General features: G+C 40.4%; 4 protein-coding genes and 1 non-coding gene across 6 annotated transcripts; 1 reads left to right on the plus strand and 4 right to left on the minus strand.

Annotated features, from left to right (window-relative positions):
- Positions 1–6827: 6827 nt before the first annotated feature.
- LOC131252462 (small nucleolar RNA snoR117) lies at positions 6828–6903 on the plus strand. The gene has a single exon (XR_009174481.1). It is a non-coding gene; the product is annotated as a small nucleolar RNA snoR117 (small nucleolar RNA).
- Positions 6904–11286: 4383 nt separating this feature from the next.
- Positions 11287–32911, minus strand: LOC131251656 (protein PHOTOSYSTEM I ASSEMBLY 2, chloroplastic). 2 transcript variants are annotated; one of them, XM_058252516.1, is made up of 6 exons: positions 32753–32911; positions 27281–27381; positions 16658–16832; positions 15259–15351; positions 11643–11773; positions 11287–11480 (listed from the first exon to the last, which is right to left on the minus strand). In XM_058252516.1, the coding sequence occupies exons 1-5, from the start codon at positions 32841–32843 to the stop codon at positions 11643–11645; spliced, it is 591 nt and encodes a 196-aa protein (XP_058108499.1). In that variant the 5' UTR covers positions 32844–32911; the 3' UTR covers positions 11287–11480. The 2 variants fall into 2 exon arrangements, with proteins under 2 accessions (XP_058108499.1, XP_058108498.1); XM_058252515.1 differs by having other exon boundaries at positions 11422–11773; positions 32753–32910.
- A 2330-nt stretch (positions 32912–35241) lies between these two features.
- Positions 35242–66188, minus strand: LOC131251657 (casein kinase 1-like protein HD16). Its single transcript, XM_058252518.1, has 16 exons — positions 65510–66188; positions 63769–63897; positions 63046–63119; positions 62845–62914; positions 62606–62661; positions 61985–62056; positions 61681–61775; positions 61501–61567; positions 61263–61392; positions 60910–61128; positions 60688–60830; positions 38995–39169; positions 38796–38886; positions 37485–37642; positions 36719–36907; positions 35242–35639 (listed from the first exon to the last, which is right to left on the minus strand). The coding sequence occupies exons 1-16, from the start codon at positions 65924–65926 to the stop codon at positions 35580–35582; spliced, it is 2145 nt and encodes a 714-aa protein (XP_058108501.1). The 5' UTR covers positions 65927–66188; the 3' UTR covers positions 35242–35579.
- On the minus strand, positions 46990–48186 carry LOC131251658 (uncharacterized). The gene is made up of 2 exons (XM_058252519.1): positions 47227–48186; positions 46990–47144 (listed from the first exon to the last, which is right to left on the minus strand). Exons 1-2 carry the CDS (start codon positions 48134–48136, stop codon positions 46990–46992), a joined length of 1065 nt encoding a protein of 354 aa, XP_058108502.1. The 5' UTR covers positions 48137–48186.
- LOC131251659 (uncharacterized) lies at positions 56177–58774 on the minus strand. The gene is made up of 2 exons (XM_058252520.1): positions 57484–58774; positions 56177–57392 (listed from the first exon to the last, which is right to left on the minus strand). The coding sequence occupies exons 1-2, from the start codon at positions 58401–58403 to the stop codon at positions 57284–57286; spliced, it is 1029 nt and encodes a 342-aa protein (XP_058108503.1). The 5' UTR covers positions 58404–58774; the 3' UTR covers positions 56177–57283.
- Positions 66189–144179: the final 77991 nt, after the last annotated feature.

Raw genomic sequence — 144179 nt, forward strand, 5'->3', positions numbered from 1 at the left:
CGTGGAACCGGACCGGAACCGACCAAACGGTCTGGTTTAGTCCGGTTCTAGAGTGCACCGGTTTCGGTTCTGGTTCCAAAAATCAAAGAACTGGTTACATTGATTCGGTTCTCGGTTTGGGGGTATGTAGAACCGAACCGAACCGTGAACCGATCTGTAGAACCAAACCGTGGATCCGATCCGCAGAACCGAACCGTGGAACTGAACCTGGAACCGAACTTGGAACCGAACTAAGAACCCTTTGATTGTTTCCATATTTGACTCATGATTTATGGTTTATAATGCACCATTTAATTATGAATAATTATTTTCATAAATGTATTTTTGCACACCTTATACAATATCTAAACCATTCATCAAATGGACCACAACATGGATAGACATGGGCTAGATAATAAAATTAAACATGCAATTGGGCTGGATTATAAAAAGCCTAGAACCATGGAACCGAACCGGTTTTAACGGTTCGGTTCCGGTTCGGTTCTAGGGTGCCAACGGTCCTATTCCAGTTCCGAATATCCTAGAACCGTTAGGAAAGGTTCGGTTCCGGTTTCACCCCAGAACCGGACCAAACCGACCCGTGTGCACCCCTACCTCCACATGTGGCAATATTCTATTGGATTGTGTGCTGCAAGCAGGGACCATGACAGAGCCAAGTCCAGTGAGGTGAGGAAACATGTCTTCGGTAAGGCCCTAACATGATGAGGTTTGATTTAGGCACCAATTGCTACTAGAGATGGGTTATTGGACTTCAATTTATACATGTGTAGTGGATGACCCAATGTTAATTGTGCATATGCAAGTATTTATGTGTCAGACGTGCTAGAGTCCTGTGCAACTTGAATCGAACACAACACCTTTATGACCCCCAAGTGTTGAAATAGCCATATTAGGACAAAGTCTATGCAAATTGGCTTGACTACTTAACCATCGGTTAACGAAGAATCATGTGATTTGCATAGGAGAGGGTTTATCCTTCAAATAAGTTCATTTTTGAATGATAATAGTTTTTTAGTGTTTATCAACAAAATAAGCATGTAAAGGAAAAATATATAAGGCCAGGCGTCGATTTTATTAAATTAAATGAGAATACAATGCAATCAAGGAACAATTAAATAAAGCACAAGAAATTACCGACGATAGCTTAAGCAGACGAAATGATCATGAATGGTTGAGTTCTTTACACCTGGATAGTCGGGTGATGGTTGCTGAAACATGGTAAGATAGTTATGGTTTGGCCACCAATTGTAGCCTGTAGAATTACTAAGGACTTAAAGATTTGGGTCCAATGACAAGTTCATTGATGAAACTAAACTAATTCTGACTTACTATGGCAATGCACTAGACATAACTGAAGAGACTAAACCCAGCTACGTTAATCAATAAAGAATTGCTACAGCACAACGTTAGACAAAAGTATAGAGATTAAACTAAGCCAAGCTAAGATAAATGTCTGTGTTGGACAAAAAAAAAAAAACTTGATTAACATCATTGAGCTAAAGCAAGGGCCTAGAGCTCTTCGTCTTTTGTTCCTTTTATAAACTTGGGTTAAGCGGTGGCGTTGCATATGGTCCCTTGGCTTTGGGATCGATGGGTTGATAAGCTAGTGGCTTTGACATAATACACTTCTAATTTAAGATAAGGTTAACAAACCATTATGTTGTTGTGTTTGCTTATATTTTTATTTCTAGATGACTTTCTATTCTTTGTGCATCACTCAGCGATCCACAAGTGTGCGTGGCCAATTAAATATAGATGTGTCATTGAGTATTACTATCTTAGAGTTATGTCGGGTTATACCTGCTTTACATATATGTAGATAATATCCTATGTCCACGTGTCATTGGGAGAATGACCACTCACAGGGTTTTGACTGTGATTGCTTATAGGGTTTCAATTGTGTGTACATCTTTGAGTTCTATAACATTCCTAGGGTAACATGTGTCTTAACAAATATATCATTTGGATCCTTATAATCTCTCTACACTCCATAAGTACCTTTTTTGTTGTCTTTTGGTGAGTGTATTGATACAGGGTAGCATTTTAATAGCTGGAGCTGGTTGTGGTAGGTTGGATGTAAACAAGGGCCATGCAAAAGCATGTTTAAAAGTGATTCGGTTGAGTATCACACTGGGATAGACCAATCAAATCTTACAATGGGATATCACCAAACTTGGTGTTTTTTACTATTAAAGTCTCTTCATATACATTGATACACCATCTTCTAATGACTCAAGCTTTTTCAGACCAAGTGGTTATTTTATATAGTATCAGAGTGGAAGGTCTTGTCTTTAAATCTCAAGAGCAACCAATATGCCTCCCTAATATATTCGCCAACGTGGTCTCTTGGTGTACATGTGGCTTAATTTGTGACGGTGGCATGTTGTCCAATCAAATCCCCCTTACAAATCTTATTTTTTAATCATCCGATGGACACTGATACAATCAGTCATGCCTGTTGCCCTTGATTCACCATTGGGATAAGAATACTTGTTTAGGCACTTAGGGCTAAAATCCAATAAAGTCCATGACTCAGGTGGGACACACCACAAAAACAATGGGGGGTGGAATGCCAACTGATGCCACCATGGCATGTATGTTTTATGATCAAACCCATTAATTAGTTGTTTAACTCACCAAGATAAAGTGGAGATACAAAAATTAGGGGTCGTTTGGATGCCCGTAAATTTTTTTGTTGTAATCAGTTTGCTTGATATTTTGTTTGGCTTTTAAGTGGTAATCTGTTTACAGGTAAACAAATTGTGTGTTTGGCTAGCCTATAAAATGTTTACATTAATGAATAAAGTAGGTATTCATACTAGAGAGCTTGGGCGATGAACCTTCCAAAACCTATAAAAATCACATAAGAAAAACTTGATGTTTTTTAGGGCCCTAAGAAGGCATTAAAGCATGCACACACTAAATGGATTAGATGTCTTCCACCCATCATTGTGGGCCCCAAATGCAATGTAGAAGTTTTTTTTTATTTTCATTATGGTGGACATCCCACCCTTTAGTAGGTATTCATACTAGAGAGCTTGGGTGGTGAACCTTCTAAAACCTGTAAAAATCACATAAGAAAAACTTAATGTTTTTTAGGGCCATAAGAAGGCATTAAAGCATGCACACACTAAATGGATTGGATGTCTTCCACCCATCACAGTGGGCAAATGCAATGTAGAAGTTTTTTTTATGGTGGATGTCCCATCCTGGTCCAATTGATAATGGATGAGCTGTTTTTTAAGGCCACATGAGAGCATTAAGGGAAGTACATGATGGATAGATTGGATTTACCATACAAATTACAATGGGCCCCACATATCATGAGTGTATATTGACCAATATGATCTAACATGTATAATGCCTTTTTAGCTGTAAAGGCTTTACGTATTATTTGAAACACGACCTTTTGCAAGGTTTCATACTACACCTAAAGGCTGTAATATGTTTACTGCTTATAAAGCTTTTAGAAGCAAATACATGCATCCAAACAACCCCCGTAATCAGATTACCTGTAAACCCTTTACAAGTTGAGGACTTTACAAGCATCCAAACGACCCCTTAGCTTAATCCAAAACCTAGGCGGTCCACACCACGTGATCTTATAGCTTTTAGAGGAAATTTTACATCATTCCCCTTATACAAGTAAGGGTTATAGCTTGATGGACAAAGTGGATTACACATGCAATATGGTACGTCCCATAGAGCCTCCGCATCTTAACGCATCACTCTAAAATGCGTATTTTCATCCGAAAATCATATGAATGGCGACTAGGTCATCCCACCATATCAGATTATTGGAACATAGCCCCAAGCGCACATTAGTGAAACGTGACCCTAGCAAATGCAAGATTTTTCCGAAGAATAGACTAATTGGAATGGTTCGCCCCTTCTCCCCCACAACATGATAATCCAAAGAGCTCATTTGGAAGATCTAAATAGTAATGACCACATGACATGAATCTCATCCTGAGACTACCTTGCGAGGTGGGCTAGGTGGGTTGGATGATATACAAATGTCAAGGCGGTCGATTCTCATACACATGAATCATTCACCATTAGATGAGTAAAATACTTAAATTATGTGACCTATGTTTTTGACATATGTGTGTCTACATGCCTGTGGGGATGAATGATTTAAAAAAAAATAATTCATTCACCTTTCTTATATAAAGATATATAGAGGGAGAAAGAGTTATAAAAAATATATGTGAAGAATAATTTTACACATGAGAAAAAGTCCTAGAGTTACTATGTAGTGAAATTTTCTTTGGTGGTTTTCATGAATTTTCTCTCTCGAGTTAAAGAGATTTTTTTTTAATCAATGTGCATTTACTTCTCTTCTTAATATCTAATTTTCTTAATATTGTATACTTACTGTCATGTTTAATGTTATTTGTAAGTTGGTTTGCACGATGAATATATCCTATGTGTTTATAGAGATTTCCAAGTAATTTATAGAAAAAAATAGTTTCACATTCTTTCCAAATCATATTAAAACTTAGCCCTAAAACAAAAGCAATTGTACTCAAGTGGGTGGAATACTAAAAACTATATGAACAAAAATGCCACAGTCGTTCCCTTCTTGTAGATCATTTGAATGTGTATGTACTATCCAACACAGTCATAAGGTGATCTGCACCGAAAGCATAGGGCCAATTCGGAATGTGAAATTAGATGTGATTAAATGGCATGGAATAGTATTTGTTCTACAATATAGACTTGCATTTGGTGCCATATAAATTTACTTTGGCCCTTAGAAACAACAAGAACAATTGAATTAATCCAAATATCATATAATCCAATTCAAACTATAGATGTTGTAGTATTTTCAGTGGGTTCTAAAATCCTTTACATTTCGATGGCCACATTGATGCTTATGTTCTATCCATACTGTCCATCTATATGCACCATTTACAAATGATATACAAGCTGCATATGCATGTTGGTGGATTTGGTGAGTTGATTACAATTTCACAATCTATAAATACATGATTTTTTAAAAGAAAGAATATAATCCAATACGTGAGATTAGATGATCAAAATATTATAGCATTTTCAAACATATAATTATTATTAGGGTTGAAAGTTGGTCGACCTATGACTGACCCGACATTAGGTTGGTCTCGGACAGGATGTATCAGGTATGGTCTTGGGCTTAGGCCATACAAACACCAACCCAATAAAACTTGGGTTGGGCTCGGGTTGAGGTCTCGGGTTGCCCAACCCAATCCCAATCCGATCAATATATAAATTCCTTATAAATTAATTATAATTGAGTGCGGATCGTCTGTGTTGAAGGTATATGAAATTCCAATATTGTCGGGTTTTATTGGTCCACGTCATTTTCAATGACTCAAGCTAACAAGATACGCCGGATTTCTCTCCTAAATAGACTGCTTGATACACAATATGACTTTTAAAGGAGTAGCCCTATATATTAGCTTGTTTGTTTAGAAATAATAAACTTTCTTATGATAAATAATTACATATATAATCAATAAAATTATAAATACAAAAAATAAGATGTATGTTAAAAATATAATAAACTAATGTAATAATGAAAATATTAGCATATACCTACCCGGCCAACCCAGCCAACCCCGCTTGAATTGGGCTTGGGTTGAGAATTCCCTACTTGAGGTTGGGTTGACTTAGGGTTGAGGCATAGGAATCTTGGATTGGACGGGTGGTGAGCACCAACATGACCCAACCTGCCTGACTTTCAGCCCTAATTATTATGCAATAATAATATTAATTTTATTTAATACCGTTTCCTATCCTTTAATCTCACGTTCCAAACAGTCCCCTAGATTTGGCCTAACAGGGTTTATAAAATTGCCTGATCTCAAGACAAGGGCCGTTCAGCCAATGGACCGAGTGGAAATGACACGTGTCACGTTGGCCCCACAGAGTTCGGGGTTACAGGATATTCTTCTCCCTGCCCCACTAGATGATGGTCCACGCGGTGTACGGAGAAGGTCACAGATATATAGCCCACATCGAAAACATCTATCTAATCCAAGATCATTACCGTCCACCATAGAGGGTGAGTTGAAAATTACATTTTATCTACACCCTTCTTTATAATTTGCTTTGTGTGGACGGTTAGATCTCTACCTAGTAAATATATTCTACGGGTCCCGAGGTGGAACGGAATCGATGAACGGGCTGGATCATCACAGGGTAGAGGAGGGGCGATCATATCTTTCTCTCCGGTCGCCTACCTGCCCGATCCAAAAATTAGGGTTTCTTTCTATTCGTAGGAATTACCTGATGCTCTGGCACCCTACCATCATCCGTACATATGCACATAGAAATCGTGTAATTAGCATACTCTTATCCAATCTCAACCGTCTAAACAGTGGATCCTACCTTATAAAGGACAAATCCTCAAAATTTCCATTGATCAGACAATCATGACAACATCGGATTAACTACATTTGCTCGTTAACTTTGAACCGTCGATTACTTTCTGTCTCAAATCCATTAGTTATCCACTAATTAAGAAGGTAATACCATCACTTCAACGTTTTTTTTCGGATCAAGACCCATATATAGTGGGCCCAACTACTTGAACGGTCTAATTTCGTACGCCAAACCTACGGCTTTTGTGTGCACGCATATGGATAAAATAGTCTGCCGAAGTACCATAACTTCTATACTCTCTCCTCGCGCGCTTCTATATATACCCCTTTAATCCTAGGGTTTTCATGACTCTCTCCTCCCTCTGAAAGAAATCCATCGTTCTTCATCAAATGCTTTTACCGATTTCCACAAAATATTTTTCCTCTTCTCCACCGTCGGATCTCGATGGCGACGACGATGGCCTGTGATGTACGAGACTTGTCTGTACCATCTGAGATCTTTGATGTATTCACACTCTCTAACTTTCTGAGGCCGTCTCTCATTTATATCTCGGCAATTTCACGTCTTCCTCTCAATACAATTTTTTTTGGTTTTTTATTTTATTTTATTTTTCTGAAACGGCAGTGAGGAGTTTTGCAAGTATTACCATCAAACGCTGATTTTCATGTATTTATGATGTTCATATCAATCTCTGAGCCAGCAATTCTTTGTTTTTCATTTTTGATTTTGATTTTATTGCGATTTGGCTCGTTTAGGTGTTTTTTTAGGAAGGCAACAAATTAGAGTCTCTGATGCGCTTTTTTCAATAGCGTTTTCAGTGCTGTACGTTGCCGAGAATGAGATCGAGTTGAGATTCTGGCAATTGCCGTGACTTTATCCGCGGCTTTTGCATTCAGATGCTCGGAAATCTCTCTACTCTTTTTCGTAGTCGGGTGGGTTTTGGATCTTCCTCGTGCCAGCAACGGTTCGTGTGGGAGATCCGTATGTTTACCTCATGAGGTGGGTAATCTGCCATTCGTTTTGTGCATGGTGGCCTACCTGAAGTGGATTACACGGTGAGGATTGACAGTTCCAAGACTCAAGTGGGCCGCACAGTAGTGATTGAACGCTCACCGTTAAAAACTTCTTGCGAGCTTTTGATCAAGCTGATATTTGTGGTTTTTCCTTCATCCTTGCGATCAGATTGGATGTGAAATAAATGGCGTTGATTCGGTTGATCTCCTCGTCGTTCTATGACTGTGGGGTCCACCCTGTTCCACGTCATCCATCCGTTTCACCAGCTCGTTTTAGGGCTGGTGAACCCCCAAAATACATTAGATCCAAATCTCAGTTGGGCCACACCACAAGCAGCGTTAATATTTCTGTGGTCCCTTCATGCAGGTTTTTGTGACCTTATCTACAACAGGGTAGATGGCACCTTAACATTCCGGTGGTCCCCGTTCAATCACCACTTTTTCCCGTGGTGTGGTCCAGGGAGATTTGGATCCGCAGCATTTTTTGGATAATGCCCTAAAATGAACTGGTGAAAACGGATGGACGGCGTTGATATAATAAAAATACATCACTGTGGCCCCCACAGTCATTATAACCACTTGCTGTGGTCCACTTGAGACTGTCTTCTCATTTTTTTTGGTTTCATACCATTGACGGCGTGGATTAATCACATGCATGATGGTGGGCCTCACAGAACCTAATCTCATCGATGAAGAGAGAATATCCAAAAAAATTACATGAATACTATATAACAATTTTCCCTTCAAATTTGAACTACACTAATAACAATTAATTTGATAGCCGTTGGGATTATTCTATCAATGGGACCCACAATTTGGATTGTCTGGCATTGACACGTGTGAGAGGATTGGTCACCACCATTCCCGTATAGCATTTTGGACGCAGTTTTGATGAACATGAACTCGCTAATATACCTTGGAATTGATTGGGCGGCTCTGATCATCCCACAATTGAGAAATCAAGAGTAGGCCTAGACGATGGATGGTATAAATTGATGAGCTGATCATGGACTTCTCTTTTTCTAGGCTTCGAAGATAGGGCCGAGCGGACAAAAATATATGTTTTTAAAAAAGAATGGGCGATGAAGTCTTGCTAGGTCCCACAGTGTTTTTTATTTTTCATTACAACCTCTTCATGAGATCATACAGACATGGATGACCGGAAAACACAAGAATATAAGCTTGATCTAAAACCTTTGTGGCCCCGAGAAATTTTCATCGGTGGAAGTTCATTCCACCGGTTTCCCGTGGTGTGGTCCATTTGAACATTGAATGTGCGTCATTTTTTAGTTCAAGCCCTAAATTTAACGGGGAAAATTGATAGATGGAGCGGATAAAATACATAAATCATGGTTGACCTCACAGAGTTTGTTAGCGTACTGAGTAACTCACGCAATCTGCCTCCCCTTAAGTGGATGTTTAGGGTCAGATCTTTTTAAGGATGGGACTCACATGATGGGGTGGTTGAGATTAGGTCATACCATTTGTTGGGAATCTAATGGATATGGACCATTTGCAGTTTGATTGGTATGGACGCATGGCAATCCATTTCCCTAATCATTTAATGGACAGTTAGAATCATCCAAAGAAGTGACTTGTTTCCATAGCGATGGGTGGGTAAATGGCCGAACCATTTGTAGTATGATAAATGTATATTTTCAGGTAGTTATTTCTATAGTAATGGTTGACCTGCATTAATGATCAATTTGAGTTATCCACTTTCCAAACTATTGGTCGGTGATAAGGGAGGGACGCACATGATGAATGGACTATAGATCAATGACTGTCCCAAATCAAACTATGATTAGTTAACAAAAGCTGATTCAATTGAAATACAGGTTTCCACAATCTACCAAGTAACAATAACCAACTCAACTATCAAACATGAGGTCATGGGTTGCCAGCATGAGTGGGTGTGTGAATGCGTGTAAAAAAAAAAAAAAATCTGATAGAAGGTTGTCATTTCATTCACTGATGATGGGTGAGAAGGGTGGGCTCTTGTGTGTCTCGCTGTGATTATTTGTTTATCCATGCCTTCCAATCATTTTCTCATATCATTTTAAGGAATGAGCCCAAAAATGAGGCAGATTCATGCAAGTCTCCTTGTCATTATCACCGTCAATTAATTGTGGTCAGTTTACATGAATTCTACGCTGCCATTTTTCTATCAGAATGGTAAAAACCCATATGCCATCAACTCTATTCTTGATACAATATTCATTGTTCCAAGGTGTGGTTCTAATAATATTAATAATCACAATAATCAATCATTTCAAATTTTAATTAATTCAACTGTCTAAACATTTGGCCTTAATATATTATACTATATAATAAATTAGGATTTTTCCTGCAGAATTCCTGGATGGTGCTTTTTAAGGGGAGAAATCACATAAATGCCCTTGTTTAATTTTTCTTTGAAAAGTGTACAACCCCATTGTGAGCCCTACATGGCATGCTTTTGACATCCAAACCTTCCAACAAATTGACCCCACTAAAATTTATCAGGCGAGCAGAAAATATGGACAGTTCAATCATAAGGTGGTTTAAACCACAAAAATAATGTACACTAGTAAGAAACATCCAAATTTAAGTGTGGCCCATATGATGAATCAGTTGGCTAGAATTTTTTGATATTGTGATAAATATAATGGTTTGCATGTGTTGGACGGGTTGGATGTTATAAATATACCACATGTGCCCCGTAATTCTCAACTTGGCTACATTTAAAGGAAAAAATAAAAAATAAAAATGGACGCCACCATTTTGGTAATTTCTCCCTCACATAGCATAAGGGGTCTTTTGGCACCATGGATTGGGGGGTTTGAGGGGATTTCAAGTCCCCTGGTTACTTGGCACCATAAAGGAGTTGCATGTGTAACATGCGTCACTAGACTATTAAACTATTGGGCACATGGCCTACTAATGATATCCCAAAACAACTAGATTATCAATTGCATCACTATAATTATTTTAAAATGATGATCAACCCCGTCCAAACATTGTATATTTAAATCAATGGTTAAAAATCATTGGTTAGTCACTCGGATATGAGCCTGTGCTCGTGGCCCATCCGAGACGTGGAATTTCATCATTTTCGAGCAAAGTATATATTTCAACTGGCTTATTACAACCATTGTGTCAAACATTACATACGTTCACAAATTAAAGATATTAAAAGTTAATTTAGTAATTAAATTCAAACCCTTGTAAATATACCATGCATAGCTACTTTTGGATGAAAGTTGATTCCCAATCCAGGGTGTCAAACACAAACACAATAGGATTGTAAATCCAGGGAGTTCGGATCCATGTTCCCACGGAAATTTCCAATTGAAGCATTATTTGGAAAAATTCAATTTCTTTTGAGGTAAAAGCCCCTAATATTTCTTATTTTTCAAAAAAAGAAGAAGAGAGGATTTTACTTGGTCATGAAACAATTCTTTTAGAGGGTGAAATGACAACAATACCCCCCATTTTTACCTAAGTGGATTCTAGCATCATGGGGCCCACCCAACCTGGGCAACAGTTAAGTGCATCCCACAAAACACATTGATCCATTCATCATGTGGGCAACACATGTTTGCTGGTCTACATTATCATTGGATAGGCTTCATTTTGGGAGCCTTTAATCATCATAGCAAGGTGCACCTTTTAGGAAGGTTGGATGTCATACACACACCATGTGGGCCCCACAATGCTTCACTCATTACTTGTCAGGGAAAGAAAATGATAAAGGCTATTTTGCTCATTTACCTTCTAAGTGATTGTTTTAGGACTTCATAAAAGTCCATTCCCTCGCTTCTTGGGGGTAAAAAAGAAATCTTGAGGATTTTTCCAGTAAAAATCCCTTTCAACTTTGGGCAATAGGTGAAATTTCCACACATCCTTGAGAGAAAAACAAAAGGAAAAGGGGGGAAAAACAAAGGCAATACAATTATACAATTTTTTGGTGCATCATAGGTTAAGATATAATACTTCTTTTCTTTTTTTGTACTCTCTCCTTGAATATTGTTTTGGCGGCGATAATCCACAATCAAAATGACCCGAAATGAGGAATATTTACCAGCTATTTGTGTGTAATTTCCTCTGGTGAGTAAGCTGAAACAAAAACATGGAGTATTGATGCTACAAGATCCATACCCCACTCCAAGATACAAGGATCAACCCGAAAGCTATTTTCCTTTTACAACATTGAATATCAATTGTAACAATAATGTGAATTTCTTAGACCATGTTAAAAACAGATAGGAGGAGACTTACTCAAGAGTTTGGTAAGAGGCGGCCATTGTACATCTTATCTAGAAGTTTGTGTGCATCGGGCCTTCGAAGAAGACCCTTGTTATTGGGTAAACCTGTCCCCAAACAAACCGGACACACTAGTTTCCCTCGGCCTGCACCAAAATGAAAGAAATGAAATAAAATTATCAGTACATGGTAGAAATTCGATGTCCAAGAGAAGACAATGGATGGGCAAAAAGAGCTTCTATGGCAACAAACATGACATTTGCATGAAGGGGGAGCAGATTTGGGTGTAAAAATGAAGCAAGCGATTGTAATTTTGAGTATGTGGCCTAGGGTGTGGGTTCTCTTCTTCTTCTTCTTCTTCTTCTTCTTTTTTCAAGATTAACATTATAATTTTGACTATGTGACCATATTTGTCAGTAATTGCATTTCTATAAAGTGTATATCAAAAGACACATTAACAAAACATACGAAGAGTACAAAATTGGAGTTGAAGGTCATCTTGATGGAATGGTGGAAGGCTCCTACTTTCCAATTGATTCTGTTAGAGCTTGGAACTACACCTAAACCCTTTCCTTCAAAGACAGAACTAAGCTTAATCTTATAAACCCAATTACTGAAACAGAAGATGCTGCTAGGGAGAACTGAGTTTCATGGAAGAATATTATTGTCACCACCACCACCATCATAGTAACCCTGGACCACCTATTTGCAACCGGCTTTTCATATCCCATTTCACCCATCATTCCTAAGGCCTTATCCTTGGTAAGTGAACAAGTTCAACATTGATCCACGACAAGCTATAAATAAATATCAATAGTGTTGCTTGGTTATCCAAATTGATGTAAATAGATGAAATACTGCTTGACTACCAAAACAAGCATGTAGATATGGATATAATTTAGTCAACACACAACATTGCTAACCAAGGTTGAAAATTGATAAAAATGCTCACCCCCTCGAGAGGAGCACACAAAGTGCTCCCAATCCATAGAAGGTCAACAAAGAATGGGGAATGTATTATTTGTAAAGAAGCAGATAACAGGAGACGGATGAAGAGGCTCAATAAGAACATGAAGGGCACTCCAAACGGAGATCTCAACCTTTCCTTCGTAAAATAGTAGCTAGGTACAATGCAAAGTTTCAATACACTCACATGACTAATGAGATGACTTTTGTAAACCTATGTTGTTGCCTTAGGGTCTGTTCAGATTCACGGAAAGGAAAGGAAAGGAAACATTGTTTCCCATGAAATTCACTATCCATTGTCTGTCAAGCTTTTCTTTGTGGAAATTTGTGAGAAACATGATTTCCCACTTTCTATCTTTGTTGGAAAAATCAATAAATTCCCCCCCCCCAAGAAAGGTATTTTCCCTCAATTGAAGGAAAATGGGTTTCTTAGGGGTTAAGCCCAAATGTGGTACCGTCCATCTTCAATTTCCTCACATGTGCTAATGTGTCAAATGAGTCATTGTCCATCTTCGGTTATGCCCCACATGTACCACTATGCCACAGGTGCCAATGTGCCAGTGTCGCCATCCATCTCCTCTTCTGCCCCACGTGTAAAGCATTCCACACATGTTAATGTGCCACATGCGACAACATCCATCCTCTCTTGTGCCCCACATGTGCTAATGTGTCACATGTAACACCTCATCTTTTCTTGTGCCCCCACGTGCAAAGCACTCCACACATGCGGATGTGCCACATGCATAGTCCATCTTCAAGTATCTTGCATATGCAATATGTGCTAATATGGCACCTGTTATTAACCACTCGGAATTTTTTCAAAAGTTTTTTTTTTCGCCAAACAACAATTTGAAAATAGATCATAAATTTCTAGGAAAATCTTAATTAAGAGCAAACGAGGAAAATAATGTTTCCTTTCCCACAATTTCCTAGAAATAAAGTTTCCCAAGAAACACTGTTTCCTTTCCTATGCTTTCCATGAATCCAAACAGGACCTCAAGGTAAAGAAAAGTCTCCCTGGCTTGTTTTGGTCTCCATGAGTTATTATTGTTTCTTTACTACTCCCCCCTACAACTTAATCATTCTCAAGACACTTCAAAATTCTTCCTCTTACGGTTGTCAGAGATTTACTTCACTCTCTGTTTTCATTGGGTGTCTATAACCTGTTGGTGCTATTTCATACTCGTATAATAGCTTTGCCGAATGCATTCTAACACCTCCAAAATACAGTCCTGCCGAATGCATTATGGAGCTTCCTAGGTTTGGACTTCATGCAGAAGGAGAGGGTTTCAATTGCGGGCGGCCTTGTTCTCCTTCTGTAGCCCATTTGAGCTTCAGAACTACTTTTTTTTTGGGGGGCTGACAACTTTAAATGAGTTGGCACAACAGATGTCCAGGTTAGTGGGCCCCACAGTCTTGGTTGCATGGTCCCCCTATACCACGCTTATGTGCATGCAAAGAGGTAACAAAGTGAGGGCTATACATGCAAAGAGGAAACGAAGTGGGAGCAGGCTACTCTCATCAATGAATTGAAAAGACAAAATAACCCTGATGAAGGGCCAGCCATACCCAAAAACTAATTAGTGGTGACTAATTGCAGAGGCAAAAATGTTCAAAAGCTATTTGCATCATATATAGTATAGATAACTCTAACGATCAGAACAGAACTGCATACTTGTGGATTGATGACCTTTAATAAGGTCTCTTCATCAATAAAATACCGACCCCCCATCAAAAGCTATCTAATAAGCTCAAAGTTTATGTCAATCTCCATATTTTGGTAGCATTTTATTATCTTGTATTGTGAAGATTCCACAAAGCTGAATTCTAAATATGAACATGCCACATCATGATTGACTGCTGAACACTGATCAATGAAATTCTATAAACATTAAGATGGGATGTGCTGAGGCCATTCATGGATGGAGATTAAAGAGGTGATCTGTGTCATGCAGGCTAATATGGCATGTGTACTAGATCCAGTCTAGTCATCATGTGAGGCTCCTATTCAATTTGCGCTTACAAAAAAAAAAAAAAAAAAGGCTGGTCCAATAATTAGGTGGGCAAAGTAATGTAGTGGCATTTTCACACCAGGCTCAAGTGGGGTGGCCTGTGGGATGCAAGGGCACACTTGGGGTGGGCGGCCTGTGTGAGGCGGGCCCCATCCATGTGAGGCAAAACCATGTGATGTGAGGCTCACGAGAGGGGTTCGGCCGAGGACCTAACCCATGAGATATGGGGCCTGAGCTATAAGATAAATGGATTGATTCACCATGCTTTATCAATTCAAGCTTTTAGAGCAAATGGTTAGTTGTCCTGCATTAAAGTGGTATCAGAGCGGGAAGTCTCGTGTTCGAGATTCCTCACCGGGAGTAATTAATGCAGAGACATTTTCACATTGAGCACACGGGAGGTGGACCCCACTTGATGAATGACCTAATCTCACACACACACCATATTGGCAGTGTACTACAAATCCCTCCATTCTCACCTTAGCATTTCTCCACAAAGATACATGATAGTCATACATGATGTGACTTTTTCCCCCCATTTGAAAAGTGCAAGATCTAACCCCTTGAATTTAAAATACGAAAAAGGACTACCGAGATATTGCTAGCGCCTTCACAACTATGAAAAATATTAAGCATGAAAGAAAAAGACATACCATAACAATTCGGACACTCTGTAAACTCATAAACATCTTTTGCTCGTTTTCTGTTGAGTGCTTTCCATTTTCCTGTACCACCACACATATCACCTAAAACAAAAGAAAAGGAACGATTTCACACCTGTTTTCAGAAGCCATAAAAAGCATTTACATTACAAATCCACAGAAAAATGGAGAATAAGAAAGAGCAACAAGCACCATCATCTTAGCTTTCTTCCAGCAATTTGGGGTTTGGCATTTTAAATGGCAGATCATTTGCCCCCAGCACAACTTTCACATGCACGCCCCAAAGGACAACAAGCAATTTAGGGTCATAGAGGGGCACTTGCCAGGCAAAATCAAAGCAAGAAGCACCCACACACATGAAAGTTTATGCTTGAGTAGTTGGCTGCCCAAAATGGCAAGGAACCCACAGAGACATGATTAAAAAAACATGACTAAAATGCCAATGTGGTCAGGATCCACAATAAGAAATATGACTTCACCACATGAATGCTTTTAAGATCTTGGTTGCTACATAATTAAGGGCCCGTTTGGATGTATTGTCGACTGGGGAGGGTACCCACAATCGTCATTTTCTTAAAAACCAATCAGGGGTTTCACCTATTTATCGCCTAAATCGTTGGGCGAGTCGCAGCCAATGATTGTGGGTGGTATCCAAACAGGCTGCAAAACCCTCATTTCCAATTAAAAAAGAGGGTTTTCTCTTTGAACCTGGTTTTCACACTACGTCCAAAGGGGCCATAAGGTCCTAGACTGCTTAAACTGAGAAAGAAAAGATAGTGGAAGGATCATCAAGCCATTTACAGTGCTACTTAGATATGAGGGTTGCGAGACACACCCGAAATGGTAGTGTATAATGATGCTAATCCTGCATGCATGAACACCACAGCCAACATGCCAAGATGGCATACATGTGCGAGATCTGAGCTGCCCGTCAGGTGGCTTCCACCAACCAGATGCCTTGGCCTAAAAGCCAGGATGATCCACTCATTGGTTTGACCACAATGTATAAAACAAATGGATGAGCTTTGGAGATATGTTTTGTACATTGGCCCCCAGCTCAAATGATAAGTGGACCAGCCTAATTTTTGGGCCACAAATCTACAGGTAGGAGTCACCTAATGGATGGATTATACATTCACCATATGTGCCATATCGGCACATAAGGTAGAGTGTCAATGGGCTGAGTGCTCCTCGTATAATGTCTGTTAGAGAATGGACGATAATCAAATGCACGAAGAAATAGCTTGCATACATCAAATCTTAGACATGATGATGATGAGGGTGATTACAGATCTTAAACAGTTATACTATCAAAGTGCACTATATGCCGAACAAAACAAGCAAAAGATATAAAAGAAAAAAGGAATAAAGATATGCAAGTCATACTTACAGATTATAGCACCAGTACCCCCACAATTTCGACAAACGGGTCTTTCTTTCGCAAGGGAACCATCCATCATTTCCAAAGCAGTCCCCTTGGGAACAGAACCGAAAGTTCCAGAAGCATTTATCAAAGCTAAAGTTGTACATAGACACCAGCGTCTTGAAACTGATGGCTGAGATTCCTGCAATAAAAAACATAACCCCAGAAAAAAGGTATGCTTCACTGATGCCAAAGATCTTACAAAGGAGATAATTGGGATTCTTCTTGAGAAGAGAATAAGAAAAGGAAGGCTAATATGCAGGTCGCTGCATATTTCTATGCAGTTCCCTCCTCACCTGACATAGAAAATGTGCATGGTGATTAAGACTGTTAATCTGGTGGGCCACGATGTGGATGAGCAATTGGATAAAAATAACAGTGATCAGACAACTCTGACCATCCAGTTGTTATTAGCTTTAATGGTTGAATGTGGACCGCTGCTCTAACCATGCCTTTCTGCAAGCTACCAATTGAGTGGTTACCACAGTCCAAACCTCTTGATTTTGGAATATGGCCTATCCACATGGTGGCCCACCAGAACAATAGTCTCGATCATCAAGCATGTAAATGAAGGAACTGCATAGAACTTCTAGGAAGTGGCCTCCATATTAGCATTCCTTGAAGAAAAAACCTCACCTAAAACCTTCAACAAGTTCATTTGATACAATGAGAGTTCTTCTGATGTGGTAATAACAAAGTGACAACTATAAGGTCCTGATGCAAGTGGGACCCAATGGTTTGACAATCCAGACCATTGATCCGAAGCATGCTAGCATTAGTACTAGATGCCCAAAAATCTCCCAGATTGGAAGTTCCTAACTCTTTCATCTGTAACCTTAAAGAACATCAACAGAAAAATACAGTAATGACCAATGTTCAAAATATCGGTATCACGTTACGTATCGCACCCTTGGGATACAGCTACGTATCGGTTATCACATGGGATACATCGATTGTATCGTGTAATGTATCACTGTTGTTGGAAATAAGGGGAAACATTGGAAATTGGTCGAATTCTTCAATGAAATTTCAGTGATTGTTAAAAAAGACGTCAATACACACTTACAAATCAAAATATTAGAAAAAACAAGTGCACATAATAGGTTTTTTTTTTTTTTTGTGTGTGTATGGGGTCCTACTCTATGCGTTGTCTAACTGAATTAATGCAAGTATATTCAAAGTTTATTCATATAATTTATAAATGTAAGAATACATGTGGAAACACAAGCAATACGTTCAAAAGCAAAAAAAAAAAATAAATAATCGCTAAATTATGTTAAATACATGTTTGCTTTTATGTTTAGACACAGATTGCAACCAATTTGCGAGAAATTGGAAAATTTTTAATTTTTTTCAATTTTTCGCAACTTGGTCCTTCTCTCCAAATCTCAAAATCGAAGCTCCCAATCCATGATTTTTCATGCAAAACATGGATTTGTAACAATTTGACACCAATTTAACATGATTTAAATTAAAAAAAGGATCGAAAATTTAAAAAAAAACGTTCACCGGATCGAACATGTGGGATATATCCCACTACTTGCGTGTTTCGTAGCGCACAGGTGGGATGCAAGAAATATCATGGGATATATCGGCCGCCGATATCGTCGATATTTAAAACACTGGTAATGACCTAGACAAAAACGTTAAAGATTGAATGGCTAGGATCTATCTATCAGGAAGAGTTTTGGGTCATTCCCATCACAGTGGGCACCCATTAGCTAAATCGTTCCGATGCATCAGGACCATAAATCTTCCTATCCAGCAGCCTTACTCCTATTTCTCAACAGGGTCACCAGAACATAATTCCATATTTAATGCATGTTATTCTTCCTAGAATAATATCAAACAATGAATGAGAATTACTTATCATGGTTTTCTTGTTTGGAACTTGTAGACTTTTCAAACTGCAGTTGTCAAAAAGTATCTACTTTCTTTGGATTCACTTCTTCCTTATATAAGCTAAGAACCCAGTTGCTTATATATACTAGAGGTATTGGTAAAATGCCAATGCCAATACTAGGACTTGCTACATCATGGGTGCTAGTAACCTATGTAACTCAGACAAGGAAACGTGTCAATGTCAGAAATATATATATGGGTGTCAACCACTGGCTTTTAAAAGTCAGATATGCCGACATAACCATACAAGATATTAAAAGTCAGATTTGCTGAAAGCCGTTCCCTTGAGGGGCGCCACATGGCCTTGAGGCAGCAACTCTTAAAGGATCCAGGGGATAGGTGCAAATCCAGTGAATGAGAGAGGATGTCGAGGCAGTCATCTCTGCCTTAGAGAATGCACCAGGCAACAGCAAAGGCCCTATCCATGTGTCCTCTGGAGATTCCTCGTTCGCAGCCCTCTCTCCGTGTATCCATCCCGGGAGAGACAGGTGTCCCTATCCCTGCTGAAGAAAGGATTGGCACCATTTATTCCTCTGCCTCTCCAGTCCTTGTTGAACCGTTGTTGAAGCCTTCTGACGAACACCTAGCATCAGGGACGTCGAATCCAGCTAGAGCATTTTTTAATTTCGATTCAAATTCAAATCCGGGGTGTGAATCCCACCCCTCTTTTGGGAATATCCATCCTGCGTTGGACAATTGTCCATCTAGCTCAGTCTCATCCATCCACTCTCTGAAGCGTTTGAATGGTCCTGATCCATCCTCCTTTTAGGTATCGGATCCAGCAGGCTCCCTCTCAATCCTTATTCAGCCTTCGAGCAAAGTAGAGCCCTCTTTCCACCAAGCACCAAAGGATCTTGAGGGTGACCGGCTAGCCCTTGGTGCTCTCTCAGGCTGTGGAGATCTATTGTGTGATCCTCTGGTAGAAGATCTTTCTGGAGGCTCATCTTCCGAGACGTCTAGAGATGAAAGGCCTTCAACCTTATCAAGGTTGGCTTTGGATGAAGATGACTTTATTCCCTCGGATTTTGAGCTCTTCCATATCCCCATCATCCACTCCCTGAAGCGTTTGAACAGTCCTAATCCATTCTCTTTTCAGGTATCAGATCCAACGGGCTAAGAGCCAATAGATCTTAAGGGTGACAGGTTGGCCCCTGGTGCCGTCTCAAACCGTGGAGATCTATTGCGTTATCCTTTAGTAGAAGATCTTTCTGGAGGCTTATCTTCTGAGGCATCCAGAGATGAAAGGGCTTCGACCTTATCACGATCAACTTTGGATGAGGACGACTCTATTCCCTTAGATTTTGAGCCCTTCCATACCCCCCTATCTTCTCATTGCCCCCACCCACGGCATATGTTGTTGGGCACCCTCCTTTGGCTATTATGCCCCTTCCCCTCCCCGCAGATCTACTTGGCGTTGGCACTCTTTCCATTTTCTCTTCTATTTAATGGGGATTCCTTGGACGGGGCCCTTGTTATCTCCTCACTTTAGACAATTGTTAGCTCGATTATCTTCCTCTTCTTCGCAGGAGGACCTTTCAACTCTAGTGGCCATTATCATAAAGAAGAAATGGATTAAGGATACCATCTACCACGTCGGATACCTCTTGGGGGTGGTATTCGGGGAACGAGATGAAGACTATTTTGTGCTGCTCCAACTGATCAAGGAATATGGTATTTAAATCTCTCCGCCCATAAGTCCTAGATCCATCAACATTGGAAAGAGTTGTAGAGAATTAGCTAGTTTGGGGGTAATCCATCAGGGCATGCTTGAGGCTTTGCCTAGATGTGAGAGAAAGGGCAGAAGGGGTAAGGTGATCGTCAATGCAGATCCTTAGTTGGGACATTGGGGGTGATCAACAATATGTCCATATCCAACACAATGAGTGCACAAGCAATCCATACCACAACCATGGCCAATACCACAACCACAACCTCAACCACCATTACAACTTCCTCTTATACGTCTATCTCGGCTAGCACTTGCATTATCGAACTTCTTTAATCTTGTCACTATGACATATATCTCAACTACAATCAACCCATATATAATGGCACTTCTCATCTTGTAAAAGCAAAGCATATACACTGCTAAGTGAAGGTAAACTAGGAGAACCAAGAATTTGAGATCAAATAGGTTCAAACTCATAATTAAGACTTGCTATTAATTTAAATATCATTTTCTTCTCAACACTTTTTTTATATACCTCCGAATTTGTAGAACAAACAAATTGAAGATCATTTAAGATAGATTATTCCTGCCACAAACCATGCACCTTAGCATAATAATCAGACAATGATCTCTCTCTATCTCAAATGACTAATCTCCTAATAAATCTTGTAAATCTAGGCTATATTATCCTAATAAGCATACAATTTGGAAGAAGTTAACCAAATTTTATGAGCAATGGACAACAAAAAAAGTCATTCACTAACCTTTGGTTCCATCAAGGTGTTCCAAAACGGTAACAGTAACGGCTACCACCGTTACTGTTATGATACGGGCCATAACGGCCATTACGGCTCTTTTTTATTTTTTGAAAAAACGGTTACAGGACCGTTGTAGGGCCTTTACGGCCTGTTTTTTCTGTAATGGCCGTTACAACCGTTTCGACCCCGTAGCGGGTAATGGTTATGACCATTACGCGTTACGTACCAATTTTGAATACATTGGGTTCCTGTTCCATGGTATTCAGGAGACAGGACATAACTAACAAATCGTTCGATTTCCACTCTTTATAAGAAAGAGAATTTATAAAAGGGTCCGCTATACTATCATTAATATATCCCAACTTTTACTTTCCTCCAACAAAATCTCACCAACTTTTGACAATTGAAAATAATTGCTAGACTGGACTTAAGTTTATGAGTTGTAATCTACAACCCAAAATTCTCAAAATAAATAATCAACATCTCCATCTTGGAGGTGATGGGATTATCTATCTCAAATGTTGATGAGGAAGCCATATTTAATCCCAAACCATTAAAATAATACTAAATATCAAGACTTTATACTAATAGATACAAAAAAAAAAAAAAAAAACTGCTACAACCAGCTATTGTGATGGGGACATCACGCGCACACGCGCACTCACACCGCCACCCCTACGCACGTACGTACGTAGATGGAGGACCCCACCATCGATCTGCCTCGATGACGACGTCTAGGGAGGGCCTCATAGCTAGAAGTCAAGTTTTGGTTCAGAAAAGTGGCCCGATAGTCAAGAAAAGCCCACCATGGGATCTCATGATCGTGGCCCACTCGTCAGATTGGTTTTATATTTTAGGTTTTGCTTATTGTTATTATTTAGAACATCGTGAACGCTTTAGATTTCCTCGTTTGGTTTTTATTTTAGTTTACTTCATCGCCAAGTAATAGGTGTCGCACATGGTGCGAGTTTTTGGGTATAGGGTTCTCCCTATAAATAGGCACCCCTTGTAGTTCTTTTCATTCATTGAAGTTAATAAAAAAATTCCTGCTTTATTTTTCTGCTCTCTTCGTGAGTTGTGGAAGAATTTAAAAGTGGTTGCGAAGCCCTCCCTTTTCGAAGGGCTAACTACCGTGGTGCGAAGCCACATCGATCTCCATTCACCCCCATCTTCCATCATCTTTTTTTTTCCATCTTCCCCCACCATCCGTACTTCGAATTTGTCCTTTTGTTGCATTAGATTTCTTCATTGAAGCAGGTTTTCAGATTTCGGCCCGCAGGCGAGCTGAAACTTCGGCGGAGCACCACGCACAAACCGTACATCGGATCGAGCTGAAATTTGGAGGTTTTGGAGTCCATACCTGGCCGACCAGGGTCAAGGTGGCCTTTTTCTGAATAGTGGGCCCCACACACGTGCGGCCGGGATCACGCGCACGTCCGTCTGGGCCATTGTTGCTGTCCACACGCGGGATCATCTTTTGGCTCAGGTTTTTATCCTCTTTTATCCTCTCATAGCCGTTTTTCATGAATCATAACCCTAGATTACATGATCCCTAATTGATTTGCCCCTTTCTATTACCTTAGGGTTCCTTGAATTGAAATTAGGGAATCCCTTGGATTAGGGACTGATTTTTTTATGCATGAGTAGTTGATTTTATTTCCCTTTGACATCGTTTGGTTTCTAATTTTTATTGGTCCAGTCCTAGCCTGTGTCGGCTTGGACCCGCATAGATTCCCCTTTAATTGAATGTTTGGATTTTCATGTGGGATGTGGAATTTGTGTGATGGTTTCTGAATTGGTGTGATCTAAGCCTGCAATCTTGCATATCATATTTAATTTTCCATGTCCTGCATCAAATTTGGTTTAGTTTGTTTGAGTCATTCATGCATTCAGTCCATCATATATAGCTGATAGAAAACCGTAGTCTCTGATATATATATATAGCTGAATTTTAGTAACAGTGTGTAGTCTCCTTCATATAGAGTCTCGTAGGGTCATTTAGTTTTTAGACGCATATAGTTGTCATAGAAGGTATTTAGGTTGAGCAAGTCAGTGTATGCCCACACGTACGGGTCGCGGTTTCGGTTTGCACCCTACACTAAACATGGAACAATTGCAAGAGTCACTAAACAAGATATCTCAGACGTTGGAGTCTATGATTAAGCGCTTGGAAATGGACCAATGCTGTGAACAGCTTGATGTACGTATTACCCGACTAAAGACCATCGCTAGGACAAACCCCACCATTGGGGTAGATGTCCAATCTCAAGCAGGTGGCCTGGAGGATACACCAATGAATGGAGTTGGTCAAGGAATCAATTATGGGTGTGCACCCAGACACCCACCCCATGAGAGATATAAAGACCACTATTTTGAGGGGTACAACATGTGTGGCCTTGTGGCTGGAGAGAGTGTACCAGCGGCTAGTGTAGAGTTACCCACTGAGGCCATTCCGGTAATGGATAAGTTACGTGATATCTTTCCTGATGATCTACCGGATGAGTCCCTTAGGAAGGATATAGAGCACACCAGAATATGGGATATCGTAATACCTACAACTGAGTTCACGTTGAATAAGTTTGTCGATAGGTCCACAGGTCTAAGTCCTTGTGAAGTCGTTACTGATTATAAACCTAGGAAACTTATTGATCTTGTCCCTATGTCACTGTCCCATAGGCCGTCAAAGTCTGCAAAGTCTTTTGCGCATCACATTCATTCATGGCATCAAGAAATCAGGCAGAAGATCATGACTAATAATGAACATTGCACATTTTATACAGACCAGTATAAATGTTTCAAAAGATTCAATATTGGGGACTCTGTGATGGTCTACATCAGGCCCGAGCAGTATCCTTCGAGGGCCGTTCGTAAGTTACACGCGTGTAGTGCTGGACTCGTCAAAATTATAAAACGAAACGGTCTCAATGTGTATGAGATAAATCTTCCACCTTTCATGGGAATTAGTTTCACATCCGATGTGGAGGATTTAGTTACTTTTCAGAGGACCGCTGATACTTTGTCCGGCCCTTCGCCCATCCATCCTGATTCCTCATATTTATCCCTTGAACCATGGCCCCTTCCCAACCCATTTTCCCAACCTCTACCTCCCATATCTACTGTTCCTAACCTTTCTTCCCAGCCTCTACCTCCCATACCTATCCTTCTCGACCCATTTTTCCAGCCTCTACGTCCCATACCTACCCGTCCCAACCCATTTTTACAGCCTCTACCTCCCATATCTATCCTTCCCAACCCATTTTTCCAGCCTCTACGTCCCATACCTACCCGTTCCAACCCATGTTCCCAGCCTTTACCTCCCATACTTACCCATCCCGACCCATCTTCCCAGCCTCTACCTCCCATACCTATCATTCCCGACTCATTTTCCCAGCCTCTATCTCCCATACCTAACCTTCACACACCCAAAAAAGAAATAGAGGATATCCAGGACCATCAGATAATTTCAACGTCGGACGGCGGGTTTCAGAAGTACGTGGTTAAATGGAAGTTACGCCCAGCTTCAAGCAGCACGTGGCTCACTGAGGAGGAGCTTCAGAGACTTGATCCTGACATCCTGAAGCGATTCAGGAGTTTTATTTCTCCAGTGGCGAAATCTTTGCAGCCGGGGAGAATTGATGGGGACATCACGCGCACTCACGCCGCCACCCCTACGCACGTACGTACGTAAATGGAGGACCCCACCATCGATCTGCCTCGATGACGACGTCCAGGGAGGGCCTCATAGCTAGAAGTCAAGTTTTGGTTCAGAAAAGTGGCCCGATAGTCAAGAAAAGCCCACCATGGGATCTCATGATCGTGGCCCACTCGTCAGATTGGTTTTATATTTTAGGTTTTGCTTATTGTTATTATTTAGAACATCGTGAACGCTTTAGATTTCCTCGTTTGGTTTTTATTTTAGTTTACTTCATCGCCAAGTAATAGGTGTCGCACATGGTGCGAGTTTTTGGGTATAGGGTTCTCCCTATAAATAGGCACCCCTTGTAGTTCTTTTCATTCATTGAAGTTAATAAAAAAATTCCTGCTTTATTTTTCTGCTCTCTTCGTGAGTTGTGGAAGAATTTAAAAGTGGTTGCGAAGCCCTCCCTTTTCGAAGGGCTAACTACCGTGGTGCGAAGCCACATCGATCTCCATTCACCCCCATCTTCCATCATCTTTTTTTTTTTCCATCTTCCCCCACCATCCGTACTTCGAATTTGTCCTTTTGTTGCATTAGATTTCTTCATTACAGCAGGTTTCCAGATTTCAGCAGGCGGGCTGAAACTTCGGCGGAGCACCACGCACAAACCGTACATCGGATCGAGCTGAAATTTGGAGGTTTTGGAGTCCATACCTGGCCGACCAGGGTCAAGGTGGCCTTTTTCTGAATAGTGGGCCCCACACACGTGCGGCCGGGATCACGCGCACGTCCGTCTGGGCCATTGTTGCTGTCCACACGCGGGATCATCTTTTGGCTCAGGTTTTTATCCTCTTTTATCCTCTCATAGCCGTTTTTCATGAATCATAACCCTAGATTACATGATCCCTAATTGATTTGCCCCTTTCTATTACCTTAGGGTTCCTTGAATTGAAATTAGGGAATCCCTTGGATTAGGGACTGATTTTTTTATGCATGAGTAGTTGATTTTATTTCCCTTTGACATCGTTTGGTTTCTAATTTTTATTGGTCCAGTCCTAGCCTGTGTCGGCTTGGACCCGCATAGATTCCCCTTTAATTGAATGTTTGGATTTTCATGTGGGATGTGGAATTTGTGTGATTGTTTCTGAATTGGTGTGATCTAAGCCTGCAATCTTGCATATCATATTTAATTTTCCTTGTCCTGCATCATATTGCTTTTGACAATCTCCAAAAACAAAGGACTAAAAAAACTAAAAACAAGGCACCAATTCTCGTAGTTCCAAATCAACCACCAAAGAGGAGAAGGGGATCTTATAGCTAAATTCACAGATATCAACGAATCTTGATAATTATAAAAAAAGAAAAACAAATCTTAAATAGCTGATTGATAATCGCAAAAGAATCATAGTAAATCAGGGACGAAAAGAACCCAAAAAACTGTCCAAATGAAAATATCCAGCAAACCCTAGCTGCTACATACCAGTTTCTGAAAAAAAAAAAAAACTGGTAGAATAATTCCCAAATAGCTTATCAAAATTGGATATCCAACGACCCTTCAAAGAAAATCAGAAACTGCTGTAAGATCCCTCCTCGTTAATCACATTCAATCGCTGATTAGGCTTCAAAGACTCTTAAATTGAGAGAAAAATCTGAGAAGAAGAAAGAAAAGAAGAAAAGAGAGAGAAGAGAAAGGAAGATCAAGAAGGTAGGAACAAGAGAAAACCCTAGAAGCTCTTTTGCTCAGATACCATATCGGAGAGGGAAAAAAAAAAAAAAAGCCTTCAGGAGAGAGAAACTCCAACTAGAGCTACAAGACCAGCTCCCTTCTTATTTATATTAAGTGATGTTTCAAATGATATAAAATACCCTTGGAACTAAGGGAAAATGAGAAAAACAAAAGAAAGAAAAATAATAAGAGAAATAAGAGGAAAATGAGAAACGACCCATGGTCCAAAGAGAGAAGGCCCACGGTCGAGAGAGAGAGAGAGAGAGAGAGAGAGAGCCCACGGTCCAGAAATATACGTGTCTACAAACCAAGCAACGTAAAGTCACAAACAACTATTCAACTAACATGGGCAAGCTTTAATTTCTTACCTCACATAGATGGAAAGGTTGAGCAGCACCCAAACATGTAAATGAGATGAAACATGTTCACTCGAAGTACATATTGGGGTGTAAAGCAAGGATTGTGGTAGCATGGTGTTGTGTGTTATTAGCAACGGGAACAAAAATAGCAATCCTGTCCACCCAAACGTGGATAGCGCCAGAAAAAAGAATCCCAAAATAAGCATTTTCCTAACCATCTAAATAGGCCCCAAAAAATTTCCTAGAACTTAGCACGATAACGGTTACAATATCTTGCCTCAATGGACTTGTATTGTGGTGTATCATCATGGTAAAAGAAACTTCCTTCTTCATTAACAATGGCGTACATTTTACAAGAAAGGAGAGAGGCTATTGGCGTGATGGATCATATTTTTGTGAAGGATATGGATGGCACTCAAGCATTCAATGAATTGACAACTTGATTTGCAAATTTTTAAGAGAAGACCAAAACATAAAGAGAAATACAATAAATATAATCATGCTAGTGTAAATGAATGTAATCATGCTAGTGTACGAACCTTCACTTTCAATGTTTCTGATGAATGATCAGGGTCCCTCTGAGTACAGCTGTCATCTTCCAAACTGGATCTGACATGAAATCCAGCTGACCTAGAGTTTACTGCCATTTAGAAGCAAATGGAAACATTAGTCCATGGCAAGAACAAGTGTTTAAGCATATGGAAACAGTGTAAGTTGAGATGACGGAGTGAAAAATATTTCGATACTTTCTTTCAAATCTTCCATTGGAAGGCTACATAGAAAATTTATGCAACAAGAGAATTGAAAATTAAAATCTCGCAATGACACTAGAACCCATGGGGAATGAAATCAATAGAGTACCATGGAACATATTAAATGTTTTTTTTAAAGGCAAGTACTGAAAGCATTTTGGCTATAAGACTTTGTGCAAGCATTGACAATCAGCTAATAGAAATGCATTTAACATATACTTTAGTGTTAATCTTTGAAAAATAAAAAAAAAGTATATATTTTGTAAATGTCTTGAATATGCATAGAAGTCGAAGAGACATAGCTCAAAGGTCATGTCCTAGATTCATAGGAGTATGGGAAGGTCATAATTAATGTTTTTGCTAAGATTAGTATGTATGATGGTTTATATATATATATATATATATATATATATATATATATATATATATATATATATATATATGTCAAGCTCTGTGGGCCCCATTGTGATGTGTGCCAAACATAATCAGATGGGGCCCACAGAGCTCGACCTCATAGTACCATTTCATCTCTCTCTCTCTCTCTCTCTCTCTCTCTCTCTCTCTCTCTCTCTCTCTCTATGTGTGTGTGTTTGTGTGTGTGTGGTCGAGCTCTTTGGGCCCCACTGTGATGTGCAATGGACATCCACGCAGTGCATTTGGTGGGTCTCCTCTATGTTATGGGATGTCCCAAAAATCAGTCGTATCCGGAACTCAGATGGGGCACACCATCTAAAACCACATGAAATCATGCCTAAAACATCTAAAAGCACTTGGTGGGGTCCACCTAAGTTTTGGAATGGCCTGAAATTTAGTTTTATCTCTTATCCAACACAATGGATGGGTTGGATGTCTAAACCACATCTCAGTGGGCCCTATAAACAATCAAGAAGGTTTCAGTGGGTGGGCATCCACTCTCAACTTTCTCTATGGTGTGGCCCACCTAAGTAATGGATCAACCTGAGTTTTAGGCTCATGGCCCACCATGGAAGGGTGCATCTGATTGATGATGTCTGATCCACATCACGGTGGGACCCACAAAGCTCGACCTCGTGGGAAGCTCTCATGAGCTCGACCTCGTAGTACCTTTTCCCATGCATGTGTGTGCATGTGTGGTCTTTTGTAAAGCAAATACAATGGTAGAGAGGAGAAGAAATTCTTTAAAATGAAATTTGGCATCATATCTTTTGAGTTAAAAGATACATTTTGGGAGAGACCTGCTTTGTATGGCCCTAAGGCCGTGCAATCCAAGGTTTTTTTTTTTTTTAATTTGCTTCTATTGTGCATAATTGTTTTGATCAGGTTTTTAAACCACATTTGTAGATTTTTTTTTGAAAGATCTATTTGTAGAGTTTATAAATAAAGTCCTAAAAATTAGAAATCATTTTCTCAAGAAATTCTTAGAATGCACAAACATGATTGGATTTCTCATGAAAGACCTAGAAATTAGGCACCTAGACTCCAGAGTCTTTAGGCAATGCATTTTTCTAAAGAAAATGTAGGTAGTGGGAATTCCTTATAAATAGGTGTTGTAGGAGGTTTTTTTGGAGAGCTCCAAAACATGAGGGTAGTGTGTTGGAAGGAAACATCTCATGGTGTGAGTTTAGCAAGACTTGACCTGGCCTCCTGTAACAAGGACAAGCATGGACCGTCGAAAATCCTCTAAGATTGGATATCCGTAGGTGCCCTAAGCGTCGATCAAACCCAATCTTTAAAAAAGCAAGAGAAGGAAAATCTCCTTCCTCCTCTTCTTCTCTCTTTCTCTCTACTTAGAAGGGAAAATTAGTTTTCATTCCAAAATTTCAAAAGTTTTTCTACTATTTTCCTAAATATAGCATTTATAGAACATCCATAACTAACCTCTAATTAGTCTTAACAATTAGTGTGCCAATCACAACTAACCCCCAACTAAACAAAGCCACATCTAACAACCTTAATGCACACATGTCGCATGTTGTTCGGCTTCTTCTTCTTCTTTCTTTAACATCTTAACACATTGATGAAGATGTAAGCAAATCGAGTCCCCATAATCTGACAATTGAAACGAATTGGGGAGGATGATATGGTAACTCAAGGCATACTTTAAAATTCACTTCCTGCAGAACAGTCTTAGACGAGATTGAGATTCTAACTAGCTCTTCCATTGTGATCTTTTTATAAGGAGCTGGAGCAACCTGGTCTTGGTATTCTCTGTAGCCTGAGGAGAGAGGTCTAGTCTTACACATCCCCAATTGCGGTTTTTGGTTGGCTGGTGGGCAGAAAAAGAGTGCTTATGGTTGATAACCTCTGTAAATGTGGAATGATCCTTCCCAATATTTGCCTTCTATGTTATTGCCACGCAGAGTCGATCAATCACATTTTCCTTCATCGTCCTTTTACGGCTGACATTTGGGTGTGGGTCCCTATCCCTACTAAAGAAAGGATTGGCATTCTTGTGGTCAGTTTGGGGAGAAAGAAACGATTGATGTTTTCGCAATAAAAGCATTGCGAGCACGGGGGTTTTCAATAGAGTCGTTCTATTGTTTCAAGATTGGGCACCGTGAAGAAGCGACCAGTTTTGGGGTTAGCTAGTTTTTTGTTGTATTTTTAGCTTAGGGTTTTTGTAGGTTTTTATTTTCTTCTTCTTCTTCTTCTTTTATTGTTCTCTATCTTTCTTTTTGCCTTTGATTAATAAAGTATCACTTTCAAAAAAAAAAACAAAACAAAACTAGTTCTTCCATTTCTGCATAAAACACAATTTCAATAATCCACGTAGGTTTTTCTAAATCTACAACCATCACGGCAAGGACCACGTCTAATCAAGTTGTTTCCATCTAATGATTTGCTGACCACCAACAGCCATGCAAACTTTACCGAATCAAATTTAGATGATAAAGCATGAGCCACACTTTGTGTGGTATTGATATGTTGATCACAAACCCACTCCCAAACTTTGACTAGGCTTCTCACCGGATCCAATCTATTTGATTCCTCACCAAATCCACATATCTTTTCAGCGTTCATTTGCAAATCAAACACTAAGGATTGACCACATGAGTCCACACTTGATCCACTTGTAAGATTTCAATCCCTTCCTTTTATCCATTCAAGAAAGCATCATTTTCGTTCAAGAAAATCATCATGTCTTGTATGGACCAACTCAAAAAACCTTTTAAGATCTGTACAAAAATAAATAAATAAAAATTCATGATTGTAACCTTGCTCTAATGCCAATTTTATAGAGATAACTTGATATTACTCCTTTGGTGAAAAAGCATGAGATGGGCCACAAGAATGTAAAATTTGTATTATATCACCATAAGACGTACAATGTTTTATTATATTCACCACACTCTAGAGTCTTCCTAGACTCACACCACAAGAGATTTCTTTCTAAATCACTACTCTCACTCACATTTTGAACTTGTGAAAAAACTCCCCACAACACAATTCTAAGGATTTCCCACTGCCTATATTTTCTCTAGGAACATGTGCCACCTAGAGTGTCTAAAGTCCACCGACACTTGCACCAACTCCTAATCTCTAAGACTTTCTTGAAAAACACAATCGAGTTTGTGTATTCCAAAATTTGTAAAGAAACCTGAATCCTAATCTCTAGACTTTCTCCACTCAATCTGTTGGTTTAAAAAACCGATCGAAACAATAACGCAAAACAAAAGGAAATGAACTCATAAGGAAAAAAAAAAACACAAGCAAACCTTTTAAGTATGATATGGACCTTAATTGAGTGAATGTTCACCCCATTGAGGCAAATGGATATGATATGGATATATTACTCATTTTCAAGCATATCAGGATTATAGAATGCTTGCTTCAGAGATAAGATGCCTGAATGAATCTGAATGATTGGCTAGAACATGCAGTTGTCTCAGTTTCTATGGGTCATGAAATGAGGAAGTGTATGATCCTTGGCCCTAGGATATGCATGGATCCTTGAGCACAAGTGTTTGAGAAAACAGCGCAAACGGTTCAGTGATCCAGACCGTCAAGACAACCCACAGCAGACAGACCACACGCCAAAAACCTACCCAATGGGACAGTCATAACACTTTAGTTTTTGGTCCCAAATGAAAGAATACAACAATGGTCCAAATCTAAAGGCTATGCACATAGGACATCTCTACCATGAAAAACAACATTCTAGCACATCCATCAGATCAACGACCAAGACCATCACCTGTGGGCCTCACTCGTAAAAACTCAGAAAATGGAATTTCAAACCAAAGTTTTGTAAATTAGGTGTCATTTGGCAATGTAGAATTTGAGGAATTACTTAAGAATTCAAAACTGGGATACAAATTCCCAAGAATTTGATTCTGTTGGTCATATTCAGCAAACTAGAATTTGATTTTGTGGAATCTAAAAACTGTGTTTAGATGCTAGGAAAGAATTGCCTGGAATTCTACCACATATTTCGAAGGAGAGGGAACTCGATGATTTAAATCATATCAACTGTGCCAATATGACACATGCAACTTTTAAGACAATCATTCTGTAGGGCCCATAATTAAAAAAGAAAAAGAAAAAAGCAGCTCCAATGATCAGCGGCCCACCAATTTCATCATCATCATCATTGTCATTGTGGTCGTCATCATCATAAAATAAATAAATTTTTTTAAAGCAACGAGCCTAGTACCATGGAGGATGGCTGCAACAGTGGCTCATCCACCAAAATGGATTTCAGAAATGGCGCGCGCGCGTGAGAGAGAGAGAGAGAGAGAGAGAGAGAGAGAGAGAGAACTGAATTTGGGGGAAGAAGGGGAAGAGCATGCAGCTTTATCCCTTTGGGATTTGCAATTATAGGGATTTTGAAAATTGAGAACTGATCACCTACATGCTCCTGCACCGCTAATGTAGTACAAACAGGGCATTTTCAGCCACACAAAAATAAAAATACCCCTCCCGAAAGTGAGTTTCTGTGTCTGAAAATACCCTGTAGTGGTATAGGCGGCTGTAGCCTGTAGGTGATCAGTTCTGTTTAAAAAATATGACCATTGGAGGGTTTTCAATTCCCAGGAATTTTAAAACCACCATCCCAAGAGGAATTCAAAAATAGCCTTTTGCTGGATTTGAATTCCAACTAGAATTCAATTCCCAACTTTTAATACAACAGAGTTTTTCTTTTCTTTTCTTTTCTTTTGGTGTTTGATTCATATACAGTAGATTTCAGAGAATGATAACCAGTAAGATAAGGGGCAGATATGTAAATATTCATCAAGAAACTGGAGAAAATGGGAGTTTTAAGAAGAAGGGAAATCATACTGGTGTTTTGGCCGTTGATTTTGGCGGGAATGGGACGTGGGATGAGGGATGGGAAGAGCAGAGAAGACGAGAGGTGGGAAGCTGCACCCATCTCCAACCTATGCTCTCTCTCTCTCTCTCTCTCACTCACCGACGAGATATGAGCCGTTGAGTAAATATAAGGTCCTGATGCATTAGAACGTCGATACAGTCCTGATGCGTCAATTTTGTACGAGTGGGCCCATGGTTCTGTCTTACTGACCGTTGATATGATGGGACCCACAGTTGATGAATTCTGAAAGTCTCCAGACGGACTCGGATTCGGTAATGACCCCTCCATTACCGAGCTCGGTACTGATCAGTGCTGGAAAAATCTATGTGGGCCCCACTATGATGTATGTGTTTTATCCACGCAGTCCATCCATCTTTCCAGATCATTTTAGATCAAAATCTCAAAAATTAGGCTGATCCAAATCTCAGGTGGATCTCACCATGAGAAATGGTGGTGATTGGACTCAGACCACTAAAAACTTATTGGGGTACAAAAGTTGTTGGATGAAGCTGATAAATGTGTTTTCCTTTCATCCAGGTCGTGTGATCTAATCAACAAGTTGGATGGCAAGTAAACATTACAGTGGGCCGTCGGAAGTTTTTAATGGTAAGCATGTTTCTTTTGGTGTGGTCCACATGAGATTTGTATCCCCCTCATTTTTGTGCTTATACTATAAAATGAGCTGGAAAAATGGATGGACGGAATGGATAAGATGAATACATCATGGATGGACGCAATACGCGACCAGTGCTGAGCTCCAGTGCACTGCCGAAGCCGAGTCCCCTCCAGACGCTTTCCACACCATATGATTCTATCCATCTGATCGTTTACGACAATTCTAGACCGTTGCTTTGTTTTCTTACGTATCAATCATTTATCGCAGGCCACTGATACGGGACGCGGATTGCGTCCTGTCCCCAGCTGGGAACGGGCAGGAGCTTTGAGTGGCCACCGTGATGCATGGGTCTTATCCACACCGTTCATCCATTTTTTTTGGTATCGTTTTAGGTTATAAGCCCAAAAATAAGGCAGATACAAGGCCTCAAGTGGACCACACCACAGGACATCCAAAACTTCTGTGGCCCCCAGGAAGTTTTCAACGGAAGTTTCCAAACTGCCGTTGTGTAGTCCACTTGAGCCTTAGATCCGCCTCATTTTCGAGCTTACCACGGTAGGTACGGCTGGGGTAGGATGCAATCAGTATCCACAGGGTTGCTTACTAGAATTATTTGCTGCGATTTAAGTGGATATTCCTTCCAAAAGTGGCCAATGTATTAAAGCTTAAGCCGGACTAGTAATAGGTCAGGCTTGAATCAATGCTAGTTTAGGTAGCGGATTGTGGGGCGACTCCCTGTCACAGGATGTTCCTCCACTCATAAACTAAGTAGGCCCACCCTGATGTTTGTGAGAAATCCACTCCATCAGTTTTGCCAGGCAGATCCAAAACTCAGGTGGGCTGTACGACAGGATAAAGGTAGGTAAATGTCCACCGTTGAAACCTTTCTGGGTCTTCCTGATGTTTATATGCCATCCAAACTGTTCATAAGGTTATTTCTATTAGGATGAACTGAAAATACAAAAATATTAGCCTGATCCAAAACTCATGTGGCCCACTAATGTCCTAAAATCAGATTGGTTGAACAATCCTTGGTTTGTAGACTCTAATTTGTTGAAATAAGAGAATTACATAATTTTCATTTTTAACCGTCAAATAAATGTCCACAAATCTTATTACCCAATAATCTAATAATGTTAATTTTTTGTTCATGATAAACGGGGCAGATTTGTGTGGGTTTTAAGGTATGATCTCAAAAATGAGGCAGATCCATCTTTCAAGTGGACCACACCACAGATGTGACTGTTGCATTCAATGCAACACAAGCTTACCATTGGTGTGATCCACTTGAGCGTTGGATCTCCTCTCATTTTTGAGCTCTTGCCTAAAATGATATGAGAAAAGGGATGGATGACGTGGATAAACAAATAGTGGAATCCAAGGCCCATCCGAGTGTGAAAAAACTTTGGTGCATCCCACTTGAACAGACCTGCCCTTCTCTTTTTTTTCTTCATTTGACAGCCCACACAACTCATCATGACTCGAAGAAATACATTCTGAAGGTAAACTATTCACTCAAAGAATGTTTACTAAAACACATTCGGAAGACAACTTCTTGTTCGTTGGAGGAATTGCTGGGCCCAAGCCTAGGCAATTGCACGGTTTAATAGGCTCTGAATCCCTTGCATGCGGGCCCACTGTTCAACAACACAGGTATAAATGGGACCCCCACCATGGACCGAGATGCCCAAAAAAGACTCTAGATCATAAAATCCTAACCCATCAACCTCGGTAGAGACATCTACAGCTGGGCCCATGAACAACAAGAGGAAAGGGGCCATAGGTTGGAGGGATGAGATCTGCCAGTCCTCACGAGACTGGTCCCCACATCATACAATAATCTGAACGGCAATCATGCTTCTACAATTTCTGCATGCCCCCATTTCTAGTAGTACCATTCGATGACATATATAAAAATATATAATACATCGGAGCACAGTACTGGGTCCTCTTGCCACTGCAGTTTAAGCTCCTGGCACCAATTTTCCAGCAAAAAAAAAAATATACACTTAAAAAGGGATAAAAATAAAATTAAAGACAACAACACCTTTCTTGGTTATTTCTGATAGGTGCACATCCTCCTGAAGTGTGTATGCGAGGGTCCGTCGTCTGCACGAACAAAAAGAGAAAAAGTACCCACGCCCTGGAATATCTCTAACATGTGCTGACATCCCCACACTTCAAGATACTGTGCGCCCATAGCACACGGATGCAAGATAGAGATTCTTCGCCCATTTCTCCTGCAGGCCATCAAGACATGTTAACATGATGTATTCTCATTATGATACTTGGATGCTGTTTGGTTGATGTCAGATTAAGAAAAACAGAAATGGAGCTTCTACCCTTTTTAACCTCGACGTCAGCTCAGATCAGGAAATGCATCTTGGCTGCCGAACCAAGAATCATGAATTCACTAGAAACTCAATGTTCTTTACTTGACTGATACCGTTTTGATTCACAAGGATGTGAGTTGCCTGCAACCAAGGGCTTAAGGAATCTTCTTGCAGCCTTGATGTGGCCCAACGAAAAAGCAGCATGTGCACCTGTCAACCTGTCAGATGTAGGCCCCGTAGCAAAAAGGCAAAGAACCCTATATTAAAACGATGATTTTGCCCTTTCACTGCAGGGCCCACATCTGACATGACACTTTTTATTGAGCCAGGTCAGGGCATTCCATGTCAAACCGAAATCAATTTAAGTTTCCCCTTCTCCTCTTTATCAAGCAGAACCGAAGGCAGAATTTAGATGCACTACTGAATTGGATTACCACAATAGGTTTGGTAGAAAGCCATTTATCAAACAAATAATCAACCCATCTAGCATCCATTGTGAGGAATCGTGGGGAGTACATAGCCCTCAAATTGAAGCGGCTTTCCTTTCAAGTGCAGCTAGAAAGTAACATTTCCACAGGTTGGAGCCTAACCCCTTGGCCGAGGAAATTGCAATTCGATCATTTCCACTTATTGAACTAGTAACTATCACAATCCACTTCAATAGCGCATCGCACAGCCCAAACCACCAGAATAATGTAGGCCTGCCTCTCACAGAATTGGGCATATGCCACTTTAAGTGGCGAGCACATGGGTATTCTTTAGTTAATTTCACTCACGCATCAGCAGAATAGTTACTTCAAGAGGATTGATCCAGTGTATTGATGCATACACTGGTTCAGCAGTATACCAGAAAGATCACCATCAAATCACGATCTGACACCAACTGTCCATTCAATACACCAATGATCTAGTATGGCAACATATGTGGGAAGAAATCATGAGATCGATAATAGTTTTCTGCAGTTGTTTTGAGTGAGGGCAGTCACCTTGACATGAGTACTAGGAAAGGCAGATGTGCGTAGAGTCTCCTGAGTTTCATCCCCGGGTTTGCGCCTGGGTACACTGAGGATCAGAGCAGCCTGATCCCAGGTGGCGGCTGTTGCTGTTATCCGGTAGCCACTATCCCAGCGTCTGTGGATGCCCTCGCTTGGATAAAGAAAATCAAGTTCAACCACCTGCGCAAAAAGAGAGGATTAAAAAATTCAAATTATCATGATCGCAAATCAAATTATCATAAGAAAAGTTTATATATTGATCCCAACCAACATACAAGGCTGAGATGTGTAGATTCAAATGCATGACAGAATATTAAGCTAGAAGTGGATGCAGGGGCCACTATCACTAATAGGGTCTGAAAGCTACTCGCAGGCATACATGCCAGCATGGCACAAGCAAGGGATCTGGGCTGTTCATCAGGTAGGTTGCACCAGGTGTGTTTCCTGCGACCCCTCCCATCATGTGGGCAACATGCATACAAGAGAAATGGTTAAGTTAAAAATATCAATTTTCCACATTCAACAGTGTAGCCCACCAACGAGTGGAAAGACTGATTTTGGGCCAATCTGATGATTCACTGAATCACCCATGCAGTTTTCACATTTTCTTTGGTGCATTGTCCGACAATGCAAAATCAATCATGGAAACCGAGACATTCCATTTTCTACCACGGATCTGCATCAGGAAACTTAAAAGACAATATGCCTGGAGAAGAAAGCATGCTTCGAAATCAGAATGAGAACTATAAAATCCAACCTGGTCATTAAAGCCTGCATTGCGGGACATGACAACACCCCATCGGCTGCCGGCAGTTGCCATCGAAGTCACATGGAATCCTTCTCTCCACTTCTTATTTATCCATTTGAAGGGGAAGGAGTCACTGACTTTGTAAGACTGTTGCGTGTATTGGGTACCTAGAGGAAGTCGATTCAACAATACAGTTCAGTGAAAGAAAATGGACCACAAATGATCAAAAGATTATGATGTGCGCATAAACAAATTGATGTCCTTTTTCCACTCCAAACATTAGACATTCCAGATATTGATTTGGCCATAAGAGCATCTTGTTTGGTGGATTTTCTCAGGATGTATAAACACCAACCTAAAAGAATCGACACCGTCACAAGCAGTAGAGGAACACTTGGAATTGTATTAAGTGACAATGAAAGACGGAGCTCCTAAAGCTCTGCTTGAAGCAAAGTTTCAACAAATGGAGCAGAGAATAGCAAACTCGAGTTTGAGAGTCCATAAAGAGTACAAGCTGAGACTGAGCTTTATTGCAGATTCTTCTTCAAAGGATTCTTCAAGTACTCTTATGAAGGCATTGTACACCTTTCTTTTATGAACCAAACAATCACTCTTTCAACTAAAAAAATAATTTCATCAAAATACAATGTAACGATATCTAGCAAGGTCAGCATCCCATAGAATATTGGATGACCTTCTCCATTGTAAAAATGGCATATGACGTTTTCTCAATACTTAAAAGCCTCCAACTTGGCCTCATTGGCATCCACTGCACCAAAAGCCATAAACAACAAGCAAGCCAATTTTGCAATGGGAACTCAGTCAAAAATTCCACAGAACCCACATACCACGCATGCTTAAGCCAGGAAAAAAGAAAAGAAAAAGAAAATTAAATTAAAAATAAAACATGACCACTAGAAAGTTCAGAAGATAAGAACTGTGGTAGCCAATGTATATAAACGTATACACATAAAAATCAACTTCACTATAGAGAACCTAATAAAACATAAAAAAAGGGCGGTTCCTTTCTGCAACCTCTATCATGGTCTTCTTATCAAAAACTTGAAGAGATCCAATCCCGAAAAATCATGGATTTCTCTCCAATGAGACGGATTAGAAGGTACCAGGATAAAGTACCAGTGTCCAACTACGGGACAAACTACGAAGAGCACCAATTTTCCAGTCCCACTGATATCCACAGGAACCAGTCACTTCATAAATGCATACTGCATCATATCATCATTTAGCAACTCAAAGTACATATTTGTGGTACATGTGAAAAATAATGACAGTCATGCATCCAAAAAAGGGGGAACTGACCTTTAGACATCACCACAAGAGAGCTTCCATTGTTAGCACCAGCAATAGAACTGATGTAGTAATTTTTCTCCCACTGCTCCATGATCCATTCCTATAATATTTGGAGTAAAACAATTGGTAGAAGTACAGCAGAAGTGATCAGTATATGAGAATTTATGTCCAATGTGGATTAGAAAACACAAGGAAGATGGATCCATACCTTGTGTAGGAAGCACGGGGAGAGTTCATAAACTTGGTGTGTATACCCAGTTCCTGCATCCATAATGAGTGCCCAAAGATTGGAACAAGATGCTACACAACTTATAAGCAAACCATCTTCAATGCCTCGGTCAACGTGTTGGGCCAGTCGATTATCAGCCACATTATAATGGTACCTGATGGCAAGTCAAAACAGCAGGTTAGTGGGTAACACTGTGCTGAAGTCAATTTTTTTTATCGATAACAGAGGTTCACAAAAGAAGGCTACTGAGCGTAAATATACAAGAATCCATAAACGCAATGGATAAGAGTTCCCCATACAAAGAAAATCCATCGGCCCCTTTCTTTGGTAGGAAGCTAGTAATACAGTGGCCCCTATAGGGATTCGGAGAAGGTATCAAAAGAGCAAGAACAAAATCTTACACTATCCAGAAAAAAAAAGAGCTAGATTCCAAGGAGCGCATTTCCCAGATGCACTCAGAGAGTCAACCCCCACCAGTGACATAAAATCCCCAACCCAATTCTGATAGCCAACAACTCCTCCGTTGAAGGAACCAAAACCCACTGACACAGATAAGTAAACCGGATAGCTCATCCCTAGGAACACCTCCAATCCCTGAAGCCCTGAGATCACCCAATGAGCTACCATCGATATTAGGCTTCCACTAGCCCATAGGAGGTCTCCCAGCAACACACCAGGAGAAGAAGACCTCCAATCCCTAAAGCCTGAGATCACCCAATGAGCTACCATCGATATTAGGCTCCCACTAGCCCATAGAAGATCACCAAGCAACACAACAGGAGAAGATGACCGCAAGGCATCAAAGACCATTTTCCAATCACAAATGAGCTTGGATTTAGATATCCCTTTCAACTCTTCTGCAACACAGTTCCAATTAACCGATGACACCTTGAAATTTTCACCACTGTTCTTGATCAAGTGAATGTTTTTGGAAACCATGTCGATCCGTTCTTTTCCAAAATCATCCACACGATGGCACATGGGAGCATCCTCCATAAAATTTGGCCTCTATGTGTGAAGGGCCCAACATTCTGACCATCCACAAGGATATCAAACTAGCCAAGCATGACCCATTCAATCTTGAAGAGACAAAAGGAGGACCAAAATAAGTAACCTACTCACAATGAAGGAAAAGATGATTAATTGATTATGCATCCTTTAAACATCTTTTCACACTTGCCTATGTATTGAGACAGACCCATTCCATTCATCAAAGAAAAACATTTGGAACATATTCTTCCCAGCTCCAGCACCTCTATTGCCCTCACATTTCATGTGAATGAGGCTTGAGCCTCACATTGCAGAAGGCAATTCAACCAATGCCACTAAAGGCGTGTTTGGATTGGGGGTCAACTAGGGGAATGCAAGGGAAGCAAAATTGTGACAAATCGTTAACTGACATCAGCACAGGGGAAGGGAACCCTTTGCACTTGTTTGAAGTGTTTGGGTTGCAATCCCACAAAGGGAAACCTCTTTTACCTCCAACTTTGCCATTTAAAAAGTCACATCACAGGCAAAATCTTTTCCCACCATTTGGCTTCTCGAAAAAGAAAGGTTTTGCTCCCTTGTTGGGGTGGGAAAGGCAAAGGAAAACAGCTTACCACGGCATCTTCCATTTCCCATTCCCAAGCAAGTTCAAACATCTTGTCAACGTAAACTGAATGCTTCCCTTAATTTACCCTCAATCCAAACATGCCCTAAATGGGAATCTTCCATGCAACTTGTGCTTTTCATTGGGAAGATGGTCAATATTACCAAAAACCAAGTGGTTCAATCAATTACATCATTCCTGAGGCTAATAAAATGGTCACGAGTGAATGCGTTGACAAGATATAGGATATGAGATTGGGGACAATGCCATATATCAAATAGGGTGCACAGAGAACCTAACTGCTAGCTGATGCAAGATCAAACCCTGACTCGTGGATTGACTTGTGAAGCTCAAAGAGTCACTCAGAAGGCTAGATATACTGCATGGGTGGATTATGTGGCCCCCAAGAACAATTTGTAGAGCTCCTTAGGGATTTTACACAAACCGTATAATATGAAATAGGACTTTTGTACAAACTTTAGATTGGTGGAGGCCCTATGGTTGAATTCTAGAAGATTTAGACTTCACTTTCCCATTCACAGTGCAAGTGAAGAAAGTTTTGAAAGGGCTATTGTGAGCAAATAGGCTTTAAGATTGGACTTATATATCCTGAGTAGGATATACATTGTCTATGGCTAGAAAGCATAGTAGCATATGTATCTGTTTATTGTGGACAATTACAATGATGGTGCGTTTGAAAGAATAAAACTCGGTTTTCTTTGTTTCCTGAAATTGCATTAACCCTAACAGAAAAATTCTTCTAGAAGTACCGCTCTCAGAATTTGACACTGCTCTCCAGGTTCATCAGGCACTAGCGTGGGAGGACACAAAAGTATGCCACCCATCTCTCCCCATGTTTACAATGAGCGAGCACTTCCATAGACTTACTTGCATCCGTACCTCCATAGCCACTTAAATAGTAAAGTTTTATTCAAAGTTATCTAGTCTTTAATCCATGTAATCTGCAACCCCAAGTTTTAAATTTAAAATAAATAAATAAACGATAAGAAAGAAAAGAAAAGCTACAGTTAATAAACCTCACCCCAGCACACATGAGATGGATCTTCTGCTCCCTCTCCATAACTCTCCAAAGGAAGTCGTCCTTTCATTCTAAACAATGAAAGACGCTAGTTGTGCACTGGAAAAGCAAATGAAATAAACTCTCATATTGGCCAGGGCAGCTTTTACTAACATTAGCCGACCCCCAGAGGACACATTTGCTTTGTATTATGATTCTATGAATATTCTATTTTGGAATCAAAGGAGAGAAAGGATGTAAAAGAATTCGGAATGAATAAATGTCGTGATTATCTTCTTCATCTTCTTTTGTTAATCATTGAGTGAATGGAATCCCCGAATCAAATGCATTGGTTTCTTGTTCGAAACAAAATGGCGACTCCACTGGGTATTCTTATTCACTTAATACTAAATTAAGGATTGTACAGAGGACAATCACTACTGTTTGGCATCATTTAAGACGCCAAAATGGCGACTCTCAGCGGGAACATCCTCCCTTTCATCTCCAAAGTAGAATGTAATTCAATTCAAACACTGACTTATGTTGTCTTTCATGATCAGAAAGAGAGAGAGAGAGATTCAAAAAAATTAAAATCAACCAATGGCAACGATTCAAAAGAAAACAATCTTCTACTTCACTGCTACAAGGTTTGTTATCGAATATGCCAATAAGCAGGCCGAATGTCACATAGGAAGCATAGAATCACAAGCAGTTGTTGCAATCATAACCGCTTCGCCGGTAGCACAAGAAGAAAGAAATGACTGGATTATTGTCACTCGTAGGAAGACAAGAATCCGGAATGTCACTGCTGTCGGGACAAGTTCACCATCGAGAAGAACTAGGGGACCAATAACACGACATACAGTCAGGAAACACCCCGAACTCGCCCCGCCGGCAATCTACCCTGAGCGAACTGTCATCTCCTCATCGATGCGCGATTTTCCTACTCTGCCTACTAGAAACTCTCGGTGGACAAGAGAACAGAAAGGTAAGCCATTACTGACGGACTCGCCAATCTCCGCATCGCCAATCTCCATGTCGCCCTGATCAACTGGTTATTCTGGAAATACAAGGAGATTAGACGAATCTCCTCTTTCAACAACCCCCATAATGTCAATGCATTCTCATTCGGCCTCGACTACCGCTTCATCAAGGAACAAAGATGTTGCTGTCTATATGACCGGGACAAATCAAGGGTCACAGCCAACAACCGAAGACCGCATTGCCGAAATGGCCGAAGTACAAAGAAATCTCATGGAAGAATGTAAAAGTGTTCGAGAAGCTTTAGCTACTTTGCACATAATGTGGCTCAGATTGTAACCCATCCAGCGATGGCTGCCATGAATGAGCAAGAACAGCAGCCAGAAGGTTCTCAGCCACCGAGAGCAGGGTCACTTGGGTCTGCTCATGCAGCAAAAGCAATAACCCGGGAGGAGATAAGACAGGTGGTCGCAGAAGCTGTGAGAACAGAAAAAGAACGGGAGAATGCTGGAAGATTCAGATATCGAACTCCATACCCGAGAGAGGTGGAGGATATTCCCTTTCCAGTCAATTTTAAACATCCTGATTTTCAAAAGTTCAATGAAGACGAATCGCCAGAGGAACATTTCATGCACTTCATCACAAGCATGGGGAATTTTTCTACGGCACCGCAATATTGTTTTCGGTTGTTTAGGTCTTCTTTGACTGGTAAAGCATTCAGATGGTATTCCAGCCTAGCAGCAGGATCGATGCGGACCTGAGAACAGATGCAGGACGCGTTCATATCCAACTTCTTCTCATCATAGCACGATGTCAGTGTTGCGGAATTGGCTTCTGTTAGACAAAGAGAAAACAAACCTGTAGAGAAATTCATTGATAGGTGGAAAACTTTGGAGGCTTCATGCAGGCAGTTGCCAGAAGAGAAGGATCATGTGAACATGTGTTTGAATTCTATGGAGCCGGGAATTGCCTTCGGGCTCACGAGCGCTATTATAAAAACTTTCCGCGAATTAGCGACAAAAGCGCATGCATTGGAACTAATGGCCAGGAAAATGCCAACATTTCAGATCAGAACTAATAGGAGAGGATCGAATCGACTGTTGGTAAATACCGTTGTTCGAGAAAGAAAGAAAAATACTTTCTATAATGAGCAAGAAGCAAGAACGAGAGAAGATTCAGATCAGTATAAAGATCGAGTAAATGATAAGCGAACTCGATCGAACGATTATCATTTAGAGTATGATTTCGAAAAAGAAGACGCCATATCAATGATGGAACAGCTATTGGCTGCCGAAACTATTCAGTTACCTCAGCCCAGACGCCCGGAAGAAGTCGAAATGACTAAGGACAAGAGATATTGCCGCTATCATCGTTACGTTGGACATCCGACAGAAAATTGCTTTACGTTAAAAGATATGTTGTAGAGAACGATAAAGCAAGGTGAGATCGTAATGGAAAAGGACGAGAAGCGAGACAAGAAAGCGAGGTGAATGCAACCTTTGTAGGAAATCCATTGAAGATCGAAAAAGCAAAAGGGAAGGTTGATGCAACAAAAGAATGGCCGGCAGCGATGGATTTGCTCACCAGTCCTCATTGTAATTCACAATTTGTTGAATTATCCTCTAGAGAAGTCAGTTATGGTTTAGCTTCTATTCGCCAAAGGAAGGATGAACCGGTTGGAGAATTCATTATTCCATGGAGGATCCTGGGGGCATCACGTTTGCGATTGGTGAAAGAAGGAAAGGAACAAGTTATGCCTGGAATGCATGAGGCCAAGTATTGCTTTAAGTCTCGCAGGTTCAGATATACAGACATTTCAAGATTTGATCAAAGAGACTAGCAGTTTAGAAAGGATTATTACAAGAGTGTCCGACTTTTGTATAAACCACTTGATTCTGAATCTTAGGAGAAATTCAGCCGATATGATGGAAGGAGAAAGAAAAATGAAAGATCAACAGGATGGGCAACAAAGATTTGCTATAAAACACATGGATGAACATATAGACAATAAAATGAAGAAAGAATTTGTGCAGCCCAAGGCTCATAAGAAATATTCATTTGGAGAAGATGATATGCTCCCTACGCTGAACAAATTGTTAGCAGCTGAAAAGATCGTATTGCCACGGCCAAAACGTCCAAGTGAAATGAAGAAAATGAGTGACGGTGATTATTGTCATTACCATCGTTTCCCCAGACATCGAACAAAAATTTGTTTCGGCTTGAAGAATAAGTTGTAGAAGATGGTTAATAAAGGTGAAATCACTATAAGGAAAGTATATGAAATAAAAGAGGAGATGAGAGCACACGGGCCTGATTAATTCAAGACTGGGGGCAATGCTAATCTTGGGTAAACAGTACGAGGTGATGCGGCATGATTTTGATTATGAAGATTTTCAAAGCAATACTTCCTAATCAAAAGGGGGCATGACAAGTAGAAAGATCAACGGCTTCAAAAGACAAAGTCATGTATTCCTCTTCATGTGAATGAATAAAAGGTGCAAATTTTCAAGCGTATCAAGGTTGAAAGCATTAATGATTGTTGTCAGGCGTCGATAATTCCTACTGACGTCGATGATCGTCGTCGAATTCGCCAAACGCTGATGATTTTCACCAAAATCGCCAAGTGACGATGATTATCGCCAAAATTGGCAACTATCACTGTCGTCATCAATCGCTCATACAAATTCATTTTATCAAAATTGCTATCATCGCCAAGCTGACACATGATCTTAAATATAATATGAGTGTTCTCAGAACCTTATCAGCAGTGGCGAAATATCAATTATTGATTCACCATTTTTGGCAATGGAATAAAACTATATGGCCAACCACATATAAAGTTGATGACAGTGATGGTAGCTTATCATTTAAATCAGCTTAGCCAAGCCCTCTACAACCAACTACACATAAGACCTATCATCATTAGCGCTATATATATGTTATTCGGGCAGCAGTGTGGAGCCAATGGCCCTAAAAAGCCCGTATAGGCCACATCACATGCATACCCATGCGAGCAGCGGACGAAGCCAATGACTAAAAGTCCCCAACGGCCAGTCACGCGTGAGACCAATGTTGCCTGTAGAGCTTCCGACAGCGTCACGGGGAAGGATGAAAATACCCTCCCGTGAATGGGTCCGACCTTGCAGGTGAAGAAAAAGCGGGCTGCAGTGTGTGCTTTAAGCCAACCATGCGTAAGACCCCCCAGATTCCCGATTTGATTCCAATAGTAACTCACAGGGAAGGGTTTTTAGCCTACTCATTGATGGACTGGCGGCCTTGGATTTGGTACCCAAAGGTAGCACTTGTGCCCCTCGTGAACTCTAGAGAGTTACTGTAGCCAACCCTGTGCATAAATCCCACCGAGTTCACGCCCCGGTAGCATCATTGGGCCCCTCTGATGGATCGCGGTTTGTGAACTCCCCGGCCGCGATAAGTCCCACAAACTCTAGAGAGTTACAGCAACCATTCGTGTAAGACCCAACTCCCGCATGAGTCTAAGAAACTACTTGCTCCACTACTCAAGAGCTTAAACTTTGTGCAAATCTAACCCCACTGACTCTAAAACAGAAATAGTTCCGCTCATTAAAATAAATATCACATAAGCATGCTTTATGATTCGTAAATATGATGAATTGTAGATATAATGAAGCATGACTATGAAAGTATTGCGTTAACATGTATCCCAAAACCAATGATTGTATTGCCAAGAATGTGCTTTCTTTGAACAAAACATTATCATTCATCCACACACTCCAACAGAAAAAAAAAAGGAAATTTACATGAAAATACAATTTTATAAATCCTTAGACATGCCTAACATTGCTGCATAACGCTGTAATTCCTCTTTTAACTGAATTTGTGCCGTAGCAGTCGTATGTTTAGCTTCAAGAATAATCTTGGCATGATCAAGAACGCCGGCCAATTCTAACTCCAAAGAGGCAACAGCTTCCCTATTCTTCACTTGTTCGGCCTTTTCAACGTCGGCAATCTGAGTATTCGTTTCAAGCTCCTCCCTAATTCGACGCATATTCGACTCTTCTTCTCTTCGAACCTTGAGCAACATAATCTCTTTCTCCAGAAGAGCGATTTGGTCATCAATGATTGTCTTATTTTTATCAGAAGCTTTCAACCTCTCATGAAGAGATTGATTAACAGCGCCACAATTGGAGAGGATGTCGTCCGTTTGAGAAAGTTTCTCCTTGAGCAGCATTAGTTCTCTTTGACGATTCAAAATCTCCGAAGCAATGACTATACTTCGTGTTGCTTCTAAATTTTTGGTGGAATCATAGAACTGTGATAAGGAGTCATGAAGGGATTGAACATTGACATGGGCCAGACGAGCTAAATGGTAAAGAACGGCTAAGGCACTGTCCAAAAAGGGCCACTAGGCTGGGTCCTTAAAAGCACTTACAATAACAGAGATTACATTCTTAAAGAACACCAGCATGGGAGCTGACACCTTCTCCAATGAAAGTCTATCAGAAACTGTAGCTACCGAGTTGGAACTTTCAGACCCATTTGGAGTTGGTACTACTAAAGCTGAATACAAGAGAAGAATTATGGATTAAAAAGAAGATACATATATCTAGCAATATGAAGAAGAAGAAAAGAAAATATATACCCAGTTCGGAGGCAATTGCGGAAGTAACTTGAACAGAACAGGTTCCTAGTTCTCCGGATCTGGGTACGTCTGTAGCCATGGCAACATTGAAAGAAAGTTCCTGAGCTCCTCCAGTACTCGAGTCAAGAGTCGTTGGAGTCGGAACGTCAACTGGGTAAGAGAAGAATTCCAAACTCCGGGCTACTGGCTGGATAGGAAGAGGGCGCGCAGTATGAGATTTATCAGCATGAATGGGGGCATCAGATGTTGCAGTGACCATCGGCAAGACTGCTCCTGTGCTTTGAGGAAGAAGTATATTTTCCATCCCTGTTTGAATCTCTGATGATTGGGCTTCTGCTTCCCTTAGTGTCGATGCTTCATGAGCAATTACATCGACGGCTTCCACGATACATGGAGAATATGAGGCATCAAAAGAAAGAAAGATATTTGCGCCAGGAGAATAGCCAGACTCTCCATAATCAAGTTGTTCTTCTTCTAAGGAGGTCATCGTGATCAGAAGAAGGACATCAGGACGACTGATTTGGATGTCAGGAGGCGGAGATTTGGCCCTAGCCCCATCCTCTTCTTCAATATCTACGTCAGCCTCGGTTTCTTGATTCAATAAGACGTCTCCTTTGTCGGTCAAGCTTGTAGAAAAAGACGTATCGCTGCTTGGAGTGTTAGCCGAGTATTCTAACGAACTATCTTCTTCCGACATGGTTTGTTTCCCCTTGTAAGCAGTCTTTACGGGGGAAAGACTAGCGCTTCGAACAGGAGAAGGGGCCTGTTGTGCCAAAACTTCAGGAGACAATGACTTGGCGCGTGAACGAGTCATAGGAGATGTAGTAATAGTGACTCGGTTTATGGCAGGGAAAGCTATAACTGTAGCACGACCTGTAATAGGAGGGACTGTGGCTATTGCATCATCCATGGAAGGGACAACCGTGGTGGCTGCATGATCAATGGCGAGAGAAGTCGTAGTTGCGACCAGTGTTCGAAATATCGATACTATCGGCCGATATATCGGGCGATATTATCGGTATCGCACCACTGCGAGACGATATACTCGCGATAACCTCCGGAAGATACCAAAAAATCCCAAATCCAGATACCGGCCGATATTATCGGCGATATCGCACAATGTATCGACAATATCGCGCCATTTCCTCTCCATTATTGTCGGACATCAACGCACGGACAGTCACGGGTAGATTGCAGGGGACTCACGAGTCCCACTGTAGCTAACCACCCACACACACCATAAAAGTCGGATCCGAGCAATGGAAAATCAAAAAAAAAAAATTGAATCAAAAAAAAAAAGAGAAAGAAATCGAAGGGTACCTGTTGTAGCGGTGATCGGAGGTGAGCCATTCGACAGGTAAGTGCCTTTTCTTCCCATTTTCTTCATCTTCCCTTTTTCTCGAAGATTCCGGCGAGGAATCAGGCCGGATCGACTCACCGTTCCGGGCCGAGATTTGAGGGGACGAATCGGACTGCGTTGATGGCGGCATGAAGGTGAAAATGAAGAGGGAAGATGAAAAGAGGGCGGATGCTGAAATCGGGTTGCGTACTGAGTAACGTACGCTCTTATCGTACTGACTAAACTCTGTAGGCCCCGCTGTTAAGCACTTAGTTCATCCATGCCATCCATCCGTTTTTCCAGATCATTTTATGGGTGGGGCCCAAAAATAAAGTATATCAAAATCTCAAGTAGACCATACCAAAGGAAACAGTGGAAGTATTGATTTCCACCGTTGAAATATTTATAAGGCCCCCAATGATGTTTATTTGTCATCCAAACCGTTCATAATATCACAAAGACATGGATGAATGGAAAAAACAAATATCATCTTGATCTAAAACTTCTGTGGGCCCCCAAGAACTTTTCAACGGTAGACTCCAATTCAAACTGTTTCAGGTGGTGTGGTCCACTTGAGCTTTGGATATGATTAATTTTTCTTTCAAAAGACATGAAATTATATGATAAAATGGATGGACGGATTTGATAAAATGTATGAATGACAGTGGACCCCACAGAGTTTACTCCGTACACAGTGCCCAATCCGCTTCGGCGGATGGAAATAGGATTGCATACTAGTTACTCAGTACGCTTTTATTGTACTGAGTAAACTCAGTTGTGGTCCACCTTGAATGTGTGCGGTTTATCCAATCCGTCCATACGTTTTTTCACATAATTTTATCCGTTGAGCCTAAAATTGAGGCATATACAAAGCTTATGTGAACCATACCACTGGAAACAGTGGGAATAGTGATTTCGACCGTTGAAATCTTTCTAGTGCCCAAAGTGATATTTATTTCTCATCCACCATGTTCATAAGATAAAAAAGACTTGGATGAAGTGAAATAAAAAATATCAGCTTGATCCAAAACTTCGGTGGCCCCTAGAAATTTTCAATGGTAGACACTCATTTCACACTCTTTCCTGTGGTGTGGTCTATTGATATTTAGATATAATTTTTTTTTTTTTGGTATATGAACTGAAATTAACTTTTAAAATGGATGAACGGTGTGGATCAAATAGATAAATCACAGTGGATCCCACAGAGTTTACTCCGTACGCTTAGCATACTGAGTTACTCAGTACGCAATCCGCTTCCCCGTCAGATGGGGTAAATGCTTTCCACCGTTGAAACATTTCTCCACTGATTTCTATGGTGGGGTCCACTCGAGCTCTGGATCTGAGCCATTTTTTAGCTCATGCTATAAAATGATCTCTTCAAATGTATAGACGGTGCAGATCTAAAAAATACATCATGGTGGGACCCACGTAACTTGGCTATCATGCCCCGTCACTGACGGGCGGCATTCCTGGATTGCGTACTCAGTACGCTATTATCTTACTGAGTAAACTCTGTTGGGCCCACCGTGATTACACGTGTTTTATCCACGCCGTCCATCCATTTTTACTGATCATTTTAGGCGTTGAGCCCTAAATTAAACCATATCCACGACTCAAGTGGGCCACATTACAGGAAACAGTGTTGAATGAACGTTGACCATTAAAAACATTGTGGGAGCCATAAAAGCTTTGGAACAACCTGATATTTATTTTTTCCCTTCATCTGGGTCTTTAGGACCCAATCAACAGATTGGATGTCAAATAAACAGTACAGTGGGCCTTAGGAGGATTTTAATGGTGGATATCCAATCATTATTGTTTTCCTTTTGTGTGGTCCACCTTCAATTTACATCTTATGATTTATTGTATCAATCCCTAAAATGATCCATAGAAATGGATGAACGGAATGGATGAAACAAATACATTATGGTGGGGCCCACAAAGCACCGTCCACTAGCCATGAGGCCGGTGTCAGGGGGAGTAGCCAATGGAGATGGATTGCGTACTGAGTAACTCAGTACCCTTAGCGTACTGAGTAAACTGTGTGGGGTCCATTGTTATTTATTTATTTTATCCACTCCGTTAATCCATATTAAAAGATAATTGTAGGGCTTGATCCCAAAAATGAAGCAAATTAAAATCTCAAGTGGACCACACCATAGGAAACAATTTGAATAAGCCTCTACCATGGAAACTTTTTTGGAGGCCAAAGAAGTTTTGAATCAAGCTGATGTTTGTGGTTTCTCTTCATTCATGTTTAATGGTCCACTTGAGCTGCAAACCTCTTGAGGGCCACAGAAGTTTTGGATCAAGGTAATATTTATGTTTTCCTTCATCCAAATTTTCGAGTGCTCCTGCTGACCAGCAAAACTCATTCAAACGAGGGGAGTTATTGGATACTCTGGCAGAGAACTAGGCTTGATACACAGACACTTTATAAGTATACACATTACATGCATCAGATCAAATTAAGCCCCTAAATTGTGGAACCCGCTGTTCCTGACTTACAACACCGAAATCAGATTGGTTTCACCAGTCCAACTTAAATTGATCCTTGTGTTTTTAAATATGACCGGTTTGGATTTTCATTTAAACCGTCCGATTGTCAAATGAAAAAAAAAAAAAATCAGAAATTTTGGTCCAGAACACATCTAAAAGAGGGTCCCGTGATCTGGACAGTTTATTTTGACTTACTAGTCTGCCACGTATACAATTTGTAAGTGATTGATAAGCGCGTGAGTTTCATTAACAACACTCTGCCAAAGTATGAAAGATTTTCTCTTCAAAACAAATCTTCATTCTGCAAAGCGTCGGAAACCCTATTCGCCATCCCCTATTTTTCTGCCTATTTAAATGAGAAATAATCAGATACAGCGACTGTACCAGAAATATTGATACATCCATTTATATTCACAAACAGATCTTATCTATAGATTATCTAATCTGTCTACAACGTAGATCACACAATGTTGAACTCATTTTATGCAAAATCAGTACGATCCACTCCTCGAGTAGGACACGTTGGAAAAATGAATTGCAATCGCAATATGAATCATGTACTGGTGTGGCCCACTCAATGAGATGATTGGTCTGATTTTCATATCACGTGGTCATCATGTCGTGGCCAATTCATGAAAAGAATGAATATTCTACACACGTGATATGTTGGCAGGAAAAGAGTAGCAGTACCTGAACTTCTAATACAGCTGCTGTATGTGATTGTTCGTATTTTTTTAATATTTACGTTTGAAAAAGTTCACAAGAAAAGAGAGAATCATGGAACCGGTGTCTATATCATGCTCTGATTTCATAGCCAATCCGTCTCCTCGCGCACTGACGGGTCGTGTAGCCAGATTGCTCAAGTGACGCACCAAGTACTTCTAGTTGCACCATGATACTTGAATAGTCCAATCTATTGATCTGTACCATCCATTAGATGCACAATACATGTCATGGAGAACCATGTAAAAATCACACCCATCGGGCAAATCTAAGTGTCCAATGCCATGTACATGTGGATGGTGCTCTATGGACTATTCCTTAAAATAATCTAACAAAATGGATGAGTGTCATGGATATACAGCACATGCCCCAAGGTGGGCCCTAACAAGTACTAATATAATATTATTTTACAGATAAAATATGTCGGGAGGAAAAGGAGGTAGGCAACCTGATATAGGGTGGACGTACGGTCGGCCCATTCCCGATAATCGATTCGGGAGTATATGTAATTTGTGTGGTCATGTATCGAGGAGTGGTGGGGTAACCCGCTTAAAGGAGCATTTAGCGGGAGGGTATCGCAATGTTGTGGATTGCCCGAAGTGCCCACAGGATGTGCGAGAACAGATGAGGACCATATTGAAAAAAATGTGAAGACAAAAGATGAACGACATGCACGGGAGAGGGAGATTAGGGAGGAATTGGGGCGGCCACCATATGCAGGTGAGGATGATGTAGTGGATCTTGATGATGATGATGATCCCGAATACAGACGTGCAATTCAAGAGTCCATACGGGATCAGTGGGAGAGGGATCAGGATAGGAGATGGGACACAAGTAGGCCTAGATTTGAGGGGTCTATCCATGAGCGTGGTGGGGGGAGTGGAGCAGGAGGGAGTGGAGCAAGGGGGAGTGGAGCAAGGGAGAGTGTTAAGGGTGGATCAGGGGAGGGTAGTAGGCGGGGAGGAATATGGGGCATGGGCAGGAGTAGCAGCATGCGGGTACCGGATCTACCTTCAGATCCAAGGATGTACAAAGAGGCAGGAGGGACACAAAAGAAAATAAAAGAGATGTTTAGTGGAGGAGATGTGAGGAAAAAAGTTGAAAAATTTATAGCAAAATTTTTTATATACGATCAAATCCCCGCAAATGCCGCAGCAAGCCCGCACTTTAAAAATATGATAAGTGAAGTGCAGCGTGGGGGTGAGGGTGTGCAGCCTCCCACACCCGCCCAGATCATGGGAAAATACTTGGATGATGAACATGCAGAAATAAAAACATACGTTGATTCGTATCGGCAGTCATGGGAGATGTATGGCTGCACCGTCATGTGTGACGGTTGGACCGGACCGACGAAGATGTCGATTATAAATTTTATGGTCTATTCCAGGGGACGGGCGGTGTTCCTAAAGAGTATAGATGCGAGTAGTAAGATCAAGGATTTTAACTACATTTACAAACTAATGCACAACGTCATGCAAGATGTTGGGAGGAGAAATATTGTGCAGTTTGTTACGGATAATGGAAGTGCATTTGTTAAGGCGGGGAAGGATATTCAGAGCAAGTATCATATGTATTGGACCCCCTGCGCAGCCCATTGCATCGATCTCATGCTGGAGGCGATCGGGGATAGGCCATCGGTGAAGACTGTAATTACTGATGCACGGCTTATCACAAATTTTGTATACAACCACAGCTGGTTATTAGCCGCAATGCGCGAGAGGTGTGGTGGGGATATAGTGCGCCCCGGAGCGACGCGGTTTGCCACAAATTATATTGCCTTAAGTAGCCTTCTCAAACACAAACAGGGGTTACGAGAGCTTTTCGCCTCTCATGATTATGTAGAATGGAAAAAGAGGTTAACAAAAGTAACCTATAGAATTGAAGAGTTGGTGCTGGGAAATTCATTTTGGGATAAAGTGCGTGGTGTTGTGGGTATTATAGAGCCTATTTATATGGTGTTGAGGATGGTGGATAATGAGACAAATCCGTCGATGGGGTCGTTGTATCCGTCTATACAGCTGATGAAAGAGGCTATCATGGTTAAAGCTCCCAATGCATATAAGTGGGTGCATGCAATAATAGACGATCGTTGGGAAAGGACGCTTTCTCACCCACTACATCAGGCCGGTAAGTACCTATATGGATTTTTTTTCCCATATGCAATAATAAATGAGAGTTGTATTGATATGTATATATTGGTTTTCAGCATATTTCCTAAATCCCAAATACCACTATAGCCGGAACCTCTTCGATGATAATTCATTAAAAAGGGCTGTGCATGAGGTGTACAATCACTTATTCCCCGACTGTCCAGGGAAAGGCACCTTTGGTAGTGAGGTAAATATGTTCCGCACTTACATTATCCTTATCTTCATCTCAATCATTAAACACTTATTCTAGTTGCTATACACCATCAACAGATTGTTAAATTCCGCGACGCAGTTGGGATGTTTGGGTGTCACCCTGCAGTGAAGTCAAGGAACACCATGATGCCATGTGAGTCACTGTAGTAAACTTAACTTTTATATTATTTTGAAAAATCTAGGATAATGAAAGAATCTTATGATATGCAGGCGAATGGTGGTCCATGTATGGGACTGACTGTGAGGTTTTACAACGACTGGCTGTCCGTGTGCTTGCACAGACGGTGTCCTCGTCACCCTGTGAAAGGAATTGGAGTACATTCTCTCTCATACATACAAATAAACGTAATAGAATAGGGTATGAGAGGCTTCAGAAGCTAGTGTATTGTCACTACAATATGAAGTTACAAGAGAGGTTGCTCCGCTCGGAAGGAAGAAGAAAAGCACAGGAAGACCCACTGGACTTGATGACGGTCGGACAACATGCATATGCTGAGGATGCGGATGACCTAGTTTACCAGTGGGTTAGGTCGGATGACTTAGATACCTCGGATGGGCGACCAGAGCCACATAGTGCGGCAGAAGCAGAGACACAAGGGATTAATGTTGACAAACATGTGGAGCGCAGAGGTCTCCTGATGAAGCATTCGACCCATTAACGAGGAGTCCGGAGGGCCCCGCGGCAATCACTATCACGCGGACACGTGGCGGGAAACATTATCTCGACACCGAGACCGAGTCGAGAGTGATGCGGGGAATGAGTATGGTGATGATGATGGCGGCGATAAGGGTGACGATGACTCTAATGACAGTAAGGATGATGATGATGGCGACAGGGATGCTGGCGACGCGGGTGAGAGTCAGGATAAGAGGCCTCTTAACCCTTTCATCGGGGAGGAGAATTTTGATCATTCCATGCAGGACCCTGACCATGGTTCTCGTCCAGGAGAACCACGACCCCGTCTTGTTTACAATAAGACATACACGGGTCAAAAGCTACTGTAGAAAAAAAAGACTCATAAACTTTCAGATTTTGAGGAGCTGCTGGAAAAAGGCATGAGGGACACAAGCGTTCGTGGTAAACGAGGTGGCTCTAGATTTAGATCACGGACGAGGGAGGGGAGCTCGAGTTACAGGCCACAACATGAATTTGGATCACAAATACAGGAGAGTAACTCGAGTTCTGTGCCACAGTATGGGCATGGATATGGACCTAGTGGATATGCGACGAGTGACTCCAGCAATTACGACACATCATTTTTCAACCTTGGTCAGGAGTTCACTTCTGCATATGGGCAAGGATATGAGCAGCAGTATGGATATGGCCAACAATATGGATACTAAAGAGCTTCATATGTGCCCTTCCCAGATCCATATCAGTTACAGACTGTGACGATTACGCAGTACCCACGAATGGGCGTATTGATTCAGTTCGGAGAGGATGAGTACCAGCGTTATGTAAGGGAGTATCTTAACTGGTACCACTCTACTATGACTTGGGCACAATATTGTCGAATTGTGGAGCAGCAGTACTATGCCCAGCCCCGTCGAGATGGAGATGATGATTACGAGCAACCACGCAACTCTATGTGGGTCTAGACCACAACTAGTCCCCATCATTGATATGTATATTTATCAAATTTTACTTCTTCAGTTCTTATTTTGCTTTTCAATGAATTGGTTGTGTTTTCATACATGACTATGATATATTTATAAATATCATTCATTCAATTTAAATATAGTTGCATTAGTTCAGTTAAACACCGCATAACTTAGGACCCTATACAAAGGAAATTTATTATGTGCATCTTTTTTTTGAGATGTTATGATTTAAAAGTGTGTATTAAGGGCCTTTTTAACAATCCCCAAAGTTTCATTAAAAAATTTAACCATTTTCCCAATGTTTCCCAAAAAGTGCGATAAACTATGCGATACAAACGATATATCCCGTGCGATAACCGATACGTATCTGTATCTCAAGGGTGCGATACATTGTGCGATACCGATATTTCGAACACTGGTTGCGACAAGCTCTGTAGCTGGAGACGTGACAGGAGCAGGATGTTCCAGCTGGTCTCTTCCTTCAGGAGTAGGGGAAGACAGAACACCACCCGCGGTCTCGAATTCATCACGAGGAGTAACTGGTCTTTCTCCCCGTCTTATCAAGTCCAAAGGAGAGCCGAAAGCAATCCATCCTTCTAGAGTATTCAGCGACTTTATCTCTCTCATTGGTTCTTCTACAGAAATCTTGCGACAAAGTTGCCGCAGAACAACGGCATGGTCTTTTTCAATAAAATATCTGATTCCTTGCTCCGGTCTGTAGTTTCTCAAACGCGGAGGAGGAATACAGATAGGACGATCCACGGAAAAACAGTTGTACACCAAGTAGTAATAATGCGTCCACCACCGCATCTAAGAGTATGAGGCTGTTACTCAATGATTATACCCCGAAAGAAGAAAACGGGAGCCAAAATTTCTCGTCAAGAGCTGCTTCCATATCAAAGCCCAATTATAGGGGCCGACTCCGTAACTTCTCATTATCCGTGTGACCTCCTCTCCTACCTGAGGTACGGCTTGATCATAGCCAAATTGCCTGGCAAACCTACTCGGATAATACGGCTCTCACCAGAACTCTACCCCTTCTCGCATGGGTAAGCTGCAGGAGCGGATACAAAGAAAGAAGGTCCTCTCCATGGGTTCCAAGTCGTTATTATCTTCGACCTCCCTGTCTTCGACTTGGTAATCCAGATAGAAAGGAAAGAAATCAATAGATTCCGTGTTTTCGATCTTGTCCACTATCCAGTCATACCCTTTCTTTATCATTTTTTGCTTAAGAAAATGCCATAAGGGTAGATTTTCAGGGTGGACGTAGGCCTTCTCCGGGTCTCCATAAGTCCAAGGGAAGTACACGCCGAGCCAGCCCGAGAAATAATGCCATGGGGTGAAAGAGGATGAGGCTCCAATTGCTGGGCTTGAGCAATGCGCCGCAGCATGTCCAAAAGCTCTATATAGCGAACATAACACAGGGGGGCTAGAGAGTATTTTTTTCTGCCTTCCGCCATAGCGCCTGCCGCTACAAATAAGGTTGGTCGAACAGAGTCCGAGCTTTTCGAACTAGGAAGGACGACCAAGCTTAACCAATAAGCAAAAAAGCAGCTAACTCGGTTTCAGTGGTGAATTTGGCTGGGCCTTTTATCTTTTTGCGAGTGGCTTCCAATTCAGCGCGATGACTGCTAGGGAACCTAAGGGACGGGGAAAAAAAAAAGTGAAATAAGGATATATATACATATGTGAAAAAAAATTATCTGAAAGAGAGAATGTTAAAATGCTTACAGTAGGTATCGTGAGAAATGCGCGAGCCATTGAAGAGGGGATATCTTATGAACGTCGTGGAGGCAAGACATCTCGCGGAAAAGTTTAATGGTAGATGCTAAAATCTTAGGCGTTCTGTTGGGGGCAACATAAGCAAACTCCTCGTTCGTAGGAACATACTCATCCAGAAAGGATCCGGAGATAGGCAAACCCGCCATCCTATGCAGATCCCACAAAGTGATACTCACTTCACCAATCGGGAGGTGAAAAGAATTTGTAGTAGAAGACCAGTACTTTAGAAACCCCTTGTAAATCATGGTGTCCTTGTGAAAGAATTCTGAAGTGGCTTCTATAGCAGAAAATATCTTCGCTGCAACAAGAACATCTTTATATTTCTTCAAGATTGCCTTGGTCCATGCACTATAGTATGAACGATCGGCCCAAAAACCCCGTGTCCTAAATTCATCCTTTCCCCATAACGAGTCACGATCATGAAAGTGTTGTTGAATTGTCTCGAAGTAATGTGTAGGGTATATGGCATGGGGATTGTAACACGGTGTAAGGAAGCGCATGTATGATATCTGTTCGGTCTTCTGGATTAGGCATTTCTCGGTGAGATAGCCCTCGAGGATTCTCGGCTCTTGGATAACCCAGTTCGACAGATACAGGAGTCGGTTTTGTGTCATGTAATCAGATGGCTCACTCTGGATTATTGACAGATGACGGTGGAGACGCAAAGGGATGATGATAGTCTCATCCTTGTAAGGATTTCTAAATTTGACAACGTCGGCATTAGATTTGATTGTATCCCAGGCATTCTGGAAACGTCTCTTGTTGTGCTCCCGGATTTTCTCTTGAAAGGCTTCATCTTTACTCTTCTCTTGCTTTCTTCGAAATTGCAAGAGAGGGGGAAGCTTCGGCAGGGGACAGACGAATGTCATCTGTCCGGAGATTGGCGATGGATTTTATCCAGTCTTTCCAGTCAGACTCTTGGCCTTCGGTAGGGGGTCCCTCTATTTCTCTCATTAGAACAGCTATGCAGATATGGTCAGACAAGCGTTGAATTCGATCGGCGAAGTTGATTACAGGAGGGGTTGGTACTTTGAGGAAAGAAGAGCAGCCTTCAGAAGATATAGCCCTCTTCTGGGAATGAGTTTCAAGTGGCTGAGGGTCCGATGGTTCGGCGGCATTTGGGGAAGTATGAGATCTCTTAGAACGGGCCATTAAAAATTTGCAAAAGTTCCAATAAAGGATTTCGATGAGCAAGCAAGTTGAGATATGCAAAAGTTCGAAGTTGTGTACAAAAGTCTTGTTGTGCGCAGGAAGTTACTGTGCGCAAGTCGCTATTGTGCACAAGTTACTATGCGCAGGAAGTCGTGCGAAAGTCGTTGTTGCGCTCAAGTTGCTGTTGTGCGCGAGAAAATTCAGCGATAGAGAAGGATGCTACAAAGTAGGAATGAAAGAAGTGAGCTTTGGTCGGGTTTATATAGGTTCGCGGACCCCGTTGTGCGCAAAATGTGCTGTGCGCGAAAAGCGTTGTGCGCGGGTTTGGAATTGCGCACAATGAGAAAAGAGAGCAAATTAATTTGAATATTAAAGAATTAATCCTACATTTTCTTGTTTTGTAGATAAAAATCAAAAATGCAGGATTAAGGGGGCATCAGTTGAGGCATAAAAAGAGAGGTGACTTCTGTTGTGTACAAAGGCTGTGCGCTAAAATAGGTCGGTCCGCACAATGGAGTCCGCATAGTGGAATCCGCACAATGGAGTCCGCACAGTGGAATCTGCACAATGAAGGCCGCACAATGGAGACCGCACGCTCAGGTTCGCACAGAAGGGATTGGCGCACAATGCATACGTGGCATATTCACACATGTGAGAGCTATAAATACCCCATGACCCCTCCAAAGGGGTCATTAGCACTAGATTCAAGAGAAGAAAAATGAGAGGAGCAGACCTTGGAGGGAAAGATGTAGGGTTCGCACCTATTGTGAGGAAAAGGTCGTGCGGTGCACAACACTGTCAGCGCACAACAAGCCGTAGCGCACAACATGCTCCAGCGCACAATAGGCTCCAACACACAATGGGCTCCAATGCACGGTGCTTTAGCGCACAATGTTGCCAATGCATAGTGATGTTTCTTCGATAGAATGACATGTGCGGTTTCTCTAACCGTCAAAGATTAATGAAAAAGCTTCAGATTTGATCAAAGGAGTGATCAAGATATATGTCACATTTGCTTTGTATTATGATTCTATGAATATTCTATTTTGGAATCAAAGGAGAGATGATGTAAAAGAATTCGCAATGAATAAATGTCATGATTATCTTCTTCATCTTCTTTTGTTAATCATTGAGTGAATGAAATCCCCGAATCAAATGTTTTTGTTTCTTGTTCGAAACAAGCCTCTTCATAGAACACTTCCAAGTAAGCTATTAAATACCCAAGGGCCAAGAGCTATTGTATAATTCCGAACTCTAATACTACTTTAATATCTCTTCCCCAATCAAACATACAAACCAGTCTACCTCTTCTACAATAATCTGCTCATGATTGACGAGATAGGGTAGTCCCAACGATCACCCACTGGAAGATTGGAGAAATTTTCCACAGCTTCATCGCAGTTCTCTTGTTTGCCCTCCACCATGTTCATATCCACAATATGACTGTATTCTAATTATTCCTCCATCCTTGGTGATACCATGGAAAAAGTTCATTTTTTATTGCCCACTTTAACCAACACTGCCCTAGATATTTGAAGCCATGTTATTTCTTCATCTCTCATTTTTCTTCGTTCTTCGATACAAGCTAGACAGCTCTAGCTCTCTCTCTCTATCTCTCTCTCTCTCTCTCTCATTGTTTCTCTTCCATCTTACTTCGCCTCCTTCTCATTATAGCTTCTCACAGGCCCTCGAGATTAGCACCATGTAACTGTTTAACAAAAGGAATGGTGTTCAACCCAATACTAAACCCTTGCCCACTGTTACACATGCCCCCAAGATCAAGCAAGCAACGAAGGATCATGGAAAGTTGCCAAGCAAATCAAGAATAGCTAGTTCACCAAAACCAAGGAGAATGAAAAACACTCTAGTAATGACGACCTCTATTGCCCTGGAACAGCTCAGTTTTGAAATATGCCAACATAAAAAATGAACTAACTACTCCGAGAAAATAACCAAATAAGTTCTTCAGAAAAGGTGCAAAGCAATGGAAAAGAATAGGACCTCTGTTTCATTGGTTGCCTGGCATTGTAAACTGAAATCCACTGAGTAGCAGGAACTCCTAAACGGACCTTCTTCTTTGGTTGTCCATCATCTTCCTCATCAATGGTCAGCCTGCCCCGTTTTTGACCAACTTGATAGATTATCTAGAAAAAGCACAATCCCGAGAAATGAAATCTGTGTACTAATGGCAGCCAAAGAGAGAAAAATTCAGAAAAAGCTTACCTTCTGAGCACCATCAGTATTAATTGGCCTAATAGCCGGGTTTGGCCCTATTAGCCCCTCAAACAACGATATTAGCTTCGAATAGTTAGGCTCCTCGTCAAATTTCATGTTCACAACAATCTCCAGAAATTGCTTAAAAGGAGGAGGGCAGAAGCAGCACAGCATTTCAGGAGAAGTTGCCATCTTTTTCTTGCAAACTAGAAAAGATTTGTTGTCACCCTGAAAACAGAATTAAGTACTATATCAAAGCAGGGGGAAAATATATATATCTATAATTTTAAAGACACGTCATTAGTAAAACTATGTCATTATGCTCATTATAGCCTATGGTTGCACCACACGCATTAACATACCTGATATCCCTGCCATGGTAGCCTGCCCCGGTGAAGAAAGATGAGCGTATATGCAAGAGATTCTAGATCATCCCTTCTGCTTGCAGTTCTTCCTAAGTGGGCATGAACGCTAGCATATCGAACGGTCCCTCTACAGCAATTAAATGGCCAATGCCAGAAGTGGCATCAGAGGCAGATTCAATATAGATTTATACACCGTAAGCTATCTCGTACCACATAAAATGAAACATCAGATTACCTGAACACATCTGGGCGCTGATCATATTCAACATGCTGGCCACTAGTACTATCTCTCCATTTTGTTGCTGCAAGATCATTTAAAAAAGAATATAAATAATTAAAGAATGAAGTGGATGAAAATATGAGAATATAACTGTCTGAAGAAGAGAAACAACTGATAGCAAGTGAAGTTCCGCACCTAATCCTAGATCAACAAGATATAACTTCTTTTCCTGCGGTGTAGCCGGCTGACCAAGTAGAAAATTTTCAGGCTTCACATCTCCGTGGACGTAACTAAAATAAGACACAGAAGCATGGTGTTGGAAACAGGAACAGAAAAACTATGACTTATAGAAAAGGTAAATTTCTCCAAGACTTCATAAATTGTATACCTCTACCACAAAATGTAGCATGTAGGTGATTTTATTGCATATGTATCAGCGTCTATTATTTAAGCATATCATGGAATTTGAATCCCCCATGCAGTTGATATGGATGCTTACCCTCTAGAATGCATCTTCTCTAAGATTGAGATGGACTCAACAGCAATACAAGCTACCATTTCGGAGGACATCCTGCAAATTGACCAGACCAACCATGTAACAGGCAGAACAAATATCTAAATCCTAAAAATAGAGACAGCTATTGCCAAAATGCCTATAAATTTTGTGAATTTCCATTTTCCATAAAAGTATATGACAGATAAGAACAACCCGAGCTAAATTAACTAGTACTATTTTGTTCTCTATCGCTGCAAGTGGGAACCAATATATTGTATGAAATCCAAGGCTGCACTTGGGTTGCGTAAAAAATACCATGACATTTCACGAAAAATCAGTCTAATTTACAGCAAAATATCATGAAATTTCATGACACTTGGTGCAATAAAATGCACCCTAAAGTAGGTATACATGAGTACAGAAAACAAATGCCCTTAGGCATCCTTAACCATACATTTCTACAGTTATGCTACTTACAGTTAGACTAAATTAAGTTCATCAACTGTTAAATAAGGAACCCAACAGTTATTTGGTATAATAAATGTTGAAATTCAAGATAAGATAGTTTAGTTAAACTTGATCTTTCAGAGTTCAAAGGCTGTGTTGGACTGGAAAGATACTCACGCTTGACCAGACGAATTCCATGCATCCCACAGACTAGGACCCAACATATCCATGACCTGCAAACAAATCCACACAAACGGATCATACGAAAAGGCAACCTGCTAATCTACTAACATTGAGGGAACTTTAAAATGCAAATATTGAACAAAGATTCAGAAAAGCCGAGAATCGTTCCACTTGGGCAAAACCAACAAAAGACAGACTCGAAAAATTGCAAAAGAACTGAAAAAATAACATACCATTACATAGTAGTCGCCTTGACGTCCTTTATAGTGTACTTTAGGCACCCCATGACTGCCACCGAGCGTGCTATTCAAAAGGAGATGGAAGAATTTTAGTACAATCAGAACCAGAAATAATATAAGGTGATCCCTCAGTGGAAAATAAAATAATAATTTAAAAAAAAAAAAAAAAAAAGAATAAGGAGATGTCCAACATACTTATAAACTTGCCACTCGTATGGAGGACCATAATTACAACCTTTACTGCTCCTATGCTCAAATTTTAGAGCCACCTGTGGCAATGAGAGCAACCAATTAATTAATTACACCCACTAATAATAGAGAACTTAAACTAGTTTTGAAACTCGATATTAGATCAAGTGCTATATGGACCCTGAAATAATAATACATGAGGAAAACATATATTTTTCATCCAAATGGAATATTTATCATTTGGATGGAAAACTTTTTTTTGGGAGAGAACAAAAAATATATATATATCTTATAGACAGGCCCCAAAAGGCAACCAAGAATACAAGAGGCCACAAAAACCAAAAACAAAGCACCCCCCTCACAACAACAGGGAGGGAGAAGTCTCCCCATCATTACATAAATCCCATTCAAAGAAAACTTCAAAGTCCAAACTCTCCCTATCAACCAATCAACATTATGAGCAACATTGCAAAAATATCTCCCATTTCTTTCTTCCCAAATCGCCCAAAGCCCCGCAAGTAAGCATAACCTCCAAAAAGCCTTCCTCTCCTTACCAAAATCCACCACATCGCAAGCCACAAAAAATTCGCCGCCAACACAGCTGGCATGACCCAACAAAGATTAACAGGAGCTTGGAGGCCACACCAAAGCTTAGAAGTGAATGGGCAATGAGAAAAACATTCTCCAGAACAGAAACAAATTACAGAATATGTTGAGCTGAAAGATTACCTCCAGAGCACCGGGGCCAGACGTACGATCATTCCCACCAGTGACACGACGACCAACAAATACCTGACCGAATCCACCTTTACCAAGCTTCCTCTCGATCTTGTAGACAGGAGATCCTCCTACCTGAACCTGAAGAACCAGAAAAAGAAAAATGAAATACTAGAAATACAACACCAATCCGACGAACACAAAATAAATAAACTAAACCAAATAACCAAACCAACCCAATTTTGATCATGCCCAGTGAAAAGACAATAGAACCCAATGAACAAAAACAATGCAAATAACAAATTCACTACTTCTGGCCAAAAGAATATAACAATAAGGCTAGAATTACCGAACACATGACAATAAAATGAGAGGCAGACTTGCCTTTTTTTAAAAAAAAACAGAGAAGCAAACTTGAGAAAAATAAACACCAATAGTAATGCCACAAGAGTTACCGAACAAATGATAATAACCTGAGAAGCAAACTTGCCTTGCAAATAAAATGAGGAGCCAACTCAAGAAAAATAAGCACCAAGATTACCACCACAAGAGCTAAACAACAGACTTGAACATATGTTCACGTGTGCAATTATCAAACCAAATGAAAAGAAAATCTCCACCTTGAATAAAAACCAATTAAATCCAACACTAGAAATAGATCACCAAATGGACCTGACACAGATAACAATAGACAAGACTCTTATAAAAACTTGTGAAAAATCTAACACCCAAAAGTACCACCACAAGAACTACCGAAGTGTTTGGATGCACCACCTATGAGATAATCATTTAGTGTGACAAAATGCTTTTTAGGGTGCACAAACTTGGGAAATCAACGACCCGAAAGCACCATCATAAGAACTACCACAGCATTTGGATGCACTTTTCATCACAGTAAAGTCATGGTGTACTGCACAAGTTACCGGCCCTACAAACATGCAGAAATCAATCACCCAAAGCAGCACCACGAGAACTATCGTAGCATTTGGATGCATCAATCATCACCAATAAAAATAAAAGATGGAATCAAACAAATTCCATGGTGCCCAAACTTGCGAAAATCAATCACCCAAATTTAGCACCACAATACCTGTTGTTATCATTGAGTCTGGATGCAGTGTTTGTTACAATTAAGCCGTGAGGTACCACAACAAACTAGCAGAAATCAAACACCCAAAATCAGTCAGCACCACAAGAACTACCGTAGAGTGTGGATGCACCAATCATGACCATAAAAATGGTAGATGTGACACCACAAACTCGGGTGCACAAACTTGTGAAAATTAATCACCAAAAATCAGCAGCACAAGAATCACCACAACAATTCCTTTAAAAATCAAAAACACAAAACTGCCGCAGGGTTTGGATGCACCAATCATCATTATAAAATTACAAATGTAATCAATCACCCAAAAATAGAACCACAAGAACTGCCATGGTGTTTGGATGCAGTGTCTATTGAGAAGAAAATTGCAAACATAGTTCGAAATCTACAACACAGAATTACTATGATGGCGTTTGGGTACCCTTCATTGCAGTTAAATCGCATGCATAATACCATCAACTCAAAACGATTGAATCTGTTTCTAGGCAGACTGCAAGCATGATCAATAAACCAAAATACGAAAACGAAAATTGAAAATTCTAAAAAATGGAGTAAGATAAAGACAAAGAATCAAGAAACACAAAATAACGCAATTCTCACCGTAACAAACGAAAGGAAAACAAGGCAAAAGGTAAAAGAAGATCTTACCCTCTCCGGGAAGGGCGCCGTGCTCCCTTCTTCCTCCTGCCCGATTGCCCTATTCGCGCTCAAACCACCACTGTCGTCCCCCATCATCTCCTCCCTCCGATCGACTCCTCCTCCTTGATGATCAGACCCCACCTCAACGACGACTACCTTCTCCTCCTCAGCGGGCCCCGCCGCGGCAACCTTGGCCCGATTGTTGTTGTTATTCCTTGCCGCGGCCAATCTCGTCCTCGTCTTCGGCTTCACCTTCGGCCCCGCTGCTGCTGCCGCCGCCGCCTCCTTCGCTACGGCCGCCCTGGTTCTTACGTAATTACCGGGCTTCGGCTCGGGCTTTTTCGCGGCTGCCCGCCCTCTTGGCTTGCGGCGGAGATCTATTGGAGGAGCACGGTTTCTACGTACCCCGCTGCGCAGCTCTGGCATTATTCGCCCATGCAATCGGAGATGAAAGGGCTTGGAATCGGGGCATGATCAGGTGGGCCGGTTGGTAATTTTGGCCATTGTGAGGGTTGGTTTTGGAATTTTTTGGGGGAAGGTTGGATATGGATGGAGATTTTGAAGGTTTTCAGAGGCAGATTTATGTATTTTGGAAGATTGGAGATGGTTAGGGTTTTTGTAGAAAAGGGGGAAGATCGAATCGATCGAGAGAGAGAGAGAGGCAATACCGAGTTTGAGAGGGTTGCCTTTTCATTTTTCATCTTTCTTTATTTTCTTATTAGTTCGCTTTGCCTCCGTCGCGACTAAGAACCACAGCATGTGTCGCTCCATTGGGGCCCACGTCTGAGATGGTCTGATGATCGGAACCGTCCATTTCCTGAATTCCCTCATTTTCAGGTGACCAACATAAAATTACTCTGATCAGATTAGTTTTATAATCATTATCTACAGATGAACACATACTAAAAGAAACATATTTCGGTTTGATCTCATTCAACTCGAAAAATCGTACGTCAGGATAATCTTTGAGATCTGATTCTGGAATGATAGATTATCTTCGGAGGCCCCGAGAAAATGGACGGATGAAATCATTGGGCCATCTCAGTATGTGGGCCCAGAAGGGCGACACGTGCTTCATCCAGAGTCGCGACAGAGGCAAAACGAACTCTTTCTTTAAGATGAAATGGTACGGTGCTCGAGCCGAGGTTATGCGCATTATCCTTGGGGATATCGTTTGTACGGTTGTGGACATCTGTTCGATGATCTCGACCGTTTATTTGATGTCTCTAAATGGATTGTGGAGGAAATATGTTTTAAGATTCGATTATCGATGTTTTGATCAATTGACTAAAAGAGATGGCTGAGAACAGGATTAGGGCAACCGTCCACATTCGATGGGAAAAATGTGGCTTTCCAATCTGAAAGATGTTCGGTCCATGGTTCATCTGTTGTGTTTACATCAAATCAACGGTCTGGATTACACAAAGTGAGACCCTTCTGAAGGAGCTGATGATCGAGGAGTGTATAAAAACAGAGGATCGTACAATTCCTCCGTTCCTCGACAAGAAGAACGCCGACTGTGGAGGAAGGCAGGAGTTTCTATACACGAGCTATTTGATACTCTGGCGGAGTATGATGGATGGTATGCATGCACTTAGAAATCGTACACCTGGCATCTGTACTCAGTTTAAACCGTCCAAATCATGGACTTCACAGTAGATAAGCCATCACTTGGATGAAAATCATCTCTGATTTATGAAATTACGTTCGTTGAATTTGAATTGTTTGCAGCTTTCCTATAGCCGTACAGATATCCTTTGAACGATCAGTTAGTGTATTTATTCAGATTCTTTGCCATGTGCTTTTTATAAATCATCTAATCTTGGGACCACTATCTGGACGGTTTAATTTCAATTATGGATTTACCAGGTGTAAATTTTATCAGTGCCTGTGCGCCGTCCATCACACTGGTAGAATATCAAAGGTTTTTAAAAAAAAAAAAATCTTTTCTTTTTCGCTTACTACCGGTCGTCGGCCAAATAAAATGTCTTTCTCGACTTGGCCCATCACGAGGGCCACGTTTCATGATCGCTACCGTCCATATGGTCGGTCCATCGCAGATTGGCCGAGTCAGATCGGAGCGGATTCAGTCAAGCGGGCTGACCTGGGCGCAGATTGGATACTTACAAGGTCAGTAGCCACATATGGCTACTGAAGTAACTTCACCAAGCTATGTGGACCCCACCATGATGCATGTGTTGTATCTATACCGTCCAACCATTTTTAGAGATCTTTTTACGGCATTAAAAAGAGAATGAGATGATCTAAAGTTCAAGTGGACCCCAGCATAGAAAATAGTGGGGACAGTGACATCCACCGTTCAAAACTTCTCAGGGGCCACAGTACTTTCAGTTGAAGCTGATATTTTTTGTTTTCACTTAGTCTATTTCTATGATAACTTGTGAATGGGATGGATCTCAAAAATACATCACTGACCATATAAATGTTTCAACGGTGGTTGTTATGGATCTCACAATTTTCTGTGGTGGGTCCACTTGAAATTTAGATCAATCTCATTCTCTCAAAACGGTCTCTAAAAATGGTTGGATAGTATAGATACAACACATGCATCATGGTGGGGTCCACAAAGCTTGGTGACGTCACTTCAGCAGGGATTTGGCTACTGACCTTGTCAATATCCAATCTATGCTTGGCTGACCTAGTTATATCTTGATGTATGCATTGTGTATCCTGATGTCCATTCGTTTTTTGTGTTATTTTAGGAGGTGGGCCCAAATCTGATGTAGATCCACATATCAAGTGGACCAAACCAGGAAACATTGGTTGTTGAATGTTGAAAACTTCTCATGGGTCATAGAAGTTTTGGATCGTGTTTATATTTATGTTTTCCTTTTATCAAGATTTGTTTGACCTTGTCAGCTGGTTGGATGGCAAATAAACATTACCGTGGGCCATAAGAAGTTTCTAGTGGTAGGCGTTTAATCACCGTTTGTTTCCTGTGGTGTGGCCCACCTGAGATTGGATCTGTTTCTATTTTCTTTTTACGTCCTAAAATGAGTTGGAAAAAAGGGATCGACAGTGTGGATATACAAAACATACATCAAGGTGGGCCCCATTTTCACGGCTGCCCAGATGTGACTCAGATGTATTTATAGATGCTCCATGCGGAAGTTCGCACCATACGATTTGAGTTTTTTCAGATTATACGAAAGGGGGCCATTTCTCAATGATCTAAACCGTTGATGTGATGAGTGCGTTGCCATTTCATCGTTGAAAATTAATCTCCGTATTGGATATGCCGTAGCCAGGTGGGTCATCTTCTCGATAATCTAACCCTTCCATCTGATGGGTCGAAAACTGGATGTACCCAGTATGTAACACCCTGGAAATTATGGGTCGTACATACACTCGATTCCCAAGTTTCCGGATATCACTTATACCCAATTTTACTATTTTGCATTTACTTTGGTTTAATGAGCAGTACAGAATTACTTGAAACATGAATCATAATTCACAACTGGTCTACTGGAATGGAAATGACTAAATGTATACAAGTCCAAAAATATATCAGTGGGTCGCACAAGGCGTCGCCCAGCAAAAATACAAAAGAATGATAAACCTAAAACAATAGTGCGCTAAGTCTACCACTCAACAATCTAAAATCCGTCTGCTAGCCCTATGGTGAACCGCCCATCAGTTGGAATTAGGACAGCTCATCCTCCTTTTCGATGCTCGCTTCGTACGATTCGTCGAACTCAGCACCACCTGCAGCTATTGAAGAGTATGGTTGGTGTTTTAGAACATCGTATCAGAATGGGAGTGAGTGATCAACTTAGTGAGTGCTATTAGTCTTAAGTTACAACAAGCATCAATTATATTATGAATTTAATGAAAGGCATACATTCACAGATCTCTAACTAGTCTTGTTAATACATATGCATGTATTATGATATGATACATGACCTTGCAACAACACTCCCTTAGCGACTTCTTCTAACGGTCATGCATGACCAACACTCCCTCATTGCGACCTTAACTGTCGAGTCACCAACCTAATTAGTGCAGTGCGATCGTGATTGTGTTAACCGAGTTTTTAATTAATTCCGTTCATCCAGCAGATTGGGGAAACTGGTACACCCCATGATATCAATGCCCTCAACTGGTAGCGAGGTCAAGGCCCCTCAACATGCGAAGCCAAGACCCCACGATCATTGATCCCATCGGGTTCCCCATCCCCGATTTCAAGCACATGGGGAGTGCTGAGAAGTGGGATCACTCGTGGTCACTACGAGGAGGCTCATCATCCCAATGTAAGCCGACAACTCGAACACAGTGTCCCGTTTCACCATGCCCGGATCTTGAGACGATGGATCAATTTCAATGGTTATCAATGGGCTTCAGTGGGCAAAGAGTGTTTCAGGTTCCATTCAGACGTAAGTAGATATGGTTAATAAACATAGTTAGTCAGTACATGAACTAGACCGTGCGAGTCCAGACTAGTACGTGACAAATGGCATCGGGTACAAGCGACTCATGTAGTCCAACTCCTGTCGCCCATTTGCATCCGCTCAAATCCGCTGGTCTAGCTTAAGGAAAGTCCCACCAATGGGACCACCTTCTCTCACCTCAGTTTCCTGACCAACATAGGAGTTTGATGGTATTCAATAACACTTCAACAAATCAGAATTCATCATCTAACACAATTGATGTCATGCACTCATACATCAACATATAAATTCATATTTTTATACAATTGTAACTGCTAATAATAACATGAAATGATGTGTATATGTGGTGTGTGAGCTAAACGAAGAGACCAAGAATTGTATGTATATCTCATAACACAAAAATACAACAAGGGTTAATGTATCATACATGCTATAAGGAAAACTTTATACAAGAATCAAGTATGAGATGAATCATGCAATCACCAAGTTCATGCTCAATCATGTGAGGAACAACAGCAATACATAATCGTTTCATGTCATTAGGAGGATCTATCATATAAGGTCTTGGCTAAGTTCTCTTTAGATTGTTCAAATACATCACCCAAACATTCATAATCATTAAATTCACACTAAAATTGGTGCTAGGCCACCTAAGAATAATAGTCTGCACCTGTGGATCGTTGAGATCTTGGGAAACAACCTATAAGTGTCAAACTCGGGGTCAATTGGCCGGAATCCTGAGGCAATGCACTTGCATGTTAGAATTTCATGCAAATCCTCTCTCAACATAAGAGGTTTCTAAAAAGATAAGGGATTACCTACCCAATCGGCGGAGAATGGTTCTTGCAGTTGTGCGTGAGGGATTTCTTGAAGAAGAGATAAGGAGTTGCAAGATTCGAACTCCCTTGGGCCCCAACTTCAACTATGGTTCTTGCAGTTGTGGGTGAAGGATTTCTTGAGGAATAGGTAAGGAGTTGCAAGACTCGAACTCCCTTGGGCCCCAACTTCAACTATAACCCACTTTATCTCCCTCTTCTCTCACATCTTTCTCTCTCTCTTCTCTCTTTCCTCTCTCCTCTCTCTTTTGTTGTTGGAGTAGTGGTGGGAGTGTGTGAGAAAGAACCTTAGGGCTTCATTTCCTAGGTTTGTGCCAAATGGCCTTAAGTTCCAACAATTTCCTTCAATGGCCCTATAGGGGCCCTTTTTAGCTTTGGGGTAGCCCTATCACCCCCTTGGCTACCAAATTTGATGTGTAGGTGTCTCATGGCCCAATGAGGGGCTGTGCAAATTTTGAAGACAAACGAACGTAGGATTTTATCGTACGGTTCCGATCTTTAAATGGCCATGTGGGGTTCATTATGGCTGTTGGGGCGGTTCTGATTCCCCCCTAGCCACCAAATTTATAGGATAGGTGTCCCATAGCCCGATGAGGGGCCGTGCAAAGTTTAAAGGCCAACAGATGCAGGGTTTTACTACAAAGATCTGATTTACGATCAACAGTCCCCATTTTACGATCGGGTTCCAGACTTTGTGGACGGGCGTAAAAAATTCATTTTGGCCTTCATTGTAAATATAAAAGAAATTTGATAGCTGTAAAGCCTAATATCTTAGTTTCATTTAAAAGTGACAGATTTAAGTTCTAGTCTTTAAGTCAAGGCTGGGGCAAGCTGCGCGCGACAAGTGCTGTTAGGACAGCACGGATGATTAATTTATAGGCGTCTATTGAGTCCGTAGTCCGCGATGGACCCCAAGCCTAGTGAGATCTACGGCTTTCCCAAATTTTAGATTTTTTTGACCTTTCTTGGCCTTTGCACGGCCCGCACAGGCTGTTGCCAAGTACAAACAGGTTATTCGGTTTGACGGCCCGCACCCGGTCCGATCATAACCAGACTGGTCCACCTTAATGGGCTAACCTAGGTTAATTTGCTGGTGGTACCCCACATACGAGCGATTTAAGCGAACGATCCTATGGCAAATCCTATGATTGGTTGAAAATATGCTTCACAAAATATTTATTGGATTTTCAAGAAAGGATTTGGTGGCTGGAGTTGGTATACGTGATGGTTTAATAGGGACGGTGCTAAGATATATAATGAAGTTGAAGTGCAAAAATTTCTGATGTTAAAGGCACTGTTCCATTTAATGCATTGGATAATTTCAAACATTAGATTGGTCTAATTTTATTTTATTTTATTATATATATATTTTAATTAGTATGTTGAAGATTTTGTAGGATTGCAGGGAAGATTATATGGTCTAAAAGACTTACACACAAAGATCAATAAAATAAAAGTTGTGATATATACCAAGGTTGTTGTGCAAAAAAATAAAATAAATTATGAGGATATTGTTCCTGCTAATATTTCTAGTATTTACAAGTATCGGATTGGTCTAAAACTTTTTATAACGATGCATTTATTAGTCTATTATAACTCTATAAAATTTCATCTTAATCAAAAGTTTATAAAAAATCCTAAAATTCAGAAAATTAGGTTTGCTCAGAAGTAAACGATTTCTAACTAGTATACACCTAAATTAAAATCGCTATAGGAGAAACATAAAATTATATTTTTGTATTATTTTTTCATAAAACTACACTTGTTAATCTGCGACTAAGATTTTGAATCGCCTTAAATGGAATTATAATTAATTAGTTATGATTTTTATAATTCAAGTGTTTTCTACTTACTATCGCTATCCAACTCACCGTAGTAAGCTAAAAATTCTTAAAATTTTCTTAGGGTCCAGTTTTGGGCTGTTAATTCAATACCAAGCCTAATTAATATCATATTTGATGTCATACAGATACATAGGGTTTCCTAAATTCATATTTCTAGTTTTCCTATCATAAAAGCAAAGGGTTTTATATTTAGGTCACTAATTTGAAACACAACTTAAGTCCTCAGTTGGAATCTACAACCTAAGCTCTGATACCAATTTGTCACGTCCTGAAAATCGGAACCCGAGTTGGCCAGGCCCGAACCCGAATTTCAGGACTATGAGTTGTATTTAAATAAAATATATATCACAACCCACATTATTTCATGTATTTTCAAGGCAATTAGAGCAACTAAAAGGATACTAATCATTGTCATTAAATATTGTCCACTAATCAATCCTTAAGTATTTAATTACATTGACATTCAAAAATAAATAATAACAACATACATTGAATTTTAATTAATTTCTAAATAAACAAATATAAAAGTCTTCAATCTTGCCAATTGGTTCTTCATACACAAACCCTGTAAAACAGTCTATATGGGTGTGAGCGTGACGGCTCGCAGGGTCAAATCATTCCCAAAATTGAAAATTTTACTTTAACACCAATACAAGTCAATAAAATAAATAGGATTAATTACGAGCATTGAATCGGCATTTTATGTGACAACAATAATAAATTATTTTTCATAATAACAAAATAAGATAATACAGTTATCTAAAATATTTTCCAGGGCAGAGCACTCGTGTGTGTTAATCCTTTTAAGGAATGATCTTCGGCAAAGCACCTCGTCAGAGCACCGGTGTTGATTCTTTTAGGGAGTGACCCTTGACAGAGCACCTGGTGAATAAACTTTTAGGGTAAATACCCAAGTCAGAGCACCTGTGTGTGTTGATCGTTTTAGGAAATTGCCCAGGGCAGAGCACCTGTACCGTGCCGATCCTTTCGGGAATGACCCTGGGCAAAGCACCTCATAAAAATAATATGGTGATCCTTTTAGGACAGAGCACCCGTAAATTGAAATACATTATTCATCATGTAATAAATAAAGGAAATAATTGTAATTTAAACATGTCACGATAAATAAAATAAAGTCAATTAGTAACTCAAATAAATTATCTCTACAATATGCAACCAAAAAATCAAATAAGATAATATACAACTAATAACAATGATTAAATAAATTTAATACATAATAACTAAGCAAATCAATCGATATGTTAATTTAAAATTTTCAACAGGGAAGATCACCTACCTGATTTAGAGTGATAGATTTGATGTGGTGATGAATTCTACATGTAAATGTCTGAATTTGATTTCTCATGAACTCAATTCGACGCATCTGAATAGTATCACTCGGTAAATGTTTTCAATGTAAAATGATTGTGTCCCTACACAAATCATACATGCTGATTTATTAAGACCTACACTAAGGTTTCTAATTGTCTAATATTTAAAATATAAGAAATATAACACGTTAAATCACCGAGTTAACTCGGTCAGTCGACTCAAATCAAGACTACTCTAACGTATAAGATCAAAGGATTGAGAAAGAAAATTTAACTAATACATGGCTCAAAGTTGGAATATGGAATCAGTTCGGATGATCAGGCCAGCAAGTCATCTGGTTGACTTACTGAGTTAACTCGATGAAATTACTTGCTTTTCTTTCTTCCTTTCTTTTCTTACCATTTCCTGTAGCTTTTTCTTCTAATTTATTCTCCTGATCTTGTCCAAAATATGCTGGAACAACAACTCAGATTGAATAAAACAATGAGCCAGGCGACTGGAAAAACTTGACTAGCTCTTCCTCTCACTGATTCGCTCTCTTTCATTTTGATTTTATGTCGATGATAAGGATTGACTGCTTGTTAATGAGGAGTGTGAGAGGATCACGAACCATTGGATGTAGGTTAAATCTGAGGCTATAAACGGTGGAAATCAAAAGCCATTATGGAGAAGGAAGGTTGTGCCTGCGAAAAAAAATGAGTTTCTGCTTCGAACGGAACTTGCGTTGGATGCTCAAGTTTCCAATTTTGATGGCTAGGGTAGGCAGAGTCCACTAGTAACGGTTAGAGATATCTAAGTTGTTCATTAATTTTGCAAGATAAGGATAGATTGTGGGCTTAAAAACGAAGAAGATCTGAATCTTTAGTGGGCCGCATCAAAGGTTTTTAGGCAAAATATTTCAAGGGCTAGGGTTACTCGAGGGTCTAGATCTGTTGGGCGGTTTAGATTGAGGAGTGGGTCCCACCATGATGATGGCATGGATGGTGGATGGATTCACGTCCGCAACTATACAACGGAGAAGAAGGAAGGAGAGAGAGAGTCATGGAGGAGTTTTAGTTGTGGGGTGACGTGCGTTAGCACGTCACTTGTCTCTTTTTTTATTATTAAAGAATGGGCCTCACAGGAATGATGTGACAAATCCACACCGTTCATCGGTCTTTTCGGGTCAAGTTAGGGCAAGGGCTCAAAAATGAGGGCAATCCAATGCTCAAGTGGGCCACATTATAAGGAACAGTGGAATCAAGTATCCACCATTAAAGAAAAAGTACGGGTGTTACAAACTATGTACGATTTAGATTTGTCTTAATGCTAATTACGCTTTAATATTAAATCATGTGTATTGTTTGTTTACACGATAGAGAGTTTTTTAACAATTCATGCTAATGAATTAATTAACATTAGTTATGGACTATTTTATGTACCTTGATATGTGTGGTAACCACTCATGTCAAAAATTCAATTTGAGCTGTGATTCATATGGAGGCCGTGTTTTCTATGATGATACTTTATGTTTTATAGTTGAAATACACTTAATTGAAACTATACCTTGAAACTTGATGGGTCTATTTACCTACAAACTTACCATGATGATTTATGATTTTTACCTTCACTTTGTGACTTGTTGAATGCCTTAAAGTGGTATGGATGACGGGCCTTTATATTATGTCCATTCGTGACTTATTCGGTGCCTTAAGTACTATGGGTGATGTGTTGCGCGGCACGCCAACAATGCAGTGAACCGAGATCCAATCTCCGGTCTCACCCACAAACGATAAACAAGAAGAAATATAAACTAGAAACAGATCAAAACAATCCAAACAAACTAAAAGACAAGATATACGTGGAAAAACCCCAAACTAAGGTAAAAAACCATGGATGTAAACTTCCACTATGAAGAAAAACGAAAATTACAAGGTAATATACTAACCTCTCATTTGGAAATATAAATAAAACCCTTTGTCAACACCTTAGAATTATTTCACATGCCCTAGAAAAGCCCTAGGGACACCTATTTATAGTTTAGACAACTTCCCTTTCGCACCCTTGCGAAAATTGACTTAAATTTTCACAGTTTACATCAAATCCAGAAATGAATCTGCGTAACCTTGATTGGTTGAGCAGACTATATGACCGGTCGAGTGGACCCCACGACTGGTCGAGTATGGGCCACGATCGGTCGAGCACCTCGAAACCCAAAAATTGATGCTCGCTGAACTTTGAGTCGAGCCAATCCACGACTAGTCGTGGTGGCTATACAATCGGTCGAGTAGGGGTCACGACCAGTCGTATGGCCCCCAGATGTGGCTTCACATCTCAACAATCTCTCACTTTGAGACACATCACCATAAACATTCATTTTCTACATCTGGAGTGCACCACCTCCTCGTCTTCAAGCCTAAAAACCAATCAAAACTGAACAGAGCTTCAGCTTCTCCCGTGTGACCGCCTTAATCAGTATATCCGCAGGATTCTTACTTGTATGAATCTTCTCCAGAACAATCGATCCATCTTCCAGGTAACGAACGTATGAAGGGATATCTGATGGCAATATATTTGGTTCTTGAATGAAAGGCTGAATTCTTAACCAAGTGTATTGCACTCTTACTGTCACTGTACAGCTTGCAATCTACTTGCTTTTTACCCAACTCTTCCATGAAACCTTGCATCCACACCATCTCCTTGCATGCTTCTGTAGCTACAACATATTTTACTTCCGTCATACTGATAGATACTATATTCTGTAACTGAGAGACCCAATTGACTGCACCACTACCCAGAGTAAAGGCATAACCTATAGTGCTTCTTCTGCTGTCAATATTTCCTGCCAAATCTGAATCCACATAGCATTGTAGCTTGATTTTCGATCCACCATAACACAGCCCTATATCCTTAGTACCTACCAGGTATCTAAAGATCCACTTCACAGCTTCCCAATGTTCCTTCCCGGGGTTGTTCATGAACCTGCTAACAACTCACACTGCTTGAGCAATGTCTGGCCTCGTGCTCACCATAGCATACACGAGACTCCCAATAACTAACGCATATGGAACTTTAGCTATGTAGTCCCGTTCCTCCTGCGTCCTTGCACCTTGCTCCTTATATAACTTGAAGTGGTTGGCTAATGGAGTGCTAACCAGCTTAGCACCTCTCATATTGAATCAATCAAGTACCTTGGCTATATACTTTGCATATGACAAAACTAATTTCTTATTTTTCCTGTCACGCTTTATCCTCATGCCTAGGATTTATTTTGTAGCTCCTAAATTCTTCATGACGAATTTTTTAAACAGTTGTCTTTTGAGATCTAAGATGTCCTTCATGCTTGAACCGGCCACAAGCATATCATCAACGTATAGAAGAATGATGATGTACGACATATCAAACTTCTTCAAATAACAATAGTGGTCTACATGACATCTCCTAAAACCGTTTCCCGATATGAAACTTCGAACTTCTTGTACTGCTGCCTTGGGGCCTCCTTCAGGCCATATAGACTATTTTTCAGTCTACACACATTGTTCTCCTTTCCTGGTATCACGTATCCTGTCAACTGATGTATATATATCTCTTCTTCAAGGTCCCATATAAAGAAATGTTGTCTTAACATCTAGTTACTCTAGATGTAAGTCCTCTGTAGCCACTTACTCAAGACCATGCAAATCGTAGACATTTTCAGCATAGGTGAAAATATTTCAGTAAAATCGATACCTGTCTTTTGTTGAAACCTTTTCACAACCAATCTAGTATTATACCGTTTCGAACCATCGTGCTCTTCCTTCAGTCTATAAACCCACTTGTTATGAAGAACTTTCTTACCTTTGGGTAGAGTGCCTAGCTCCCATGTAAGATTAGACTCAAGAGAGTTCATCTCATTATCCATGGCCTGCTCCCACTTAACCCATGTATCCGACTGTAATGCCTCTTCAAAACACTATGGTTCACCATTATCTGTCAGCAGTAGATAATGTAAGGAGGGTGCGTATCGGACCGTGGGTCTCCTCCCGAGTAGACCTCCTCACAACCGGGGTATGTGGCTCTACCTCATAATGTTGCCGTGCATGATCATCTTGTGGCACTGTAACACCCATGTCCGGTAACTTTTCCATCTCTATGAATTCATTTTTCTCGGCCTTATTTTCCTACACAGTGTCCTTATGCATCACTTTTTCAATGAAGATTACGTCCTTACTTCTAATGATTTTCTTATTTTCTACATCCCAAAACCTGTAACCAAAATCATGCTGCCCGTAGCCTATAAACGTGCACCTCCTGGACTTCGCATCCAACTTATTTATGTGCTCTACATCAATGTGAACATATGAAGTGCAATCAAACACTCTGAGATGTGCAAGATTCACTTCTTTTCCAGTCCACGTTTTCTTTTAGTAGCCCACCATCCAATGGTTCTGAGGGACTTCTATTGATGAGATATGTGACATTATTCACAACATCTGCACAAAAGGTCTTGGGTAATCATGCATATAACCTTATGCTCTTGGCGCACTTAAGGATGGTCTTGTTAATGCGCTCAGCCACACCATTTTGCTGTGGTGTCACTGGAATCATTTTCTGATGTTTGATTCCATTTGTTGTACAATACTCCTCAAATCTCTTATCATAGTACTCTCCCCCATTATCAAATCTAAGACATTTTACTGTTTTACCTGTCTCGTTTTCTACCATAACTTTCTACTTCTTAAATACATCAAATACATCAGATTTATGTTTTAAGAAATAGACCTACAGTTTTCTACTAGCATCATCAATAAAGGAAACAAAATAACGTAAGCCACCGAGAGATAATACCTATGCCGGTCCCCACACATCAGTGTGTATAAGCTATAATAGATGCGTCTTTGGAGCGCTTCCCGTCTTCTTAAAGCTTACCCTCGTCTGCTTTCCATACACACCGTCCTCGCAGAATTCCAAGTCAATAGACTTCAGCCCTGGTAGCTTTCCTTTTGACAATAACACTTTCATCCATTTCTCACTCATATGTCCCAACCTCTGATGCCATAACTGCTCATTCACTCCAGTTGATGCGACTACGAGTGAACTATGCGATCCCGAAGTCATGTACAAAGTACCTTCCTTCTTGCCTCAAGATATTACCAAGGCACCTTTTGTGATCTTTCAAGAATCACTGGTGAATGTCATCACATAACTGGTATCGGCTAACTGCCTCACTAAGATCAAGTTACGTTTCAAACTCGTTAATGTCTGACATCCTTTTAATTTTAAAGTTGTTTTATCTTTTTGATTTACATGAATGTCCCCCTGTAAGACCTGTACCCTAGTACGTACCGTTCCATATGCTTCCGCGGTCCTTTCGGTCATATTCTGGTAATCCTCAACCGGTATCCGATGTTTGCGCACGATCATAAGTCGGGTCCCGCATACTGAAGTCGGCTTGAACCGGAACTTGTATCATAGCGACCGCACCGTCGCCGCGATTCCAACGTCGTGACTCGCGCACCAAACCGATGTCCAGGTTAGAAGATGTGGGCCTGCGTTTAATTTGAAGAAAATGCCACGCATTGCAGACTTCGAGAGAATCTATACGGAATGTCACATCAAATCAAGACACGTACACAACCTTACCTCCATGCCACCTCACCTAACAACAAGTACAAGTGGCCTCTCTCCCTTTTTCCACAAGTCAAACCTCTCTCTCCCCTCACCATTCCTCCTTTTTACAATTTTCAAACATAACCATACTCCTTTTACAAATTTTCAAAACTCACCCATACCCATCCATCTCCCATCCTTACAACACCACTTTATCCATCCTTACACTTATTATTTCTATCTCCCTCTCTTATTCTCTAGCAAATATCCAAATCCCATGAGAAATTTCACACGTCCAAGCTCTTCTCCAAAGCCAAGTGTGGCCCACTTCCCTACCCTCTCATCTCTCATCCCCACCATCAAAACCCCATCAATCTCCATCAAAGTTGAAGGCAAGGAGCTTAGGAGCCCAAGGGAGCAAGGAGAAGGCCTAGAGGTAGGTGATCCACCGATAATTCTCTCTTTAAGGGGCCCACTTATGATGGGACCCACTTGATGTATGTGTTTATGATCAAAGAGGGGCCCATAGTGACGGGGTCCCTCCACTCCACCGATCTCTCTCTATTTCTCTCACTCACTCTCCGTCTCTCTCTCTTTTCATTGTGATGGTGTGGATCCCACCAATATGTGTTATATCTACCCCGTCCATCAACATTAGACGGTGTGGCCCACCCTATTGCAGGTGATGATCCACACCATCTACTATTTGGATGGACCCAATACACCCTCCTTTCTAGATATTATATTTTATATAATATATGTATGATATATATAATATAATATACATTGTATATATATGTATGATATATATAATATAATATATATTATGTGTGTGTGTGTGTATGCAGGTGGGCCACGTGCATGTGGAACCCCACCATGATGCCTGTACTTGCGCCGTCCAGCGTCCCTGGACGCTGGACATGAGGGGGCTAACATGGAGTGCGTGTATTGGCATGGGCGTGTACTAACAGCAAAGAAAAAATATATATAAGAGTTTGGGGTGGGCTGCTCATGCAGGCCCCACCTTGATGTATATATTTAATCCAAGCCATCCATTCCATCATTTAGATCATTTTAGGCGTTGAGGCAAGAAATGAAATTAATCCGAGTATCTGGTGGACCGTATCTTGGAAAATGGTGGTCTTTACCGTTAAAGATTCACCTGATGACCCTATACACGAAAATACTTCGGATATTAGACTCGTTTGTCTTGTCTTGAGCCGTAGCAGCAAGTGGACAGAGTGGATTTTGTTGATGTGGGCCCCACCTAAGAAAATCTGTAGAAAAACAGATTTTTTTTTTTAAAAAATGAAGCAGCCGCTGCTTCTGCTGTTGAGGACGCAGCAGCGTCCTACGCTGGCGGGCGGCGGACGGACGGGCGGGCTAGGCCTCATGGCCCCAGCTGTGGGCCCCACCGTGATGCATTTCGAACATCAACTCGTGCATTTGCTGCATCCCCTTTAAATTATGAGATATCCTAAAAATCAGCCGTATACAGAACTCAGGTGGGCCATATCATCTAAAATCATGTGAAGACATGCCTAAAACATATAAAATCACTTGGTGGGGCCTACCTGAAATTTGAATGCAGCTGAAATGGTCTGAACCCTCAGCCAAGTGGGACGCACATAATGGGTGGGCTGGATTTGTGAACCGCATTAGGGTGGACTCCCCATGGCCTCGTGACCCTATCAACAGGTCGTATGGCAAATGAACATTCCAGTGGACTCCCTGTCCACGTGACCCTATCAACAGGTTGTATGGCAAATGAACATTCCAGTGGGCCCCATGGCCACGTGACCCTATCAACAGGTTGTATGGCAAATAAACATTACAGTGGGGCCCAGTTTCTCCCCTGGTCCACACAACCTCATGAACAGTTTGGGTGGAAAATAAACATTACAATGGGCCCAGGTTGGGTGGAAAATAAACATTTCAGTGGGCCCAGGTTGGGTGGAAAATAAACATTATTGTGGGCCCCGGGTCTAAGTGACCTTATCAATGGGATTGATGGAAAATAAACATCATGGTACGCTCCACATGGGACCCACTTAAGTATATATTGTAATCCTCACCTTCCATTAGTGTGGGCCCCACCATGATGCATGTGTTTCATCCAAACCGTCCAATCATTTTGGAAATTATTTTAAGGCCATGCGATGAGGCCCATCTTGGCATATTTGCGGGCCGTTCATTGAGACCCACCTTAAATTGTATAAGGCCCATTGTTGAGGCCCACCTTAAATTGTATAAGGCCCATTGTTATGTGTGCAAGGCCCATGGGTTATAGCCCATTGCAATGTACATATGGCCCGTATATGAGGCCCATATGATTAAGCCCATCTTAATGTAGTTATGGCCCATCCACTGATATATATATATATATATATATAGCCCATGTTATGAGGCCATTTTATGTATTAGAGCCCATGGGTCGAGGCCCAATAGGACATACATAAGGCCCATTGTAGTGTGATTTCCACCATGGTATATGTGTCGACCCTTATAGCGGGCTATGCTTTGGGAGCAATGATGGTTTGATGTCCACATTGCAAGGATGATGTTGGTTAAATGTCCACATTATCACTCTCCCTAGGGCCCTTTGATAAGCCCATACCTGTAATGTGTAAGCCGTCTAGGCCCATCTTCATTTTAATCAGAGCCCATCACTACATAACATGCTTAGTATAGATCCATGATTCATGATCATACGCATCATATGTATGCCTGATGTGAGGATTGACTAATCATTGCACATGCCTTCGGGTAGATTATTTATGGACTCCCTGATGGGCGGAGTTGCCCTACATGAGCGCACGGTACGTGCAGGATTGTTGCATGTCTGATAGTATGATTCATGCACTTGTATTTGTGTGATTGTGATTATTGTATGTCTTAGCGACATCAGGGCTATAACCTCCACAGACACATCGTGGGTGGCTGAATTGGATACCGAAAATATTGTTACTAAGCATCGGGGCGTCATAGATGTCCCTGGGTGAAAATTTCTAAACCCAATGGTACCAGAGGATGACTCCAACGTCGAGACCGAGTGGATATATGAGCACACGAGGGCCGAATACCAGGAGGCCGCGTCTCCCACTGTGTCGTGGTCGGTTGGAAAGGGGTGTGGCCTTACTCGCCCGAGGGTAGGGGCAATACTAGGCTGAGTTTGACCAGCTTGTGAATGGATCCACTATCGACATGCCGGATAGGTATTGACAGACTATTGGCCAGGCGGATAGTGAGGTTTCTTACGCTCACTTGGACTGTGCGGCTAGGAGAGCGGCAGTGCCACTTGGAGTGTACTAAACCCCGGTGATTATCCAGAATGAGAACTATACTGATATATGATAGGGATTGGCATGCTTGAGTTGCATCGAGCATCGCATGGCCGTGTTATGGCCGATAGCATTCATATCTTGCACCGCATAGCCTTGGTACGGCTAATTGCATTCATGTACTAATCACCATGATTTCACATTACTCTAACCTTGCATTCTGAGCACACTTATATTGCGCACACACTTATACCACCCTCTAAGCTTTTTATAAGCTTATGCACTATTGATGCGTGCAGGTGACGCTAGGACGCAGCCGTAGCTTCGTCAGAGTTGGAGCGTGCAGTCGAGCTTTTGAGTTTCTATTATTATCATCATATTGTATTTCTTTTCTGATGCATTGTGCTTAAAAGTTTTTTATCATAGTGGATTTTGTGATGGTGTTCTTGTAGTTATTGTTCGTGGGTTATGCTTATGGTTATGCTCATTATGAATTAAATTGATATTAGAAATCCTCCTTCCAGGATCCCAGGATCGGAACTTGGTGTATGGGTGCCGGGAGCCGAGAATGGGGTACTACGGAGGCTGTTGGCCCCGAATTTGGCAATCGAAAATTTTGTGAGCCCGGTTTTCGAGTTTGGGGCATGACACCCCCTTTCCAATAATACTGTATGGTTCATCATCACCCAAGTAGATTTTTTCGAAGTCACCTGATACATAATTACGTAGAACTTCCTTACACGAAGTGACATGAAACGAAGTACCCGAGTTTATAACCTAAGACCCATTCCTCGCATCAAGAGATAATATCAATACTTCTGTGTCGCTTTCCTCAGATAGGTTCACTGAATCATTCCCGCCTTGAGAGCTTCCTTCTTGCTTCTTGAGCGCCCTGCAATCACGTTTCATATGCCCCTTCTTTCCACAATACCAACACCTGTCTTTGTCTTTCGGTCCATTGGACTTTTTTCTCGACTTGGAATGTTCATGTTTATTACCTCCTTTATTCAGCGATCTTCCCATTCCTTCAATGTTTAGAGCATTCTCTGAATCCCTTGAAACTCCTGATGCCTTTCTTCTAGATTCTTCATTAAGAATTAGACCGGCCACATTATCAAATTTCAGGTTTGTCGACCCTAAAAAATTGCTCACAGTAATCACCAAACCATCTCAATTGTTTGACAAACTGGACAAGATCAATAACGCCCTAACCTCATCCTCAAAAATAATGTCAACGGATTCCAACTGGCTCGTGACTGTATTAAACTCATTTAGATGTTTAGCCACGCTCCCACCATCCGACATCTTCATGTTAAATAGTTGTTTCATAAGATGAACCTTGTTGGACGCTGATAGTTTTTCATATATAATGGCTAGAGCTTTTATTAATTCTTTTGTAGTTTTCACCTTTGATATGTTGAAGGCGACGCTCTTAGACAAAAAGAGTCGGATCTTTCCTAAAGCTTTCCTATCTAGTAAAAACCATTCATCATCTGTCATCTTTTCTGGTTTTTTCTCTTTTCCTCCTAGAGGAATATAGAGGTCCTTCTGATACAGATAATCCTCTATCTGCATCTTCCAGAAGGCAAAGTTTGAACTATTAAACTTCTCAAATCTATTCATCCCTTCTTCCGTCATCGCTCCCAATAGAACTAAACCAATAGCTCTGATACTAGTTGTTGCACAACACACCAACAACGCAATGAACCAAGATCCAATCTCCAGTCTCACCCACAAATGATAAATAAGAAGAAATATAAACTAGAAACAAATCAAAGCAATTCAAACAAACCACAAGACAAGATATACGTGGAAAAACCCCAGACTAGGGTAAAAAACCACGGATGCAAACTTCCACCATGAAGAAAAACAAATATTACAAGACAATATACTAACCTCTCCCTTAAAAATATAAAGAAAACTCTTTGTCAACACCTTAGAATTATTTCTCATGCCCTAGAAAAGCCCTAGGGACACCTATTTATAGTTTAGGCAACTTCCCTTTCGTACCCTTGCAAAAATCGATTCAAATTTCCGCAGTTCGCATCAAATCTGAAAACGAATCTGTGTAACCTCGACTGGTCGAGCGAACCCCTCGACCGGTTGAGCATGAGCCACGACCGGTCGAGCACCTCGGAACCCAAAAATTGATGCTCGCTGGACTTTAAGTCAAGCTAATCCACGACTGGTCGTGGGGGCTATACGACCGGTCGAGCAGAGGCCACGACCGGTCGTGCAGCCCCCAAATGTGGCTCCACATCTCAACATGATGAGTCATTTGATTGATGCCCATGATTGGACTTGCGATTACAAGAATTATTATATTAATTCTGATATTGTGATTAGAAAGTCACTAATTATTATACTAATCATGGTATTGTGATTAGAAAATCACTAATTATTTATTAATCATGATATTGTGATTAAAAAATCACTGAGTGTAAAGGATTTTCATAATTGATTGTGTTTGTAAATCGAATTAATTAAATGACATATAAACACCATAGTGGATCATACTAAGAAAGAAAAAATGCCTGGTAACCCATTTTATTTGTCTCATATGTTGCCATCTGTTTTTTTTTTTTTTAATCATGGTTTTTTTTTTTTTTTTTAATGTCTAACATAAAATAATTGCATTTGATGGATAACATCATTTTAATAAACCACGTGATGCGATTTAGTAATACTAGACACCACAAAGCCATTCACGACTCATGTGAGGCCTATTAAGATGACGATGAGATTTTGTTTCACCGATAAAATTAATAGGCATTGAAATTACCTCATTTTTAGTCAAAGTATATATTTTCATAAGTTTGTAATAATGAGTGTTTATGTCACACATGTATATCATTTTAGGGTATTAAAAATTATTTACTTTGTCAACTTCATGTTGTTATGAATATATTACAGAATTCCCCTTTGGCTAAAATTTAGGCTACTAACTATAATTGAATATTCAAAATTAATTCGATTTCAATGAAATTATGACTTGGATTTCAATATATTCTAAATACAAACTGTCAAACTAGCCCTTAGTTAAGATGATGTTGCATTCTTTTAGTCCAACAATTATATATGTGCAACCCACATTTTGGTAATTAAGGAAAAACATCTCATGACTTAAAAAATCAAGCTGATACAAACTAAGTTGAGCGGCACCAACAAGGAACATAGTGTGAAATCATGCTAGAAGCCTATGAATTCAACATGCTAAAAAACTTGTGAATTTATGCTAAAAACCTGTGAACATAGTAGTAATCAAGCTGAGCGGCCGACCCACTCGAGTATTTGAATTACTATTATCTGAGGTATCCCTTTATCTAACGGGGCACATTAGTTCAATATATCGGATGCATGCATGCACCATAGTGGGAACTAGACATTGTGAAATATTTTAATATTAGGTGTCCCATCCTTGTACTTTCCTCTTAAATAATGACATGCTGGAGTTTTGAGATAGGCAATTTCTATACTCAGGGCCAAATATAATGATGACACACTTGATGATATGGTGGAACTCGCATGAAGTCCGTCATCGTGCAATCCATCCCACTACATAAATATGCACCTTACACAAATCGTGATGGGATGTACTAATAATGCATGACAAGTAAAAGGCATGAGAAGAGATAAAACAGAGAGAACGATAGATACCATAAGAGAAAAGACACTGGCTAGGCATTGAGAGATAAATATAGGAAAGAGGGACTACAAGACACGTCATGTAAGAAATGTGGTTGCTTGCCACGCATCAAGGAGGGGGAGAAGGATGTATGCTACTCGCGCGGGAAAAAAGATGGGAACGTTATACACCTAAATCATTGTCAATCATGGTGTATATACTCCCAGTCCAGTAAACAATGTGCCTATCTTGATCTATAATAGATAATTTGAGAGCTTGAAACTCTTGTGAAGACTGCCCATCCAACTCAGAACCATAATCCACAATAAAGCCCAAGGTCATACGGAGTTGTTGAAATCTAAATAAAAATTTGGAAGGCAAACTCCACCTGGACGACAAACATATTATTGCCTAACATTGAGATTGACTTAAGTCACTACACGGGCAAAAGTATACATGATTATTGCCACCCAAGACCATTTTAGCAAAACTAAACATGCAAAGGGTCACCCTAGGAGTCATTGATTCAGAAAATACAAAAAACTATATGGAGGCATAAATAATATTTTTGGCTAAATCCCTACAAATCTAAAAAGACCTCCATATCTCTCAAGATCTCCTCGAACTGTTGTAGAGAAAATTTAGTGGTCGAAACGTAATATTATTGTTGCATGAGAGTAAAACCATCATTTTACTTCTCCAAATGGGTGGAACTTAGTTTATTTGTTATAAAGTAAATATGTGATATCATATATCCTTAGGCTAATAAGATCATTTCACATTGCATGTTTGTCCTTCAAGTTGGTACTAATTACTAGAAAAATCAAGCCGGCCTCTATAAATAGAGGAGCCCACTCTTATTTTAAGACATTTGGTTCTTAAGGGGAATGATAAAACAGAGTGTGAGAGTTAGAATAGAGTAAGAACGTGACTCACTCATTAAAACTCTCATACCCAATATATACTAGCATTTAAATTATTTACATAGTTCAAGATTTACAGAGTAGGGTTAGGATCTCCTATTAGTAATAGTATCCTAGCTCTTATTTTCTCATCTCACATTTCTATATGTACGGGCGATGATTCAACCAACCATTTTATTTTCTCCTTCCTTATTTTCTCATATTGCCCCTCCTCCCATCTCATACACTATCTGCTTATAATTTGAGCAACTCCTGATTATATGTTATACACCTTGTTAAATTTATTTATTTTTTATTATCACTGTGTATTAAAAGTTAAGCCTTGTTTAAACATTTTTATTTTTATTTTATCACTAATATATTGCATTTGTCATTCTTTATAATTACTATCTCGTATAATCTAATCTAGATGAAACATTGTGATATCTTTAATATTAGTTCGGGTGAGTAGTGATTGCTAGTAAGCTTATAACATTATAAGCAACTACTTAGTTAGTTAGTATAAGGTCTTTCAGGACACTAAAAATTCATAAAATCTCATAGAGTAGAGACTACATGCAAGTGTGGGTTGAGAGGGGTGCCTAACCTCTTCATTTTCTATTATGGAGGTCTTCACTTAGAATTTATGGCTACAAATATTGTCCATGAGTCATCTTAATTGAAAAGTCTCTAATTCTCCGATTCAAGGCGATTATACAACTTTAGTCAGTCGTAAATTCTAGGCCTATATCAGCTAGTGGTGTCTCAAAATCTTTCGAACATATTATTCTAAGTCCACACTATGCTCTTCTAAAATTAAGTCACTACAACACGCATATTTTTTTTTTTTTTTGCGTGTTCGCTTGCAAGACAACACACACACAGAAGTGCAAAGTGGGTAAAATTCGAGTAATCTATTGCTAAGTCCAAACATTTTCAAATTTTCATAAATTACCTTAACATACATTAGAAATCAAATTTAAGACCATTTTAAAACTTAAAGTTTACTACTGTCATTAAATTAATTGCACAAGCCATATTGATTGTGCATTATATATAATAACAATATATAGTACATGACAAGAATAACTTAAAAAACTCTAATGAAAATTTTAGATTGATGGAAGATAGTATTCAATAGTGAAAAATGGAATCCATTTCCCATACTCGCGTGACATTAGATTGCAAGTGGATTGCACTAATGGGGACCTTTGTTAGGCTTTTTTATATCATTCAGACTCGAAATATTTTATATTTGACTTGAAATCATTACTAACAAGTTACCTCAAAATTCCACAGTTGGTTAAACCTTGCAAAAATCTTAAATTAAGGAATTAAAAAATTTTCTACTTTAAAATTACTCTTAACTTGCATCATGAGATTATGGGTAAGATATCACAATGACAAAGAGGGAGGGTGTTAGGTGTAATAACCCAAACTTTTCAATACCCGAGTATTGAAAGTTCTCGAGTGTTACCATGAAATTTAATGTAATATGTACACATGTACGATACCAATCTAGCTATCCTAACCCTACATCCATCCTCCAACGCGAACCTGACCCTTGAGAACAGTCTCCATCCATAAATCAAGTCATCCGACTGTTGATCATGTGGTTTGATACAAGTACATTCCCCTAACTAAATCAACAAATAACCCTTTATCCATAATAATTTAGACATAAGTTCTTTTGTAGGAATTGTTCATAAATGTGCATGCGACCATGTAGATTTCACAAAACTCTCATATTAACAATAATTATGAAAATGCCGATAACCTATACCCTTGAATTCTAGATCATAAGGTTCTTGCAATCCGTTTGATGAGAAACCTTATAACATACCTATACATCATAAATCAACCATATATGTTAAATTTCAACCTGTAGATCAGCGAGATTTTAGTTAAAAGCAACATTCACGTGATACAAACCACCTAAGAATTGTGATCACCTGGTACTTTAAGGCGAGCAATACCTAGAACTAACAAAATGAATGGACGGAGTAGATTCCTCAAAAACATTTCTATGGGCCCCACAACTGGCCCCGAGTGTGCACATTGCATGTACACCGGCGGTACACTGAACCAAGGATCGGGTCAAATCACTTTGACCCAATACCTCCTGCCCGAAAGAGGAAACCTCCACTTTCTACATAGATTACTCGAGCTCTATTCGAACGGGCATCATCCGTTTATGATGTATGTGGCCCACCATAATCATCCTTTGGGATGATCCAAACCGTCCATCACGTCAGGAAGCTCAGTCTGAGCAAAACCACGTTGTCTGTGTGCATCGATGCACATATTCGTGACTGCAGCAACAAATACAAGGGAATGGGACGCCGCACCATACGAACAAACAATGTTAGTTTAAGGCATGTTGTGGCTCGCCGTGACCTCCTACCTACGTGATCTGGTCCGCCTATCATGGCCATAAGATAGGGCCAACCAAACCCTAGCTTTCCTCACTCGTTTTCGAGCTCCCACATGTGCACGTCATCGAACACAGTTGACCAAGTTCGCAGACTGAACTGCTCGCGACAGACTTCACTGCGTTGTGGAATAACGCCCGGAAACCAAGGGACTTCGTAATTGTCTGAGTTACACCATTGAATCCCGATCCAAGAAGCATTTGGACCGTTCGATCCCTGCTGGGAGGAGATCCGATTTCAATCGGGAAACATCGGAATGAAGAGAGACACCACAACGCCAAGAAAATCGGGAGTTCTCTCACAAAAAAAAAAGACACTATCGAAAGAGCTAGGATTTTGCAGCCTGACATGAACCCATCAACGAAACGATCCAGACAGCAAGATTGTCGCTGATTCATTTAAGGATCCAAAACATTAGAACGGTGGGCCATCTAAATCTGATTGGATCCACGAAGAGAGAAAGGAGAGATCGGGAAAGAAATCCTTGAATGCGAACAATGATTGAGCCGTCCCGACAATCTCCGTTGCAAAATAGGAGCTACATAAGTCCCAGCCAATCCCGTTGCGAAACAGGAGCTGCATAAGTCCCAGCTAATCCCGCTGCAAAATAGGAGCTACGTAAGAATTACCCACGAGACGTCTAAAAGCTTTCACACCCTATAAAAACATTCCATGTCCAACGTTTTGAAGATACAGTAAAGGAGAGAGAGAGAGAGAGAGATAGACGGGCATGGGAGAGAATAAAGGAGAAAAAGAGGAGAGAGAAAGAAAAGAAAAGAGAAAAAAAAGGAAAAGAAAGAGAAAGAGAAAGAGAAAGAAGATAAAAGAAAAAGAGAGAGAAAGAGAAGGAGAAAATGTAAAGGCCAGTATAACGCCGAACCATCACCGAGGCCTGGTTCAACCCCTAACCTTCTTTTCTTTTTATCCTCCTCTTCCATTTCCAAATTCAATCTATCCCTTGATAATGGAATTTCATTTTTTAAGTCGATGATAAGAAGGGCTTAAACACGATAAGTCAACTTATCAACTTAGGTAACATGTAAACATGTATAAGGAATGGTTTTTGGGTCAAGTTTTCCTCAACTCTAATCTAATATCTAAGTCAATTCAAACCAGGCGAATTATAGTAGAACCCGATCGCACGCCTCTGATCATTTAAATTAATAAGAGATTATGCCACCACCCGAGGTGAGAGTTTTTATCCTTTAAGCTTACTTGATTTAAAGATGATATTATCTTAACATTAACATGCTTTCATGACACTGTAAACTTCCCTGAAATTGTTTAATTTATCAACATCCATTATTTATCCTTTAAGATTTTTTTGTATGACTTTAATTATGCGTATCTTTAATATGTGGGGTGAAAAATGCAAGCCTTATCATTGCCTTTATCAATTTGTTGACTTAGCCCTTGCTACTCTTGTAACGTCCTGAATTTTCACTATTTTGGATTTTTAAAAAATTCTTTATTTTTTTTTTTATAATTAACTTATATTATCATTTACTGACCATTAATACTCAATGTTAGTTTATACACGAGTGATACCAGTAAAGAACTGCACAAATTTAGTAAATCAACCGTAGAAAGCTGATGAACCCGCCCAATTACTTCAGTATTGAGTTTATCCCCATGATATGTTCACATATGACTCAAATCTAACCGACCTACCACTGATTAATCAAGACAATCATAACTAAATTAAAAGATCTACCCGAAGCCGAGTCAGATAAGGTCTGGATCTTGACTAATAGACCAAGTAAACCCCATTACACTTTTAGACTAAAACTGATGGTTTAGAGTAATCATGACCAAATCTCCACTTTCACTAATTTCGAATAGGTTATACTGTGAACTTAGTTAATCCATACCTCAACAACTGCGCTCAAGAAATCCCCCAACCCAATTTATTCAAAAAATGCCCTGATTACCCGAACAAGCTCTAGATTGCTCGTTAATGGGCCACTAGTCCCGAAATTGTAGAGTAATTTCCATCCCACTGGACTTGTGGTCCATCGCAGACGATAGACTCAGATGATGCCCATAAATAGACAATTCACGCTGTCAAGTCAGCACTTGTAAAGTGCGACTCGCCCTAGCCTTAGCCCAAGGCTTGAAATTTTAGATCAATGACCCTTACTTAGAACAGGGAATCAGAGCATTTCAGCCGTCGAATCTCTTCCAAATTTACACTGAAGGCTGAAAATAATTCTTTACACTCATCCACCAAATCCGGTCCCTGATTGAGTAACAATGACCGTTGATCGTAAATCAGGCCATTATGATAAAACCTCGCATTCGTTTACTGTCAAACTTTGCATAGCTCTTCATCGGGCCATGGACCACCTATCCTATAAATTTCATGGCAAGGGGAGGCATCGAGGCAACCTCAGCAGCTAAAAAGGGGTCCCTATAGGGCCATTAGATCGCAAATTGAGCCATTATGATAAAACTCCACATCCGTTTGCCTTCAAACTTTGCACGACCCTTCATCGGGCCATGGGGCACCTATCGTACAAATTTCATGGCAAGGGGGCTATTAGGGTGACCCCATTAGCTAAAAAGGGCCTCACAGGGCCATTGGAGGCATATTATCAAAATCAGGGTTAAAAGATCTAATTTCAGGGTATATATGGCCCAACCCTCTCTCATTTGCTGATTTTCCAGCAACTGAAAACCTGAGAGAGAGGGAGAGAGAGAAAGAGAGACAGAGAGAGAGAGAGAGAGCAATGGAGAATAGAGGAAGCCCTTTTGGTGGTGCATTTGAGCTAGGAGCTTGGGATTTGGAAATCCCGACCCCTTTCACCTCCCTATCGCTGAAAAACGCCAGCTCATACTGTTGCTGGAGTGAAATTCCGCCCCATCTAAATTAAGATAGGGTTCCCAACCTCATCTTCTTCGATTTTTGTAACATGCATGTGTTATACCTCCATTCTATGCAATGTAGGGCCCCGACACCTCGAGCTTACGGACCTAGAGGTGCTAGGACAATCTCAGCGACTTCCGACTAAGAATAGGTGAGGACCATTACCCTTAGGTGGTCGGTTATCGAGCCTAATATAGGTTTAATGGACTTGTTTGGTGGATGTTAGTGCATGTGGCTGAATCTATGTTTGGATTGCATAATTAGGATAAGGGACTGAAAATTACTAAAATTATGAAAAGGAATGAGACCTTAATATCCCAATCATACGACTTAATGATTTGCATGTCATGTAGGATACAAATATTTCATTTTCCCCAATTTTCTAATCCTAGGAGAGCCGGGAGTCGAGCGGATCATCATAAGGTGCGGACCATTATCTCTAGGTTATCATTTATCGACCATTGAGGGTCTCAGTTAATGATTAGATGCTTGTAGATAAATTTGTACATGCTAATATGTAAATGTTTTGATTTGTCTATAATATATGCTATTTGTTGAATATGGATGCTCACGTGTTTGATGAAATACTTGATGGTGGAATGTATTATTTTTTCGATACTCATGTGCTTGATTTAATATTTAAGTGATTGTATTACTTTATGCACGCTCACATGTTTGATTTAGTGCCTCAGTAAATGTAGTATCCTATGTATGCTTACATGTTCGATGAAATGCCTATATGGTTATGTTGTTGAATATATGTTGACAGCATAACGAATTGCTAAGTTTGTAGTAATGCTTAGGTTGCTTACAATGTTGGGTCATTTGGTAAATCGCTTAAACCAAGGGGTGGCCTGAGTTAGGGTAGCCACCCTAGGCTTGTTCGATCGATCTGGGTTGAACACGGATGACCGACAGTAGTTGGACTACAAGAGATGCTTGCACCCAATGCTGGTTGTGTCGTGGTTCTCCCAAGTCAATTAAATTAGCCCACTAGCTGACTGATCATGTATATTCACAATGTATTACACGAATAAATGGAATGTAGGATACCCTGTTTTCAATGGATGTGTCCATTCATAACTGTTAGTGCATTATGATCCCACTAAAACTCATGAGTCGGGCATGGAGATATGGGATACCGTGTTCGAGCTATCGGCCTACACTGAGACGAGCCTCCCCGTAGTGACCAGTGAGTAACTAAAACTCATGAGCTGGGTATGGTGGTATGGGACACCATGTCCGAACTGTCGGCCTATGCTGGGGTGACAAGCCTCCCCATAGTGACCAGTGAGCACTGATGGAGGTGATATATCATTGTTCGAACGTCCCTCATCAAATTACTCGGTCGATGGTTGTATGCTAGAGTACTGTTCGAACGATCCGGGCGTGAATGAAATTAGGTGACAAGCCCTTTTCTTTTATGTGTTTTGGTTTTATATGACAAGCCCACACCTCGAAACTGAGTGATCATACCCAATATCGGGTGACGATTCATACCGGGTTGATCCTCATACATTTAGGTATTATACCGTACCATTGGAATTATTGATTTGTGATATAAATGAGTGATACCTAAATTTGGATCATGGGACACTAGTAAGGAGCCATTATGTACAGCAACGAGCCACGTGATCTGGATAATGACTCGTGATATAGCATCGGTATCCTAGCTTCGCCAATATGATGAATGAATTAAAGTTAATAATTACTCGACTAACATGATCATTCACCGCATTGCTTTAGCTTAGAATATGGCGAACAGGCGTGGTTGTCGCGTGACGAGGAAGTGTTGTCATTTGCGAAACAGGTGATTAGAGTCGCGTGTGAGGGAGTGTTATTTGGAAAGGGCATGCATCATGTCATATCTTCATATGCACATTTAACAAGAGTATTTAGGAAATGTTTGATTTCTTACTTTATCATTACCGGCGCTGATTGTGTCGATAGAATGTGTAACTTAGAACTAATGGAACCACTGAGTTAGTTACTCACTCCCACCTGGGACGGTGTTTTAAAACACCAACCAGACATATCATTGATGTAAGTACTAATGAAACCTCAAAAAGATAGACTTATATCAGGCTGTGCCAACGCCGTCACGTTTTGGAGAATTGAGAGTAAACTGAAAGCTTTACACTTTAACAATCTTGGGTATGTACATTGTGGCTTGTATAATTCCATTTTGGGCGATCATCACAATTAAAATTGTATCTTTAACTCTTAGCCTCATATTTTTGAATCTATTGTGGTCTATACCTCGCTTTAGATCCGCTAATTTGAATTGCGTTACTTTGATTTTCTGTATGTGAAATGAATTTGAATCGGAATAAGGACACGCACGCTTTCATTTGGTTAACACCTGAGAACTTGGGATCATGGTCTATGTACTCGGGTGCCGATTTTCGGGGCGTTACAAGTTGGTATCAAAGCGGAGTATTGAGATAACCAGGACCTGGGGAATGCTGATTGTACAAACAATAATAACTAAGATTGAGACACTTAGGATTAGGAGTTGGTCCTGTGGGGGATTTTCTTAAATTTTAAGGGTATCCAATAGTGTAAGAAATCCATTAAATTAGGAACAATAAACCTTAGGACCAAACTCCCTTGTTTGTTATGCTTTGAAATTCAAAACTCAAAAACTAGACTCTAGGATTAAAATTTATATTGTGTGGATGATTTTGAATATAAACATAGAAGTGATGAATAATAGGATCAAATCTCCGATTATGTAATGCTTTTGAACTTTAACTTATAAATAAGAAATTTAGGACCGCTTTGGTTGTTTGGCACCATAAAGTAATTGAGAGTATCAAATCCCCTCAAAGAGGTTTGAAATCTTCAGTGAAAGATTGGATTACATCTAAATTGCTTCCAAGAGTTGCATGTATAATATGTATCTCACTAGACTATTAAACCATTGGGTACATGACCCGCTATTAATATCATAGAACAACTAGATTTTCAATTGCATCACTATAATTACTTTAATATAATGATTGGTGCCATCCAAACATTGTCCATGTAAATCAACGGTTAAAAGTTGTTTATAAGTAACTCGGACATGATCTTGTATTTATGGCCCCTCTAATACTTGGAATTTCATCATTTTTGAGCAAAGTAGATATTTCAATGGGCTTATTACAACTATTACGTCAAACATTACATGCGTTCAATTAGAGATATTAAAGTTGATTTAGTAATTAAATTCAAACCCTTTTAAATATATCACGTATAACTACTTTTGGATTAAAGTTGATTCCAAATCAATGGTTTTAGGCTTGGGTCTAGGTTATATTCAGTGGTTGCACAACTCCTGTAAACTTTTCAGCCCTAAGTGAGGGGTATCTACATCTTAACAATTTACATCATTTTCAAAAGACAAGAAGCCAGTTAAATCAAATTTCCTCACTTGCTTTACGTTTCTAAAACCTAACAAAGATTTTCACATGTTTTATAAATTATTTTCACTTTAATATTTCACACTTCCATATAAATCATGTATACTAAAAAGACACATTATTAAAGAATTCTTTCTACAATTATACTATTGTTCTTCATTTGATAGGATATTTTTCTTTTCTAGTCGAGTTTTTATATTCCGCCCATCAAATATGAAGTAATATCATACATGAGCTGAGCCTAGCTTCTTTTATAAACAAGGCCAGACCCACTCCTCATCCCGGACACTCTAACGCAAACTCACTGCAACGTGGGCCCGACCCATTAACAACCTTATAATCCAGCCAGCCAAGTTGGATCATGAAAGGTGGGCCACATGTCGCTTTTGCTTTCAAATCGGACGCGCGCTGAGACAAGCTGGAATTCCCCCATCGCCACCACAGGCATGGCTGCTCGGTTGGACAATCTGGGCGGTCAATATCGTGGGCCCAGCAGGTTTGTTGTAAGGAAGAAGACCGCACTGTCGATGGGGAAATCCTGGCCATGAAATATCGTGACCCACCCACCATCACACCAACCCAACCTTAAGAAGTTTTTAATGGTGGGTGTTTAGTGACCACTGTTTCTCATGTTGTGGTCCATGTAAGCTTCAGATCTGCTTCATTTTTAGGACCATGGCCTCAAATGAGCTGGACTAACCGATTGACGGTGTGGATATAAAACACATGCGTCAAGGTGGGCCCTATGATTAGGAAAAGACCTACGAACGTGTTGCCTGGGTAACACCTAATCCGCTCCCAGCTATTAAATCCAACGATGGGGATTTTACCATGTGGTTTTTCGCAACACTGGTTTGAAACGAGACGCGGATTGGGCGACGTCGTGGGGCCAACATGACTTATGTGCTTTATATCCACGCCGTCCGTCCGTTTTGCTGCCTTGTTTTAGGGCATGAATCTATAAATGAAGCAGATCCGAAGCTCAAGTGGCCCACTGCAAAAGGAAACAAATATCCAACGTTGAAACCTTCCTAAGGTCACTCAGACCTCCACGAACTGAAAACACAAAACTTTTGTGGTCCCCATGAAGTTTTTAATGGTACGCATTTAATCAAGAATATTTCCTGTGGTGTGGTCCACTCGAGCTGCAGATATACTTTAATTTTTAGGTTCATGCCCTAAAATAAGGGGGGCAAACGGATGAGTGGCGTGGATATAAAACATATAAATCACGTTCGGCCCCCCAACGTCGACAACGATGGCAAGTGATGATGGTTGGAGATGGGCCAGTGGACAATTTCAGTCATGAGAGGATTAGGTGCGGGCTTGGTCCACCCTAGACGGTGCTGCCCTTATTTTGGGGCCACCTTTATGTATGTATTCTATATCCATGCCGTCCATCCATCTTTCCCCAATCATTTTAGGCATGAGCCTAAAAATGAAGATGATCCAAATCTCAGGTGGACCATAACCCAGGAAACAGTGGTGATTGACCCTTAAAAACTTCTAATGTGCCACGAAAGTCTTTAGATCAAGATTATATATATATATATATATATTTCCATTCATCCAGGTTTGTGTGACCTTATCAACGGGTTAGATGGCAAATGAAATTAAAGAAATATTAACGTGGACCTTATGAAGTTTTTAATGGTGGGGCATTCAATTGCCACTGTTTTGTATTGTATTGTCTTGATTTGCTTAATTTTTCAGTTTATGCCATACAATGATTTGGAAAAATGAATGGACGGTATTGATATAGAATACATACATCAAGGTGGGCCCCACGGTAAGGGCAGCACCTGATCGGCCCTCGTTTCGGTCGTGGATCCTAGAAGCGATTTTCTGACTGGGGGATTAAACAGTATCTCGACAGCACATTTTCCGCATGTAAGCCTAGTGTCCGGGGATCCAAACCATTGATTCAAATAGATCCTAATGGATGGCTGATATATAAGGAAATTCGCAGATCATACTATTGTAATCCATGAATCGTTGGATGAAATTGAGCAGCCAGGGAAAAACACAGCAATAGTCCAAACTGATTTTCATAGATGGGACGGATCGATTTCTTTTTTAAAGCCTCCAATGTCAAATGCAAGGAGAATCATGTTAACGGTCCAGATCACTAAACGATGGCCCCGGTTGTGCAAAATAAATGCACAAGGACACAGTTCCTGATTATCGCAGCGTTACGATTTCTTCCGATCTTTTTGGGTTTTGGTAGGACTGAATGTCGGCCGAGATGAGATGGGCTGGGTTGGGTTACCTCGGGTTCGTGCTCAAACCCAGCCCAACCCAAAGTTACTACACCTCAACCTTAACTCAAGGTCAACTCAAGCTGGCCTGGTCTAGTTGTCCAGGTTAGCCAATGGATACATGTTAATATTTTCATTATTATATTGGTCTATTATATTTTAATACACATCTTATTTTTTATATCTATAATTTTATTAATTATATATGTAATTATTTATCATATAAAATTTTATTTTTTCTAAATAAACAAGTTAAAACATAGAACAACCACTTATTTACAATTTATTTGAGAGAGAGATATCTTGCATACCTTATTAATTTGAGTCATAAAAAGTAACATGAACTAATGAGACCTGATGACATTGGACTTTCCAATGCATTCAACATAAATGATCTATACTCAATTACATATCGATTGGGTTCGGGTTGCTCGAAGCAACCCGATATCTCATCCTAAGCACAATTGGGTTGGTGTTTGTATAGCCCAACCTCAAGACAAAACCCAATACATCCTACCCAAGCCCAACCCAATGCCGGGTCCGTCACGGGCTCGTTGGGTTGAACCCGCCCTACTTTCAGCCTTAGGTTTTGGTGGGAGCACTCCCCTCGCAACGTGTAACTAACACTCTGTGTATGCACATGCTCGCTGATGGGATGTAAAAAAGACACAAACATGGTGGTTTTTCACAAATATCACGGTGGCGCCACCTGGCTTCCCATCGCATAAAAATCCGAAAGTTCGCAGGAAATTCACGTTGAGTACTAGCACCTCAGTTGACAGCGAAGCATGACTTTGTGTCCTGGGGTGCAGTGGTTTTTCATGCAGGTTCGTTAGAATACGTCCCTGAGAAATTGCATGAAACATCGGGCCATTAGCCACTGGGTCAGGATCTCTTTCAATGAAGATAACCGTTTATATAACGAGCCTTGCCTTAGATGAAACATGACCAAAGGGACTCTGACATTGAAATTCATCAGACCGTTGATTACGTATAAGTTAAGATGACCATTCATATCTAAATAAAATGAGTTAAATGATGAAAGGGTTCTATTATTCCAACCCAAGAGCCTTTTGTTTTATAAATATACCGCATCCAAAGCGAGATCGTTGTATAAACGGTTAGGATTGTTCCAATTGGACCGCAAATTTAAAGACTAAAGTAGCATCGTATGCTAAAACAATGCGTGGGATGAAATCAAGCAAATCTCATATCGCCGATCCGATTGGAGGGGTGCGAATTGCGCGGTGACCCTCCCACCACCGACCTCCGTGGTGGCAGGAATCCGTGGGGCCCACCGTGATGTGATGCAGATTATGTGGTGACCCTGCTACCACCGGAAGCGGATTGCATGGCAGTCACCGCCGACCTTATTGTGCTGATGTCACCAAGTTTCGTGGGCCTAATCATGATGCATGTTTTATACGCTCACAGCCGTTCATTTTACAATATCATTTTAGGACCCAAAGCTCAAGTGGACCACACAAAAGAGACCAACGGCACAGTGACTCTCAGTCCAAACCTTCTTTAAGGCTTATCATGATGTTTATTTCTCATCCAACTTGTTAATAAAGTTACATAAATATATATAAAGAGAAAAAACAAATACCACATTCATCCAAAACTATTCCAACTCCGTAAAGGTTTTAATGATAGCTGTCAATTCACTTGCGCTCCGAGGTGGTCCATTTGAGCTTTAGATATAACTCATTTTTATACTAAAGCCCTAGAACAATAGCACCAAATGAACCACTATAAAACACTAAGGGTCTGTTTGGGCAGTGGGATTAGAAGGGATTAGGTGGGATGGGATTCAAAAAACATAATTATTACCCATGGCAAGGATTGTCCCCTAATACCATGGGATAAAATTAATGCCATGCTTTGTTGATAATACGGTGGTATATTGAATGAATATACCCACCATCATTTGAAATTATTGAGAATAACACACATGTGTTGTATCTAAACTGTTCATTTGTTTTGTAACCTCATTTTATGGTGTAACGCCCTGAAAATCGGGGGTCGTGCATATACTCGACTCCCGAGTTCCCGAGGTCACTTATAGCTAAATTTCATTAATATGTGATCCAATCTAAATGCGCAGCCTGGAATCTCTTGGTACATGAAGTACATCCACACAAGTCCACTGAAATGAAAGAGACTGAATACAAATATATATATATATATATACATGTCTAAAAGAATACATGGGTCGCATAAGATGCTACCCAACAAAAATCGTAAAGAATAGCAAGACCAAAAGAATAGGACTGAGCCCCCTGCTCAATGACCCAAACCAGCCGATCAAGCTGGCGGAGAACCCTCCATCAGCTGGAAGTATGATAGCTCTTCCTCCTCGCCCAGGCTCGACTCGCCAGGCTCCTCCAGTCCCGAGTCACCTGCATCTATAAATGGGTCTGGTTGGTGTTTTAAAACACCGTCCCAGAGTGAGAGTGAGTGATCAACTCAGTGGGTGCTATTAATCTCAAGTTATCATATGCATCAATTTTAATATGGTCTTAATGAAAAGCATACAATCACATACATCTAAGTAATCTTATTAATGCACATGTATGCAGCATGATATGATGCATGCCCTCACAACAACGCTCCCTCGTGCGACAACATCTAACGATCGCCAATGCCAACACTCCCTCAGTGCGACCTCGACTGCCGAGTCGCTACCCTAACTAGTGCGATGCGATGCGATCGTGTTACCCGAGTTATTAGTTAAGTCCATTCATCCAGCAGATTTGAGAATCTGTCACACCCCGCATATCATATGCCCTGAACTAGTTGCGAGGCCAAGGCCCCCCCAATGCGTGAGGCCGAGACCCCGCGGTCCTTGACCCCGTCGGGTTTCCCCCATCCCCAACTTCAAGCACATGGGGGTGTTGAATGTGGGATCGCTCGCGGTCACTACGGGGAGGCGCGTCACCCCAGCGTAGGCCGACAGCTCGGACACAGTGTCCCATTCCACCATGCCCGGCTCACGAGGCTGTGGACCATTTTTCAGTGGATTATTGATGGGCTACCTCGGTTGTAGGGTGTCACAGGTTCCATACAGATGTGAGCAAACAGGGTTAACAAAACATGGTTGGTTAGCGGTAGGCTAGACCGCACGAGTCCAGGCGAGTACATGGCAGTACGACATCGGGTGCATGCAACCCATGTAGTCCAACTACTGTCGCCCACCCGTACTCGCCCAAATCCGAGGGTTTAGCCTCAAGGCGGTCCTACCAACGAGACCGCCTCCACTCTCCTTACTTTCTTGACCAACCCTAGGGTTTGGATGGTGGTCCACAACAAGTCAACGGACAGAGTTATCAACTGACAAAATTATCATCGCATTCTCACACACCCACATACAATTCAAATTTATCTACTAAGCAGACAATCATGATTTATGAGTGATGGTGCATGTATGTTGTGTGTTAGTGAGGAAGTTGCTCACTTCCCACAACTCATGGAAAGTAAATTTGCATAGGAAATAATTAAGGCATGCATGCTATAGGGCAACATCATAAGAGCAATCCAACAAGACATCAATAAGTAATCAACAAATTTACACCAAGTCATGTAAGAAGCAAGAACAAACATCATGTGAGGAAATCAATTAAAACATATAATTCCACACCACTCCAATAAGCATGAAATCCTAGGTTTTTCTCTATATTCTCTAATTATATCAACCAAGCAATCAAAATCATTAATCTCATGTTGAAATTGGTGCTAGACCACCTAGGAGTAATAGTCCGCACCTTAAGATGAGATTTCCATTCTTTGAGATCTTAGGGTTTGAGAATTTGGGTAAAACCACCTTTCCTAAATCAAAATCAAGAAAGACAACATTAATGCCTAGAAATCTATACTAAGTTGCTCTATTAAAGGGAAATATATCATTCTTACCTCCGCTTCTTGTCATGGGTGGGTTTGGTGGAGGTTTCCTTGGAGAATGGGTAGAGAGTTGCAAGGTTGAGCTTCCTTGGGCCCCACCTCCTACCATATACTCCTTTCCTTTCTTCTTCCTCTCTCTTTCTCCTCATTTCCCCTCTTCCTCTTCTCCCTTTCTCTCTTTTCTCTCTTCTCTCTTTCCTTTCTCTAGGGCAAATTCGTATGGGGAGAGGGGTGCCCCAAATGAGGCCTTTATATAGTCTCAGGTTTGGTGTAAATGGCCCTAAGGAATGGGTTTTCACTATATTAGACCTATGAGAGGGTCTTTCTAAGCTCTAGGGCCCACTATGGGGTGTACAAGTCAATATACACCGTAGGATAACTCGCCCTAATGATGATCTACATATGAATATGAGCGGCCCGCCATTTGGATGCGCCGATCAATAGATATGATAAGAAGTCTATTCAACGGTCACCGATAGTCGATCAGGGCCGCGGCTATACGGATATGAGAAGGAAAATATCCTTACTCCATGGGTAAAGTTTGGTCGCAAACCGACGGTCCGAAATCCTCAACTTTGCATAAGAATGGACGACTCAATTCACTTAAGTTCCAACTCCTTCCTTTAGGGTATTTGCACTTCTCATGCACTCATCCTTTGGCTCAAGTTGACCGGTTCTGGGCAGTACCCAGGTTCGATTCCCGTGATGGACGTCAAGCCCAATGAGACGGACATTATTCTATAGTTTTGGAACTAGTGGTCCACCAACAAGCGGTCTAGAGCTTGTTTAAATAACTAAGATAGTTCTGGTGGTCCTCTGGCCATGAAACTTATAGGATAGGTGCTTCATGGCCCGATGAAGGGCCATGCAAAATTTGGGGATGATCGGATATGGGGTTTGGTCGCACGGGTCTGATTTGCGATCAACGGTCACCGTGCCACGATCGGAACCCAGATTTTGTGGGCGGGTGTAAAAAAATACATTAGACCCTCATCGTAAATTATGAAGAAATCTAATGGCCGAAATGTCTTACATTTCAGTTTTTATTTACACGTGCCAGATTCCAATTTTGGCATTGGTGGGGCGCATCTGGCAAGTGTCAGATTACACTTCTGGGTGTCCACTGGGTCCGTGGTCCGCGATGGTCCCCAAGCCCAGTGAGATCTATGCTCCCCTCAATTTTTATAATTTTCTGACCTTCCTATGTCGCGGTATAGCTCGCACGGGCTGCTGCCAAGTGTAAATGGTCATTTGGCTTGACGGTCCGCACTTGGCTCAATCACAACCCGACTGGTCTACTCTAATGGGATAATCCTAACTTAATTTAGTTATGGCACCTAACCATGAATAGTTTAAATGAACGGTCCTACGGCAAATCCTACGAGGACGTCTCAGTACACTGTTCTGGTTGGACGGGACGTTACATGATTAACCGGACTTGTGCGGTTCTTCATTGGTACACCCTGTATAAACTGACATTGAGTGCTAATGGTCATTAAGTAATATTTAGGTTAATTTAATAAAATAAAAATAAAAATAAAAATTGATGGATTTTTAGAAATCTAAAACAGTGAAAATCAAGGATGTTACAATCTACCCCCCTTAAAAACAATTTCGTCCCCGAAATTGCCTAAGGGTAGTAAGTAAAGACTTCATTATTTCATTTGCCTAGGTTTGTTGATTTCAAGTTTATATGCATGGTAGGGTGTATACTATCTATGCTAAGCTGGCTCATTTTAGTTTACCCCCCTTAAAACTTTTTCACCCTGATGGTTTACTAAAATTTATTTATAAAGATTTAGATTCATGGTGACAGTTTTCTTCTATCTAGAGTAAAAATATTTGTTTTCAATAGTAGATTAATACGGAGAGACGGTTGTAGTAGGCTTGAACCCGATACGTCGATCATCTGCCTGATCAGGGTAGAAGGCTCATCGTATCCCTTCTTCGTCCTGGTGGATCCTGGTCTTCTGCTCGGCCAAAGCAGTGAGTCCATTGGTAGTCCCCCAGGATTGAGAAATGAGTCAAGCCGCGAATGCTTCGCAGGCGTATACTTCCGTAATTCCGTAGTCCGATCAATCTAAATGTTTAGGTAACGGCCATTATTGGAATGTTTAAATATCCTATTTATAAGGTTGTCCTTTGGGTCTTGGTTCGAGAGAGTTCTCATTTTAATTCTTGTCTAACTTAGTGATTTAAATCTCTCACGGTGCTTATGGTCAAATGATTATCTTAAAAAGGTTTCTAGTAGTATAAAATCTTATATGTATATCACCATTTCAATCTCATGTCTAGTCGGTTAGGAGCAGACTGCACTTTAGTTTCATAAATTTCAAGAACGAATGAATAGTCGAAAGTTTTAAGGTATTCTGGTGGTTTGAAGTGCTAATAACGTTAATAAGGACGCAGTAAGGCAATCATACATACGAGCATTCACAAGGCAACAAAAAAAAATTTCAAGGCAATTCATACATTCATATTGGATTCAAAGTGCCATTAATATGGCCAGTTACATCCTACAGTATGGATATATATATATTGCTAAATACTCTAAATATAAGGAAAAAAGACTAATCGAGCAAATGTTCTAATTATCTTCAATACATGGAAGTAGTCCTAACTGACTCAAAACAACTACTAAATTTTCATAAAGTTACGCTACTATTCTTTTGGGTCGGACGAGGACGGGGGTACCTCGTCCCCTATGCTGCAGCAAATCAAGGCTCGGGAAGTGATGAGGGTGATTTGGAGAGAGCTAATGGAGTCAATCAAGACTCAACTTCTGCTCAGCTCCAACAGGACATCAAAGGCAACTTATCGGTTGAAACACCTAGTGCAAGCTATTGAAGGGTCAGATCGCACCATCCAGGTCGATGTTTTGGATCCTCATTGGTTATGTGAACCACATAGCATCCTTAGCAACTTTCTTTATCTGGAAAGCTTTAGAGAATGAAAAGAAATTAAGGTTTGTGGCCACAAAACTCAAAGGGTATGGTTGTTTGGTGGCAACAGCACCACTTGGCCTATGAAAGGAAGGGAATGGAAAAGATTAATATTTGGGCTAAAATAAAGTTAAAAATGGATAGTAAAATATTGTCTCTTGATTATTATCAAACCTCATATAAAAATTTCAATTGCAACAATCTAATGATCAATCTGGGCCCAAGTATATAAGATCAAATTTACAAATTGTTGACCCGTATTGATTTGCATGGGGATGAAGACGAATTGGTGGCTCATGTTGCTACTGATAAAATATGTTAAACATGAGTTGTTGAGATCGCACTCACTCCATTCACTTGAGTAAACCAATACCCAGAACCAAATCCACTAGACATTAGTAGGTATTACTATCTTGCAATCACTCTTATTGAATCTTCTTCAATATATATCTGGAAGAAGTACATGACACCCTGGTGCACTTATTCTGGTTGTAATCTTTAGGTGGATAAATCTCTAAGCATCGACATACTCTTATACTCAGTTAGCTTTACTCCTTAGACCGTGTGCTTTTGGTATGTAATCACAATCACATTCTCTATTTAAGAGATATATGTAGTCACTTGCAACAACTTTCCACCAATCCAAACAGCCCCTCAAGTGTTTTAGAAATAATCATTTCTCACTTCATAGCCAGTTTTGGTCATGCTCACGTTTCTCCAATGATTAATTTACATGAGCTCACTGTTGTCATGTGTATTTCCAGAATTTATACAAAGGAAAAGACTAATGCCTCCCTTTTTACTTACCCTCTCCCAGGATCCTTCAACAGCACTAGGCCGGTAGTCTCTTCTAAGCTGCCAAGGTTCTCTGACATGTATACACCCTCTGTTGTCGGTGCTGATCCAAAACCAATTTATGCTAGAAGGCTAGTCCAGTTCACAAGGGTGCCACCAAGTGGTTTACTCGTGATGGGGTTATTGTGAAAGATCTATTCTGAAAAGATGTTATAAACTGATTGATGATTTTCCTGAAGATTTTCAAAAAACCAAATGAATCCAAACAGACTATATGTACTAATATACAAGGCATGATTGGCCGATCAGGTGAAGTGAGGTAATGACACCATTGCCTTGAAATTTTTGACAGTTTGAATCCTACCTATTTTACCGAAGCTCTTTGGAGGTTGCGTGATTTACAGTAAGCTATTCTCCAAACATGGTTGAAAAGAAAATTGAATCCATAATACATTTCTTCCCAAAAAAAAAATATATACAATGATATTAATAAACAAACACTTCGACACATAAGCAAACGGGGCATTATGATTCTCATCTAGCAAAAGAATATTGACAAAATAGTTGGTACACAAATAGTATCAAGTACAATGCACATCTTCAGTTAAAATTGTGTGACAAGACTCATTGAAGATCATATTAAATAGAGGTGCCATAGTTGGAGATGGGTTTTGGAAAATGAAATTTGGAAATGGGTTGGAGGTGATGTTGAGTAAGATGAACTTAGGTTGGATGTGGGAAAGAAGAGGTGGGTGTTTGTTGGAGGAAAGGGATTCGGGAGTGGGTTTGAAGGAAGGGAATTTGGGAATGGAGTTTGGAGTGATTGAGTGAATGGGTTTTTATGGATGGACTTGAGAACAGGATTGAGAAAGAAAAAAAAATGGTTAGGAAACAGTTTGGGAAGGTGGTTTGGAGGTGAGGAAGAGGAGATGGGGAGTTTGTAAGAGGAGAAGATGGATTTATTTATTTATTTATTTATTTTTTTGTTCTAAGGCATCTAGATATTTGAATTTCTTAAGGGATAATGCATCATAGAGTAGAAGATTCTAGAAAGTAGTGATTGGAGGAAATGGTTGAAATGCCTAGGAACGAAACACAATAGGACCTTGAGTACCCAATCCAATGAAGTGCACACATATAATTCATAATCAGAATATGTGCCAAAATCATAACTAACCATAAGGAAACAACACAGAGAAACATTGTGAAAGAAAACTTCCTAAGCTCTCTAAATCAGCCTTCTTGGAGGAAAACCCATCATTTGAAATGTATCCTTCAGTGTGCACAGGGTCTTTAACTAGAGGAGGTTCTATCCTATCATCTTCAAGCGAATCTTCAACTTCCATAACCTCGTCATCTGTAGTAGGCATTAGTCTTCCATCACCTTCAGCCCGAACGGGCTTGTAAACAACAGAATCAATATCAGTTGAGGAAGACTCAAAACAACTGATTTTTTTTTTCTTTTCAAGAGAAGTCTCTTAAACGTGATCTCCACCGTCCGTCTCCACATCAACGAACACTTCTTTTATTTAAAATCATCCACATGCATTGACAAATGTAAGATTTGAAATGTGTGGTTGGAGGGAAGGGAAATATGAAGAAGAAGAATGTGGTTTTGGGATTTGGTTTTGAGAATAAGAGAGGGAGAGGTCTTTCTATGGGTTTAGAAGCAATGGAGGGAAGTGAGAGGGGAGGAATGAGGGGTTTGGGTCCTTAAAATGCAATAGAAATGGGTCCCACTCGTGTGTACATTGAAAGGGAGAAGGGGACCCATCTTGTAATGTTTATTATACTTTAGTTAACTAAATTATTTTAAAATTTTTTATGATGATTTATCATCAAGTTTTAATTCATCTCATAAAATTTTATATCATTTGGAAGTATAGATAAATTATTAAAATTCTAGGAGCAACAGCTGTCTGAAATTAATAATTTTTAGATAGTTGGTGAAACACCTTAATTTTAACTATATTATAATTTTTATTTTATTATTTTATTATTTTTATATAAAATTAGACTCATCAAGCTTCAATCTGGCTTTTGAATCACCTAAATCGGAGTTGTAACGAAGGAGATATGATTTTTCAAAGTTGACCCAACATTGCAGAAAATTTCAGCGGGGCAACTCGGGCCGGGCGGGGTCACGCGGGCCGGGCGGGGTGGCGCGCGCGGGCTGGGCGGGGTCCCGCCGAGTCGCTGGAGCCTGGGCGGGGTCCACGGGCGGGGTGGGGTGGTCGTGAGGCGGGGTCCCGCCGGCTCATTGTGTTCCGGGCAGGGTCGCCTTGCGACGGGCATATCTCACAAACCGGAATGAGTTATTCGACATGCCATATATGAATTTGGGGTAGGAGAAGCTGATCTACGCAATGAGATTAGTTGTTTCATGAGATTCTCCCTAGTTAGCAGTCAAAATCTTATTTTTTTATAGTTTCCTCCATTTTTGGTAAATTTTCATTCACCCTTAAGTCTTCATCATAGAGCAGGTCAGAATCATCAAATTTAGCCCGGTATCCACTCATTTGGTCTAGAACGATGTTTTTGACCGTCAAATCCTTCGATTTCTGACTCGTTCCTACCAATGTACCCGGAAATTCAAGAATAGGGTGATGCAGGGTAAATATTTAAAGAGATATGTTGGAAAGAAAGATTTCGACTTATACTTATCTGGCTAAGGGCATTTAATTGTGCTAAATGGGGTTGCAATGCTACTCCTAACTCAAGATTTGGGAATGGCATGTGGGGAATGGGTGTAGGACGAAATTTAAAGCTTATTTCATAGGCTTTGTAGAATGAGTCTTGTATTGAAAGGTGTGATACGTGATTTTCAAGTGTAATTTAAAAGGAAATCCAGCGATTTACCTTTAATTGCATGCATCCCAAACCAGGTATTAGAAAACATGGGATACAGACAATCTAGAGACAATACCTTACATATGTATGTATTGCTACTCTTACCATTCCATTCACCTTAATCTCACCTAACGCAGTTGGCCAAACGGGCCCTTAAGGATTAGGTGGCCTAGACTACCTAAACCTCCTACTTAGTCGGATCGGGTCTCGCCGTTAAGTTCCTACATTTTTTGCCCGGGGATGGGCTGAAGCGTGTCGTAAGGCTCCTACTTATTCTCGCTGCCCACCCTAACACTTTGTAAGTCTTACCTTTCGTCTAAGAGCGTCAGCCTAGGGGCTGGGGTGGTACCTAGCATTCTAAGTCCCCGTTGCGTTTCCTAATACGTATCCTCTCAAATCAGCGGACGCGTTAGTGAGTTCATGACCCATGGCCCAAGGGATTCCAAACTATGCTCTGATACCATCTTGTAACACCCTGAAAATCGGGGGTCGTGCATACGCTCGACTCCCGAGTTCCCGGGGTCACTTATATCCAGTTTTCATTAATATGCGATTAATCCAATCTAAATGCGCAGCCTGAAATCTCCTGGTACATGAAGTACATCCACACAAGTCCACTGAAATGAAAGAGACTGAATACAAATATATATATATATATATATACATGTCCAAAAGAATACATGGGTCGCATAAGATGCTACCCAACAAAAATCGTAAAGAATAACAAGACCAAAAGAATAGGACTGAGCCCCCTGCTCAATGACCCAAACCAGCCGATCAAGCTGGCGGAGAACCCTCCATCAGCTGGAAGTATGATAGCTCTTCCTCCTCGCCCAGGCTCGACTCGCCAGGCTCCTCCAGTCCCGAGTCACCTGCATCTATAAATGGGTCTGGTTGGTGTTTTAAAACACCGTCCCAGAGTGGGAGTGAGTGATCAACTCAGTGAGTGCTATTAATCTCAAGTTATCATATGCATCAATTTTAATATGGTCTTAATGAAAAGCATACAATCACATACATCTAAGTAATCTTATTAATGCACATGTATGCAGCATGATATGATGCATGCCCTCACAACAACGCTCCCTCGTGCGACAACATCTAACGATCGCCAATGCCAACACTCCCTCAGTGCGACCTCGACTGCCGAGTCGCTACCCTAACTAGTGCGATGCGATGCGATCGTGTTAGCCGAGTTATTAGTTAAGTCCATTCATCCAGCAGATTTGGGAATCTGTCACACCCCGCATATCATATGCCCTGAACTAGTTGCGAGGCCAAGGCCCCCCCAATGCGTGAGGCCGAGACCCCGCGGTCCTTGACCCCGTCGGGTTTCCTCCATCCCCGACTTCAAGCACATGGGGGTGCTGAATGTGGGATCGCTCGCGGTCACTACGGGGAGACGCGTCACCCCAGCGTAGGCCGACAGCTCGGACACAGTGTCCCATTCCACCATGCCCGGCTCACGAGGCTGTGGACCATTTTCCAGTGGATTATTGATGGGCTACCTCGGTTGTAGGGTGTCACAGGTTCCATACAGATGTGAGCAAACAGGGTTAACAAAACATGGTTGGTCAGCGGTAGGCTAGACCGCACGAGTCCAGGCGAGTACATGGCAGTACGACATCGGGTGCATGCAACCCATGTAGTCCAACTACTGTCGCCCACCTGTACTCGCCCAAATCCGCGGGTTTAGCCTCAAGGCGGTCCTACCAACGAGACCGCCTCCACTCTCCTTGCTTTCTTGACCAACCCTAGGGTTTGGATGGTGGTCCACAACAAGTCAACGGACAGAGTTATCAACTGACAAAATTATCATCGCATTCTCACACACCCACATACAATTCAAATTTATCTACTAAGCAGACAATCATGATTTATGAGTGATGGTGCATGTATGTTGTGTGTTAGTGAGGAAGTTGCTCACTTCCCACAACTCATGGAAAGTAAATTTGCATAGGAAATAATTAAGGCATGCATGCTATAGGGCAACATCATAAGATCAATCCAACAAGACATCAATAAGTAATCAACAAATTTACACCAAGTCATGTAAGAAGCAAGAACAAACATCATGTGAGGAAATCAATTAAAACATATAATTCCACACCACTCCAATAAGCATGAAATCCTAGGTTTTTCTCTATATTCTCTAATTACATCAACCAAGCAATCAAAATCATTAATCTCATGTTGAAATTGGTGCTAGACCACCTAGGAGTAATAGTCCGCACCTTAAGATGAGATTTCCATTCTTTGAGATCTTAGGGTTTGGGAATTTGGGTAAAACCACCTTTCCTAAATCAAAATCAAGAAAGACAACATTAATGCCTAGAAATCTATACTAAGTTGCTCTATTGAAGGGAAATATATCATTCTTACCTCCGCTTCTTGTCATGGGTGGGTTTGGTGGAGGTTTCCTTGGAGAATGGGTAGAGAGTTGCAAGGTTGAGCTTCCTTGGGCCCCACCTCCTACCATATACTCCTTTCCTTTCTTCTTCCTCTCTCTTTCTCCTCATTTCCCCTCTTCCTCTTCTCCCTTTCTCTCTTTTCTCTCCTCTCTCTTTCCTTTCTCTAGGGTAAATTCGTATGGGGAGAGGGGTGCCCCAAATGAGGCCTTTATATAGTCTCAGGTTTGGTGTAAATGGCCCTAAGGGATGAGTTTTCACTATATTAGACCTATGAGAGTGTCTTTCTAAGCTCTAGGGCCCACTATGGGGTATACAAGTCAATATACACCGTAGGATAGCTCGCCCTAATGATGATCTACATATGAATATGAGCGGCCCGCCATTTGGATGCGCCGATCGACAGATATGATAAGAAGTCTGTTCAACGGTCACCGATAGTCGATCAGGGCCGCGGCTATACGGATATGAGAAGGGAAATATCCTTACTCCATGGGTAAAGTTTGGTCGCAAACCGACGGTCCGAAATCCTCAACTTTGCATAAGAATGGACGACTCAATTCACTTAAGTTCCAACTCCTTCCTTTAGGGTATTTGCACTTCTCATGCACTCATCCTTTGGCTCAAGTTGACCGGTTCTGGGCAGTACCCAGGTCCGATTCCCGTGATGGACGTCAAGCCCAATGAGACGGACATTATTCCATAGTTTTGGAACTAGTGGTCCACCAACGAGCGGTCTAGAGCTTGTTTAAATAACTAAGGCAGTTCTGGTGGTCCTCTGGCCATGAAACTTATAGGATAGGTGCTTCATGGCCCGATGAAGGGCCATGCAAAATTTGGGGATGATCGGATATGGGGTTTGGTCGCACGGGTCTGATTTGCGATCAACGGTCACCGTGCCACGATCGGAACCCAGATTTTGTGGGCGGGTGTAGAAAAATACATTAGACCCTCATCGTAAATTATGAAGAAATCTAATGGCCGAAATGTCTTACATTTCAGTTTTTATTTACACGTGCCAGATTCCAATTTTGGCATTGGTGGGGCGCATCTGGCAAGTGTCAGATTACACTTCTGGGTGTCCACTGGGTCCGGTCTCCAAGCCCAGTGAGATCTATGCTCCCCTCAATTTTTATAATTTTCTGACCTTCCTATGTCGGGGTATAGCTCGCACGGGCTGCTGCCAAGTGTAAATGGTCATTTGGCTTGACGGTCCGCACTTGGCTCAATCACAACCCGACTGGTCTACTCTAATGGGCTAATCCTAACTTAATTTAGTTATGGCACCTAACCATGAATAGTTTAAATGAACGGTCCTACGGCAAATCCTACGAGGACGTCTCAGTACACTGTTCTGGTTGGACGGGACGTTACATGATTAACCGGACTTGTGCGGTTCTTCATTGGTACACCCTGTATAAACTGACATTGAGTGCTAATGGTCATTAAGTAATATTTAGGTTAATTTAATAAAATAAAAATAAAAATAAAAATTGATGGATTTTTGGAAATCCAAAACAGTGAAAATCAAGGATGTTACATATGGCATGGGCCTAAAAATGAGGTAGATCTAAAACTTATGTAGCCCCAAAGAAGTTTTCAATAGTAAGTATTCAATCCCTGTTGCTTTCTATGGTGGGGTCCACTTGAACTTTAGATTTACCTGATTTTTTGGCCCATGCTTTAAAATAATCTCGATAAATGGATGGACGGTGTGGATATAGCCCACACATCATGGTGGGACCTACACAACCTACTAAACATTGAGTGAAATTGGCATGGGACCCAATGCAATTCCATTTAATGTAATTTCAGGCTTTCCCATTCTTCCCAAACATGGAGTGGAATTGGCACAGGATCAGGTGAATCCCATCCCACCTAATCCCTTCTAATCCCACTGCCCAAACAGACCCTAATGGTGAGCCCATGGAACCTGGTGAAATCAACTTACCATAAACGTCACCACACTGTCTGCTTCTTGGTTTCATTCTTACCATCCATCCATTTTACCAACTCATTTTAGGCCATAAGAGGGCGTTTGGCGCATGGTATTAGATGGGATTAGGTGAGATAGAATTACATTTGGTCTGTGCCAATTCCACCCAATATTTAGAAAGACAGGAAAAGCTTGGAGTTAGATTAGATGGAATTGCATTAGGTTTTGTGCCAATTCCACTCAATATTAGCAAGTTGTGTAGGTCCCACCATGATGTGTGGATTATATCCACACCATCTACCCATTTTTCGATATCATTTTAGAGCATGAGCTAAAAAATTAGGTAGATCTAAGGCTCAAGTGGACCCCACCATAGAAAGCAGCGCAGATTGAATACCTACCGTTGAAAACTTCTTTGGGGCCACATAAGTTTTGGATTTGCCTCATTTTTAGGCCCATACCATAAAATGAGGTCACAAAATAGATGAACGGTTTGCATATAACACGTGTTATTCTCAAAGTTTCAAATGATGGTGGGTATATCATTCAATATACCACCATCAAACATAGCATAGAATTAAGCTGATCCCGTGTAATAAAGACAATCCTGCCATGGATAATAATTATATTTTTGGAATCCCATCCCACCTAATCCTTCCCAATAGACTACATTGGATACAACCAAATTCTTAAAGTTCAATTTAAAACACATTCTCATCCATTGCTCAGTATAATATGGTTTACTTAAGCTTTGGATCTATCTATTTTTTTTTCTACAGGATCACGTATTGCCACTAGGCAACTGGCGGGTGTTAGGGCCACCAACCAAACTGCCTCCTTCAAAGCTGGATAGACAACAACAAAAGCGGTCCACAAGTGATTGAGCCTTAGGTTCATCTTATCAACACAATCCATGGACGGAAGGCCCCTGTCATCCAGGCCACATAGTCAGATAGATGGTCCTAGTGGAGAAGAGCGGATTAGGTGCGACCCCACCTTACTCAAGACAGCATGTACGGTACATACGCTGAAATTGATGCATGTATTCTATATCCAGGCCATCCATCCCTTTCTCCAAATAAGTATAAGGCATGAGCCCAAAATCAGAGCAGATCCAATTCTAAAGTGAACCATGAAATAGTGGTGATTTAACATCTGCTATTAAAAATTTCTCAGGCCCACTAAAATGTTTCTATAATATTTATTTGTCATCCAACCTATTGATGAGCTCCCGTAAATCCAGATGAAGGGACAAAACAAATTTAAGCTTAATCCAAGCTCCTATGACTCATTGATGGCCAATTACCACTATTTCCTATAGTATGGTCCACTGGGAATTGAATATATTTATGGGTTCATGCTCTATAATAATTTAGAAAATGTATTAACAATATGAATACAAAATAAATATGTCAAGGTAGGCAAACGATAAAGACCGGACAAGGTCGGGCCACACCTAATTCGCTCCCCTCGTGGACTTGTCCTACAACCATGTGCTCGAATGGTGCTTAACGGTACTCGGATTCAGTACTGATCCTTCCGATGACGAGGTGGGTCGCACCACATAATCAGTGGCCATTGAACAACTGTCTTAGTCCACAAAAGTTTGAGATCAAGTTAATATTCGTGTTTTCCTTTCCCCCAAGCATGTTGTGACCTAATCAACAGGTTGGATGGTAAACAGATGTTGCGAGATATTGCGGTGGGCGTTAAGAAGTTTTTAATGGTGGGTGTTCAATTACCACGGTTTCATGTGATGTGGTCGAGCTGGGATTTGGATCTGACTTATTTTGTATTTTTTAGCTCATGCTCTAAAATGATCTTGAAAATGGATGGAGTGTATGGATAAAACACATCTCACCGAACTGTTGAGTACCATTCACCATCGAATTCGAGTCTCCCTTAACCCATATGGGTGTTGAGATCAAGTGGGCCAAGTATGTCTTGAAAATCACGTGATGAATGGAACAGATCTGGAATCAGTGTGCCATTTTGACACGTGCTTCGTGAATAGTCTCTATAATCTTTACTCACGCGAATAGTCGGAATCTCCTATTAGCTCAAAGAATGCCCAATTTCTCGTCATTTCCATCTTACTCCGTAAAGAGCTGACAATTTTATTTTCACGAGGTCGACTATTGTAAATGCGGGAGCACCGGGTTTGTTGTGCCCCGATATTCTAGGATGCACGTTAGAAACGTGGACTGTATCTACACCGTTCATCAAGGGCCTGTTTGGCCAGACCAATCCCACGGTATTAGGAAGGATGGGATCGTGATATCCCGGATATGCATGACAAGCCAAACAGACCCGGTGAACTTGTCCGGCCAAACAGGCCCTAAGTGGAGCCAAGGGAATGGACCATAGATTAAAAATAACCATTATCAATATTGTTGGACTCCAATTCAATACAACAAAACCACTCATGTGATCGAGGCTTTAAATTGGATACACGTAAATGCATCAAGCATTGCTTGTATCCCCTTCACTGAGATGAATAAATTCACCACACCAAAATCTCTAGAGTCTTCGCGGCCACCAAAATTGTACTCACCTCGGTCAATTAGTAAAAGGAAAGGAGGCTAATCCCTCCTTAGTGAGTTATTTTTGGCTTATGACAATAGATTAAGGTCTACAACCTTAAGGACATATTATTTCCCCAGGACTTAAGTTTTAAATACTTTTCAAATGAATAAAAATACACATTTAAGTTAAATAAATACTAAATGTTATTGATTTCATTAACAGCCCATTTGGGAGTGTGGATTTAGAATCCCCTATATTTGAAATCCTCTTGTTGTGTCTGCACCTTGAATTCAAAATCCCCCGTAATCCAAAAGTAACTATGCATAATATATTTATAGGGGGTTTAAATTTAATTATTAAACCAACTTTAATATATCTAATTAGTGTAATTGTGTAACGTTTGACATAATGGTTTTAATAAGCTCGTTGAAATATATACTTCACTTGATAATGATGAAATTCCAAGTCTCAGATGACCATAAGCACAAGATCACATTTGAGTGACTAACCAACGATTTTTAACCGTTGATTTACATGGACAATGTTTGGACGGTGCAAATCATCATATTAAAGTAATTATAGTGATGCAATTAATAATCTGATTATTTTTTTATATCATCAGTGGCCCGTGTGCCCAATAGATTAATAGCCCAGTGGCACACATGTTACACATGCAACTCCTGGAAGGATTTTAGATGTAATCCAAGCTTTCACCTTGGATTTCAAACCCCCTCTCTAAGGGGATTTGAAAACCTTATTTACTTTATGGTGTCAAACATACAAGGGATTTGAAATACCCTCGGGCCTCCCTAAATCCATGTTGCCAAATGACCCCTTAGTATTATAAAATAATGTTTATTACAATCAACTTGTGAGAGAACCAAATGAATAAACAAAATAAAAATAGATGAATAAACAAAATAAAAATAGATAAATACCTTATATGCCTATCGAAATAAAGGAATTAAGGCGGGTGTGATCAATCAAATTGGAACTTTGAATAATCATGATATAAACTAACTCTACTCCTAAGGTGTTGTAGCGGGAGCCACTGGGTGATAGCTAAACTAATCTAAGAAAAAAAAAGATAAATAAAAGATGGATTGATGTATTTGACGTTGGGCCTCGAGCTCTTTTTCAATTGCTCCTTTTATAGACTGTAGAGGTAGTGAAACCCTCTTTAGGGTTTCATGGATGCTTCTGGATCCTTCACGCCCATGTCGCTCATCTGGAAATGGGAATCTCTTTGATTGCTTCAGAATTAGTGGCTTGCATTGGAAAGAAAGTGTAATGTCCTGGATTTTTACTGTTTTGGATTTCCAAAAATTCTTGATTTTTTTTTTGTAATTAACTTATAATATCACTTGCTGACCATTAGCACTTAATGTTAGTTTATAAACGGGTGGAACCAGTAAAGAACCGCACAAGTCCGATTAATCAACCGTAGGAAGCCAACGAATCCACCCGATCACTTGAACATCAAGTTTAGCCCCATGATTTACTCACATAGGGCCCAAATCTAATCGACCCATCACTAACCAATCAAGACAATCATAACTAAATTAAATATCTAACCGAAGCTGAGTCAGATAAGGTCCGAATCTTAACTAATAGACCAAATCAATCCCGTTACTCTTTTAGCCTAAAACCGACAGTTTAGAGTAATTATGACCAAATCTTCACTTTCATTAACTATAAATAGGACACACTATGAACATAGTTAATCCAAATCCTAATCATTGCCCACGAGATATTTCAATACCTAATTCATTCCGGAAACGCCCCGATTTTTCAAACAAGCGCTAAACCGCTCGTTGGTGGGCCACTAGTTCTAAAACTATAGAATAATGTTCATCTTACTAGGCTTGACGTCCATCAAAGGAGTCGGCCTTGGGTACTGTAACGCCCTGAAAATCGGGGGTCGTGCATGCGCTCGACTCCCGAGTTTCCGGGGTCACTTAAAATCGATTTTCCTTAATATGCATTTAATCGGGTTTAAATGCGCAGCCTGGAGTTCCTGGAACATGAAGCACAAATGCACCTGTCGACTGAAATGAAAGAGAACTATCATATTTCTATATACACACATATACATGACCAAGAAAAAAAATAATAAAGGGTCGCACATGGTGTCACCCAACAAAAACACAAAAGAGTAATATGTCCAGAGAGAATAGAGCTGAGCCCTCTGCACAGCGATCCAACGTGCCATCTACAGGTCCGATGAGGGCCCGTTCGTCAGCTGGAAGTAAGAGATCTCGTTCTCCTCCTCGAGGCTCGCATCACCAGGTTCCATGTAATCTGTATCACCTGCATCTTTTAAAACACCGTCCCAGAGTGGGAGTGAGTGATCAACTCAGTGGGGGCTATTAATCTCAAGTTATCATATGCATCAATTTTAATATGGTCTTAATGAAAAGCATACAATCACATACATCTAAGTAATCTTATTAATGCGCATGTATGCAGCATGATATGATGCATGCCCTCACAACAACACTCCCTCGTGCGACAACATCTAACGATCGCCAATACCAACACTCCCTCAGTGCGACCTCGACTGCCGAGTCGCTACCCTAACTAGTGCGATGCGATGCGATCGTGTTAGCCGAGTTATTAGTTAAGTCCATTCATCCAGCAGGTTTGGGAATCTGTCACATCCCCCATATCATATGCCCCTGAACTAGATGCGAGGCCAAGGCCCCCCAATGCGTGAGGCCGAGACCCCGCGGTCCTTGACTCCGTCGGGTTTCCCCCATCCCCGACTTCAAGCACATGGGGGTGCTGAATGTGGGGTCGCTCGCGGTCACTACGGGGAGGCGCGTCACCCCAGCGTAGGCCGACAGCTAGGACACAATGTCCCATTCCACCATGCCCGGCTCACGAGGCTGTGGACCATTTTCCAGTGGATTATTGATGGGCTACCTCGGTTGTAGGGTGTCACAGGTTCCATACAGATGTGAGCAAATAGGGTTAACAAACATGGTTGGTCAAATAGTAGGCTAGACCGCACGAGTCCAGGCGAATACATGGCGGTACGACATCGGGTGTAAGCAACCCATGTAGTCCAACTACTGTCGCCCACACGCACTCGCCCAAATCCGTGGGTTTTGCCTCAAGGTGGTCCTACCTACGGGACCGCCTCAGCTCTCTTACTTTCTTGACCAACCCTAGGGTTTGGATGATGGTCCACCACAAGTCAACGGACAGGGTCATCATCTAGCAAAATCATCATCACATTCTCACACACCCACATACAATTTAAATTTATCTACTAAGCAGACTATCATGATTTATGAGTAATGGTGCATGTGTGTTGTGTGTGTTAGTGAGGAAGTTGCTCACTTCCCACAACTCATGGAAATCAAATTTGTACAAGAGATAATTAAGGCATGCATGCTATAGGGCAACATCATAAGAGCAATCCAACAAGACATCAACAAGTAATCAACGAATTTTACACTAAGTCATGTAAGAAGCGAGAACAACATCATGTGAGGAAATCAAATAAAACATATAATTCCACACCACTCCAATAAGCATAAAATCCTAGGTTTTTCTCTATATTCTCTAAAAACATCAACCAAGCAATTAAAATCATTAATCTCATAATGAAATTGGTGCTAGACCACCTAAGAGTAATAGTCCGCACCTATGGATCGTTGAGATATTGGAAAACGACCTAGAAACGCCAAACTTGATGTTGATCGGCCGGAATCCTAAGACAATGCACTTGCATGTTAGGATTTCATACAAATCCTTGCTCAACACAAAAGATTACAAAAAGGATGGGTGCTTACCTCCCCATTCGGATAGAAGTGGCTTGTAGTTGTGCATATGGAAAATGAAAGATATTTCTCTAAGGCCCCAAGCTTTCTTGGGCCTTACCTCCTACCACACACCCCTTTCCTTTCTTCTTCCTCTCTCTTTCTCCTCCTTTCTCCTCTTCCTCTTCTCCCTTTCTCTCTTTTCTCTCTTCTCTCTTTCCTTCCTCTAGGGCAAATTCGTATGGGGAGAGGGGTGCCCCAAATGAGGCCTTTATATAGTCTCAGGTTTGGTGTAAATGACCTTAAGGGATGGGTTTTCACTATACTAGACCTATGAGAGGGTCTTTCTAGCCTCTAAGGCCCATTATGGGGCGTACAAGTCAATATACACCGTAGGATAGCTAGCCCTAATGATGATCTATGTATGAATATGATCGGCCGGCCATTTGGATGCGCCGATCGCCAGATATGATAAGAAGTCCGTTCAACGGTCACCGATAGTCGATCAGGGCCGCGGCTATACGGATATGAGCAGGGAAATATCCTTACTCCATGGGTAAAGTTTGGTCGCAAACCGACGGTTCGAAATCCTCAACTTTGCATAAGGATGGACGACTCAATTTCACTTACCCATGTCTGATTCCCGTGATGGACGTCAAGCCCAATGGGATGGAAATTATTCTATAGTTTTGGAACTAGTGGTCCACCAACGAGCGGTATAGAGCTTGTTTGGAGAATCGGGACAGTTCTGGTGGCCCTCTAACCATGAAATTTATAGGATAGGTGCTCCTTGGCCCGTTGAAGGGCCGTGCAAAATTTGAGAATGATTAGATATGGGGTTTGGTCGCACGGGTCTGATTTGCGATCAACGGTCACCGTGCCACGATCGGGACCCAGATTTTGTGGGCGGGTGTAGAAAAATACATTAGACCCTCATCGTAAATTATGAAGAAATCTGATGGCTGAAATGTCTTACATTTCAGTTTTTATTTACACGTGCCAGATTCTAATTTTTGGCATTGGTGGGGCGCATCTGGCAAGTGCCAGATTACACTTCTGGGTGTCCACTGGGTCCGCGGTCCGCGATGGTCCCCAAGCCCAGTGAGATCTATGCTCCCCTCAATTTTTATAATTTTCTGACCTTCCTATGTCACGGTATAGCCCACACGGGCTGCTGCCAAGTGTAAATGGCCATTTGGCTTGACGGCCCGCACTAAGTTCTATCAAGGCTCGTCTGGTCTATTCAATTGAGTTAATCTTAGTCTAATCTATTTGTGATACCTCACTATGAGTGGATTAAACGAATGGTCCTGCGGTAAATCCTACGAGGACGCCTCAGTACACTGTTCTGGTTGGACGGGACGTTACATGATTAACCGGACTTGTGCGGTTCTTCACTAGTACAACCTGTATAAATTGACATTGAGTGCTAATGGTCATTAAGTAATATTTAGGTTAATTAAATAAAATAAAAATTGATGGATTTTTAGAAATTCAAAACAATGAAAATCAAGGATGTTACAGGTACTGTCCAGAACCTCTCAACTTGAGCCAAATGACGAGTGCATAAGAAGTGCAAATACCCTAAAGGAAGGAGCTGAAATTTAAGTGAATTGGGTCGTCTACTCTTATGCAAAGTTGAGAATTTCGGACCGTCGGTTTATGACTAAACTTTACACGTGGAGTAAGGATATTTTTCTGTTCATATCCGTATAGTCGCGACCCCGACCAACCATCAGTGACCGTTGAATAGACTTCTAATCATATCTGTCGATCGGTGCATCCAAATGGCAGACCGATCATATCTATATGTAGATCATCATTAGGGCTAACTATCCTACGGTGTATATCAATATATACGCCCCATAGTGGGTCCTAGAGATTAGAAAGACCCTCCCATAGGGCTAGTATAGTAAAAACCTAGCCTTTGGGGCCATTTACACCAAATCTGGCACTATATAAGGGTTTCATTTGGGCACCCCTCTCCCCATATGAATTTACCCTAGAAGAAAGAAAGGGAGAAAGGGAGAAGAGAAAGAGGAGAAAAGATGACAAAGAGAGAGGGAGAGCTTGGAAGCATGAGGGTTTGTACACCTTTACCCTCTCATCTCCTCTATAGCAACATTGTCCTTCATTAGTGTCAATCCGGCGACGATTAAAGGTAAGTATTGAGTTATGTTTGTAGGTTTAGGTCTTGTGTTTAATTCCTTCCAATTCTTATAAGCTTGTATGCTTATTTAGGCATTTCAACGATGACTTCCTAACTCCATAACCCTACGGGTGCCGTAAATCGAGCGGTTCGTTACAAGGTGTAGACTATTATCCTTAGGTGGCCTAGCACCAATTTTACTATGAGTTTAATGATTATGAATGTTAGGATGATGTGCTTGAGTAATCTAGAGAGAACCTAGCCAAGACCCTACATGATAGGTCCCCCTAAATCCTATAAAATGGTTAAGTATTGGTTATTTGTTCTTCAACATGATTGGACTTGTTTTGGAGTGGCATGTTCATCTCATATGTGATTCTAGTATAACCTTTCTTGTGGCATATATGATTGCATAAAATTCTTGTTGTATGTTTGTGCTTGTATAAATCCTTGTTGTATGTTTGTGCTAGCATTAATCCTTGTTATATGTTTATACTATGAATGATGTATAGCTCTTGATCTCTTCGGTAACCCCACTCAACATGCACACACATTAATTTTGTATTTTTTGTTAGTAGTTGTGTTGTAAAAAATTTGAATTTTTATGTTCGATGTATGAGTGCATGACTTTACTAGTATTAGAAGGCGAATCCGAAATTGTTGGAATATTATTGAATGTCATAAACCCCTGGGTTGGTCAGGGAACTGAAGTGGGAGAAGGTAGTCCCGTTGGTAGGACCATCCTGCAGCTAAATGTAACGTCCTGAATTTTTGTCAACTTGGAAATAGACGTCCTTAGGCAATGAGTCGATCATAACACCTTACTGACTTCTCAGAACTCAATCCCAAAGTCTAAAATCCCCTTTTAACCTATTTCCTTCAAAATCTCACCTTTCACCACTTTATTCTTCAAATTTTTCTAAGTACTTTTATATTAGACACGAATCCTAAAGTTTAAGTGATGAAGAACAATACTTAAACTAAAATTTATTATAAATAGTAAATAAATAAATAAAATGAGTTTTTGACCATTGACCTTTTGGAATCTCATGAAATAAATAGGTTATTTGGATAGAGCAGCTTCTCCTACCACAAAATTATATATTGCACGTCACGTAACTCATTTCGGATTAAAAGATACACCCGTTTCAAATATCAAGTGGTGAAACCACCACCAGACAGGACAACAAGTAGCGATGGCATCGCCGTAACGGCGAGGCCTCGCCGTCCAGCAGGCTGGGTGGCCCGTTTTCTGTAATTTTTCATTCGACTTCGAAAAGTCATATCTCCCTCATTATAACTCCAATTTAGGTGATTCAAAAGCCAGATTGAAACTTGATAAGTCTAGTTTCATATAAAAATAAGTACAATATATAATAAAATTTTTAATATAGTTAAATATAGGTTATTGTGACAACTATTCAAAAATCATTAGTTTGGACAGCTGCTGCTTCTAAAATTTTTAAAATTTTTCTACAACATGAAATCTAATGAAATTTGGTGGAGACGAAGTAAACTTGATGAAGAACTATAAAAAAAATAATTAAAATAATAGACTAACTAAAAGTGCCAAAAGGGGGCATAGAACTGCCCTAGGACCTTATTCTGTCGTAATTAGGGCAGAATTTAGTTAAGTACTAAACTACATAATTGCTGGATTTGGCTTGAACCACTTTCTATACAAACTAGAAGACTTAAAACCATTAGAATCGCTAACTCAACATTACCTAGAAATCTAGGATCAATCTCAAAATCCAGTTGCTCTCGGGAACACATTGAAACTCCGTATCGGACCTGGACCACGCATCGAAAGTTCAATTACTGCAAAACTATATGGTTATGATTGCCTTACTGGGCTTGATAACCATCTCAAAAATCAAGTCCAAATAGTATCCCGAAACACACAACTTGAGCCCGGAGCGAAGCATGTGAGAAACGCGAATATCTTTAGAAAATGAACTAAAACTTAAGTCATTTGGATCATTCGCTTGCAGGCCAAATTTAAGATTTCAAACCGTTAGATTCTGACCAACTACACCCTCGGATCAGGAAAAATTTCTAACACATGTCAGTGTACTTGTGGCCCTGATCGAGTAACGGTGACCGTTGAACTAAAACAGGTCCTCCACGATCGATCCATAAATTTAATCAGACCGAAATCTTAACCTAGCCTAGATCCAATGTCAGGAACTTTCTCCAGTTCGTATGCAGGAAATGGGCCTCCACATGAGCTCCGTTGGCCCGAAACAGTCGACTTTTGGCTATAACCTAAGTATACCATGGCCCTGTCGCCATTCTCATCAGTTATGGGCCTAAATGAGGACCTTTACCCACCCCTCTCTCATTCCATACGAATTTCAAACCCTAGGAGAGAGAAGAGAGGAGAAAGAGAAGGAAAGAGTGAGGAGAAGAGAGAGAAAGTGAGAGATCGTTGCCAAGATTCGATCTCGCCACTCCACGTGCTGAATCGCCTCTCCCGTGTCGCTACATCGGTGATTTTGAATCCATTTTTGAGTATGGAATTCTAACCCAATCTGATTTAGGAATCCAAATAGTAGAATCGGTGAAATAGCTAACCTATTTCGTGATTCAGGTTGCCATTGTGCCATAAACAAAGACTTAGTGTACAAACTGAGTTCGATGCGAGTTTATCGGCGAAAGGTACGGACTATAAATGTTTAGGTTATGGTTTTCAAGGCTTTCAATGTCAGCAATGATTTATGCTTGACTTGATTGCTGCCATATGATGTTAGTTACGACATTTTCGATGAATTGTATATGTGTGTAAACTATGTTAAATATAGATGCCTTCCATGTGTTTGTTTAAATGCTTGAATGAACATGAAATCCTGAATTGTGCTTGATATGATTTCTACCGTAAGATCTACGTATGTTACATGCTTTGTGATCGATGTTGTGTTATGAATTGCTATGTCACATGTTGTAACTAATTTAGTCTATGTATTTACTAAGGTATAGGCTAGGTGTTTGATAAAATATCTGAATGAATAATAGTTTGTTGAATTGTAATTATTAAGGGTGTTGAGATAGGATTCTCAACTACCTTACCTATGTGTACAAATTCTTTCATGTAACTTTAATTTCACATATGTGATTTATGTATAAAAATGCCGTGTATAGTAGCATGCTTTATGTGTTTGATAAAATGCTTAAATGATTATTGTATTTTGATTGTTTATTAAAGGTTGTTATGATAATCACATGTGATTACCTGTTGTAATTGAGTACGATTGGGACTACTACGTAGTCCAGCCAATCGGTAACGGTTCCCGTTTGAGTGACCGAACTAGTTTCGCCACATTTGATGCGTTCGGTGAATCCGAGTCGTACGATGATTGTCGACAGTAGTACCATGTTGATTAATTCAGCGTACGCTCGTACCAGTCGAACTTGTCTAATAAATTGGTTCGCCTATTGCGTGTTTACCATGTATGAACGTTACTGCTTGAACCTAAGTTACCAACTTACCAGTGCAAAGCCCGTTTAACCTTGGTACCACGATCTGCTAAGACTCATGAGCTGGGCATGGTGGTATGGGACACCATAGTTAAGCTGTCAGCCTACGCTGGGGTGATGAGCCTCCCCGTAGTGACTAGTGAGGAACCCAAACTCGTGAGCCGAATACGATGGTATGAGACATTGTATTCGAGCTGTCGACCTACCCCGGTGCAGCATGGCTATGGTCCCTAGTCAGGTTGGTGACGAGCCTTTGAAATAGACTACCAGTTGGTAGGGCGTCGGTAGAGTAACCTCGAGTATACACTAGGACTATGTTAAGGTGACGAGCCTTTCCGTAGTGACCTTGAGTATAAATTAGGCATGCGCTGAGGTGATGAGCCTCTCCGTAGCGACCTAGAACTGCCTATCGTATGTGATTAACTAGGATTGACGACCCTAGATGGATCATTATTTGGGTCAATGATATAAAGGGAGGTACCTTAGCTTCCTAAACCTGATGTTTGAATAAACTTAATTGAGAAATGGGCTAATACGATCATACATGCATTGCATGTGCTTTAGCGAGGAAGTGCACGTGTTCGGAGTGGTGCATGACGCGATCAGGAGATGATGTCGCTGAGGGAGTATAGGTGAGGACATACATCATTATCGCATACCATTCCTGCATTAACAAGAGTACTTAGCATATGATTGTTGTAATGCTTTATCATTACTGCTTGATTGAATTGATAACATGTTAACCTTTGCCTTATAGCTCCACTGAGTTGATTACTCACTCTCACTCTGGGACGATGTTTTAAAACACAAACCAGATTCTATTGTAGTTTCAGGTGATGACGAGGCCTACAAAATGGAGCCTGTCTTTTATGATGATGATGAGTTCTCTTATATGCAACTCTCTGGCGGGTCTGCGTAGACCTGAAGTTGCCTCACCGGGGCCACAGGGATATGGACTAGATGACATTACACTTTACCATTTTATATATTTTGGAACTTTACGTGCAATTATTTAACCTGGTATCATGTTCATACTCTGAAGACTTACAACCACTTATACGTTTTATATACTTGTCACAGTCTTCCGCTTGCGTAAATTTAACTATCTCTGGAGTATGATATGTCGATTTGGTATAATCCCACTCATGTTTAATGCCTAATACAGACAATATTTAATCATTATTATCTATGTTGCATAAGTGATGTGTTGGAACTCGGGAGTTGGGCTCATGCTCGACTCTCGATTTTTAGGGCGTTACACTAAACCAGCGGGTTTAGGTGGGTGCGAATGGACGACAGTAGTTGGACTACATGGGTCGCTTGTACTCGATGTCGTCTATCACAAACTCACCTGAGCTCGTACGGTATAATTCACTTACTGACCAACTATATTTGTTAGCCATGTCTGCTCATGCCTGTATGGAACTTGGAACACCCCTCAACCATTAAAGTATATTGATGACCATTTGAAACTGATTCACTAACTCGAGAGTCGGGCATGGTGGAATGGGACATTGTGTCTAAGCTGTCGGCGTACGCTGGAGTGACGAGTCTCCCCGTAGTGACCGCGAGTGATCCTTCTTCTTAGCACTCCCCATGTGCTTGAAATCGAGGATGGGGAACCCAATGGGATCAAAGATTGCGAGGTCCTGGCCTCGTACATTGAGGAGCATTGGCCTCGCAACCAGTTGAGGGCAATGATACATGGATTGTACCAGTTTTCCCAATCTGCTACATGAACAGAATTAATTAAAAACTCGACTAACATGATCATGATCTCATCGCACTAGTTAGGTTGGCGACTCGGCAGTTAAGGTCGCAATGAGGGAATGTTGGTCATGCGCAATCGTTAGACGAAGTCGCTCGAGGGAGTGTTGTTGCGAAGTCATGCATCATATCATAATACATGCATATGCATTAACAAGACTATTTAGGAATCTGTGAATGTATTCCTTTTATTAAATTCATCATATAATTGATGTTTGTTGTAACTTAAGGGTAATAGTAACCACTGAGTTAGATACTCACTCACACTCTGGGATAGTGTTTTAAAACACCAACCAGACCCTTTACTAGATGCAGGTGAGGCGGAGCTCGACGAGCCGAGCAAGGTGAGCATGGATAGGGAAGAGGAGCTTTCCTTCGTCCAGCTTATGGGTGGATCACCGTAGACTGTGTGGGTTAATTATGGGTTGTTGAGTAGGGATTTAACCCAACATTTCTTTTGGGCATTTCTTATATAAATTTTGTCGGGCGATGCCTTGTGCGACCCGTTTGATATTCTTATAGACTTATATTTCTTAGTCGCATTTATTTCAGTAGATTAGTTGTGGTTGTGGTTTATGTTTCAGTTGATTCCTTTATTGCTCATTTAAACTGATTTATGTACAAATCACCATAATTAGGATATAAGCGACACCCAAAAATTTGGAGGCCGAGTTCCTACACGGCTCATGAAAATCCGAGGTGTTACAGAAAGAGTCCTAAGTCAACTTGGACTTGCCAGCTTCCTAGACCTTCTTCTCATACCTGATCCGTTATAAAGATCTTTGTAGCTCACTAATGATTAGACCTGGGACCATCAAAGTTTCGATGAATCTGGTCCACCGAATTAGGTTTTGAGAACCTTACGGGTTAATTTAGAAATGACCCCTCTAAGAAATCGGGGTTGCTCGCTCGTACGATCCACCTTCTTGATTGTCTGAAGTGTTGAGGAAAATTGGTGGAGATGACCCATCACATCAAGATTTCCCTAACCCTTTTATTGGGGAATGATCCAACTAGATTTTGGATCTAATTCTCCCATTCTCTTTATTCTAATTAAGGCATGGGAAGAAGGTCATGATCAAAACGATAAGTCCATCTCTCCTTAGTTGGATGCAAACCATGACTATGTTTGTTTGTTCTTCAAAAGGCAGGCATAATGGCTCATACCTTCGCATTTATCACAAAATTCGTATTGCCAAAGGAAATGTCAACAATGATACTCTCGGGTGAGAGTATGTCTTGTGCCAGTTGTGGTTTCGTAGTGTCGACATGTGGTGGCCTTTAATTGGCCCATGTTAGGGTGTCGAAAATGGGTGTAAACGAATTGAATAACATCATCTCGTGGGCAGGCACGTGCACTTGAGAAATGTGGATTTGCCTCTTCACCGTTGTGATGGCTTGAATTATGAATGAGTGTAGTGTGGACTCAGAATTGCGTGTTTGAAAATTTTTAAATCGCTACAAACTGATAAAAGACTATAATTTATGGTCAGATTTATAGAATTGACTTGGGTTGGATAATTAAAGACTCCCCGGCTTAAAATGACTCATATGTAAGGTTTGTGATGAAAAATTATTGGTAAGGACCTCGACAATAATGAAGTAAGGAGTTAGGAACTCTTCTCTGCTTGTACTTCTGCGTGATCTTTACTTTGTACATTTTATAACTTTTTAGCAATTTTTGAAGTTCCAAAATGCCCCGTACAAATAGATTAGCCAGTTGTTGACAACGTATGAAATTGACTGGTAAACTATTACTCACACAAATTATTATTTAGGTAATTACAATGTTTTAATATATAGTTGGTTTTGAAGAGATGGTGGGTGCAAGAGAAAATAAAGAAATGAAAGCCAAATGCAATGTTGATGATAAAAAATAAAAGTTAAAGTAGGACTTGACTTCTAATACACCAAGATTCGAAAGTTTTGTAAGGTATAAAGCATACAATAAAGAGACAAGAGTTACTCAAATTGTGACCAGGAGAATATATGAGAGGGAGGATATTCAAATGTAAAGATAAAAAAGTAAGTTTGATCGTGCACATAAATATGTAAGAGAAGGAAATGAGATTTGGAATATTCTTCATAAGAGGATATTATTATAAATCTTGTATATGACCCTGTCACATCGATATTGAACCATAGAGATTGCTTAAAAGCCGATATAGGGTGGATCAAAAGATGTGGATGAATGGAGTACAATCCCACTCTGTTTTTTACTCTACTATTTCTTTTACTGTTACTCATAATTTTACTATTAACGGGCAAAGAGAATGGGAAAATAGGTGGACATGACCCATCACATCAAGATTTCTCAAGCCCTTTTATTGGGGAATGGTCCAACTAGATTTTGGATCTAATTCTCTCATTCTTTGTATTCCAATTAAGGCATGGGGAGAAGGTCATGATCAGAACGATAAGTCCATCTCTCCTTATTTGGATTCAAACCATGGCTATGTTTGTTTGTTCTTCAAAAGGTAGGCATAAGGGCTCATGCCTTCGCATTGATCACAAAATTCGTATTATCAAAGGAAATACCAATGATGATACTCTCGGGTGAGAGTATGTCTTGTGCCAGTCGTGGTTTCGTAGTGTCGACACGTGGTGGCCTTTAATTAGCCCATGTTAGGGTGTCGAAAATGGGTGTAAATGAATTGAATGACATCATCTCGTGGGCAGGCACATACACTTGAGAAACGTGGAGTGCCTCTTCACTGTCGTGATGGCTTGAATTTTGAATGAGTGTAGTATGGACCCAGAATTGCATGTTTGAAAATTTTTAAATCGCTACAAACTGATAAAGGACTATAATTTACGGTCAGATCTGTAGAATTGCCTTGGTTGGGGAATTAAAGACTCCCCAGCTTAAAATGACTCATATGTAAGGTTTGTGATGGAAAATTATTGGTAAGGACCTTGACAACAATGAAGTAAGGGGTTAAGAACTCTTCTCTGCTCATACTTATTCTTTGTCTTTACTCTGTACATTTTATAACTTTTTAGCAATTTTTGAGATTCCAAAATGCCTCATACAAATAAATTAGCCAGTTGTTGACAATGTACGAAATTGACTGGTAAACTATTACTCACACAAATTATTATTCAGGCGATTATTATGTTTTGATATATAGTTGGTTTTGAAGAGATAGTGGGTGCAAGAGAAAACAAAGAAACGAAGGCTAAATGCAATGTTGATGGTTTTTTTAAAAAAAGTCAAAGCAGGACTTGACTTTTAATACACCAAGATTCAAAAGTTTTGTAAAGTATAGAGCATACAATAAAGAGACAAGAGTTACTCAAATTGTGACCAGGAGAATATATGAGAGGGAGGATATTCAAATGTAAAGATAAAAAATTAAGTTTGATCGTGCACATGAATATGTAAGAGAGGGAAATGAGATTTGAAATATTCCTCATAAGAGGATATTATTATAAATCTTGTATATGACCATGTTACATCGATCTTGAACCATAGAGATTGTTTAAAAGTTGATATAGGGTGGATCGAAAGATGTGGATGAATGGAGTACAATCCCACTTTTTTTTTCTATTATACTATTTTTTTAAACTTTTACTCATAATTTCACTATTATTGGGCAAAGAAAATGGCTTTTTTAATACAAATTTGTGAATTGTTATCCCCCCCTTGAAATGAGGGGGTGAGTGTAACACCTTAAAAATTGAGGGTCGTGCATATGCTCGACTCCCAAGTTCCCGGGTATCACTTATATCCAATTTTACTAATTTATGTTTAATCAGGGTAATGCACATTATGGAATTACTTGAAACATGAATCAACATTCACAACTAGTCTATTGAAGTGGGAATGACAAAGATATACAGGTCCAAAAATATAACTATGGGTCGCATAAGGCGTTGCCCAACAAAATTATAAAATAATATGTCCAAAAAGAATGATGTACCGAGTCCCCTACTAAGCGATCCAAATCCGTCTACTAGGCCGATGGAGAACCGCCCATCAGCTGGAAGTAGGATGACTCGTCCTCCTCATCGAGACTCGCACCGCCAGGCTCCTCGTACTCTGCGTCACCTGCAACTACTGGAGAATCTGGTTAGTGTTTTAAAACACTGTCCCAGAGTGGGGGTGAGTGATCAACTTAGTGGGTGCTATTAGCCTTAAGTTGTAACAAACATCAATTATATTATGAATTTAATGAAAGATAAATATTCATAAACACCTAACTAATCTTATTAATGCAGGAATATGATAAATGACACGATGCATACCCTCACACAACACTCCCTCGAGTAACTCTATCTAACGATCGCGTATGACCAACCACCCTCATTGCGACCTCAACTGCCGAGTTGCCAACCTAACTAGTGCGATGCGGTCATGATCGTGTTAGTCGGGTTTTTAATTAAGTCTATTCAAACAGCAGATTGGGAAAACTAGTACACCCCACGATATCAATGTCCTAAACTGGTTACGAGGCCAAGGCCCCCCAACGTGTGAGGCCAAGACCCCGCGATCCTTGATCCCGTCGGGTTTCCCCATCCCCGACTTCAAGCACATGGAGAGTGCTGAAATGTGGGATTGCTCGCCGTCACTACAGGGAGGCTCGTCACCCCATCATAGGCCGACAACTTGGACACAATATCCCATTCCACCATGCCCGGCTCTCGAGTCAGTGGTCGATTTCAAACAGTTGTCAATGGGCTCCAATGGTTGAAGGGTGTTCTAGGTTCCATATAGGTGTGGGCAAACATGGTTAACAAACATGATTGGTCAGTACGTGGACTAGACCTTGTGAGTCTAGACATGTACAAGACAGATGACATTGGGTACAAACGACCCATGTAGTCCAACTACTATCGCCCATCTGTACTCGTCCAAATCTGCTGGCCTAGCCTCAAGGCAATCCTACCAATGGGGCCACCTTCGATCACCTCAGTTTCCTGACCAACCTAGGGATTTGATGGTATTCAATAACACTTCAACAATTAGGGTTTATCTACTAACACAAGCGACATCATGCATTCATATTTCCAAACATAAAAATTCAGATTTTTCTACAATGCAAATGTTAACAATATTATGAAATAAAGGTGCATGTGTGTTGTGTGGGTTAGTGAGGAAGCTAAGCATTTCATATATCTCATAGTGCAAAAAAAATACATGAGGGTTAGTGTTGAGGGTCAAATATTGCATATTAAACCCCAGTTATTGCATGGTTTTACGAACATGATACTGTTTAACGGCCTGTTTTAATCATGTTTATGTTGTAAGGTGGATTTATAAGCATAGACTGAAATGGATGCTAAATGCATGGATTTAACACTCTGATGTCACCAAGGCAAAGGACAGACTGCAGGGAACAAGATCAACAGATTTAAATGTCAGAGATCCGAGAAAATTGAGAAACCGAAGCTCAAGTGACCCGAAAATCAGCTAGAATGCGAGATCACAGGGTTTCTACCATCTGTTCAGCTCGAAACTATATACATGTCCTGAGGACCATAAATTAACTGTACACGTCGATTTTCAGCCATTAGATCCCTTTGTAAGTGGCCCAACGGACAAATCGGCCCATCAACCATCGATTTTGGGCCCACTTGATCTCTGGATAAGCTTTAAGGCTCGACCCCTTAAATTTCCTAGAAGATCGGATGGATGGAGCAGATTGCATCTGAAGCACTACAGTGGACCCCATAGGACGTAGCAGTGTATAGTGCACAAGTGCACTCTCGTTGCACCGGATCAGCTGATCTGGTCAAAAAGGAATTTGACCGACTTTCCTTTTTGAAAAAGAATTCTTGAAAAAGAATTCTTGAATCCTGCTTCCCGCTGCCGCAAAATAAGGACTTACGGGCGATTACAGATGGTCCACCATATCAGTCCAAATTACTGATCGACACCGTCCATTAGACCTAAAATGGCCCACTTACCATGGTCTAGGTGTTCAAATTCCAAAAGAGGATAGAGAGAACGATCTCCAACCAACTGACAGACAATGGACGACAACAAGAAAGACGATGCAGGTCCCTCAGATATAATCCAAATAATGCTTTCTTGGGTCGAAATAATTAAAGGATTACGATGGACGGCGTGGATTCAGCAAACGACAGGGAATGTGGGCCCCACCAGTTACGCAAGTCAGGCCTTACGCATGCGTTACGCACTGACGTGCGTCCGGACATCGTGGGGCAATGTACGACCCAGATGACGATCGGATCTTTGATCCGAACCGTCCAAAAGCTCACCCAGCGGGTCTTTACCCTAGCCATGGAGAAATTTTTAATCCAAGGACGATCACTGTTTTGCAAACGCATTCCAAACACAAGTCGGTCTGTGTTTCTACGCTCGCGGTTTGAATGTGCTGGCTGCATAATTTTTCCACCGATTCCAACCACAAACCGACTCTCTTCATACCTATAAAATAAAGAGAGAATGAAGAAAGGGGGCATTCAATTCCGAGGGGAGAACGTGAAGCAGAGGAGAGATTTTTCTTGGTTTTTTTTCTGTTCTATTTTTTCTGTTTTATTATTATTTTTTCTTTAAGATACTTAGCTTCATCATGTTTATGTATGGCTAAGCCTCTTAGCTAGGGCTAAGAGGTGAAGCTTGTAGTGAGATGGGAGACTCTATTTTATGCTTTTGATTTAATTTTAATTTGTGAACTGAACTTGATATTAGTTTGATTATTAAGGGAATGTTTTTAGCTTTTAATGGTCTGTTGTGACTAAAATTACAATGGGTCTGCGATAGCTTTGAGCATGTTCCTTTCCTTTTATGTTTATGATGTTACGAAGCCCTGTTGTTCACCATCGTCTCCTGGGCATGGTTGGATGACGGTACCCTTCTTAACCTTCATAGCATGTTGATTGGTTGGTAATTAGTTTAATTCTGTTGTTTACTTTGTCTCATGGGCATGGTTTGGTGATGGAATCCATTCTAATTCATATACATTTCATTTCTTGAAAACTATATCAAAGGAAGTTTAGTTTGATGGTTACACCCTTCAACTGGATGCAGATAGGACTCTAAGTCCAGTTGAATACTTGAAACAGGCATAAGATCTCTCTGATCTCTACAAGTGGATCCTCTGAATCCCTAGTTCCTTTCCCTGAATTCTTTAAGTTTTAAATAATTATTTCATCATTATTCCTCAATTTACACTCGATTTAGATTTCATCTTAGTCTAATTCTAGTTCTACTTAGTTTCAGATTACGTACAGGTATCAGTCCCTTGGGATTCGACCTCGGTCTCACCGAGTTTATTACTACATCATAACCGTATACTTGGGGAGTGAATAGTTAGTGCATCCAACATGTTATGAGAAAACATCATACGAGAATCGAGCAAAGAATGTAAAAGCAATCATCAAATTCATACCCAATCATGTTAAGAAACATCAAACATTCCATAATCGTTCATATTGATTTGGGGAGGACCTAAATTATAAGGTCTTGTCCAGGTTTCTCTAAATTACCCAAATACATCACCCAACAAGCAAAATCATTAAATTCATATTAAAATTGGTGCTAGGCCACCTAAGAATAATAGTCTGCACCTAATTATGATCGGAGAGTGAATAGGTGATCCTAACGGCGCCGGGTCCGTAGGCTTGAAGTGTCGATGCCCTACATCGTGTAGAATGCACAAGGATCAAAGATAAAGCTGAAATTCATGAAAATTGAAGGGAGAATCACCACATTACCTTAATTAGGGTGAGATCCCTCTTCCAATAATAAGAAATTTAGGAATTTTAAGGGAGAAGGGAAGAAAGAGGTTGGAATAGACGAGACCCGGCCGCCGGGGTGCATGCAAGGTGGTGGCTCCCACTTTCTCTCTCACTCACTCTCTTTTTCTTTTCTTTCCCTCTTTCTCTCTTTCCTTTCTCTAGGGCAAATTCGTATGGGGAGAGGGGTGCCCTAAAGAAGCCCTTATATAGGTCCAGATTTGGTGTAAATGGCTCCAAGGGCTAGGTTTTTACTATACTAGCCCTATAGGAGGGTCTTTCTAACTTCTAGGGCCCACTATGGGGTGTATATATTGATATACACCGTATGATAGTTAGCCCTAATGATGATCTACGTATAGATATGATCAGCCCGCCATTTGGATGTACTGATCGACAGATATGATTAGAAGTTTGTTTAACGGTCACCGATAGTCGATCGGGGCCGCGGTTATACGGATATGATAAGAAAAATATCCTTACTCCACGTGTAAAGTTTGGTCGTAAACCGACGGTCCGAAATTCTCAACTTTGTATAAGAGTGGACGAACCAATTCACTTAAGTTTCAGCTTCTTCCTTTAGGGTATTTGCACTTCTCATGTACTCATCCTTTGGTTCAAGTTGAACGGTTCTGGACAATACCCAGGTTTGACTCCCGCAATGGACGTCGAGCCCAGAAAGACAAACATTATTCTATAGTTTTGGAACTAGTGGCCCACCAACGAGCGGTTTAGAGCTTATTCGAAAAATCGGGGCATTTCTGGCATGAATTAGGTATTGAGATTTCTCATGGGCAATGATTAGGGTTTGGATTAACTACGTTCATAGTGTGGCCTATTTATAACTAGTGAAAGTGGAGATTTAGTCATGATTACTCTAAACCGTCGGTTTTAAGCTAAAAGAGTAACGGAGTTGATTTAGTCTATTAGTCAAGATCCAGGCCTTATCTGACTCGGTTTCGGTTAGATCTTTAATTTAGTTATAATTGTCTTGATTAGTTAGCGATGAGTTGGTTAGATTTGGGCCCTACGTGAGTAAATCATGGGGCTAAACTTGATGTTCAAGGGATCGGGCAGATTCGTTGGCTTCCCACGGTTGATTAATCGGACTTGTGCAATTCTTTACTGGTATCACCCGTGTATATAGTAACATTGAGTGCTAATGGTCAATAAGTGATAATATAAGTTAATTATATAAAAAAAATTAAGGAATTTTGAAAATCCAAAACAGTGAAAATCCAGGATGTTACAGTGAGCCTTTATCCATATGGAGTGATTTAAGGGGTTATTTGATTTTTAATTTCCTTGGTAAATATATGGAAATAAATAATTATTACTTATTCCACCTGTTTGAAATTCGCCGGGAATTACATTTCAAAAATCAGTCCATACAAACCCTGATATTAATGATATAAATATGTGGGCCCCACCATGATATATGTGAGTTATCCACACCATCCATCCTTTAAAAAAAATACATTTTAAGGCATGAGCCCAAAAATGAGGAAAATCAAAAGCTCAAGTGGACCACACCTTAGGAAACAATGGTCATTAAGATGTCAATGGTTGAAAGCTGTTTTCTCCTAGGGGCCCACATTGATTTTTATTGTCATCCAACCTGTTCATAAGGTCACACAATCATGGATAAAGTGGAAACAAAAATATTAATTTAATCCAAAACTTCTGGGGTCCTCGAGAAGCTTTCAATGGTAAGAGTTCAATTCTCATTGTTTCCTATGGTGTGGTCCAGTTGATCTTTGGATCTACCTCATTTTTCAGCTCATACCCTAAATGAGTTGGTTAAAGAGATGGATGGTGTGGATAAGACACAAATATCATGGTGGGCCCCATGATTTAACTTTTTTCTCCTCGGGTGACATGAGGAGTGCTATAAATGAAAGGTGGTGGTCAACATCACCTTGGAAATTACAAAGTAAATAATTATTACCCATTTACCTTGAATTACCTCTGTAATTAGAAAATCAAACACGCCCTAAACAGTTGAGGGATATGTATCATTGTGAATTTACCTTGATAAGTGGTAAAACAAGTAATTTCATCTATTTTGAGGGTAAATTTGTTGGTTTATCCTTAGGCGTTAATATTACTGCCACCCAGTTGTTGGTTTTTCTTTACAAGTACTCAAAGAGCTCTCGAGATCTTTTCGAATTGATGAATAGTTGGGTGGTAATAAAATTACTACTTCCATGCAAATTTTGCATTTTTTTAGCCAATGACCTTAGGGTGGCACTTTGCATACTTGGGCTTATTGATATGGGCTTGGTCAATAATATTACTATTGCATTTGTGCTTGTAATTATGCGATGGCCCACTATCCTCGAACTAACATAATGGCTTGGGTGGCAATATTATTGCCACTAATGTGGAGTTTTTCTTTCAAATTTACTCATAAAATTTAGTGGCCCTGGGCTCACCGTGAATTTAATTTTCGGGTTGAATAATTTTGTTTCAAAATGGTTTTAAGCTTATAAGCAATCTAACTTGCTTCAAGATAGTTGCATGGTTTGTAAGGTGGAATGTGTACCTGACATTATCAAGTAGTTTAATCACTATCTTAAAAAATGACAACAAAATATAAAGTTTTGGTCAGTTGCATTTCAGTGGACAATTTAATTCACCGAATGGCTAGTATGACCAATGTAAGTTTTGGTATATCATTGAAAGACAGTGGTGTGCAGAATATGGATAGCTTCAATCTTCATGTAAGTGCCACTTGTATGATGCAATACGGGATGGTGATCGCTAATTTTGTCTTGAGGCACCGTAATATGAATTTGTTGTTTCAATTTTTGTCATTGTTTGGTGCATCGCACCATATTGTATATGAAAGATCCACTCAGTACATCATATTATCTCTTCAATGTTAGGTCTTCAGTACAAAAATGAGCGACTAGATTCACAATTTAGATGGCCAAGCTACATGGAGCAATAGGGATGGGATGCTAACCATAGGTTGTCTTGAGGACTAATATAGTGGATATCTTTCATTAGACCCTTTAATAAGGTGAAACTAACCATAACGAAAAGAAGATAAAAAAATCACGTTGATTCATAACTAAGCCGGGTTACATTATCTGACTTAGTAACTTTAGGAGCAGTTCTACAATGTTCTCATTATTGTGGCTCATTTGAATATTTAATCGACCTTATATTATGTATGTATAATTCATGTAACGGTTATTGCTTGATGGATGGATTGGATTTCAAATTTACAACCTGATATACCCCCATAAAGCTTCGGTGTTTCACAAGCTACTTAAAATAGGCTTTGTAGACAATTACAATCTAGTTATTATATGATCTTGGAATAAACCCAACAAGGGCCAACGCTTTCCAAAATCGAGTTATCTCTGGCCTCTTTTTTTTTTTTAACGAAGATATACCACTGTTGAATTTTATTTTTGTCGTCAGGTTATAAGCTGATGAGTGAATGGTGTAACCTTGGATTTTTCACCAACCTGGTTTCCAAAAATCATCAAAAGTAATATTGAAACTTTAAATAATATGGATGAATATACATGTCCATACTAGGAAATCCTAAAAACCTACACATGAGAAACATGTTTCTAGGTATCAAACATTGACAAAACTTCGAACAAAGCCTTTACAGATAGATTGAACCGTATAAATTCGATCAGATACCCTTAAGAAACTATTGAATCCGCCCGATCACTTAAACCTCAAGTCTAGCCTTATGGTCTATTCATCTAGGGCCCATATATATATGACACACCTCAAATTAATCAGGACAAACACAACTTAATGAAGATATACCTAAAGCTTAGATAATTAATGGTTTAGATATTGACTATCCCACACACCTAAACCAAATTGACATGGTCACTCTTGTAGTTTACAATTAATGGTTTATGATGATTATGACCAAATCATTATTTTTGCTAATTGCGAATATGTTACACCATGAACTTAGCAAATCAAACCCTAATAATCATGCACAAGAAGTCTTGTCTCTTAATTCATTATAGAAGTGCCCTGATCATCCAAATGAGCACATGAGATGTATGAATATCTTTAGGATTTGTTGGGAACTTAAGTTAATTGTCCTCGTTTAATCTTTACCAAAGTTATATCTATCAGACCATCGGATCGTGAACAAATTTAGGGCACTATCCCAAGTTAATATTTTACATATATCTTTGTAGTTGCGACCTCAATCGACGATCAGTGATTATCAAACTAACTTTAAATCATAACCATTGATCGACGCAACCAAATTGAGGGGCGATCAAAGCCTTGCACAAATTATCACCAAAGCCAATTAAATTATGACATAAATTGACCCGTACACCTCCTAAAGGACCCCAACAACTAGAAACAACCTCTTGTAGGGTTGATATATCAGATACCAGGGCACTAGGCCCAAATGTACCACTTTTGGTACTATAAAATGCCCTCATTTGGGCACCCCCTCTGCATACGAATATGCCCTAACCCAAAAAGAGAAAGAGAGGAAGAGAGGAAGAGAGAGAGAGAGAGAGAGAGAGAGAGAGAGAGAGAGAGAAGTGTTTGTGCTTACTCCTTACCAATTGTTGAGGGTCAAATATTGCATATAGACCCTAGTTATTACCGGATTTTATGAGCATGATACTGTTTAACGGCCTGATTTAATCGTGTTTGTGATGCAGGATGTATTTAAGAGCTTGGATTTAAACAGGTGCTAAAAGCTTAGATTTAATGCTCAAAATTCACCAGAGCATGGGATGGACTCCAGGGGACCAAGATCGATGGATTTACATGCCAGAGATCCGAGAAAATCGAGAAACTAAAGCTCAAGTGGTCGGAAAGTCAGCCAGAATGCAAGATCACAAGGTTCTTAGCATCTGTTCGGCTCAAAACTTCATACATGGCCTGGGGACCATAAATTAACCGTACATGTCAAAAATCAGCCATTGGACCTTGGTGAAAGTGGGCCAATGGACAGATCAGCCTATGAATCTCTAAATTGAGGCCCACATGACATCAGGATATGCTCCGATTTTGGTCGCAACCCTTTGAGCGAGATGGGAAGGCGGATGAACGGAGCGGATTCCTTATGAACATTACAGTAGATCTCACCTGAGTGGCATGTGCACCATGCAACAAGTGCATGCGACGTGCATTGCAACCAAAGTCTAGTCAAACCGACTTTGACCCGAGTGAGAATTCAAAAATGGCAATTGCCGTTGCCACGAGAACAGAGAGTTGAGGTCCTCTCTTGTGGACCCCACTCATCAGCCATATTGATGATCTGGACTGTCCATTGTGTCCATAGGGGGGGGCATGACTATCGCCTAGCTGTCCTTTTTAGTCCATACACGTATATGCACGTGAATCTTCAGAAAATGCAGGATGAACGGTGGAAGAAAAAAATCAGTGGACCACACCAAAACTCGACAAAAACCAGTCCATTCCGACCAAAAAATCGAGAGGAATCTGATGGACGGGGTGGATTTCATTAAAAACATCACTACGGGGCCCACTGAACACGTCAGCACGTCCGCGTGGGCTTTACACCCGTCCGAGAAATTTGAAAATTTCGAGCGATTGTGAGCCACTGTCCGTGATTGGATCAATAATCCAGACCATCCATCATGTAGGCCACCCAAAAACACCTCAGGGGACGTTATTCTTTTGGGAAGAAAGCAAAGAAAACAGGCATCTTTGGCGCTATCTTCGTGACTACGTAAACAAAGCTTACGCAGGGGAGTTCTTGGCTGCGTAACTGGCCGCGTAAAAGCCACGCAACATCACCAACTCCAGCGAGGGCATCTCCACAGACTCTTGGCTGCCTACGAAAGGGAGAGAGAAAGAGATCCCAGGGGGTAAGTTGGATCTCACCAGAGGCTGGACGTGAAGCATAATTCCAGGCTAAGAGAGTTTTACTTTTTCTTAGTTTTTATTTTCTGTTTTTATTTTTTTATTTTTTTGATTTGAGGATAGCCTAATCATGATAGGCTAAACCTCTTAGCTAGGGCTAAGAGGTGAAGCTTGTGGTATGATGGGAACGATTCTATGGTTTTGATTCATGTTAGACTAAATTGATGTTGATTTAGTTTGATTAATAGGAATGCTTCCAGTTTTTAATGGTTTGTTGTGACTGAAATTACAATAGATCTGTGATAGCTTTGAGTATGTTCTTAGCATTATAGGGTTTATGAATTTGGGAACCTTGTTGTTCGCCATCGTCTCCTGGGCATTGTTGGATGACGGAACTCTTCCTGACATTCATACATCACTTAGATTGGCTGTGAATTGGTTTAATTCTGTTGTTTGCTTTGTCTCATGGGCATGGTTTTGTGATGGAATCCATTCTAATTTACACCCGTCTGATCTCTTGAAAACTAGATTAAATAAAGTTAAGAATTGATTTTCAGGTTATATCTTCTAACTGGATGAAGATGGGACTCAAAGTCCAGTTGAGTTCATGAATCGACCATAGATCTCCCTAATCTCTACAAGTGGATCCTCTGAATGCCTAGTTTCCTACCTCTGAATTCTTTAAGTTTTAGATTAATATTTTACCATTATTCTCTCAAATTCATTTGATTTAGATTTCATCTTAATCTAGTTCTAGTTCTAGTGAGTTTCAGATTATGCACAGGTTTCAGTCCATTGGGATTCGACCTCGATCTTACTGAGTTTATTACTACATCACAACACTATACTTGGGGAGTGAACACCAATCTCCCTCGATCAAACCTTAGGAGTCACCGTTTCTTCTGCCAAATCCACTTTCACTTGTAATCGGAGGTAAGAGAAGCATACTATCTTCAAATTTTAAAGAATACTATCTTTAGATTTTAAAGACACAAGTGTTAAATGCTATATATCTTATGTAAGCCCTCTTGATTTTATGTACGAATCGATTTTTCTCTAAAACCCCCAACTTTGAGCGCGATTAGGTCGCATGTAATCCTCTAAGGTGTGAACCATTTTTCTAGGTTTTTTTTATCAACCCATGATAATGTTAGATAATGATTTAAGTTGTTGATTTGAAGTTCATATGTTATTCGTGCTCCGTTTGCTTTATTATTGTAACCCCAATATTATTTGTTGTTGGTAGCCAATATGTTTGACGAAATGCTTGATTAATATGAAATTCTCACTATTAGGACCCTTCAATGCCATTTAATAAGCATTGTTAATACACATTGATTTGTATTGAAATACATTGGATTTCATCTGTAATGTCTCAAATTTTTGCCAACTTGGGAGTTAGACGTCCTTGGGGCATTAACTTTAACTTATCGATTTGAACGCATGTTCGTGCATGCATTCGCATGTGTTTGGGATCAAAATGAGTTATGTGAGATTTACCAAAACTGCCCAAAAGAGTGGAAGTTCAAATTTTACAGAGCATGGACCGACCTCAATAGTGCCACCGTAAAAAAAAAAAAGATTTTTGGATAGTCCCTGAAGGTGCCACTGCCAAAATGGCGGTGCCACCACAAAAAATGGACAGCAACCAGTTGTTCCACTGTCGAATCGACAGTGCCACCACCACCTCTCATTCAACAATATTCTGCATGTTCATATTTTGGCAATTTCAGTGCAATAAGTTTAAATTTTCATATCTTTTGTTTTACAACTCCAATTGAAGTGATTCAAAAGCTAGATTAAAGATTGATGAGTCTAATTTCATAGAAAAAAACTTAAATGAGGTAATTTTAGAACATTCTGGAAATAGTACAAAATTTATTAGTTTGAGGCAGCTGGTACTTCAGAATTTTTTAGAATTTTTATAGAACTTGAAATTTAATGAAATTTGGTGGGGTTAAAGTACAGTTGATTATAAATTATAAAAATAATATAGTAGTTAAAACTACCAAAATCATTATAAGCAATAGACCTATTGAAATTGATAATTTATGCAACTGCACGTTGTCGATGGACCGCACATATCTTTTTATCTTTGAGTTTTTGTATTCGGTGTCTTCGAAAAATTACTTATAATCATACTAGGAATTATCTTCTGTGATTAAATTATTATTTTTTATTTTTAGTATATTTTACCAATTCAGATAGTTTCTAATATAGTTGAATTAGGGCTATTAATTAGGGTGATTAAAGCTGAACCATTGTTTCCGCTAATTACAAATAGGCCGCGAGGTGAACTTAGATAATCCAAACCTTAGTTACTGTGCACAAGAAATCCTACCATCCAGTTAATTTAAAAAATGCCTTGATTAATCAAACAAGTTTTACACGCTCGTTGGTGGGCCACTAAACCCAAGACTATAGAAAGACATTCATCTTAGCGTGCTTGACATCCATCATGGGACATCGAGTTAAGATCGCGTCTCAAATCGCTCAACTTGGACTTGTAAGGCCAATGCATAAGATGTGTGAATGCCCTTAGAAATTTTCATAAACTTAAATGATTTGTCTTTATCCAGTTTTTACAAAGGTTGTGGTTTTCGGACCATTAGATCGTGACTAATTTTAGGGCAACAACCTAAGTTAATACCTTACACATATCCGTATAGCCGCGGTCTCGATCGACCATCAGTGACCGTTGAACTAACTTCTAATCATATCCATCAATCGACTTATTCAAACAGTGGGCTGATCGTATCCATGTATAAATAATCACTAGGGCTAACTATCCCATAACGTATATCAACCCAAATACCCTTTAATGGACCTCAATCATTGAAAACACCATTCCATAGGGTTAACATAATGAATACTTAGCCCTTAGGGCTATTTATACCATTTATGGTGCTATAAAAAGGGACTTTAAGGGTATCCCTTACTCCCATACGGATTTCATGCCTCATCAGAGATCGAGAAATAAAGAAGAGAAAGAAAAAGAGAAAGAGAAAGAGAGTGTGTGTTTGAAGGTAATAGATTGAGAGAATTGGTACATGCTCTTACCTTCTCCTATTCAATCAAAGTTGTAGCAACTTTCGGATCCTTCATGTCACCCCTTCCATCAACAATAGGAGGTAAGGTTTGAGCCATTCTTTCTAATTCAAGTCTTTTAGGTTAAACCACATAAATCTCATAATAACTTTGACATTTGATTAGGTACCGGTAGTTTAATCATAAACCCTAACCCTAAACATGATTAGGACACGTGAAACTCTCTAAGGTGCGAACCATTATTCATACGTTGCCATTTATCGACCTTTAAGGGTCTTAGTTAATGGTTTGTTATTGTAGATGACTTAGTGTAGGCTAACATGTCTATATTTCGATTTTAATTGCAATATACGTCATTACTTGTTTTATTGATGCTCACATGTTCAATGAAATGACTAAATGATTGTATTGTTTTATTGATGCTCACATGTTCGATAAAATACCTAAATGATGGTGTTGTATTATTAATGCTCACATGTTAGATAAAATGCCTAAGTGATTATGTTGTTAATTTATGCTTCATATGAAATATCGTTATGATTGCCTGATGAATTGTTAGCCCTCGATGATGTTTAAAATTACTTACGATGTTGGTTTTAGTCAGCAAATTACTTAAACCAGGGGGTGACCCAAGTTAGGTCGCCCACCTTAGGCTTGTTATATCGACCCTAGTTGAATAAGTATGACTAATAGTAGTTATATTATACATGATGCTTGCATCCAATGTTGATTGTACTGGAGTTCCCCTAGGTCAATCAAATTAGTCTAACGGCTGACTGATCATGTATATCCACCATGTACAACATGTCCAAATT

This window comes from Magnolia sinica, chromosome 7 (assembly GCF_029962835.1).
Source record: "Magnolia sinica isolate HGM2019 chromosome 7, MsV1, whole genome shotgun sequence".
Lineage (NCBI taxonomy): Eukaryota > Viridiplantae > Streptophyta > Magnoliopsida > Magnoliales > Magnoliaceae > Magnolia > Magnolia sinica.

Bases quoted from the DNA above. Each gene is read 5' to 3' on its own strand.
- LOC131251657 (XM_058252518.1), bottom strand. From the start codon at position 65,926: ATGCCAGAGCTGCGCAGCGGGGTACGTAGAAACCGTGCTCCTCCAATA. The intron at 36,908-37,484 runs GTTGGATTTTAT...CTTTTTGCGCAG, and splicing joins ATGCAGGCTTTAATGACCAG to GTGGTTGAACTTGATTTTCT. The intron at 35,640-36,718 runs GTGACTGCCCTC...GATGGCCTGCAG, and splicing joins TTCCTAGTACTCATGTCAAG to GAGAAATGGGCGAAGAATCT.
- LOC131251658 (XM_058252519.1), bottom strand. From the start codon at position 48,136: ATGGATGATGCAATAGCCACAGTCCCTCCTATTACAGGTCGTGCTACA. The intron at 47,145-47,226 runs GTATATATTTTC...TCTTGTATTCAG, and splicing joins CGCAATTGCCTCCGAACTGG to CTTTAGTAGTACCAACTCCA.
- LOC131251656 (XM_058252516.1), bottom strand. From the start codon at position 32,843: ATGGGTGCAGCTTCCCACCTCTCGTCTTCTCTGCTCTTCCCATCCCTC. The intron at 27,382-32,752 runs GTATGATTTCCC...TCTAAATGGCAG, and splicing joins AATCAACGGCCAAAACACCA to TAAACTCTAGGTCAGCTGGA. The intron at 15,352-16,657 runs GTAAGTATGACT...CTTTTGTTTTAG, and splicing joins GGGTACTGGTGCTATAATCT to GTGATATGTGTGGTGGTACA.
- LOC131251659 (XM_058252520.1), bottom strand. From the start codon at position 58,403: ATGACATTCGTCTGTCCCCTGCCGAAGCTTCCCCCTCTCTTGCAATTT. The intron at 57,393-57,483 runs GTAAGCATTTTA...CCCGTCCCTTAG, and splicing joins CATTTCTCACGATACCTACT to GTTCCCTAGCAGTCATCGCG.